Genomic DNA, 144,179 nt, shown 5'->3' with positions numbered 1-144,179 from the left:
CATTTGGTAATAGAGAACAACATATTGCATACTTCTCATCTGTCCAGATTTTCGCAGAATGTCCAGATTTTTGCCTCATATTTTTGGTCAGTTTCTCATTAAATTATGGTTTCCTACCAAATCACTAGCAAACCATTGAGGACTGAAGTCAGAAAAATATTAGTAGCAATTTTTGTTTCAGACTTAATATTCTTCATAATATTCATGCTAATGCAAAACCAGTGAGTCTATCAACTTTCTAATTTTGTAACAACAATATTAAAAAAGTCCCTGTTTTTGAGCCTTTGTCCCCCATTATTTGAGGCTTTGTCTAGATTTCTTCCTCTAACAGGTTGAGAGATATGAACATATATCATTGGAAAATCATGATAATATCTTAAATCAGTGTGTGTGAAAGATTTGGTCAAATATAATTAGGAATAAACAAGTAAGAATATATGGATGTATTGAATGATAGTTGGTTGACTACCTAATTCAACCAGCATATTCTGGGAAGTTGGCATGAAATCAGAATACCCAGAGAAAATAAGCAAACCACAAGGACAGTAACCAGAGAACAGAACTGAATCCCATATCTTGGAACTATGCATTGAAACCTTAACTACTAAGCCATCATGCCAGCTTCCAGGTTCTGTTTACCACATTCTGCCTCCTAATTATGTTACTCCAGCTAAGACTCAGTTCTTTATTCCCACTGTAGGCTTTCTAAATCATTTCTGCTAGGCACCCCTGACTTACTGTTTTGAATAAGCCTATTAAGACTGATTTTACTAATCTTACTGTGCATTTCTTATAATCCTATTGGCCTCCTTGAATTCATCAGTCATAAAGTCCTCTCAGTATGTCCTGAATTCCACAAAGCTCTAGACTGTAACACATTTCACTGAGCATGGTACCCTGAAATGGAATTTTCTTTACTGCAGTCATTTTTTATACATAATGCAAGTTTTGGTGAAGGGCCAGGGGTTCCTCATGGACTTTGATGGTCTAGGAGCCAAAGCATTGTTTTAAGCTTCAGAAAATGTCATTTTTATCTAATTAAGTTTACCAGAACAACACTCATTGTGAGCAATACCTGCAGAGTGCCCTGTAATCAGTCGCCTCACACAATTTAATCTTGCTGGGGCTCTGCGTTTGTTAATCCTGCCAAGCCCCCTAATATGTTGATACATACGGTTAAGGATACTAGCTGCTGATGTGTTTTATTCTGTAGCCCTGGGTTTCATTCCCTTGGTTTTCAGCTGTATACTATGCCACTCTCAACAATTTACTTAATGAGCAATACTCAGGCACTGCTCCTTTATAAGAACACTGAAATCTAAGGGTTTTATTTGTGTGTGTGTGTGTGTGTGTGTGTGTGTGTGTGTGTGTGTGTGTGTGTGTGTGTGTGTGTGTGTGTGTGTGTGGTAGGGGGCTGCTGACTCCTTTGATCCTTGTGTGGGTATACCAGCTCTGGTAGTTCTGCTGTGGTCTCTGGATCTAGTAACTGCCTTAACTCAGCTAAACTTGCTTGAGTCCCCAAAATCTGTGAAACTAGCCTTGCTGTCCAAACATGCACTTTGTCTGTGAATTTGTTAGTGTAAAAAAAATGACTAGCTGACCTTCTAACCTTCTTAGAAACATTTAATTTTATTGATGCAAAAGGCAAAAAATAAATGGTAATGGCAAACAGAGCCTCCAACCAGCAGTCAATTTGTAAAAGTAGAAAAAGGAGGCACCAGACCACAGCTGCAAATAACATAAAACACTTTTTAATCCAAAGACAAATAACAGGTGAGCACTTTCATGGACTAAGCCACTTCATCAGACGTCTAATGAAGTGGCTTAGTCCATGAAAGCGATCACCTATTTGTCTTTGGATTAAAAAGTGTTTTATGTTATTTGCAGCCGTGGTCTGGTGCCTCCTTTTTCTACTTTTACGAATTATTTTTATTGATGTTTGCCTGTAGTTTAGTCATATAGTATATGTTTGAATTTGTATCAATCAGGAATCAAGTTATTTTGCTGAAGCATCATTATTCATTTAAATGTAAAATACAGTAGGGTAAATGATGTATTTATTAATTTTCGTATGCTTTTTATAAGCATTAAAACATAGCTAGTTTATTTCACACTTTCTGCACTTAAGTACGAAATTGTATTTTGATTAACAATTATCCAATAGTTTTCTGGAAGGGCAAATAAACTTTATTCTACTTTATTGATTCTTTTTGGCAAACTTCTAATCCGCTCTAACTATAGTTACAGCAGAAGCAGTTATAGATAGACACTCCTGGTGTACTGAATTCCTTGAGATCAGAGTCAAACTTCACTAAATGGGTAAGCAATAACTTTAGTTAACAAATATTTTTCACTATGAGAAAAAGGTTTCTCAAACCATGACAGTAAGCTGTCAGTCACAATCATTCTGGATAGATGACATCCTAAAATATCAAGCTGCATAAAAGTAAAACTATGATTTTGTAGTAAGTTAAATTCCATGCACCCCCAAGTGGAGGCTTTATCCACACATTCTCCTTTTTACGATTCAATAAATCTGTAGATGCACAATAGTGATGAAAGGTGAATCACTTTAAATAGGTGAACAGCCCATATGCAATAACGGTCATTTTACAGTCCTAGATGGGCAACCCTCCTGATTCAGGATCATGGAATATGTATTAACTAGATACACTCTGACCAGTCACAGGGAAATGTTGCAGATATTGGCACAATGATGTGTATGGTTATTTGCTTGCCTAAACTGGGTATTCATGAGTATGGGAAATAGAATATGACAGGCTAACTTATTAAATATTTGCTTACATTGTGCATGCGTGACTTTAAGAATGGATGATGACTGTGATAAGCTGGTCAGATCAGACTGAAGGAATAACACATATTGGCAGGAATAATAACAGGACAAGGCCAACAGACTAATAGTGGCCATGTAAAGAATGATTCTGTCTGATTCTTTAAATAGCTAGCTACTTTGGGTGTAATACAGAAGTCTGCAACAATATTAATCCTGGCCTCTGAATGTTTTACAACTGGACTCAGAAGACAGACAGCTAAATTAGGGAGGCATGGTGGGATAAAGAGAAGAATAAGGCCACTGGGAGAAGACGATGAATGGAAGATACAGATGAGACAGGGAAAGACTAAGGAGTTTGGAGGATGAAGGTGAATATTTAGGGAAGGAGTACCAGTGTGGTGTGATGTGATAGCAACAGTCTCTGGTAGGGGGGCCCAAAGAGGAAACATTCTGGAAGCACCCAGAAAGTTAACAGCCCTGCCCCCTCATATATTTATACACAGGCAACAGGTCAGCTGAAGCACTCCAATCAATTCAATGTTTCTGTGTAAAGTCAAGTCCAAATTGCCAGGCCTGGGTCCTTCAGATGGGACTTTATTCTGACACTGCAGAGTGGCCACACCTGTGGCGTGTACATCAACACTTTTGGTTCATCACATCCGTTTACTCCAACTGTCCCTGCCACACCACAACTAGGAATGAGCTGTCTTAAATATACCACTTGGGAACATTTGATTGGTTGAGCATATCTGGTGCCCTCTAATACGTTATTCCTCCTAACTGTCAGACTAAGTTATGCATCAAAAGGCTTGCCCTCATAATGCTACCACCACTACTTTAAATATTTTATTTTCAAAAGTCACCATTTATCTGAACATGACTAGGCAAAGTTTAGTAATACATCCCCATGCCATCAGACCGTATACTATCATATCAGAACTGTTTCTTCTCACAATCATTTCACAGTGTTTGGGACGGGTAAAATAGAGATCAATCAAGGTCCTTACATCTGAGCTTTGACAAGCTAAAAGCAAAAAGGTTTCCCACACTAAATGCTGCTAGAATGCCTCTCTAGAAGAATGGTTAAGAAGGTAAAAACCCAACACTGTGGGAATTAGAGCATCAAATACCAAAATAAATATAAAAAGGCAAATTGTTGCCAAGTTTTCAAAGTCAAATGGGAGACCTTATCAAATGCACAGTAACAGCAACTTCACCAAACATGACTTAAATTGGCACAAACTGATTGCTCTGCAAATGTCTAATTGCAGACCATTTCAGTCTCATAGCTGGACATCAGTATTACCTCCAGTGAATAACCCAGCAGGTCTCAGCAACTTATTTTATAACACCACCTTCAGCCCTCCTCTCTACCATGATTACCTGCAACACAATCATAAAATTATGTTTTTATACAAAGTTGGCCCTGCGCAAATACCTAGCCTAGTATTTAACAATATTTAACTTAAACAGTGACTGAATCAAGACCAAACCCTAAAATTAGAAGAGATGCACTCCTAGACTGGGATTTATAAAACCTGTCCAGAGAGGATTCCTAAGTAACTACCAAATTAAACGCACTTTTTCTGCAAAAAAGGTTAAATTACTTTACTCCATGATTACCTTCAGATCATTGTGGAAAAAAACATTTTTTCTTGCTTACTGTGCTAGCTGCAATACAATGGACATGTGTCATAGATCAGTCTTTCTCTGGCACATAATTGTAATACCTTTTTAATGTTATACTTCTTTTGCAAAACAAATAATACCCCAGCAGAACTAAAACAGTAAAGAGTCAGCCTAAGCCATGTCTTGCATTCGATCTTTATAAAAAATGAAATGGTGAATGTAAAAAGCACACAAAAACAATCCAGATGCAAAACACTCAAAAGATGTTGGTTGTTGTTGTGTCTTTCGGCTTTTCCCAGTTAGGGGTTGCCACAGCGGAACTCCGGTCCGCTAATGATTGGCAGTAGATTTTTATGTGCCGAGTTGCCAACCCTGTCGCACAACCTTCAACAAAGGTATGCCCATTCACGCATGTCTCTACACAGAAGACGCTCTAGCTGAGAATTAAACAGGACAACGTCTTACTGTGAGGCGACAACGCTACCGCAGCACCACCACCGCAGTACTCAAAAGATGTTGGTAGAATACTTAAAATAATGGTGGAGTAGAAAAACGACACTGATTTTAATTAATTTATTTATTTAAGTTTGTTTATCAAGTAGTGCACCTATCTCAGACTTTGTGATTACAATCACAAAAATAAAATATTTACCAACATGAATAAAAACATCAATCAATTTAGAAGAAAGCAATTTTAACACATCTTACCCTAGGAGAGAGAACAACAGACTATACATAGAAAGCAGAACAATGAATTACACAAAAGTTACAAATAAAAAGTTAAAGGTAGTATGTCTCACATACAGACATAAAGGATTATGATCAGGTCACCGATCATTACATCCGAGTGGTGCCTCCAAGTGCATCTGCAGATAACTCCTACTGACACCTCTAGGTATCAATATTGCTTGTTCATATTTGCTTAAATAATTCCAAGACCATGCTGCTTACAAAGTTTTAAAAGATTTCATCTTAAAGCTTACACAATGACAAACTCAACTACATTAATATTTGACTTCTGTCTAGTGCAGGTAAAGAGATATTAACTGTTGTTTTTATGATATTAATTTATATAGATATAATTTCCACATTTTACTAAATATCTCAACAACCAAGTAACACAAACAGAACACCTTAGCCTCTTATTAAAGCTCTTAGCTAGATGAATAAAAATGCTGCTGACAATATGCATTTAACTTGAGTGGTTGCTGAGATACTGTAAATTGTTTACAAAATATTACAAACATAATAGTTACTGTGTTTTCAATGACATATAGAATTCAGTTTAAGAACTAGATCCTAAAAAATACTGCCACTATAAAAATAGTTTGCTCTGAAGGGATTGCCATTTATACTTCTTTCATAACCCCCATGGTTCCAGAGATATAAACATTTGGTTGAAATGTGAGGACAAAATCTGATTCTTTCAACAGGCTTAGGCTCCGCCCATTGGGCATTACAGTGCAAATTTCCTGAGCTCAGTTGGAGTGAATGAGTTAAACTGCTTATTATGTGTTTGAGACATGAATGCCAATAAATTCACCTCAAGAGGAAAGCTCAAGAGGTGAATTTTGCCATCCATGTTGAGAACACGTAATTTAGGGTTACGATCTGTGAGACGATCATAATTGTTTATCGTACATGGAGCTTTATCTGCTCCATGTACTACCAGTGGTGCAGTGGTAACGTTGATGCCTCAAAGCAAGAGGTTCTCCAGTTCGATTCTCGGCTGGGGTGCCTTCTGTGTGGAGTTTGCATGGCCTTCCTGTGTTCGTGTGGGTTTTCTCCAGGTGCTACGGTTTCCTCCCACATTACAAAGACATGCGTCTAGAGCCTTTCTCCCCGGGCCTCCACTGAAAATTGGCTTCATTCTAAGTCAGACTTTCCAAGTTAACAAATGTTAAATAAATAAAATAAAATGCATTCCCAGCTTTCAAAGCAATAAAACACTTAGCAAGCACTATCAGGTAGTGTAATGTAGTCCATTATGTTTACACTTACCTCTGTATCTCTCAACTGTCAGGATTTTCATAGGATGTCCAGATTATAGATTATTGCTTCATATTTTTGGTCTGCTCCTCATAAAATGTGTTTTTCATACCAACCACTGAGACTTGAAGTCACTGAATAATGACATACATTTGAGTTTCAGCATTCAAATTCTTCAGACAATATAGACAATCCCACTTCCAGTTATTTATTTATTTATTTTTTTTACAGGATGTTAGGGACATGTTAACTCTACAAAGAGTAGGCAGAATCAAATGTTTTGTTCTGTCGTTGTCATTTGCTAATCAGTACAGGCAGATTTTACTGCCTAGTGCAGGACCTGACCTTAACAACTTTTGCAGGGGATACTTAAAAAAAATGGTGGAGCCCTTTGTGGTTGCAACTGTGTCAACTCATTCTAGAGATATGCATATTTTGTCTTCTTCTGCACAGAAAATCTTGAAAACATCAGTTTCTGCAATTTCAATTGATTATACAATAACATAGTAGACAGAAGTTTCTAGAAATTAAACAGTCAACATCTAAGTGTTGCTGATTGAATGCCCTGAAGTCTGCAAAGTATCTGCGGCCTGCTACTTACACAGAGCTACAACAGCTGGGTATTTTAACTCTTCACACTCTAAAGTGCCTAAAACTGATAGAACAGGTTTCTGGAAAATGCTTAAGGTTGTCACCCGTCCCGTTGTCAGTGGGAAACTCACGGGTTGAGCTGCCTCATCCGTTGACCGCTGTTCAAAGTAGTGGGACTTGAAAAGTCCCACTTTTCAATCGCACTGAATTGCCATGGAAAAGCCGCAATTACTTCTAGCTTTTCCACAGTAATTCAGTGACATCACCAACCCAGACCTGTAGGCAAAGCTGCTGCCTGTTAGGTCCGGGTGCTTTCATTCATGCAGCAATTGGCTGCAATTTATGAAAGGGGTGGTGACTGGGGCAGGAAGATCCCTGCAAAGATCGCGGCTGTAGGAGCGCTTTGTTTTAAGCGCTTCTACAACTGCTAAAACAATGACCAAGATTTGTTTTTTTTTTTCTAATGAGCCAACAATCCATCCGTTCATCCAGCCAGTCAACCATCCATCCTTCCATCCAGCCAGCCAGCCAGCCATTCATCCAGCCAGCCATCCATTCATCCAGTCAGCCACCCATCCATTCATCCAACCAGCCAGCCAGCCATCCATTCATCCAACCAGCCAGCCAGCCATTCATCCAACCAGCCAGCCATCCATTCATCCAACCAGCCAGCCATTCATCCAACCAGCCAGCCAGCCATCCATTCATCCAGCCAGCCAGCCAGCCATCCATTCATCCAACCAGCCAGCCATCCATTCATTCATCCAAACAGCCAACCATCCATCCATTCATGCAGCCAGCCAGCCATTCATGCAGCCAGCCACCCATTCATTCAGCCAGCCACCCGTTCATTCAGCCAGCCACCCATTCATTCAGCCAGCCATCTATTGATGCAGCCAGCCATCCAGCCAGCTATTCATTCAGCCATCCATCCATTCATGCAGCCAGCCATCCATTCATGCAGCCAGCCATCCATCCAGCCAGGCATCCATTCATGCAGCCATCCATCCAGTCATTCATCCTTCCAGCTGCTAGTCCCACCAACCAGCTAGCCACTTCAGCAGCCAGCCAACCAGCCACTCCAGCAGCCAGCTAGCCAGCTAGCTAGCCCCTCCACCAGCCATCCATCGTAACTATAACAGCATCTCCTTCAGCACTCCTGTGGTGACATCATTGTAGAGGGTGTGGCCAGTGTCATATTGGCCACACCCCCATGCTCCACTTTGGCCCACTTAAAAGGTAGCAACCCTAAAAATGCTGGACAGGGAAAAAGAGAAAGAGATGTCAGAGAACAAGGAAAAGAGGTTGCAGAGCAGGTATTGATGTAAAGTTAAAAGCAACCCCTACAAGCCTGCACTACCAAATATACTGCTAGCTAATGTGAGATCACTGGATAGCAAGATGGACTACTTGAGACTGAAACTCTCCAACAAGAATAAGGTGAGAAATACTTGTTTATTTTTGATTACTGAGACGTGGCTGAATGACAAGATAAATGACAGTGCAGTAAACTTAGAGAATTTTATGCTATTTCATGCAGACAGAAAGCATGCACCGTGTGGAAAGGCCTGAGGAGGTGGAGTCTGCATCTATGTTAACAAACGATGGTGCAGCAACTGTGAAATCATACTATCACACTGCTGTGAGAACTTAGAGTTCCTGTCTATTAAATGTAGACCATTTTATTTGCCCAGTGAGCTGAATGGGGTCAGTGTAACAGTAGTGTATATCCCACCTAGTGATAATACCACTGAGGCTCTAACAGGAGCGGCCTTAGGTCAACTGGTGCCCTAGGCAAAAGGGCACCACAGCACCCCCCACCACACCACCTAGTACCCCCATCCTGGTCTACCTATACCAAATAAATACTGGAAAAGTGCCCCTACTAAAGCGGCGCCCTAGGCGGCCACCTAGTTGGCCTATGCCTAAGGCCGGCTATGGGCTCTAATTAAACTGTCTAACCATATGGATGAGCTGCAGAGCAAATATCCTGACTTTTTACACGTGACAGCTGGTGACTTTAATAAAGCAATTCTGAAAGAGATACTCCCACACTACCATCAGAATGTGGATGTTCCTACAAGGGGAAATAATATCCTGGACAAGGTGTACATAAACTTAAAGAAAGCCTATAAGGCAGTACAACTTCCACAAATGAGAAACACAGACCATTATAGCATCTTGCTATTGCCAGCTTACAAACCTGCACTGGTTAGAGAGAAACCCACAAAGAAACAAATCAGGGTATGGCCCGAGGGGACTATGGAGGCCCGCCAAGACTGCTTTGAAAGAACCAGCTGGGTTATGTTCAGGGAGGTAGCCACAGTGAATCAGCATTTGAACACTGATGAATACAGTGAGGTAGTGATGGCATGCATTTTATACTGTACTGATAGGGCAACAGATCCCAAGAGTATCACTATTAGACCTAACCAGAAGCCATGGGTCACCCCTAAGGTATATGAGCTTCTGAAAGATAGAAACACAGCTTACAGGGCTAAGGACAAAGCAGCCCTAAGTGTAGCAAGAGGTAATCTGAGGAGGGGTATAAAGGAGGCTAAGAGGGAGTATGGCAGAAAGATGCAGAGCTACTTTGAAGACATGAAGGATGCAAGGAGACTATGGCAAGGCATACAGGAGATCACTGATTACAAAATCAAGTCAGCACAGTGTGAGGACAGCATCAAATTATTGGAAAGTTTGAACATCTTCTTTGATAGATTTGAGGAAAGAAACAGGTTGGCACTAAAGCTACCCACTGATGAGAAGAATGCAGTACTTAGCCTCAGCACAGAGGAGGTAAGAAGAGAGCTAAGGAGAGTGAACCCCAATAAGGCTGCTGGCCCAGACAACATACTGGGCAAGGTGTTAAAAGGCTGTGCTGATCAACTATGCACAGTGCTCAAGGAAATGTTTAACACCTCTCTTACCACGGCAAAAGTACCTTCATGCTACAAGGAAACTAACATCATCCCACTAGCCAAGAAAACCACTTCCTCCAGTCTAATGACAATAGACCAGTCACTCTGGCAGTTTGCGTACAGAGCTAACTGATACATGGCTGATGCCATATCAGCAGCAGTACACATCTCCCTTGAACATTTAGAGGGCAAAGACAACTATGTGAGGATGCTGTTCACAGGCTTCAGGCCTGCATTTAATACTGTGGTACCAATGCAGCTGATAGAAAAACTGGCACATTTAGGAATCAGTAAATATCTCTGTCACTGGATCATGGATTTCCTGATTGAGAGACCACAGAGGGTGTGTTCAAGTAAGAACAAATCAAAGGACATCATGATTAACACCAGGGCTCCACAGGGATGTGTTCTTAGCCCACTGCTATTCACCACCCTGACCCATGACTGCTATGTTCAGCACAATCCAACCATATCATCAAGTTTGCTGATGACACCACAGTTCTGGGGCTCATCACAAAGGAGGATGAAAGGGAGTACAGAGAGGAAATGGCATCTCCGATCAGTTGGTGCAAGGGGAACAACCTTGGCCTGAATGTAAGCGAGACCAAACAGATTATCATTGAATTCAGTAAAAGGACAACAAACCACCCCGTGCTTAGGATCAATGGTGAGAGTGTGGAGAGGGTTATGAGTACAAAATTCCTGGGTGTACACATATCCAAAGATCTCTCGTGATCAGGAAACACCAGCCAACTGGTCAAGAAAATGCACCAATGCCCCCAATTTTTAAGAATGCCAAAAAAAGCTAAGCTTCTTCCTCATATTCTCTCCACCTTCTATAGAGGTGCAATAGAGAGCATCCTCACCTGCAACTTCACAGTGTGGTTTGGAAGCTGCACAGTTACAGAAAAGAATGTGCTACAAAGAGTGGTGAGGGTCGCAGAGAAGGTAACGGGTTCCAGTCTTCCATGGATACAAAATCGTTATTCTGCAAGAATCATCTGAAAGATCACCAAAATAATACAGTACAACACGCATCCTGTGCATGGACTGTTTAAGCATCTGGCATTGGGCAGGAGCTATCACAGCATCTGAAGTAGGACTACAAGATTCAGTAATAGTTTTTACCCTACAGTGATTAGACTTCTGAACTTGGGCACTAGTCCCAGGGGAAAGGACACATAATAAATACATTTTTATTTATTTGTGCAATATATACTTACATATATTCCAAGTAAGTGCAATATTTGTTTATTATATCCATAGTCAGTATCACTTAACTCACTCAATTGCAATATTAGACAAATACTTTAGGCATTTCAATCTGTAGTGTGTTTTGTATTACTTTAAATAGGGTAGTTAATTTAATTCGGGGGAGGGTATTCTTTTCATATATGAGTGTTGGTAAATGTCTGCTCTTTCTTGCATGTATTGGAAGTAGTATTGTATTTGTTAGTTATGTTTATTCCTCTACTTGTATGTGTTGTTTTACTTTTCTTTGTAATCTCAAGAATAGAGCTGATATATGAAATTTCATTTAGGCTACACATATGTAGTTCTAAATGACAATAAAGGTTACTTTGACTCTGACTTTGACTTTAACATTGTGTTAGGGATGGGTTACGCACCATTCAGGTGCTTAACAGAGTTTATCCCTTTTTCCAGATATCAGAGTGCAATCAGCAAGCTCCTTGAACTACAAAGGAATTATGCTGTATTTGAATAGCATCTGCAAGTAGCAATCCAATCCAAATGGTATGACAATCCTCAGCAGAGGAAGAGAGGGATGAGACTGTTAAAGCAAAGTATGGGAGGGGTAAGAGTGGCTATGTTATGTGGCTGGCCTGAAAGCATTTACATTGAACTTGTACGAGGAGATGCTGTGGTGAAAGGAGGTACTGCCAGCACAACTACCTGGAATTTTGTAAATAATTATATGTCATTTGTGACTATCAAACTAATTTATATAAGATGCTTGTGTTACAAATGTATTAGAACTGTATATGTCATGTGTATATCAAACTGCTCTGTACAGATGTTTGTATTGAAAAGGTATTTGTAAAGTGCTTTGTTTAAAATGTATCCACAGTGTGCCCTACTGGAAGAGAACAGAAATGTACATGCACTATTGTAACTGTTTAAATGCATATATTTTAACAATGTAAACTGGAATACAGGAGGTTAACCTCGGTCCAGAAAACTTTAGAAAAATATCTGAAATTAAATTACTTTATAGGCTACGCCATAAAGATGTTTCAGTGCAGCTACAGACACAAAGTCTGTACTAGGAAGCTCTCTGTATTGTCTTTATGGTGAACTAATTGCTACTTTGGAAGCATGAAGGAATGTAATTGTTTTACGGCTTCCAGTATCTGCCAAAGATCTGAGCAAAGCCCTTGTATGAGTATTTTTACAGGTAGATACTAAATACTGCCAGCTTCAGCAATGGGGGTTTGGCCTGGGAACTAGAAGTCAGAAGACCAGAAATAATGTAATTCTGCAAGCTGTCCCAGCAGTAATATTTTAGATATTATTTTGAGAAGTCTCTTAGTGAGACAGAGAATTCTGCATTCTGTCTTGAACCTGACAACAACAAGAACCATTCAACACATCTGCCTTGCTCTAATAGTAAGTTTCTAGGGTATAGTAATTCTCTTAGATACAGTCAGGAATATAGTGAAGCTTAATTTAGATATTCTTTTTCTTTATTTATTTGAGACTGTCCTTCAAATTTGTTTTAAATATTTCCTGTGGTTTTGAGCTCTGATTTCACTGTGAACATATATTTGGTATTGTCTTGTTCTTTTATTATTTATTATTAAATATATTTAAACCTTTCATTGTGGCTTATCTGTGTAGAGATATTTAAATTTTGAGAGTACTTGCATATTTATTTGGTGACATTGTGTGGACCACTCCTAATACCCTTGTTCTTGGTCAGACTACCACTTGTATTAGTATTAATATCACACAGTAAAAATAGACACCCTTTGTTAAGTGCCTTAAAATAGCTGATAAGGAGTGACTGGCGACAGTTAAAACTACCTTATAGTCTGGGCAGAAGGGGGCATAGATGGTAAACCTGTGCCAGCCTTTTCCCATATATATATATATATATATATATATATATATATATATATATATATATATTCAGTATTGCCTGTTTTGAAAATGTTCTCATGAATATTTAATAGGTGGTCTGGTTTGATTGGCTAAAGGTGTACCCATATGCTATTTAAGGGGTGATTTGCTGCTATTACTTGTTCTGGTAAAGTCTGTTGTGTTTTATTCCCTCTACCCAGCTGGTGTGGTTTGCAATTTGGGTTATGGTTCCTGGTTTTTAGCATGTGGTTTTGTGTGATTTTGCTTTGTTCCGCACACACACCATGTCGGCCAGAAGGGATATTTTGGAGGAATCTACCACCACAGAGGAAATGGAGGTATCAGTTAAATGTGGTGATTTGACTCTGCTTATCAAATTGCTTTCCCAGGTTGTAGAATGTCAAGTGCCAGCCCTGAATACTTCAGTCTCCTCCTTTTCTTTTCTGGGCAATCAGCTGGAGTTCCATGCCCGGAACCCTAGCCAATCAAGGAACGGTCTGGATGCTAACATACAATGAAGAAGCAGCAGCACTTTTCAGAGCTCGCAAAGGTTGAGAGCTTCTAATTCTGGAAACATTGGACTTGTGCAGTTATCCTGCTTTAAGGAATTTGATTTTAAGAAATGGATTGAAACAGGCATTCATTTTTCAGGGACACATGAATCTTTGGCTCCTTCCTACCAGGGGAAGGTAGGTTAGTTTAAAGAAAAGTTATGCAAATACTGTACTATGCAGACTGAAGTGTATTACTTGAGGAAGTGTATCAACAGAAAAAGAGTACTAAGGGGTTGCGACTTTTTAAATTCCCCAATAATGTGCAGCCTAACAGTAATTTTTATCTTGAGCTTGTTGAACATTTCAGCGGCTTTGAGATTGAATTGATGTGAGTTATGGTCAAAAACCATGAGTCTAATTTACATACTTTACTAGATGAGTTCATGGGTTTGAATGATCATATTATCAGCTATCTTATGCAAATAGTTAAGAATTCTGGTGATTTTAAGTTCTTTAAGGATGCAGATTGTTTGTGTGAGGATATTAAAAAGAGAAAAAATTCCAAAATGCAAAGAGATTGGGTGGAATATCACGATGGCATGGCCTGCCCTTTGCCTATAGGGAGATTTAAGGAATAGACTGCTTCCAGTTTCAACAATAATCAAGGAGGTGGCCTTGATATGAACAATGGTGAGATGGCCGTTGATGTCCCCCCACCCATTCCCCTTTAGAATTTCCCCCTTTGAGATGATTGAAACACATTGCCCGCAGGGAGGGTTCGAACTTCCAGCAGACAACATGGGACAGCTCAAATCCCAAGGGGAAGATAGCGGAGGGAGAGGACAGGGAGAGCCTTTGTGAACAACAGAGATTAATTAGAATGGATGAACAACCAACACTAAGGACTTGCTGGTCTCCCACGATGGCTTAATGACTTCATTTCACAATTTTAATATTTTCAGTTATAGTGATCTCAGTGTTGATGTTTCATTTTTCAATTTATTTATGAAAGGGTTCCGATTTGTGCAGTGTAAACTTTTCGATACTGCTGGGACTTGTGTGGATTTAAAACTGCTCATAAGAAAACTTACTCTAGGGTTTTTATTGCAGGGGATGGAGCCCAGAGATTCGAATGAAACATTAAAGAGGAACAGTGTTTTCAATCCTCCCCTTCATCCAGCTTTGCAAATTTTTGAAAAACTGGTGCAGGCGGAGTTTAGGAATTTAAGTAAACAGTATAAGAGAAATATGTATAACTTAAAACCTCGACAAAAAATCCCTGTTACAATTTTTTTCTAATAATTCTGATTACAGATTGGTTATAATGGAAAATATCGATTATGAGACATGCATGTTAAATATCCTTGGTGATGATGACAAATACACTACTGTGTCCAGAAACTAGATAAATCTAGTTTATTCCAAAATAGACTTTTTCATTAACAACCATTTTTTTCAGTGTGTGATTGATAAAAACCTCTTGTAATTTCTGAGTGTGGAGAACCTCATATTTCCATCATATTTGGTATACCCAAAGTGTGATGGTTGTGGGCTCTAGAACACACCCTTTAGCTACTTTTATAGATTACAAGTTCAAAACTTTTGTTTCTAACATTAGTCACATTTCCAAGGATTCCTGGAATTTTGTTAAGAATATTAAACCAGATCTTTTCATGGTGATGTCATCTTTATATCCATATATATTGTTGATTTATTTTCATGTATTCCCCACATTTTGGGGCTTGACTGGTTTCGAGAAGTGTTATTGGAATGTGCTTATTTATCCCATGATGAAGTTAATTTATTAGTTAATTTGATTGAAAATGGTATTGACCAACTATTTTATGTTTTTAATGGACAGTATTATAAATAAGTTAAAGGTATTGCTAAGGGGGCCTCTTGTCCCCTCATTTTTTCCAATTTAGAGCTTTACTACTGCATAGCAATAATAAAATTAAAGGAACCACAGCAGTACAGTGGCAGCAGTTTTAATATAAAAATACTAGCAACAACACTGATGCCCTTAGGCTTCATCGGGCATCTAAAAATTCTAAAAGATTCTTAGTATATACAACTAAAAACAGATCATATGATACAATTAATTAAAACCATAATTAATTACACATGTTTATGCAGCTCTCTAATAAGGTAACAGTACCGTTTAACCCAGGAGGAACATGTGCTCTTATTCTAAGTATCCATTTAAGTTCCTCAGTCTCTGTTAAGTGTATAATGTCCCCACCTTGTAGGGGTTCCTGTATTGTACTTAAAATCATAAACTTAAAACCATGAGTATCGCTCTCATCAGTGATGTCCTTATACAGCACATTTGTAATAATCCCTCTATTACCATCTGACACCTGGTTATCTTTTCTTTCCTTGAGTTTGTGGTTGGTCATGCCTACATACTATGCATTACACTGAATACATTTAGCCATATAGACTAAATGTCATGTATCAGAATTTCCATATGCTTTAAGTGTAAACTCCCTACCATTAACTAGATTTACAAATGTTTTTTCAGTGTAGATATACTTACAATGAACACATTTATTACATTTAAAAGTCCCTCTCTTAGCACTTTGAAAAAATAGTGTATTTTCTGTTGTTCTTTATAACATAGTCTGTGTTTTAACTTAGTGCTTCTCTTATAACCAAACATCGGTTGGTCCGGTATAACTTTACTAAGTCCTGGAATATCCTTTAAAATGTGCTGATACTTATTAATAATCTGCTTTACTGCCTGTGTATTTTTATTATAAGTTAACATGCATCACTGAGTGTTTCCTTGCTTTTTCCATTTAGTGTGTTCATTATTTGTAGTAGAGAATATGGGCTTAGCTATAGTATTACATGAGTTCTTAACATCACGTGGTATATAATTAACTTCTCTAACATTATATCCTCTTTCAATGAATTTATGCGCTGTTCTGAGAATTCATTTTTTGAATCTAAACTATTCAACTTAGCTACTTAAAGCATTTGATTCTTTTATTACATTTATAAAAATAAATGGTGGATGCCTGCTTGTTCTGTGTAAATAAGCATTTCTTTTTACTGTTTTCCTGTATAACATGGTGTTGATATGTGCATGCTCTCTCTTTGTAATAGTTATAGCCAAGACATTAATGCTCTGCAATGAAATCTCTGTTTTAAATTTCAAGAATTGCACAGTATTTGATACATGGTCAAAGAACAGTTGAACAGTTACAGGAGTACCTTGCCAAATAATAAATAGATCATCTACAAAATGTCTGTAGAAAATTACCTTGTCTCTGTATGGACTGTGTACTAATAATACATATTTCTCTTCTAATTTCTCCAAGTCTTTTGGGTTTCTAATACCATGACAGGAATGGACCCCATTCCTAAGTCAAAGTACGATTAATGTTCATGAAATTAGTATTGTTTCAATCTTTGATGTCAGCCAGACGTGCTCTTCACAGTACCCGCAATGTGCCCAGTAATGATTCCTTCTGCAACTTGTATGGGGTTACATGTATCAGTAGAATATTTAAATGCAATTGTAGATTCTTTTTTATAAGATGTGTTGCTCCTACTACTATTGGAACTGTCTGGGTATCTTTCACATTTCTCTTGTTTCTGCCTGCAAATCTTGATATTTATGACTTTGTGTCTCTCTGTATGCAAGACACTGTAGTCACTGGGTATAGCAATTTTAATGATCAATGCTACTTTTGTCTTCTTTCCATGGGCCACTATATCTGGTTTTCTTGCCTCTGTATTTTGAACTGTTGGTAGTGGGTGATCCCACGTGATGTAGACTTCATTTTCTATGATGCTTTGTGGCTCATTTTTCCAGTGTTTTCAGCTACTTCAATATTATAATGTTTGCACAATCCCCAGTGCAACAGTCTTGCCACATTATTATGGCTTTCATTATACAGTCCTTCTGCCATTAGTATTTCACAACCAGCAAAAGGTGTGCAACTGTCTCCAATTCTGTTTTACAAAACCTACATTTGTCTGTTTCTCCCACGTGTTCAGTGGACTTTGTAAACCAATGTGTACATAGTTCACTATCTTGGGCAGCCAATATTAACCTTTCATCTTTTGGTTTGAATTTGCCTCTCCTTAACCATTCCTACGTTTGATCCTGAGCCTGATCAACATGAGGTTGTTCCAGGAGTTTTCTATACTTGCAACTGTGGGGGAATATATAATCTTGGTATGCACTGATTTTTATAAATCATTTTATGAGCGTGAAGCATCCTTCTTGTTTTCCTGTCTAATCTATCCAACACCTTTTGGGGCCAGTCAATCACTCCAAAACTGTAAGTTAGGACAGGAAGAGCAAATTGTTTTATAGCTTGAACTTTGTTCCTAGATGACAATGCTGTTTTCAGGATTAATTTAAGTCTTCTGAAATATTCCTTACTGAGTTTTATTCACATTTGTTCATGTTTTATTGTTGATCCTTCATCAATTCCCAAATATGTATACACTCCCTCTTGCTCAAGTTCTTTTATATCACATTCTTTTCCCAAACTGATGTTTTCTTGGTGCTGCAGCTTTCCTGCTTTAAAGGTTGCTTTTGCACATTTATCAAGACCAAATGACATTCTTATGTCATCTGAAAAAGTTTTGACTACTTGCAGTTGTGCTTTCAATTCCTCATCTGATGAGCTATACAGTTTTAAATCATCGACAAAGAGAAGATGAGAAGTCTTTACACTTTGTTGCTTTCTGGGAGCCAAATTATAGTCATGACCTAATCTGTTAAGCAGACAGCTTATGGGTTAAGGGCAAGGCAAAAGAGCAGCGGTGACAGAGAGTCACCCTGGAATATCCCCCTTTGGATTTTTATCCCTGGAATAATATGTCCTTTATCATGGCTTAACTGAAAACTGGTTTGCCACTGTTTCATGGTCGATGTGATGTAGTTTATCAGTGTAGGTCTTATACATTTTTAAGCATTTTTTTACGCATGAATGTGGGATACTGTCAAATACTTTTTTATAGTCTGTCCATGCTATAATTAGATTCTTCCCCTTTTTACAGTTCTCCACTATGACTTTATTTAACAACAAATGATCCTTTATTCCATATGACTGTCTTTTATAACCTCTTTGTTCTGTTGCCATGATTGAGTTTCTTCTAAATGACTATAAACTCAGTTGGCATCAATTCCAGTGTATAGTTTATACGTCGTTGGAAGGCACGTTGTTGGTCTATAATTTTTAGGGTAGTTTGCAGGTTCACTCTTTAGTAGTAGCATTGGTTTTCCTGTTGTTAGCCAGGCTGGTGTCTGTTTGTGGTGTGCATATAAATAGTTCTTACTCATGGCCAAATCTTCATGCAAAGATGTTAATACTTTTAGCCAGAAGTTTGGTACTGCATCTGGCCTGGAGTTTTCCAATTAGCATCTTTTCTTAACTTTGTTTCAGTCTCTCTGGCTGGTACCTCATCCCGTTTCATGTCCTGTACATTTGAATTTCTTATTCTTTCTTTTACTTCTATCCATTTAGCATTTTTGTTAAGTTCCACTGTATCTTTATAAATACTTCTCCAAAATGTATTAATTTCTTCTTTTTTGGTGGTCTTTCATTTCCTTTTGCCTTGTTTCCCAATTCTCTATAAAACTTTTTGGGTCATCAATAAATTGCTTATTTTCTACTTTTCCTTTATATTTATCTGTGTATCTTCTACGTTTATCTGCCTGTGCTGATATTTTTAGTTTATTATTTGTGTAGTGCATGATAAATCCTGATTTGTTATAATACTGCTCATTGCTTTTATCACTTCTATCTTTCTGAGTATTTTTGATGATCTGTTCCCTCTTCTGTAGTCTTGACACTTCTTGTCTTAATTGCTTTATAGTTTTCTCTATTTGGTTCTTCCATAATGGCATTCGATTTCTCCCCATCCTTTCCCTTACTGCCCTGTGTTCTTGTGGTAGGAATTTATCTGTTATTAATTTGGTTGCACAGTAATGTATCCTATTTACTTCTGTTATATTGCATGAATCTCTATGAACAGTCCTAATTACTGTGTTCATTTGGTTTATCTAACTTTTTGGGATTTATTGACCTTCTGCAGTCTATTTCTTTCATTAATCTTATTATGTCTATCCATCATGTAACTCTTCTCTTGAACATTTTCTTCTAAACTGAGGTCACATTCTTTGTTAGCCATTTCCTGCAGGTATTCTATAGAAAGTTCCAGAACTTCTTCCTGTGCCACATTGTCTTCAGTTGCACTCTGTGTCATCTGCTGCTCCTTCATATGGGGACTCACTGGCCTGTCACTCCATGGCATTGGCTGTGTCAGAGTTGCCACAGTTTCCTGTTCTTTCCCCTTGCTGTATAGCTCCAACTGAACCTTTGTACTAGTTTCTTATGGGAGGCTCCAAAGTGTCTTCATATGTCAACTGATTTGATGCTTCCTGTGCCACTGCTTTCTCCTTAATATGGGTGTCCATTGCTATATCTTGTTGTGTTGTTATCTGAATTAAATTTTCTACACTAAATCCTTCACTTTGCAGTTAATCCATAACCTCGGTTTCTGTTTCTTTAACTTCTCCATTACTAATCCTCTTTTCTACTTTTCTGCTTTGTTTTCTTATTTTTTTGTATAGCAAAGTTTTCCATATCTGGATGTTTCTGTCTGTATTTCTCTTCAAATATCTTTGGTGCTGCTCTTTTTGCATTGATTAGTTTTGCTTTCTTCTTTGCATAAATATATTTTACCATATTAAATATCTTTTTCTTCTTTGGATGTCTCCTGCTCCTGTTGTTTCTCCTTACTCTGGGGACTAGTTGTTCCATCATTCTATTTTATGACCTGTGTTAGACTTTGTATACTGAATTTTTACTTTATTTATTCATTTATTTAACATTTGTTTACAGGGAAAGTCTGACTGGGTCAGGAACCCATTTTCAGCAGAGGCCCGGGGAGAAAAGCTCCAAACGATACATGAAAGTTAAGACAATTTACATGAACAAGATAAAAAGTAGGGAAGAGGTGGAGGAGACCCTGGAGAGGTGGAGATATGCTCTAGAGAGAAGAGGAATGAAGGTCAGCAGGACTAAGACAGAATATATGTTTGTGAATGAGAGGGAGGATAGAGGAATGGTGAGGATGCAGGGAGTAGAGGTGGCGAAGGTAGATGAGTTTAAGTACTTGGGATCAACAGTTCAGAGTAGTGGTGAGTGTGGAAGAGAGCTGAAGAAGAGAGTACAGGCAGGATGGAATGGGTGGAGAAGAGTGTCATGAGTGATTTGTGACAGACGAGTACCAGTGAAAGGGAAGGTCTACAAGAGGGTAGAGAGACCAGCTATGCTTTATGGGTTGGAGACAGTGGCATTGACAAAAAGGCAGGAGTCAGAGCTTGACGTGGCAGAGTTGAAGATGTTAAGATTTGCACTGGGTGTGACGAGGATGGACAGGATTAGGAATAAGTATATTAGAGAGTCAGCCCATGTTGGAAGGTTTGGAGACAAAGCCAGAGAGGCAAGATTACATTGGTTTGGACATGTGCTGAGGAGGGATGCAGAGTATATTGGGAAAAGATGCTAAGGATGAAGCTGCCAGGTAACAGGAAAAGAGGGAGGCCTAAGATGAGGTTTATGGATGTGGTGAGAGAGGACATGCAGGTGGATGGTGTGACAGAGCAAGATGCAGAGGACAGGAAGAAATGGAAACAGTTGATCTGCTGTGGCGACCCCTAATGTGAGCAGCCAAAAGAAGAAGAAGACATGAACAAGATAAAAAACAAGTATTAAAGCACATAATAATAATTGAATACAAAATAAGTACAGAGAGGTAGATGCAATAATAAATACAAAATAAGTACAAAGAGGTAGGTAAAATAATAAAACGTACTAAATAAAAGTGAAGTGGTAGATTGCATACTGTATATATATATATATATATATATATATATATATATATATATATATATATATGGTTCTACCTCAGTTAGTCGACACGCCGGAACATCGACATGGAAATCGCGAGTCCCAGAAGATCGACAGTTCAGAAGACCCGCGACGGGCCCCAGAAGATCGACAGTTCAGAAGACCCCACTCGACGGATGAAAGCACCGGCCTTGAGGATGCCGACATGGGAAAAGGCTGTGTATCGCGTAGTGACGGACGTTAGGGTGCGGTAAGGTAAGTGTGGATATTGACGGTCTGTGGGGATAGGGGTGGGTTAAGTGAGTTAGGGTTAGGGAGCGGGTCAGGTAAGTGTCGGTAGTGATTGTGTTTGGGTTAGGGGGTTAAGTGAGTTAGGGTTAGGAGGCGTGTCAGGTAAGTGTGTCGGTAGTGATTGTGTTTGGTTTTAGGCGGGTTAAGTGAGTTAGGGTTAAGGAGGGTCAGGTAAGTGTGCAGTAGTGATTGTGTTTGGGTTAGGGGCGGATAAGTGAGTTAGGGTTAGGGTGCCGGTCAGGTAAGTGTGCGGTAGTGTCGGACCTTAGGGTTAGGGTTTGGGTTAGGGTTGTAGGTAGTTGTGTATGTGAGGTTTAGTGTGGGTTTGTAGGGATTTTGGTGTGCTTGTGTTGTGTATGTGGTTTTTGGACAGGGTATGTGTTTTGTTTGTTGATTGTTGTGATTGTGGTGTGTGCAGTGTATGAGGTTTCGTGTTTGTATAGCATTGGTTATTTCGTTGTCGGGCATGTGGGGTTTCGTGTTTTTGTACTGTCGGTTATGTGGTTTCGGTGATTGCGTTCTCGGTGTTTTGGGGTTTCGCTTATGTCAGGTAGAACCATATATATATATATATATATATATATATATATATATATATATATATATATATATATATAAATAATTATACTTTTGACATTATTAACTTTGATTGAAATACTTTTTATCAGTCTGTTTTACCTCTGTAATCTTCATGCAATCTATGTGTGTATATTAATCTTAGTTTGTTTACCTCTGTAATCTTCATGCAATCATGTGTGTATATTAACCTTTGTGTAATCTGTATGAGGAGCTTTTCTCCCCAGGGCTCCATTGAAAACGGGTTCTTCAGGCCCAATGGACTATCCTGGTTAAACAACTGCAAATAAAATAATAATAAATAAATAAATTATATATATATATATATATATATATATATATATATATATATATATATATATACAGAGAGAGAGAGAGAGAGAAAGAGATACACACACACACACACACACACACACACACACACACACACACACACACACACACACACACACACACACACACACACCTATACATACACATACATCAGGTAGGAGTAATGAGGATCAGAACATTAGATGCAAGTAGATGCGTAGAAGGATGAAAAAGTTAAGGTTGTAGAAATATGAAAAGTCTGTTAGTCCAATATGCTAGTGGTTAGTAGATGAAATTCCTGTTAAGGTTGTAGAAATATGAAAAGTCTGTTAGTCCAATATGCTAGTGGTTAGTAGATGAAATTCCTGTTTCAGGGATAGAAAGGAAAGCCCCTAAAGAGTGAATGGAGTTCACCTGTTAGAGAAAGAGCAGGGCCAGGTCTGATGACATAGAAAATGTTTTTTGGGGTGTGTTTGAAGTTGTTAAAGCTCTCAGTGGTACTAATGTCTGTTGGAAGAGAGTTCCAGAGCTTGGCAGTGGCATGTGAGTATAGGCACTGTCCAGGTCTTGTTCAGAATGTAGACTGTTAGGAGTTGTTTGTTTTCAGAGCTGAGGGCTCTTGTAGGTATGTAGGGTTTTAGGACAGATTTGAGTGCTGGGAAGCTATCAGGTGTATATCTCATTTTATGTGCAGAAGACAGCTTTACTAGGCTTAGGTGTTGTGTGAGTTCAAGCCAATTTAGTTCTTTCAGAGCTAGGCAGTGGTGGGAACGTTAGAGGTAACCTGTGGCGAATTTGGCAATTTTATGGTAGCAGATAGAAGAAAATTGTAAACTGGTGTATAAGGGAGCTGCATATAAGAGTGAGGGAAGCAAAAAGGTTCTTCTGGTGGAGCTATCCAAGAAAGTTTTTTGTCTGTAGAGTGTTCCTAGTTTGATGTGTGTTATTTTAATGCTATTGCAGACTTAGCTGTGGAAACTGTTTCAATTTCTGTGTTATACTGTGAGAATATTTTAAAGTCAGATGAGATTGGTTTTATCGAGAAAAGCAGGAGTTTTGTTTTTTAGGATTTAAAAGTAGCTGGGCTTCTCTCAGCCATGCCTCTATTGAGGTGAAATTGGCTTGGTTTAGTTGCTGGAGTTGTTGTATGTTGCTGGAAGAAGAAATTATGGTAGTGTCATCTGTGTATTGGATAATGGAGCTAAGGCATGTTGAGGTATGAAGGTTGTTGGTGAAAACATTGAAGAGTAAGCATCCAAGTATGGACCCTTGTGGTACCCCAGTTATATTGGTTTAATATTGGGATAATTTATTTTGCCATTTGATGCACTGTTGGTGTTTGGATAGGTAGCTAGCAAACCACTGGAGGGATGGTGGGGTGCAGCCTATAATGGATAGCTGATGAAGAAGTTTGTTGTGGGACACTGTGTCAAAAGGCCTTTGATTGATCTAGTAGTAAGACAGAAGTGATATTATCAGAGTCAATGGATTTGAACACAGTGTTCAGTGTTCATGAAGGAGATTAGGGCAGTGGTGGTGCTGTGTGATGGGTTAAAAACATGTTGGGTAGGGGTAATTAGTTTGTTTTGGATGAGGTGGTACAACAGTTGCTTATATGTGCATTTTTCCAGGAGTTTGGAAAGAGGAGAGAGGATGGAGATTGGTCAATAATTGGGTAGTTCAATGGAATTGCCCCTTTATGTAAAGGGGTGATGATAGACTTTTCCCAGAGGTTAGAGACAATGGACTTTGCTATAGAGTAATTTATAAGGATACTGACAAGATATGCTATGGCTTTTGCAGGAAGTTTTAAGTATTCAGGGGGAGGTTGTCAGAGGAGAGGGAGCATGGTTTTAGTTTTTGAAGTAGTTTTTGAATAAGAGAGGTAGGGACAAGTTTAAGAGAAAAGGGGATAGAAGATGTAGTACTGATTTGTTGAGAATGGAAAGGGTTTTTGTTTGTGCAGGAGTCTTGAAATAAGGGTAAAGAGGGATCAGAGATGGGGCTTGAGGTAGTTGTGGAGGTGGTATTTGTAAACAGTTTGCTGATGCTGTTTATAAAGTGAGGTTTAAACAGGTTGGCTATCCCTGAGGGGGTTTTGTCAGGTTTCATTTTTCACTTCACAAATATTCCATAACTTCAGTTACTATCTTTTTAACTTCTACTTGACTAATCTTCTGTTCTACATTCTAGATTTGTAATCTTATTTTTTTTTTATTATGAAATTTGTCATATCTGAATCCCTTTGCCTATATTTCTCTTTAAATATCTTTGGGGCTGCCATTTTGTGTTACCTAACTTGGCTTTCTTCTTTGCATAAATATTGCACCATATCAGATCTCTCTTTCTTTCCCATGTCCATATTTCTTTTTATACCCTTCAAACATCTCTACATTTTGTTCTTTAAATTTTCACACTTCCTCAGTCGCTTCTTTTTCCAAACAGCACAAGGTTTCTTGGTCTATATAGTGTTTTTTACGGACCTGTTGTATTAATGAACACAAATTCTTATCTGAAGCTTGACAGTTTTTTTTCTGGAAGTATTTTTCTTTCCTCTAATTTCTCTCTTAATCTTTTTGTATATCTTTTGTCTAGAAATTCTGAGCTTCTTGCATAATAGTAACAATACATACTTTCTTTCTTATCCTCAATAGTCCACCCTATTGTCTGCATGGCTCTTTTTTGGCCTATCAGTTTTTGTAATTTTTGCGGGCTGCTATTTCCTTCAACAGGAGGGGGGCCATCCTTCCCCTGGGCCTAGCCTAGCCCATTGTAAGAATATTTCCATGTCTTGAGGATTCTACATTGTCAGTTTTTCCAGTCCTGATACCAGTGTGCCTATCAGGGTTGGGCACATTTTATCCTGGGACTTGTGCATCCAGCTATTTTCTTTATTTTTTAACCTACTTCTGTCTATGATGTATGCTGTATAAAATGCAGTCTATATATCAGTGTTGTCTTGGTGAGATGTTGTGAAAAACAGGGTCTACCTCATGAAGGCACTCACCTAGAATTGAGGATGAATTCAATTCCAGCAATACTTTGTTCCTTTTGCTGATTTTATCATCTCTACATTTGGACTCCTGTTCTCTCCTTTTGCTGATGTTATCATCACTCCATTTGGACCCCAATCATCTCTCCATTCAGATCCATATCCTTTCCCATATAAACATGACCATGTTTGTGTAGGTGTTAGCGACTGGAGTGCCCATCGCTATACCTCTAGCCTGCTTATACAACTGTGTTTGAAAGAAGAATGCATTAAGAAAGATGATTATTTGTAAGCAAGTCAAAATAATTTAAGTTCTCCCCTGAATGAAACAAGTAAATGCAAATATTTCACCCCATTACATAACTTCTTAGTCTATTATCATCAAATCATCCTTTTTTAATTAGCTGTCTTCCAGAAATTTCCACATGACTGTAGTGCTGCTGTCTGTGTTAATTCAGGTACTCTGGCATATGCCTGAGCTTGCCCTCTACTATTTATTGCATAACATTCAGTTTATTGCTGTACTTGCTACACATTATTTCTCTTGTACTTTGTTTTGTAAGAGTATTGATTTCCACTCAGTGACTGAAATAGGCCCACTCCAACTACCTCAATAGGTTAAAAAACATTTAATAAATAAATAAATGCAGTGTTTGCTTTAAGACAGCATCTAACATGGCCTTAGTAAGACAGACCCTTAAAAGCAAGAAAGACAGTCTATGACTCTTAGGAGTTGGACTTGAAGCAGTACTAAGCCATATCCCTCCTACTAATGACAAAATGTTTTCCATTTTAAAGTGGTGCTGCCCTCCACTCTCTGTGGTGATCAGGTTCCAACTCTCTATAAGCTTATCCATTCTCTTTTCCCAATGTGCAGGGATGACAAGTAAGAGTGGTATTACAGACAACATCCAAAGCGAGGTTAGGCAGGTTTCTGATGTTCCTAATCCCCTTCACTTTCAGGATTACACGTGATTTGCAGCACATATGATCCTAAACCCAAATTGAATGCATGCTTCCACACATTAAAACATTGGCAGACTCACACCCCTGCATCCTGTTTCCATGCATGATGCACACCTCTGTGGCCTTACCCACATGTGTCACTGCTGCAGTGCGAGTGGGACCATCCTCTCCCCCAGATGGGAAAAATCAGCAATGGCCAGTATTCCCATCCCTTCCAATCCAACTGCTCCTGCTCCAAAATCAGTCTTGGGTCATCATAGTAATAGTTCCATCCCTCTATGCCATGGAGCTGGCCAATATATTTTCATTTTGGTAAATAACACTTCTTAGCACAATACCGCCTAGTTTCCAGGAAGAAATGTATAACATGAAGAGAGCGAGAGAACAATTCTCTGTTAAGAGTCAACACATCGACATCTAACCTAAATTACTCTAATCATGCTTGTAGTGCTGTCTTCCTGCTGAATTTGAAGATCCTCCCTCATATAAAGCTGAAAGAGCTGTATGTCCAGCTCCTTAAGATGGGTGAACCAAAGTTACCTGGCCAAGAAAGAGCAAGTAGGATTAACTGGACCTTTTATTTTGCTGCTTTAGAAGAACTTTTGTGAACAGCTTGTAGAGGTTGAAATGTATAAAGTAGTTTGTTTCATAAAGTTTTTGTTGGGTATTGTAGGTCTTGGTCAAGAAATTATGTAAATAAATATTTTCCAGGGATTTGAAAAGATCCCTGTCTTTCCTTCTCCAAGCAGATGTCAGTTCTTGAAAGATACAAGGATAAAGCTGTCACTCATGCTCTAGATGAACTCCACAGCTGATAATGTCTGTCATCAGACTGTCTGTGTCTGCAAGATCAACTGATTGCAGGTCATGTATGAATAAACAAAAATACATTTTTACCTTTCTTACCTCCACTTCCTACCTCACTCCCTCTACTTCCTCTCCACAAAGCCTCCCTTTACTGCTGTCTCAGCCACCCCCTGCTTTCCCCACTTACAATATATCCTACCTCACCTTTCTCTTTTCAGAGTTATACTACCATATCTGTTTTTCTGTACTCAACTATTTTTATTTTATTTATTTTTTTTTTATTTTATTTTACATTTGTTAACCGGGGGTGACTGACTGAGCCAAAAAGGCCCTTTTTCAGCAGAGGCCCGGGGAGAAAAGCTCCACAAAGAAAAATTACAGACACATTTAGTTATTTAGACATAATCAGTATACACACAAATTACAAGAGACATGTTTTTACAGTGGTATGCGGCACAAACAGTTACAGTGGAGAGAACAATCAAAAAAGATATTAATTTTAAAAATAAAGGTAAGTAATAGATTTGTGGTGTACAGCTGAACTTTGGAATGTAGGTAGAATACATACATAGTACACAGGTACAGTACATACATTGTAGATTAGCCAGTGTCTGTGAGTAAGATTGAAAAACTATTATAAATTGCTCTAGATTTAGTATGCATATGTTATCCGCTTTCACTAGCCTGGGGAGTAATCATGGCACTGCCAACTTTGCTTGAGATGTTGCCTGATGAGGTCTTTAAAGGAGGCTTTGGATTATGTGTTTTGAATGCTAGTAGGGACAGAGTTCCATTTTTAGCCACTGAACTACTATATAGTGCAACTCCAAAGCTATTGTAGCTGTTGGTGACTTCTAGTAGTAGTTTGCTTGATGATCTAAGAGGCCTTTTGGCTGAGTGATGTTGTACTAGGTTTTTGAGGGCAGGACACTTATTGGGGAGGTAATAGATAGAATGACAGAGGCAGAGCTGATTGTAGGTTAGGAGGTTGGGCAGTTCAAGCCAGTGGAGCTGTCTCAAAGCAGTACAGTGATGAGTTCTATATGAGCAATTTGCAGCAAAACAGGCAATTCTGTTATAGCAAGCTTCCATTTTGCTTAGTTCAGTTTTGTTGAGATTAATCAGAATGGGAGATGCATAGAGTAGGGTGGATAGAAGTTGGGAGCGAGCAATGGCTGATCTTGTGTTGTTGGTAAGAAATGGTTTGATACGGTAGAGTGATCCCAGTTTGGCATGTACTTTTTTAATAGTTAAGTTCAGATGACTATCAAATTTTAGGTGGGAGTCTATGGTTATTCCCAATAGCTTAGCCTGTGCCACTGGAGCAATTCGAGTAGCATTTGTGGAGTAGATAGTGAATTGACTGTTAGTGTTTTTGTTAGAACTGGTTATAATCATAAGCTGAGTTTTCTTTGGATTGAGGATAAGTTGGGCTTTGGTAAGGTAGTTTCCAACGTCAGAGAATGCTAGTTGAGTTGTTTGCAGGAGGGTGGGAATGTTTTGTGCAGCACAGATTAAGGTAGTGTCATCTGCATACTGAATTATAGATGCATGCTGTGTGGAGGTGTGGAGGTCATTTGTGAAGACTGTGAATAGTAGTGGTCCTAAGATAGAACCCTGTGGGACTCCTATAGTTATGGGCAGCTGAGGAGAGAGAGAATTTTCCCATTTCACAGCTTGGTACCTGTCAGTTAAGTAGCTTTGGAACCAGGTAAGAGTGGAATTAGATAGATGATATTGGTTTAGTTTGTTTAGCAGGATTTGGTGTGAGACTGTGTCAAATGCTTTGGACATATCCAAAAAAAGAGTTGACACTTGCAGGCCTTCATTTTTGAGACGATTTACTGTGTCTGTGAAGCAGAGGAGAGATGTAGTGGTACTATGGGCAGGTCTGAAACCATGCTGAGTAGGTGACAGGATGTTGCAGTCTAGGAGATAGTTTAGCATCTGGGTATGGATGCATTTTTCTAAGATTTTGGCCAGGGGGGAGAGTAAAGCAATGGGTCTGTAGTTATTAAGTTCAGTGGAGGTCCCGCCTTTATGTATGGGTGTAACATAGGATATTTTCCAGAGTTTGGGCACATAGTTTTCAACAATTGATCTGTTTATGAGAGTGGAGACTGGGATAGCAATAGCATCTGCTGTAAGTTTCAAGAAATAGCTGGGGAGTTGGTTGGCTGCTGTTGATGAGGTTTTAGTTTGGAGAGCATGCTTTTGATTGAAGTGGTGGAAACTGTTTTGAGGGTAAAGCTTGTATTAGTGTTATTTGTGTTGGGGGGGTAGTGAGGAAGGAACTGTCCTGTGATACTAAGGATAGAATTGAGTTCACAAAGTGGGAGTTGAATTGTGTTTCGATGGGAACTTTAGTGTCAGGGGTGGTTGGTTTGGGGGTAGCCTTTTGGGTGGATTTTAGTAGCTGGTTTACATTTTGCCAAAATTTTTGCGGGTTGTGTTGATATTTAGTTTGTGATGTTGTGTAGTAGGATTTTTTGTCCAGCCTAATGCATTTTTTTGCACGGTTGCGCAGTTCTTGGTACTTAGTTAGGCTTTGTGTTTCTTTGTTTTTTTTGATAGTAACGCCAGGCAGTGTCTCTGGACTTGAGGATTTGTTTGGCTTCTTTACTGAGCCAGGGGTTTGTAGAGGTTCTAACCTTGATTTTGCGCAATGGAGCAACAGTGTCTAGGTGTTGTAGAAATGTTTTGTTGAAATATGCTACAGCCTGGTCAAGTGGGAGGGTTTTTAGGGGGGTCCAGTCACAGTTACATAGTAAAGTGTTGAGGACCTCAGGAGAGAATTTTTTTGTGTTTCTAGTGGATATATAGTTAGTGGTTTTGCATATGCTTGTTCTACTACGTATAAAGTATATTATGTTGTTGTCACTTAAGGTGTCTGGGAGACTGCCTGTGTGAGGGTACAATGTGGGGTTGCTAGTTAGGACCCAGTCAAGGATGGATTCCCTTTTAGATTTTTATCACACCTAGTTGGAATTTGGACTAGCTGCTGGTAGCCATGGAGATTTATTAGATTACTTGGTGGTTCTGATATACAGGTGAACCAATCTAGGTTGAAGTCCCCAGAATAAGGGTTTCTTGTGAGTATGTGGAAGAACACCAGGATAAGAAGTCTTCAAGGCTAGCAGGTGTATTACCAGGTGGAATATAGATCATAATTGTGGTGATGACCTTTTTAGGGTGAAGTTGAAGTTGTGAGATAAGTATGTCCCAATTATTGGGGGAGGGGTAGGAGTTTGGTAATTGACGGACAGTTAAGTTGGACTTGTAGAGTAAGGCAGTTCCACCCCATTTACGAAGTGGTCTGTCTTGTCTAATGATATTGTAGCCAGTAGGGAGAACTTCTGAGTTAGCTATGTTTTTATTTAGCCAGGTTTCTGTTAAAGCAACTATGTCTGGGGAGTAGTGTGCTATTGTGGCTTGGAGTTCAGGTATTTTATTTTTGATACTTCTAATATTAATATTTAGCATTAAAAGATGGTTGGTTTTGCTGCTGTTGTTGATTTGCCCAGGGATGAAGAAAGTGGGGGTGTTATGTTCTGACATTTGTGTTTGAGCAGTTTGTGTTGGACAGGATGGATTTGGGCCTGGGTTGGGGTGGATATCCCCACTTATGGTGAGCCTGGAGTTAAAATGGTTATACAGATGTTGGAGTTTGGTGAGGAGTGTGAGAAAGTATTGTGTTTTTTTGGAGTAGGAATGAGAGCATATGTGTTTAGTTCTGAATTGGTCCGTTATGTAGTTCTTGAATAAGTGTGGGCAGATATTATTATAATGTGTGGTGTCTGTGTATGAGAGTGCATAATGCAGTGTTGTGCTACTAAGTTTAGGGATATTGCATAAGTGATAACTTGTGGTGTTGTAAAGAATTATGAGAAGACAGACTAGATTTAGTTGTGTGATAGTCATGGTTATAAAGTTTATGTTGTTTCTAGGGGGGGTCTGAATAGGAATTATAGGGTTGCACTATATGTGGATGGGGAAGTAGTGTGGGTGATGCAAAATATGCCTAGTGGGAATGAGAGTGATTGGGAGTATTTTGTGTGGAGCAAGTTGGTGTGGTTTAATGTGATATGACTTGAGGAGCTGTGATTGGTGGAGGTGATGTGAGGGTGAGCTGTGGGTGTGGCTATGATTACTATAAATGTAGAGGTAGTGGGGGCGGGAGGGAATAGGGGGCAGGGCAGGGGAGCGGAGAGAGCCAGAGTGTTAGCGAGGGCGAACGGAGCAGGGCAGAGACAACCATGACAAAAGAAAAAGCAAGTATTACTTTACAAATATGAACACTTTTAAAACAAATTCCTGAGGTCTAATGGCTTACCGGCAAGCAGAATGCAATTGCTGAGGAGCATTTGTGTCCTGGTGGGAGACTAGGAATTTAAAGACTGCTCCATGCTCAGCAGGATTCTAATATAGACTTTGTATTGGGGGAGGGAGATAGCACAAGGGGTGTAAACCAGGAGGAATGAAAGAAACCAGAGAGGCAATCAGTGGAAATCAGTGAAGGCCTCACAGGGGGTAAGTAATAATTCAAACTACCTGTAAAGTGAAGGAGAGAAGAGACAGCAAAGTTTATTAAGGTTGGGAGTGTGTCTTTACACTGACTTGCTGATTAGTAACCAGTTTGTGCACAGAATAGAGTAGGGAGATACTTTATCCTTGTATCTTTCAAGAACTAACTCCCCATATCCTCCATGACATGCCTACAAAACAATAACACTTCCTTTTTCTTTCTTAGACTAACCCTATATAAGCTAAGTTGTTCCTGCAAAAATTATGGCACACTATACATAAGTGACTGTAGTCAAAACTATTACTCCTAGAAATTCCAGATGTCAAATTAAAAGTATCCAAACATATCTGCAAATAGCTCTCAATATCCACTTGCTCTGTAACTGTATATATTGTACTTGTATTACATAGTATGGTAATCTACTATTATTTATTTTCGTGTTTTCTTCCTTGGATTGTGGTTTGTAGAAATACTACTATTATATGTAAATTCTCTGTATAATAATGTATTTTCTACTTGTGTGGAACGTGTATCATGCTGTATTCTTTTCTTTTGTGGAGCTTTTCTACCCAGGCCTCTGCTGAAAACGGGCTACCCGCCCAGACAGACTATCCCAGTGACTTGTAGCATTTATCACAAAGTAGTCATAACTCAAAATATAAAATATGCTTCCTGGTGTACCCAAGAGGTCCCACCACACCAGAAATTATTTGCATTTACTAACTTTACAACAAAGTAACACTAACTGTCTAATAATGGCTTCATCGGTGGCTGTCCACAAATGAAAGACTTTCAAGTCTGGTGGCATAATTCAAGATAACTAATATGTTCTGCAGTTCCCTATGCTAACTTAGAGTGAAATTCTATCTGGTCCACAGCTATCCTTTTGAATTGGGTCTCTGACACTAGTACAGTTAGCAGTAGGCCAGAATGTTTCTGTAGAAAGGTAAAGTGATACTCCAGGTATGATGTACACCACTGTTCTACTGCTGTGTAGGCCAGTGTCTAAACATCCTATCAATACATGATCACCCAAAAATGGTTCTTATATGCTGGAGGTATCAAAAGTTGCTTGACCGTCACTTTCCTTCTTTTATTCAGTCATAAATTAAATTGTAGGGAACTTCAAGGTATGGGAATTGGGGAGTATTATATGGCCTCCAAAGTACGCCATTCATTATTAGTACCCTTTTTGAAGTTTTTAAAGTGTGGTCTCCTTCCACTGAGCCATTAGGCTGCTTTATCAAAATGGCACTGCAAGCCTCTTCTGCTCCATCTCATAGTCATGATTGGCCTCATCCCCTTTCTCCAGTTGACTTTCAGCCAATATTGCTGCCTGATTTCCATTACTCTTAAGAGGTTCCAGCCATTTGGAGAAGGGGAGCATGTCCTCATCAGTCCATTTCTTGCCTCCTGTTTGTTCATTTGATTCAAGGAGTTTCTAGTGTCACACATCCTTAAAAGACAGAATATATTTTTGTTTACAGTCCATACAAAAATATATATATATATATATATATATATATATATATATATATATATATATATATATATATGGATTTGTATCACTTCACTGAAAGACCATTTCACTGACACCCATTTCACTGAAACCAAATCACCTAAAGTTCATTTCACTGAAAGTTCATTTCACTTAAAACTCATTTCACTGACAAGTAGTACTGTAAGGCAAGTCAAAGGTATATGTCCTTTTGCCCAATGTAGTGCGATACTGGTGTTAGTATATATAGTTAGGGAGGTGTGAGGGGCACAGCCCCCCACATTGGGGAGTGTGGGGGATGTAGCTTCCCACCTAGCTGGGTTTTACCAAATAATGTAAAACAAAACCAGACAACAGAAAATCAAATTAAGTAGGGGGGCTCCACCCCCACCCCCCAACTATATATTTATTCATAAAACTTTAGTGAGGTCAGTTGTTGCCCTAGACAATTTCTTCATCTGCCTCCCACTTCAATGTAAAGTTGATGAAAAAAATAAGTAACAGCTTTGCTAAACTGTGTCAAATACCTTTGCTAAACTGTAACAGAGAGCTATTCTAGCCCCTTCCTAACAAATAAATGCTAAGTGTCATTTAAGTTATTGCCGATGCTGTTTGCAGCAACTGATCAACACCTCTTCTGCAGTGATGATAGCCACCCCTAAAATCTTGTGGTATAGCAGTCACTACCTTTGTCGCATTTTTGCTATGGTTTTATTTATTCCTTTTTACTCAGATTAATTGGCCTCATATATGTGTGCAGGTTTACAAACACTTCTACTTGACCATACTATATACCGCACTTAATTTGACTTTTTTACCCATTTCTCATTTGTTGGCTCAATTCTTAAAAGAATCTAAGAGCTAAGATGGAGACAATGCTTATCTCTGGTTCAGTTCTTCAAAACTCTCAGGGTTGTCTTATCTATCTACACAATGCATAAACTCAGTATTAAACGTAATCTTGGCATGGGGGTATTTCCTGTCTCCATGTGCACACTCTAAAGTCAGCTATAATTGACAGGTTTCATTCTTACAAGTTCACATAAGACAAGTCACCATATGACCACTAAGAGAGCTTCTGCAGCTACTCCATTTACAGACATTTTAAAGCTTTGCATTGACAGTGTCTTGTACAACACTGCATTCTGCAGTGCAACCAAACTTGTTTTCTGGTCTATTTCACAAAGCAAGAAAACAATTCTATCAGCTCTGTGTGTATTGCAGTCCATGGGCTCTTCTTACAGAGCATATATGCATATATCAATATAGACAGAAAAGAAAGAAAAAGAGAGAGAAAGACAGATATGTGTGTGTGTGTGTGTGTGTGTGTGTGTGTGTGTGTGTGTGTGTGTGTGTGTGTGTGTGTGTGTGTGTGTGTGTGTGTGTGTGTGTGTGTGTGTGTGTGTGTGTGTGTGTGTGGGTGTATATGCGGGTGTTTTCATTACATTAGAATACTAGAATGGAAGGTAGGCAACTTGTTTCTATCTCACTAATTACTTGCATTTATTAAGAATTATCTTTTTCTGCTGTTATTGTTCCTTGTAAAAAGAACAGACTTACCCATTCTTGGAGACAGATTCTTTGGGGCAAATGATTTTCTGAGAGGCTTCAGTGTAAAACACCTTTCCATCAGGGTTATCATGGTTTTAAGGTGGTAGGAGTGGTCTGACAGCCATTTTTCAGACCACAATGTATAACGTGTCAAAAGTTTGCTGCCCCTAGTAGCTCAACTGCTGAAGTGGCTGAGCTGCTGTCCAGCTGTAGCCACTTCTTGATCAGAAGTACACTGCTGTACAGTTAGAACCATATTAGCTTCCGTGTTGATAATGTCCACAACTAAAAATGCTTCTCTTTCACTGTGATGTTTACCCTAGGTCAGGATAGTATTACAGTCTTCAGTGTCTAACAGTCACTAGCAAGACCAGGTGACAGGCCAAGATAAATCTTTGGAGGCTGTCCAATAATGAATAGGGTCACCTTGGTGAGACCCACTCATCTGCTGATAAATTTTGGTAATATATTCAGAGATCTAAAACTTTGTCATTTGGAGCCATTTTCTGTAGATAGTCCATATTTTTGCCTCATATTTTTGGCCTGTTCCTTATAAAATCTGTGGTTTTCTTCTAAGTCACTGGGGATTGAAGTCACCAAATAATGACATACATTAGACTTTATATCCTTTAGAAAATGCATGTTAATACAAATCTAATTATTCCAGCAAATTTCTAAGCTTATGAGCAATATTTAAAATCTGTACCTATTTTTGGGTCTTTTCCCCCGATTATTTTAGACTTTTTCCAGATTTCTTGAGCTAAGTGGTTAAGAGGTATGGCTGCTTAGCCTGCATTATTCACTGATCAGTGGTAACAAACTTGTGAGTACCTGCTCCAGGCAGAACCACCAGAGAAATGCCAGCTGGGAAATACCCGTCAACATGATAATCTGCAAAGTCAAAGCATCTGCACATTCCTGATAGGTCTCTTCAATTCACAGCAAGATAAACTAATTTGATTGTAAGTTTCATGTAAAGGCTTTCAAGCCTACTTCCATTTCAGAAAAGCTGTTGCAGTTATGGCCACACAGTGTTTACAAAATTACCTTATTTTTCTACCAATATGATGAGGTCTAAAGCTTTTCTCAGGCTATTAATTTAAGTGTCTCACACACACATACACACACACACACACACACACACACACACACACACACACACACACACACACACACACACACACACACACACACACATATGGTTTTAGGGAAACATAGATTACACTAAAAACAAGTCTTTTCAACTTCTAATGTTGTTGTTTGTCTTTCGGCTTTTCCCGGTTAGGGGTCGCCACAGCGGAACTCCGGTCCGCTAATGATTGGCAGTTGGTTTTTATGGTGTTGAGTTGCCAACCCAATGCCCAACCTTCAACGAAGGCACGCCCATTCAACGCATGTTTTTCGCACGCCCACTCGACCGCGGGGAGGACATGCAGACTCCACACAGAAGGCACTCCCAACCCAAGCCGAGAATCGAACGGGAGAACCTCTTGCTGTGAGGCAACAGTGCTACTGCTGCACCACGGCAGAAGTCTTTATGAATTTATTATTCTACATCCATGATTCTTCATATTCAGAATTTAATACAGCAGATAATATAGCAAATGCTATCTTTCAAAAAAAAAATTTCATGAACAATGCTGGGCTCTGCTGAATTTCAGTTTGCCTCAGTTTCTTACTTTAACACACCCCACTAGTCTTCCACTGTTTCAGCTTTCTCAGACAGTTAAGCATGTGTAGCTCCCATTGTATTTAATTGTAGAAGTAATATACTGCAATTTTCCATTATACCACAAGGTGGAGCACCTTTTCTGGACTACAAAAGACAATTTCGATAAAAGACAATTTCAAAAGTGAAAGAGAGGAGACTGGAACACTAGCTGAAGGAGGGAAGACTGAAAGACTAGCTGAAGGGAAAAGGGCCTTGCAGCATGACTGGATTTTTTTTCTTCTAGTGTTTTGGGACAGAGAAGTGAGGTAGCAGTTTGTGTCTGTCTCTTGTTGAAATCCTGGAAGATGGTATTTTGTGGATTCAGAAGAGAAGTTCTGAAACCAGTTGTTCCACACCTGCATATGATTCAGCAAGAAAAGGAGTTCCCTTGGGCCTAGTGCAGAGATGCCATAGATGACTACCAGAGTTCTGGCAGGTGATTTTCCATTTTTCTCATTAGAGGAACTGCGGTGCCTGGTCACTGGGATATTTTCGATGGAGTGGTGAGAGGCTTTTGGCCGTCATTTTTTTATACTTTTATAAGATTGTGGATTCCCCCTAAACACTTTCTGGATTATAAATAGCTGGGGTTCCGTATGAGCTCTAACCTTAGGCCCCTTCATGCCGGCAGTAGGACTGTAAGTAGTCACTGGCCAGTGAACAGGGTACAATAGAGTGTCTCATAATTGGCATGTTTAGATTGATCTAGGGGATAGAGGGTGTTAGTACTGTTGCCTTAAAGACTCTTTATTGCTAAATGACATTGCATTTTCTCATATTTGTATTGTTGCATTATACATCTTTATTGTTCAGTGACATTGCATTTTCTCATATTTGTATTGTTACATTATAAATCTTTATTGTTCCGTGACATTGCATTTTTTTCGTGTTAGTACTGCTGCCTTCAAGAATCTTTACTGCTCAATGACATTGCATCTTTTTCATATCTGTACTGTTGTATTATAACCCTTTTTTTCCTTCAATGACATTGCATTTATTATTGTGTTTGTATTGCTGCATTATAAAAGCTTTACTGCTCATTAATATTGCCTTCGTGTGCATGTTTGAATGTCAAAATCTTTTCTGTAGAGTTCTGGGGAAGGAGGTAATTGTATGGTTTCATTACATGCATATCTCACTCTGCCTTACTGCTAACTGGTGCACTGTTGAAATAATTTGTTTGTTGTTGTGGTATTGCCCTTTAAAACTAAAGTGTCACCTAGAATAAAATCTGTTATCACTTGCCACCTTGGGTGCTGAGCCTAAAGAAGGGGTGTCACCAGTGTCAGGTAAGAAAGAACCCATATCTACTTCAACTACACCTGCAGGTGCGCTACATTTGGGGGCTCATCTGGGATTGCCTGTACTGCCTTGAACTCCACCATAGTCCCCTGTATGTGTGGAAAGCAACTCCAGCAGCAAGATGAACCCAGAAGTAGCTGCTAAGTGGTGCAAACGGCACAATGCTCAGTCAGAGCACTGATTAGTTCTAGCGTTGCCAGGGGTTCACATGGACTGATATGCAAATACATCAAGTCACAGGATCCTTACCAGTTGTAGGGCATGTGTTTTTATTAGACAGCAATATGGACACTACTGAACAGAGCACATTGGCCTTATTAGAATGGAAAAGTCCTTTAGTATATGGGCACATACCTTCAAGTGTATAAATTTCAGGCGAGAGTGCAATCCGTGTGGTAATCCCTAAGATGTGCACTAACCCAGCAACCGAGGAAATACCTGTGGAAGTTATCCAAGTAGGTCAGAACCTTACACCAGAAGCTGCAGCTTCACTGCCCATAAATACTATAGGGTCTGAAGTTTTGAATGCTTTGGGAAGTCTTGTAGAAAAATGCTTACAGCCTACACAGCCATTCACTGGGTTTGTCTATTGCAAATTGCATTTCTTTTCTGGCAAACAACCCACACCTCAGGGACAGGAAGATTTTGAATTTTGGATTTATCAGACTTCACAAGCCCTAGAGGAGTGGGATATCCCAGAATCTCAGAAGAAGCAGCGGATAGCTGAAAGTCTAAATGGATTTGCAGGGGATACCATACACAACCTAAGGATGGGTAAGCAAGATTGCATGGCCAAGGACTATTTAGGAGTACTGCAGGATGTTTTTGGAAGGACTGAGAGGGCTACGGACCTTCTGTATCAGTTTGAACATACATATCAAGAGGTTGGTGAGAAACTGTCTGATTACATTAAGCAATTAGATAAAATGGTCCACCAGATCATCCTAAAGAAGGGGGCGGATCCTAAAGTAGCTGACCAAGTATGGATCAGACAAATTTTACAAGGAGCTCAAGCTATGGACCCCATTATGTGGAAACTGAAGATGAGAAATAGGGAGGAGACTCTAACTTATTCTCAGTTGGTTAAAGAAGTAAGGGGAGAGAGACTACCTACTATGCACATTTCTAGCTCATCTGAGGTGAACAACTGAATTGAAAAGCCATCTCAGCAAAAATCTCAGCATCTGAGACCACAAAGCATTACTAAGAAAGAGTCTTATCCATGGAAATGGCAAAGTCGCCCGGTGGTACCTCAACCTCATGCTGACTGCCATGTAGCTGAACAACACTGGAAACAGAAACTACCCGATGAGCTATTGGAACTGACCCCTGTCGTGTCAGTAAAAATAGAAGGGGTGTATAGTAAAGCACTGCTGGATACTGGTGCAGAAATCACCATTCTGTACAGAGACTTCTACCAAAAATACTTAAAGCATCTGCCACTTGAAAAGTTAGAAGATTTGGAGATCTGGGGGTTAATTGACATGAAGTTCCCTTATGATGGGTATGTCTCACTCAAGTTAGAATTTTCCACTTCAGTTGCTGGGTCAACAGAAGTCTTTGAAACTCTTGCTGTTGTGTTACCCAGGCCAAAAGGAAAGGATTCTGCATCTATTTTAGTAGAAACAAATAATGACTTCATCAGAAGAATGCTGATGCCTCAGTTGGCCTAGGAACACCCAACAGTACATCCTCTCCTGAGACCAGCTTTTTGTGCCCTTCAAAGGGAGAAGGATAGTAAGAAAGATGAAATTGGTCACATGTGGACCCTGTCTGGGAAAGAGCATATAATTTATCCTGGTCAGGTCACCTGCTTGAGAGCCAAGGTGAGGATGTGTGGACACACAGTTTTCTCTCATCTTATGATGAAAATGGATCCAGAAAGTGACTTGCCACTGAGGCTGGATCTAGTTCCAGAGGTTTGACCTGCGGACAAGTTAAAGCATCCTTATGACACTTTGCCTGTGGGGTTGAAGAATAAAGGAAGTACTCCCATTGTCCTGTGTTCACAAGTGGATTTGGGAAATGTTTATGCTGCCACTCCCTTGCTTCTGTGTTGACAAGAAATGAGAGCAGGGCCAACGAGTTGAAGCTGGAAGATATTGATATAGGAGGTGGCCTCTTGCCTCCGAGTGGGTAACCAGATCTAAAGAGCTACTAATGAAGAAAAAAAATTGTTTTTCTACTAGTGAACTGTATGTGGTCTATGCAAAGAGTGCAGAAGACCAAATAAGAGTGAAAGAAGACCGGCCTTTTGGAGAACATTCCAGAAGAGTAGCTCCAGGTGACCTGGAGGACTTAAGAAAACATTTGGAAGAACTTAAAGCCACAGGGATAATTTGAGAGTCAAGAAGTCCATATGTCTCTCCCATTGTCGTTGTCAGGAAAAAGAATGGGTCAATTCGCATGTGTGTTGACTATCGTACTCTGAATCAGCGAACCATTCCAGACCAGTACACAACTCCCCGAATTGAAAATGCTTTAAATTGCCTGGTGGGCAGTAAGTGGTTCAGTGTGCTAGACTTAAGGAGTGGATACTATCAAATCCCTATGCACCCAGAAGATAAAGAGAAGACTGCCTTCATCACCCCCTTGGGATTTTTTGAGTTTGATCGCCTACCTCACGGTCTATCAAATGCACCGGCAACTTTCAAGAGAATCATGGAAAGAACAGTTGGAGACATGCATCTCCTGGAAGTCTTAGTCTACATGGATGACCTCATTGTTTTTGGGAGGACCCTAGAGGAGCACAAAGAAAGACTGATGAAAGTATTGGACGGGATTGAGAAGGAAGGCCTGAAATTCTCATTGGACAAATGCAAGTTTTTCCAACCTTCAGTGACCTATGTGGGACATGTAGTGTCTGCAAATGGGATATCCACAGATCACAGCAAAGTTGAAGCTGTGACATCTTGGCCCAGACCCAAAACTATCACAGAGCTGCAATCTTACCTGGGGTTCTGCAGTCACTATAGAAGGTTTGTGGAAGGATTTTTAAAGATAGCAAGACCCCTCAACCATTTGCTCCAAAATGATGAGAAAGCAGATGAGAAAGCAGATGAAACAGATGTAGATATCCTTGTGAAGAAGCTCAAGGGACCGAGAGGCTCTAAAGAACATGAGAATCTCTGGACTCCTGAGTTCAAAGAGTCATTTGAACAGCTTAAGTATTGCCTCACACATGTCCCTGTGCTGGCATATGCTGATCCAACAAAGCCATACTCTTTACATGTGGATGCTAGCAGGGATGGCTTGGGGGAGTCCTTTTCCAGGAGTATGATAAGAAGCTGAGACCTGTGGCTTTTATCAGTTGGAGTTTATCCTCCACAGAAAGAAACTATCCTGTGCACAAGTTGGAATTCCTTGCCTTAAAGTGGGTAGTAGTGGACAAGCTGCATGACTATCTCTATGGGGCTGAATTTGAAGTGCAATCCTCTGACATACATCCAGACCACTGCAAAGCTAGATGCTACTGGCCACAGATAGATGGAAGCTCCATGCAACTATAATTTCAGTTTGAAATATCGGCCAGGACACGAAAATGGAGATGCTGATGGTCTGTCCAGAAGACCTCGTGGAGAGTTATACTCTGATGATGAATGGGTGGAAATTCCAGCGCCAGGGGTGAGAGCTATGTGTCAGATTGCAACCTGCTATCAACACACTGAATGTTGGGCTCAGAAGTTGGGTCTGTCTGCAGCAAACATACCCCAAGCTTACTGTAATCTGATCACTTTACAGGCTTTATCACTACCAGCTTTGAGTGGCAGTGACCTCAGGAGAGATCAAAGAGAAGACCCTTTGGTTCAGCTGGTGGTATCTGCTTTAAATAAGAAACAAATTGATATGCTTCACACAGACATTCATCCTCTGGCCAGACTTTTGGCCAAAGAATGGGACAAACTCCAGATATAGAATTGACTAGTGTATAGGAGATCTCCTCGTGCACTCTGCAGTGAAAAGTGGCAATTGTTTTTTCCTCAGAAGTATAGAGAAATAGTACTCCAGTCATTGCATGATGAACATGGTCATCTTGGTTATGACAGAACTATGGGTCTGGTACGAGGCAGGTTCTACTGGCCATGTCGTACATGTCTTTGGTGCATTCAGAGAAACACTCTGCCTAACAGAGCTGCCTCATTGGGTCAAATGGAGAGAAGTTGACCCATGGAACTTGTCTGTATAGATTTTCTATGCATTGAACTGGATAAAGGCGGGATCAGTAATGTGCTGGTGGTAACATACCACTATACCAGAAATGCTCAAGCATTTCCCACTCACGATCAGAAAGCTATTACAGTGGTAAAACTACTAGTTGAGAAGTTCTTTGTACACTATGGCCTGCCAAAGAGGATACACTCTGACCAAGGATATGATTTTGAGAGCAAGCTTGTCCATGACCTACTCACTCTTTTGGGAGTTCAAAAAACTTGCACCACTCCTTATCATCCTCAAGGGGATCCGCAGCCAGAGCGTTTCAACAGAACTTTACTAGATATGTTGGGGACACTATCCGCTGAGAAGAAGAGTCAATGGAGTAGACATGTAGCCACAGTGGTGCATGCTTACAACAGTACTAAAAATGATGCTACAGGATTCTCACCTTACTTCCTAATGTTTGGAAGAGAAGCTCATCTTCCTGTTGACGCCACCTATGGAGTCACAGCTGATGATACACCAGTGTGATCTCATGGCAGTTATGTGGAAAGACTCAAGAAGAACCTCAGACAGGCCTATGAGCTAGCTGAAATATCAACAGGACAAAGACATCAGCAAAACAAGGCTCACTATGACAAGAAAGTGAAGATGCATGATTTGCAACCAGGAGACAGAGTCCTTTTGAGGAATTTGGGTCTACAAGGAAAGCATAAACTAGCTGACCACTGGGGGTCTGAAATTTACCTAATTTGTTCTCAGCTACCTAATATCTCTGTCTACCAAGTTTGCCCTGAGGGGAAAGAAGGACCTATCAAAACCTGGCACCACAACAACTTAATGCCTCTGGCAAAATCAGTGAGACTCATGAATCCGGAACCCAGAATTGCTCAGCTGACAACAACAGATTAAAATATCTTAATGCCTAACTCAAGATTATCCAAAAGACTAAGGCAAAGATGAAATATGGTCTCCAATGTTCATGAGCCCATGCTTCCTCCTGCTGAAAGTGAGGAGGACAGTGACAATGACTGGGGTTTCAGTGGGCATTTTTTATGAGGATGTTCGAGACCACATGGGCTGTAATCTCAATGTAAATGCACCAGAATTCGTTCCTTGTCATTTTGAACAGCCCAGACCTGACAATAGACTAAGCGGTGTTTCTGTACCTCTTGCAGAACCTGATACTGATGGAGGCCCTGCTATACAAATTTCAGAAAATAGTGCTGAGGACAGTCATACCGTTATGGAAAAAGAAAGTGAAGTTATACAAGAGGAGATCTTAGAAGTAGACAAAATGCATACTGAAGAACTGGACATTGAATGTGATGAGTGACAAACCTTCTGAGCAAAATTCCTTAGTTGTCTCTCCTGAACCAAAACTGCAGAGACTGATTCAGCCCCCTCAGAGACTTACATATGAAAGTTTGGGACATAGTACACAGGAACCTGTGACCACAGCTCATCAGAGAGCCTGTGCCCACGACCCCTATGCCTCCTGCTCCATTGGTGACACCTCAGTCCAAGTTAAGCATAATGTTGATCACCATTGGTGGGAGGTATGCAAAAATATTATTCAGCTGATGGTGCATTAGTGCTTGTAAATATTTTGCTTCTAATCTACCTTTGACTTGGGGGGACCCAAGATTTTCAAGTGGGGGGAGAGTGTAGCTCCCACTGTATTTCATTGTAGAAGTAATAGACTGCAGTTTTCCATTATACCAGAAGGTGGTGCTCCTTTTCAGGAATATAAAAGGCAATTTCATGAAAGAGAGGAGACTGAAACACTAGCTGAAGGAGGGAAGATTGAAAGACTAGCTGAAGGGAAAATTGCCTTGTAGCATGACTGGATTTTTTTTCTTCTAGTGTTTTGGGACAGAGAAGTGAGGTAGCAGTTTGTGTCTGTCTCTTGCTGAAATCCTGGATGATGGTATTTTGGTGGATTCGGGAGAGAAGTTCTGAAACCAGTAGTTCCACACCTGCATATAATTCAGCAAGAAAAGGAGTTCCCTTGGGCCTAGTGCAGAGATGCCATAGATGACTACCAGAGTTCTGGTGGGTGATTTTCCATTTTTCTCATCGGAGGAACTGCGGAGCCTGGTCACTGGGATATTTACAACGGAGTGGTGAGAGGCTTTTGGCCATCATTTTTTTAAACTTTTAAAAGATTGTGGATTCCACCTAAATGCTTTCTGGATTACAAATAGCTGGGATCCATATAAGCTTCAACCTTGGGCCCCTTCATGCTGGCAGTAGGACTGTAAGTAGTCACTGGCCAGTGAACAGGGTACAATAGAGTGTCTCATAGTTGGTCTGTTTAGATTGATCTGGGGGATAGAGGGTGTTACTACTATTGCCTTAAAGACTCTTTATTGCTAAATGACATTGCATTTTCTCATATTTGTATTGTTGCATTATAAATCTTTATTGTTCAGTGACATTACATTTTCTCATATTTGTATTGTTGCATTTTAAATCTTTATTGTTCAATGACATTGCATTTTTCTCGTGTTAGTACTGCTGCTTTCAAGAATCTTTACTGCTCGATGACATTGCATCTTTTTCATATCTGTACTGTTGTATTATAACCCTTTTTTCCCCTCACTGACATTGCATTTTTTTCTGTGTTTGTATTGCTGCATTATAAAAACGTTACTGCTCATTAATATTGCCTTCGTGTGCATGTTTGAATGTCAAGATCTTTTCTGTTGAGTTCTGGGGAAGGGGGTAAATGTATGGTTTCATTACATGCATATCTCTCTCTGCCTTACTGCTAACTGGTGCACTGTTGAAATAATTTGTTTGTTGCTGTACTATTGCCCTTTAAAACTAAAGTGTCACCTAGAATAAAATCTGTTATCACTTGCCACCTTGGGGTGTTGGGCCTAAAGAAGGGGTGTCACCAGAGTCAGGTAGGAAGGAACCAATATCTGCTTCAGCTACATCTGCGGGTGCACGACACATGGTTGCTTGCTAAGAGGAAACAATTTAGCACCACAACAAGGATATTCCATTGTACAGCTTTCTCAAAGAATTGCAGTACATTTTCCTTTAAAGGATTTAACAATATGTATTTGTTTCCACTTCACAAGATTATACAGTCTCACTTTCTGCAAATTTGAGTCACTTTGGATGGCTTCCTTTAGTGAACTAGCTTGTTTAGAATCCTCTTAATTTTGAGACCTCAGTAAGGCCAAGAAAGTAAAGTGCTTTTAGCTTCTAGGTTAATGTCTATGGAAGACAGTTTCTTACCATATCTCTCTCAGTGTCTTATGTCCAGAATCAAAGATAATGCCAAGAAATAATCATTTCCAAAGTCTCCAAGTCAAGCACACTTAAAATATTGAAAATACTAACCTAGAAAGATGACATGCTATGAACTAATCTGCATTTTCTGAAGTAAAGGGTCTATAACTGCAATCATTGTTATTCATTATTGACTATAATCCATTATCTTTTCTCAGAAAGCCACATATTTTAGACTTGGTTTTGAGCCAACATCAGCAACAGCAAGCTTTTGTCTAGGCCTCACATCCCCACCCCCTCTCCAGCAAACATATGCAAGTACTCTTACACACATATTCATTGATATTCCAAGAGCACTAAATCTTATGATAAGTCACACCTTGCCAGTACCAGCCCTAATGTCATATCTCCTTTTTTCCAGGAAGCCCAATATCTTTCAATCCCAGAGTAAATTTATAGTTACTCATCCAGTCATCCAGGTTATGTTTAAAGGAAGGCTGCACTGCTTAACATGTGGAGGAACTTTATTCCAGAGGTTTGTGAGATGTTAGGTTATAAACCTCTCCCTCTATCAAGTTTTATCTTTTGGTAAAGATTTAGGTCTTTGTTGAGGTATTAGTGGAGATATTTGAATTTGCAGAGGCACAGGAATTCCAGGACAACTTGAGTCATTAATGGCATGGTAAGAGATGGAGATCTTCTATTAAAAATGCACAACACACTGACTAAAGCGATATAACTTCCATCCTTTGGGTAGCTCAGAGAATTTAGGCCTGTGATCCTTTTTTTAGGAATGTTTGGGTCTTTCTAATAGTTTGATATGTTTAGTGAGATACAGCCTTAAGGGAGTGTTGTACTGAATAATTTTTCTGATCAATACTGAGTATAAGGGAATGATTCTCTGGAATAGGCTTTCCATCCAGGTTAAGCAGAACACTTCTCTAACCCTTTTCAGGTGCAACCTGGACCAGGGGAGGAAATCGGAACTTCATCCCTGGTCTGACACCTATGTCTGGTGAACAGAGGCAGCCATTAAATCATGCCCGAACTAACATGCATCCCTTTAAAATAACCTCCAAGGTGCACTAACTCGTGGAATACATGTAGGTTGCATGACTAGACTTATAAAGGCTGCAGTGGTCATTAGCCTAGTATACACCTATGAACCTCCTTAGACCTCCATATTAATCCTTTGGCAATTAGCTACACTAAATAAATGGATTTTCTGGCAATTATTGTCAAGGACTTGCTATATCCCTGACTACATTTTCATTTTGTGGTCTGTACGATATGATGAGGGGAGGAGATGTCTACCAAAAGTGATGATACTAGCCTTTTTATAGCTTGAGCCTAGTTTTGTACACCAAAACATTACTAGGAAGAATTCATTCTGAATGGTTTGAGTCTCAGAGGGTGACTTAATAACATCTCCCAGTTTTCAGTCATCTGCAAACTTTGTTAGCCAGGGACTTGACTTTCTGATGGAGATCTAAATAGTAAATACCAAAAATGAGATGTCCCAGTATTGAGCCCTGAGGGACACCTCTGGTCACTCTCATACTTTCTGATGAGGAACCGGAACTCACACTGTGTGGTTTTGTATTCAGTTTGCTATCTTTCTTACAACATATTGTAGTTTGTTATTAAAGCATTTAGCTTTTGAATGATTCCAGCACTGGGAATGGTGTTGAAGACATTGGGCAGGTCAAAGTATGCTGTGTGTATAGCACGGCCACTATCTACAGCCTCCTTAACCATTTTGGAAGATGTGTATCACATTCAGTAGGCAGGAGCGACCCATCACAAAGCCAAATTGTTTGGGGGGTCAAGTCTAACAAGGTTCCTGATATTGTAATTTATGTTAGTCATAATAAGTTCCATGGCATGCAGATGTGGCTTCTAAGGCTAATATATCTTGAATTGCCTGGGCTGGTTGTAATGCCACCCTTATGTAGGGACATCACCACTCATCAAAGACAAAACCAGTAGCTAAACTTAGGTTAAACATCTTAAGGAGTGTGTCTGCAGGGGCATGTTCAACACTATTAATTAAGCAATAGGTACATTTTCAGGTCTCATGGAGGAAATATTTATGGTCTTGGTTATCACTTTCAATAAATGATCTGTAGAGATGACTGGGGTAGTAAGGGATTCAAATATTTCAAGGCTTTGAATAGAAGTCTCTAGGGTAAAATTGGTATTAAATTTCAATTAGGTGATTGTGATTTCAAAGCAAGAGGGTGATTAGAAGAAACAGCTGAATGGGTGGGGCTAATTGGAATGAGGTTGGGATATAGTACAGCAGGTCAATGCCCATTTATTTGTGATCACACAGGAAATGTGGTCAGTCACTTTCATCCACAGACTGTCTCAGAGGTCACTCATTCTAGATACTTTATTTACTATAGCACCTCAGATGCCTGACTGTTCTCAGTAGGAACAACCTTAGATGAAACAAATCCTCACAGTTTCCCTTCCTTGTTTTTCCTCCATCCTGGTCCAAAACTATCCACAATTTTATTTTCAACAGTTTGACTTACTTTTTAGCTTTTTCTTTATTCATTTCAACAATGCTTAACTGACCAAGCCTGCACAGTAATAAGTGTGGAGGAAGTAAATGACTTAAGCTAAGGATCTAAAAAGGATGCTAGCCCCCAAGAAGTCACAGGGTTCTACAAGATCTGAGGTGCATCTTAGAGTATTTCTGACCTTTTGATCCAATGGTGGCCTGAACAAAAATCATGAGTAAATAAGAAATTTAGACTTACTTTTTTTCAAGCAAAAAATGAGTCCTGTCCAAATGTTAATGTTCAAAGCTGAAAAAATATTAGTTTCCAATAAACTGACTAGGCAAGTGCTTGCAAGGACATATAAACCCTATCTGAGGCTAGTGCCTGCCTCACTACCACCCCCCAAAAAAAAAGATAGCTACCTTCTATGTACCCCTTTTGTGTTAGGAAAGCAAAAGCATAGATGGCCACAAGCATATGTTATATAGCTGTGGATCAAAGGGGGGGGGACCAAAGCATCTGGATAAAACTCACACAGAAACAGGAATACATGCAGATGTCATACAGAAAGAATCTCATTCAACACCCAGTTATAGACCCAAGTGTTGTGAGATCTCAAACACATTCACTTATCTCTGTACCAGTAATCTAGTTGGTATCACACAAATCCTGCCAAGACCACCACAGTCACTTATTGTGTACAATGTTACTTGTATGACTGTAAACTTCAGATCTCTGCTTCTGATAAAATGAATGAATGAATAAAAAAATATGAAAGTAGCAAATCAGGAATGTATTTTCAGCTTGCTATTGCTGTCAGAACCATATAGTAAAACCCACTATAACCCCAACACACACACAGGCATTGACAACAATTACAGCCATTGGCATGACTGCGAAAACCTCAGATCTTTGTAATCACATGAATAAATAACATAACAATGACATAAGAAAATATTTTAGCTTGCTGCTCTCAGATATGCATATTGCAGCCCTCCTCACAAACACATAGACATGTAACCCCAATTACAGCCACTTGTACATATGTGCACACCTCAGATCTCTACTTGCAGTCAAAAGAATAAATGAATACAAAAATAATGGTCTAGGACTTTATTTCAGCTTACTCTGCCAGAACCATATGGTGCAACCCACTGGAACCCCATGCACATTTTCACACACACACACACACACACACACACACACACACACACACACACACACACACACACACACACACATACATGACCATAATCACAAGCTCCTGTGTACACCTCAGATCTCTGCTTTGTTATCAAATGAATGAATATGTACACACATTATGGCCTAATAATTTATTTCAACTTTCTGCTGCAAAACCATACAGTACAACCCATTGCAACCTCCTCTCTAAACTCACTCATGCGTGCTTGAACACACACATGTACACACACAGAAATACATACACACACACAAACAGAAAAAATACTTTGTATTTCTGAATTCTTTCAACACCAAAAAGACTTCTAGCATTCCCTTCAGATTCATGTTATGTTCAGCTACAAAACAGACAAAATTCCTTGAATTGACAGGCACTCCAGTTGCACACTCCAACTAGAGTACAACACATATCTAGTCAAACACCTTGTGGGCTGTGGCAAAAAAATAACTTATTCCAGTTTAGAAGCTATTCCACGAACCCCTTTAGCTCTTTTAGCAAGACAGGGAGTTAGAAGAAACCTTTGTTTGATTGGAGCTACCAAATGAGTCCAGAAATTCCATAGGTGGTTTTGGAATTTCCTTTATTAAAGTTATGCTGAAAAATCACAATGCTGACCAATGTGTGATCCACCAGTGGCATATAGGTTCTTGTTTGAATAGAAATCTGAAACTGTCTTCTCAAATAAGAAAACAATGTCCTGCAACTTAATGAAGAAGCCACTCAGACAAGTCATAGATTTAGAAACATAGAAACATAGATTAGTACTAGGCTAACTGCCCTTGCGAGCCATTTTAAGCCTAGCTAATTATCCCCTGTTAGATTTAAACCCTGTACCTTGTGTTTGTAAGGCAAACACCTTAACCATTAGGCCATCCTACCAACCCCAAAGTTTGATTTCTTAACAATGACTGTTAACTCCAAAGTGTCTAGAAATAGAATTGCTATGCTGGACTATTTCTTGATTGTTAAGTGGATTGTGCTTGGATCATGCAGCTGCTCTGACAGGGAAAAAATGTGCATGCCCGCAACCTAAGAGCTGATTTGACAGATGGCAAGCACATGGTAAAGAGTGTTCAAGCCTCTGCTGGACAAAAAGGCAGAACTGCAAACTGAAAATGCCATTCTCACACTGAGAAAACTTCTGAAAAGTTGAATGATAGAGACATGTCCCTAAGCATCTGTTAGACATAAAGGTGCTTCTTTAATCATAAAGGGAATAATCAACTTTAGTGTCACTATTTCAAATTTCTTAAATTTCAGGTGCTTGTTTACTCAGATTAGATCAAAAATGTTTAATAAATTCATTCTTTAGTGCCCTGATTGTGAAGCAGACAACATATTTGCTAACTCTGTCCTGAATAATACTTTTTATGCAGTGTTGGCTAGCAAGGAGTCCATTACTGCTGAGACTATTAGTAATTCACTGATTCAGACTTCAATGATCTTGCAAATCAGCATATATGGTTTGCAGACTTGTAAGTATCTTTCAATCTAGGCTAAAATTATAGGTAATCACACAAACTGAAGAGGTCCAATGGAGAAACCATGCCTTCTAGATGTCTTTTACTTTATATTATTAATTCCACATTATGAGGGCAGGTACAAGTTGGAGAAATTTATCTGCAGACTTGTACTGTGACAGTCATTAAGTGTCAGTGATACAGAAGCTCCTTGTTGGGTAATATTCTTTATCATGCAATGACTTGTCATTATCATTCAGAAATGTGCACATTGATTGGGCAACCCAACCAGTGTGCCAACTGTAAATTGAGCTTATACCAATAGAAAAAATGATAGCTCCTGAAGCACCATTGAGTGGCCAGACTTTTCTACTCACATATGCTACAGAGGACAGAGCAAAATACAAGAAAATCAGGTTTGTTCTGCAAAACAAAACAACAGAAATGTAGATGATTTTCCTTGTATTTCTACATTGTCTATCCTAAAATCTCAGTAGACTGAAATGCCCGGATCTTTGCAGAATGTCCAGATTTTTGCCTCATAGTTTTGGTCTTTTCCTCATAAAAATGTATTTTTTGACAAGCCACTGGGGATTGAAGTCATTAAATAATGACGGACATTTAAGGTTTATGCCTCATATCCTTCAGAAAAAAGTACACTAACACAAAATCTCTCCTTCAAGCAACTTTCTAAGTTTTAAGCAAAAAACATTTCCAACTAATAAAAACCAAACCAACAGCTCCAAGCATGATCCAAGTTTAATAAAATAAGATAAAATCCAAGGAAAGCAGTTTTGGCTGTGACGCCAGCTTCATCAGATAAAGTAACATCATAGTACATTCCCTTATATACAACTTCACCTTCTTAATTAATTAATCAATTACATTATTAACCCAATTAAAATTTACATAGTTAAAATCATTATCTATTATATGACTTCATTTTTAAAACACTAGCAATAGAAATTGTTTCATTTAACCCAGGGAGTTTCCTAGCATTTAAGTAAGTTTGCCACCAGTATTCTCTGGTTTCTAATGGGATTTTCCATGGGCCTCCCCTAGGACCTACTTTAACTTTACAAAACCAAAGCTATGACCTTGTCTTTTTTCTGTGTGTTTATAAAGTGCATTAGTGTTCTTTAATTTACCAATATCGTAAAGGTGTTCATATATACGTTGTTTAATTTTACGTTCAGTTTTTCCTATGTAGTAAGAAGAACAATCTAAGCACTTAGTTGCATACACAACTCCCTTGGTATTACAATTAAAACAACCTGGAATACAAATAGTCATTCCACCCAACATAATTTCACTACATTCAAGAATATTAGCACATTGACTACACATATAACACTTTCTCATTTTCCCTTTTGTCTTTAAGTTTATAAGAGTAATAACATTTGTCCATATTTCTGGATTTTTGTTCACCCCTTTATGTTAGGCTTTGTCCAGGTTTCTTGCATTAAGACTGGCAGGAAGAAAAAAAAACAGATTTTCTTTTCTCCTTTACTTTTCTTAAATAGCACTGATGTACTGTGGAAGTATGGGAATGTAAGTCCCATATGCATGCACAGTACATAAATAAGCACAGAAGGATGGAAAGGGACACTATATCTCCATTATACAAGGACATTATTTCAGAAAGGTAAACAATTTCTTAAATAATGTCATTGTATAATGGCCATAATAACCAAAGACTGGGTGTAGGTAATGCTGGATTTACGCAAGATTGGCTTTGTTTGATGACTCGGGCTTTGTCCTCGTGATCAAACCATACCATCAGTGGGTAAATCCAGCATTGTCCACACTCAGTAGTGAGTTATTGTCTAATAATTCAACTGTCAGATAACCAAATGCTAATTTAGATCTATAGTTTTGTGTGCTCTTAGAATGCATTGATAAAAGGTCCTTACTAAAATTTATTTTTTTTAATTTGACTTCAATACCACTTTCAATTTCTGATCAGAGGAAATTTATTTTACTTGCTTTGATAATGAGAAAATTGACCCCATATGAGAGAATCTTAGAAGATGGGACAAATACATGAGATGTTGGATCCTCTAACTCTGCTTTTTCAACTAGGGAAATTACTTTTTCTTTTATATTTCCCTCTAAATGGCCATAACTTCTATAATATTTAATCCCTGAATTTTCATTCTACAGGACTGATACATTGTCATAGCAAAGGCATCATAAAATATAAAATCATCAACAACAGATTACAGATTAAAATATCTTAATAACAATCTCTTTACTTCATTTGTTGAACTTGTGTCACTCCTATTCATGGTAGGGGAGTATGATTTGAGCAATTGCTTGCACTCTTCAGAGCGAGTTTTATAGCTATCAAAACTTTAAAACATGCCTATTAAGAACAGATTTGCTAGTGAAAACATAATATAAGATACCCTATGAAAAAGGGTACTACTAAAACTTCAGAAGGTTTCTAAAGCACAGACCCTATGAACTTATAAAATATCACCATTTCCTTATATGTTTTCACAAGTCTCCATTCAAAATGTTCAATGTTAATGTAACAGAACATCTAACTACCACAAGTTCTGGGAAAAATCAAAACTTCCACCTAAGTGGCTATCAGAAAATTCAAAATTAGACTGTTTGTAAGCAGTCGTCAAATTTCCTTGCAGCTAAGCAGGGTTACTAAAATCAAATTTCATTTAAAGTATTCCTTAAAAACATGTCTGACAACTAAGTTCCACTGAGGGAGAAGGAATATGAATGACAGAATCCTAGCAGTTCCATGATTATCTCAGTTGAACACTGTTTTAACTAGAGTGAACAACAACAAAGTGAACTCTAATATTACTTGATTAGTTACCCTGTAGTATAAAGCTTGTAAGTGATGCACTGTGGACTAAATTCACCTTTTTACACTTACGGAGCTTAATTTTTATTAAATGTGTTGTCTTCTGACATAATAAATAGTACAAACTTTGTAACTTAGTATATAAAAACTCTAATCAGAAAGAATTTTGATCTAAATATCATATGAATCTGTAGTCTAAATGTGATTCAAATATGATTATAATCCAGAAATCCATTCAGAAAATAGAAATAATTATAATCCATTATTTTTTTGATTTACTGCTTTATTATTTTATTTATTTTTATTTACATTATGTTGACTGTTAGTCCCTCTAGGTCAATTGTCTCTTTTCAGGGGAGACCTTAGGTGCTATCCATACTGACTAGGGGAAATTTAATCAGTTCACCAATGTACATCCCCTACTCTCAATGCTGTCAGGTCTTACACATCCGCATGAGCAACCAAAAACTCAGGAAAAAGTAGCCCCAGTTTGACATCTCATCCAAAGGAAAGCACACTCAGGAGTGCAGCACTCCTTATGCTGTACTTCAGTGTCACTATTGGAAAATGAGTCTAACTATCTGATATGGGAATGGAACCCATAGCATTCTGATCTTCTAAAAACAAAGACAAGTATACTACCTCTTGAGCCACTGAGACTGTATTATTTCTTCTCTATCTAAAACAAGCTGATCCCCAGGACAGAGTTTTAAATCTTCAAAAACAACTAATGTTCTTAAGTGAATCAAAATACTTTTACTCATTATGGAAAGCTACATTTTCTACAAATGGTGTGCACAAGCAGAAAATTGTAGTAAACCACACAATAAATGGTAATACACTAAACAAAGAAGACAATTGAATCTTTAAAGTCCTACTAAAATAATAGCCAACTAATGAGGAATAACTAATCAATAAATTCAAATGCCGAGCCACTTACGATTAGTGCTACTGTTATCTCCTGGTGAGAAAAACATGGGATCATTGATTTCTGACTCTCTCTGATCGGGCAATGCGTATGGGACTTCCCTGAGTAGTCTGATTTTGGACCATTGTGCAGCTTAACTCTCCTTCACTGAGCTGTTGTACATTTCATCTAAGGTATCTACCAGAAGAAGCGACAAAAAGAGTACAGATCCATTCAACATTTGAACAAAACTCCTGATCACCAAAGCGGCTGTCAGGTCTTTCACAGGAACAATACTGGGATTAGTGCTACTGTTTTGTTTCTCGGGAGAAAAGGAAAAAGAGGACATTGACTGCTACTTGAGGGTTGCTGCACTGAGACCACACTAGTAGTAGCCAATAGATGACTCCCTTTTATTTATCATTCTTGGAAAATCCTAATTCTGTCTTTTCAGTAAGTACAGCTAGATTAGCCACCATCTAATCTAGCTTTAGAGTATTACCCTAAATACTTCATCCATAAATCTTCAGTGTCTTCTACAGTCTGCTTTAACCCTATCTGTGGCCAGTGTGAATGCATTAAGTGTTTAACACAGTGTAGCAAATGCTTTATGCTTACCAGCTGTTCTTTAATTATACTATTTGATAGCACAGCTTGCAAAAGATGTACATATTTAACAGCCTTGCAGGAAAACTGTCAGTAAGCACCAGTCATCCACTACACCACATCAGTCACACCACTAGGCCCAAAACGTATGCTGTGGATGTAAAGAGCAATTTTCCAAAGCCCCCCATAACATACTCTAAAGGATCTCAGCCTTCAGTACACATGGCAACACCTACTCCTTCTCCATTCCCACATACTTCAACTTCAGACAGCTCAACCAAGAATCACCAGAAAATCTGGCCTAAGTCAATAAGTCCATAAGGCCTAAGTCCATAAGGACTATTAAATCTGTCTCCACACAAGTTAATGTCTTAGTCACATGTGACTCTATAGTTAATCATATAACGTCACACTCGCAGTCTGAACAAGAACAAGGTTACTATAAACTGCTATTCCAGTGCCAAGATCTGTAATGTCACAATCGCTCTAAGACCACTTAAGCCAGACAAGTATGACTACAACCTAGTGGTGGCCCATGGAAGAATGAATGACCTGAGGCACTCCATCTAGAGGAACAAGCAGAGAGACATGATGGAACTCACTATACAATTGTTAGAGGGAGGAAAACCACTAGTGTTCAGTAGTGTCTTGCCTTCACCAAGAATGATGCCAAGATATCAAGACAAAATAATTGGCTTTAACAATTGGCTAAATAGTTGATGGCACTCTAAGGGAATCCACTATGTCTTAGCCTGGGATGAGATAGCAGATCAGACTTCCTGTTTTGCCAGGGTTGACTTGCATCTCTCATACCAGATCCACATACTGGCTAAAGTCTTTGCTATCCCCATAGTTACTTTTCTAGGTAGAGACTCTCTACTGGACATTTCTATATAGCAAACTCAAACCCATATTTGGACAACAACAATGCTAGGAGTCTAAACAGAAAGTGCTAGAACTTTAGGCCCTTCTGCAGCTTGAACACTTTCATATCTGTGTAATTATCGAGACATGGTTTCAATGTAATGACATCACTTCTTCTATATAAGGTTGTATTGCTTGTCATGTCTTCAGACCCTTGGATAGCTGTGGGGAAGTAACTATATTTGTCAGAAACATTATCCCTTCACTTCCATTTACCACAACCCTATCATGGTGCTCCTGGAGATCCAAATCACCCTTAACGATTCCAACTACTATTTCAGTGGTAGTTAAGAGATCCCTATTAATGCCCCCATTGATTATGGACATTACCGCGGTAGTGGTTCTGCGGTAGCGTTGTCGCCTCACAGCAAGCCTTTGTCCCATTCGATTCTCAGCTAGAGCGTCTTTTGTGTGGAGGCATGCGTGAATGAGCTTGCCTTTGTTGAAGGTTGTGCATCAGGGCTGGTAACTCGGCACGTAAAAATCCACTACCAAACATTAGCGGACCGGAGTTCCACTGTGGTGACCCCTAACCGGGATAAGCCAAAAGACACAACAACAACAACAACCTTAATACCACTGAGGGATTAAATATCAAAGCAAACAGCATCTTGCAGACTTCAGTTACTCAAGTATTGACTGGCACACTTACACCTCTAAAAATGGATGTGCTCAGCATTTGCTACATTTGTTAATAGGAATACACTGGAACAAATTATAAAATTACTCACTAGAGACTTTAATATCATTTAGTCAGTCTTTAACAACCTAGTCCCTGCCTTTATCCCATCATGCTTCTCTTCATCTCTGGTTAAATCTGGCCATAAATCAGTTGCCTTTTTTGTCAGGCTAGATAGTATCACCCCACCACCAAATGAGACCATCTTTATGGACTTCTCCAGGGCAAACTTACTTCAGCTTGCAGAAGATCTAAGCAAAATTTGCAACAATTCCTGTGATTAAGGCTAGTCTTGATGATTGGATAGGCAGACACAAATGTGCACCAGGGTTATCATGTACAGCCCTCCTTGATTTGGGAGGTAGGCACTGTTAGGTACTTGTAATGTGTGACAAGAGCTTTTAAGTGTGCCTGCTGTATATGGCTAGGCTTCTTTTGGTCCTTCTGATTGTTTGCCTAGTATTATTCCAATGTTCCTATGTTCATGTATAAATGAAGAGTTTAGGGTTATAAGAATAAAAACTAATACTCAGCCATCATGTGGATAATGACTTTAGTTCCTAACTTTGAGTAAAATAACTTAAAATCTGACATCATTGTAGGGTCAGGACTACAGGTTGTTGCTTTAAATAGCTATGTAATAAAGCTGCCATTCTATGTTCTTTGGGGTGATATGCTCCTACAGACATTATTCAGGCAGCCAATCACAGCTTCTGGGCTGCATTACATTACTGTATGCAGAAAAAATATGTAGCCTACTGACTGCCAGTGGGTGGACTACAGAAACCAAGTGTGCACTGTAAAAGACAAAAATCACCATTAGTCTACTCCAGAGTCACATCACATTTGTACATATGCCCACATTCACCATTTGGATCTCTTCACTATACACATCGACAATAACATATCTTCCATATTCTATAAACAGAGTAAGGTTCATTGTATTTACAAGTACTACTCTGCACAAGTTTATTTAAATAAAATTGGTGGCAATATGCCCAAATCCATAAAACATTTTTGATATTTGACCTTACTGTCCAAACCATAATTTCTGTTGCTATGAAATGCCAATATTATTGTTTTTCCCTTGTTAATTCTGGAGTCCCTCTAGTCTTTCTGACTTTAGAATTGCTCTGGTACAGCACAACAAATCTGTCTCTCCAGTAAAACAACTAGTTTGTCAGCATGTAAAATAATGCTTTGACTTGCTCATTAGAAAAAGAGACAGCAAATGTATTGGTAAGCATTCAGTCATGAGCAACTCTAATATAATTTGGTGCATTCACCTCAAGCTTGGGAAAACTTCCACAGAAAGTAGATCACATCCGACATCTGGGATGACATGCTCCTGCCAGATGCATAGGCCCCATATATGAAACTGCTGTGGTTACTCCTAGCCATGCCATTAGTTCACTATTCAGCTTGCTATGGTCATTAGGCTTGCTGTGTCTCCAAGTCAAATACGGTATGTTGAGGTTCTCCCTCAGGAACAGTGTAAATTAACTCTCCTACCTGGATGATGGAAATTCCTCTTTCTCTCCTTCTGTCTGCATGGTGCATTCAGAAGACAGAAGATGTGTCTCTAAAGTATCTCTGACTGCCAATTTTTGGGGGTAGTGGCTGGCTCAGACAACATTCCTCTGAGGTTACCCACATTTATATTGTACATCTCAGTTGCTGTTCTGCTGGAGACCCAAGGAACATCTCTGTATGACCTTCCACAGTTGTTTAACTTTTTGCATTAAGCCTTCAGCACTTTCTCTATGGACCTTGATCAAAGAAATTATACTTTCAGCCTGATTAAAGCTCACCAACTGTATGGGACTGAATTTGCATATATGGAACTGAATGCAAGCAACATGGCTTAAGTGCTGAAGCATAACTCATCCCTCAAAACATCTCAACTCTTGCTCATAATATGGAAAAGATACCCAAAAGTAATAAATTGAGAGGGTACACTGAAAGATCTAAATCACGTTAAATATATGTGTTGTTTTTGTCACTATAAATGTCAGTTTTTGAGAGTACATGATTTCCCTGGACCATAGTAGGGATACAGAGAAAGAATACAGGTCAGCAGTTATAAGGAGGAAGCAATATGTAATATGTTCATGTCTTCAACAGAAAAAAAAGGCAAATAAAAGTTCTGAATCTGAAGCAGGAAGAGGGGGAATGAACATAACATGTATATGTTGCTGCTTTTGTGCCTTATTCTAGTCATAGCAGAATACATGAATTCCAGTGAGCCATAAAAGGGTTTGGGATTTGGAACCGAGTCTATGATTTATCAGGGAAGTGTTATGATATAGTCTTAAGAATTATGCTTTGCCTGGGACTTTCAAAGGCTCACTTTGGGGCAACAGAGAAACAATAAAGCTTTTCAAAGTAATTTGTTCTAAATTCTGTACAAAAATTACTTTCTGTGAACAAGGCAGTTTTAAACCAAATAATTCTTGGCCACTCTTTTATATGGGAACTGTGGGTCACACCGATTCTTTATTTTAAACAAGAGCAGGCTGCAGCATTCCTTACTGTAGTGAGTTTTGCAGTGTTTGGAGAAATAGATTCAGTACTTAAATCCTGCCATGAAAAGGCCTGATGACTATTGCTGCAGTCTTTTGCAAGTGATATTTGTCTGCCTTTTACTAAATGTTGCATTGTGTGCAGCTATTGGGTCAGTATAACACACTCTAATGCATTCATATTCTGTACTATTGAAGCAGAACACACACACACACACACACACACACACACACACACACACACACACACACACACACACATTTAAAAATGGACATCATGCCTGAAGGCACAACTTCCACCTGAAAATACACAGAATTATATCAAACCAACAACACAAGGCTTGCAACAAACAGTTGAAATGTATACCTTATGGGGAACAATCTGCTTACCATCCCTATGGTCCCAACTATTGCTGTTGGTTGTCTTACCTATGCACTATACAGGTAATGACACAGAGGCACAGTTCAACAAAACTTTTCATATGAGGCCACAACCTCAAAAGAGCCCACACTGTGTGTCAACTATCTGCATTTATGTAAGAATATTTTCTAACATTCCTCTCCCCAAATACGATCTTTTGACGGGGAAGGATAGGGATACACAAAGCATTCATAAGAAAAAGTATTACGAGGACTGCGGTAGTATGATGCACCCCCATATTTGTCTCCTGGTACTTATGGTGGGTACTTACATACTCAGCTGAATATACACAACTTCACATATTGAGAATAAATGTGTTTGCTGAAACCACTGAAACTGGCAGAGTGTAAGCCAGATGGTGGTTAGCTATATGTCTGGGTCATGAAATGGGAAATGAAATGCACTTCTACATGTATTAGACACCTGAGACACTACAGAGCAGAAGAAAAAAAATCTTTGGATCTTATTTTGAAAGATTATTTAAAAAGTATAGAAGTGGGTCATAAAGGTGGAATCTCCTTTTCATGGAATCTCACAAAGGGCACAAAGGTAGCGAGCTACTAAAAGTATGACATGCTGGGTGAGTGTCAGCCTTGTCCCTAAGGTGCCTTCAAGGGCTGTTTAATAAAAGAGTATAGACTAGAATGAATCATTGCATAGGCTTTTTTAAGTAAGTGCCTCTGTTTCTTTCTCTGTCACTGGAATGTGACTACCTCTCAGTGTTATCTACAGTCCAGCAACAGGAATCCTGTTTGCTAAGTGCCTTCTGATTACTGTGGTCTCGCTTCAGCCATATAGGGGCTGCAGCCTCACTCCTAGCCTATTAAGGCACAGCTGTTGATAAGGAAATCTATTAAACCCACCCCACACTGTGAACCTGTGTGATTTCAACAGCCACAGGACAATGGTGAGTACATGTTTTACATTTCAGAATGTATGTATGTATTTATTTAATTTAATTTAATTCCAGGTTTCTTCTATAAAATATATAATAGTTCTCAACTGCACATTTATAACAAAAAAGATAATTCTAAACATGAACAATCTTTAATGTAAAAAGTACACTCAGCTGCAGTTAATTTGCTGAAGGCCATTTATAAGTTGTACTGGTAAGTAATATGGTGCACCAAACAATAAAATAGTGCAAGGAAAATGGAACAAAAATGATGTGAAAGGTACAACAATGGACTCCTGCCTGAATGCAAAATCACTGAGTGGTAAAAGGAGACTGCTATGGGAAAAGAGAGGTACTGTGAAATGTGAAAGTGGTACAAAGAAAATGTCTCTATGAAGTAAAATAAAACAAAATATACTTCTGTAAATGAAACAGTTGAAGTGTAGAAGATGGGATCAAGAGGCAAAATATGATATTTGTCTAGTGTGAAACACAGAAGAGGTATTGATATGCATCTTAAAGTAAAAGAAAGATCTTTTTCTTAATTTTGGTCAGTTAAAAGGTATGGATTTAAGGGCTCTAAAAGGTAAATGGAAGATATTTTTTATAACATAGAAAGCTGATTAAAGCAGTCCTGAAATATCCCGCATTCAGCCTCGCATATACTAATATGGTATAGTTACAGCATACAGAAGAGGTTTAGGAATATGAAGGACATCCCTTGTGACACTTCACAACTAAATTATGCAGTATAAAAATGAAATCTTTATCAACAGGTGTGGGACGCTGGAAGGTGTAAGGAGTTAGTGTTTTTTGAAGAAGAAGAAGACACATGCCTGAAACTGATAAGGCATTGCACTTCTGGACAAGGTCTAATTAAGTGCTAGTTCTTTAAAACAAGATGTTAATTTCATTAAGAACACGAATGCTTTATTTGAAGGAGTACCATTAATGGTGTAATTATCTTGTTTAATACATAAGTGTCAAACCCAAAACTGCTAAGGAGTGCTGGAGATAGTTATAACATAATAACTGACATGCCAGAAATAACAGTTATAATGGATGTGAGACATAAATAACTCAATAATACTGACAGTCCAGATGTTTCTCTATATTATAGGCAGGTGGCATTACTAATTGGAATTACTGAGAAGGTAAAAAAAAACAAATGCATACATATATTTGCTATGACCAACTTTTTTTTTTAAATATTTGCAGGCCAGCAGAAAGGCAGCAACACGCACTAAATCTGCAGCCAAAAGGGCTCAACGTGGTTCATCTAATGTTTTCTCTATGTTTGAGCAGTCCCAGATCCAGGAGTTCAAAGAGGTAAGCATGTGGGATTAGGCCACTGTGTTATTACAGGGAGCCATATATGAAAGCACAACCATAAAACACAGGCAGCAGATATCCAAAAGTAATATCAGGTTCACAGCTCTTATGTGCCCCCACTCAGCTGTAACATACAAACATCACAGTTACTGTTACTGCTCAGAAGCAATATATGTTGTTTATATCAAAAGGCTACGGCACACCACTGCTGTCTGCTATGTAAAAGACAGAGGCATCTCTCAAACACCAATACTCAGAGGCAAGGAGCACCCTAAGAATTTACCACTCCACATAACTCCTATCTGCTTAAAAAAGCAAAACATCATCCCAGTTCTGAATATTTTGGTATCCTATGCACTGACCCATTCAAAGTAAAGGGCCATTCTGTCTTTTTTCTTTCAGTATTTCTGACTAGTAGCACAAGGCCTTGCATAAAACACATTTTACATTTGGTTCTGTTATTATAGTTTAGCAAATATGGCAGCTGATGCAGTAAGTAGCGAAATAAACTAGGCTATCTAAATATGTCTGCTAGTAGAAACCAGGGAGAATACACATGGGGGGGCAAAATAACTGTGTCATACTGTGAATTTCCTTGTCTTCTAGCAAGAAATATTTTTGCATGTTTTTTATTTACAGTAATATATATTATCAGTCCTCTCTCAGTACTGCAAATCCCTGAATGTTGTGCTGTAATATAACTGGTAATAGAACCCTAGATTCCTTCTTTACAGTAATTAACCAAAAGACATCTCATTAAATGCTACCTTATTGATTGTCATGGTTATCTCTTTCATTGTTGCTGAACTGTGGTTTGTAAAGTATACATTTTTATTGTTTCTTCATTTTACATGTTCCTATTTCTATTATCAAAAGCAAATAAAATTTACTTTAAAAAATGCCACTTTGAATAAAAATAAAGGTTTAAAAGTGAGTTCACCCATTGCTGAAAATGTGTTTCTGCCTCCCAACACTCCCCAATCATGATAACCTACCTCAAGGTCACTACACCTTTGGGGGAGGAGTATTCTCCCACTGCAGTGACCTCCTCTGCAGAACTCGAGCAATCATTCAAGCCTGGGAATTGTACACTTAGACATATGTTAGCCGCCCAACTTCCTCTGCTGAATTTTTATAGGAAATGCAGTCCCAGCGCAGTGCTGTAAGCTTCATAATGACACAGCCTTAATTCTGTTACAACTGTGGGTTCCTAGAATTTCTTCAGCAATACTACAAGTAATGCAGCCCTGTCTCACCGGTGCAGATTCCTATGCTCTGTAGTGTAACAGGTAACATTGCAGGTTCCTGGATAATACTGCTAAATATAAGAGGGGTTCTTGTGATCCTTTCTTAATGAGTGTCCTGATGTAACTTATTTATTTATTTATACTTTTAATAAGCATGTAACTGGACTGGCACAAAGGACCTTCATGTCACAACCCAAGCCAATAGTAAGTAGTCAGGACAATAAGTAAAATGCTATTATTATGGGTATGCATGCATGCATGCACATGTGTGTGTGTGTGTGTGTGTGTGTGTGTGTGTGTGTGTGTGTGTGTGTGTGTGTGTGTGTGTGTGTGTGTGTGTGTGTGTGTGTGTAAACAAAATAAGCAATGCATTCCTGTCTTAGTGCTAGTAAAATGGTGAGAATGCTCAGTGCTGATATTTCTTGGTTCCCTTGGGAAAATATAAAAGTGCTTGTATAGCCCTCTATATGTTTTAGGTCTTTTAATTCTCTAGTACACTTTAATGGAGCGAACTTAATGCGGACTTGTCTCAGTGCTATAGATACCTGAATATTCTTCTGTAATATGAAATGTAATGCACTGCTGTAAGTTCCTGGATGTAGTGCTATAAACGTAACAAATAATGCAGTGGTGACAAATCCGAGCTCACCTTGACATATACTAAGTATGGCACAGTTATAACACACATGAAAGATTTAAGAGTAAAATGAAAGGCATCTCTTTTGACACTGGATAACTAAATGATACAGAAAGAGAGGTAAAACAACAGCTTTCTCAACAGGTGTAATGTGTGTTCATAAAACCTCTGCTGTGATGTAGTAGGTAGTAATTCTCATATTAGTAGACAATGCATTCCTTGTGATTACTGTAAGTTCCTCATAATCTTGATGTAATATAGCAGAGTTAATACAATCTACTGTCCGATCCAAATACCATGCTGTAATTACTGTCACATATGTCATTCAAATGATGTCATAGATGACTGGCAGAACATAATGACAAGTAAGCAAGCATCAAAAATCTCTGTTATGTAAACTTTGTTACGAATTCCCATCCTCCATGCATACTGTGTGCACTGAATGAGTATCTTAAGAATACCAATCTCCAACATCTCCTAGAAGCAGGCATTTGTGTCTAATACTGGTGACAAATTCTAAATTTAAACTCCCTCCTATCTGTACAGATCATTATTTGTCATACCTCGCAAATGTACAGGGTTTTGCAGAATGTTCAGTTTTTACCTCATATTTTTGGTCCATTTTTCATAAAATTGTGGTTTTCTGGCAAATTAGTTACAAATCATTAAAGATTTAAGTTAGAAAATAATAACAGGCATTTGCGTTTCAGACATCATACCCTTCAGAAAATTCATACTAAGAGCAATATTTAAAAATTGTCACTGTTTTGGGCCTTTGTCCCACTTTTATTTATGACTTTGTCCAGATTTCTTGCTCAGAGAAGTTGAGAGGTATGCTATTAGTGCTTCATTCCATTGGTTTCCCCTTCTGTATCTAAGCAATAATCAGTTGTGAGTATTTGCCTCTGGGTACTAGAGTTTGCTGCAAGGAAGGAGCCAACGTGACCTAATGGAAGTACAGATGAGTAAATACTACATACCTCGTGCCTGTACCAATGATTATTCCTATTCTATTTTGGCCAGGCTTTTTAGGAATATTGTCGCTGCATATGTATTTGTGGAGGAATACTTGTTAAAATAGTCCATCTTTTTTAACTTTTATTCATCATACTTGGTTTGGAATCTGATAAAAATGTTTCTTTCTTTTTTTAAATATTATATCATTTCGGTGCAAAGTCATGACTGAGTCAATTGGCCTTAAACTGCTTTGTGTGTTTAACTTTTTTCTGTTTCCTTTAATGTCTGTAGAATTATGCTTCTATTTCAACAGTAAATATTTAGAAGAATCGTCTTTTAAGCGATGTAAAGCGAAGTAGCCTTTTCTAGACTGTTCTCTTGGCCTTTGCTTTGGCCCTTGCTGCACTCTTTTATTTGTTGAGATACATTTTAGTGTGACGATATGCACAGTCTTTTCAAGAATGTGCAGCGACTTCTGCAGTAGTAATATCAGGGCTGCCCCCTCCCCACTTTATTGAATATATTAGACTATCTTAAACAGCTGGTAACATTTTATGGCCATTTTCATAGGTTCATAGGTATATACTAGGCTAATGGCTGCTAGTGCCTTTATAAGCCTAGCTGTGCAACCCAAATGTGCAACACAAGTTTTATGCTTTAGACATTTATATACAGGGTGATTTTTGATTATGACATAATTTAATGGCTGGCTCTATCCAGCAGAGATATAAGGGCCAGGTCAAGGGTGAATTATCTATTTCCCATCCAGTGGTCCTAAATTATGCTTAAATGGGGTTATAGGGTTAGGGAGGGACTTTGTTTTACATGGAGAGGGAGCCTAATAATGTTAAGCATACCTGTAAGGGAAGCATTTTAAAAATTAGAAGCTGTGATTTAGAAAGCTGACAAAAATTAATTAACACACATGTTCTAAAGTAAAAGAAGTTTATAGCTACAATGAAAGCCATTATTTGTTGATTATAATCCTTTACTCTTTTTTTTCTCAAAGTACTACTGATTTTAGGAGGGACAGAGCTGTTCTGTTTATACCTTTCACCTGCCCCCATTTTCAGGGACATCCTTAGTTTTTTTGCCTATAAGTTGAGAAAAGCTTTTCCAAACTGTTCTCCCTTTCTTGCTTCTACTCTTTTCCAGTCTGTGTCTCTGATGTCATTATGTGGTGATCAAAATGAAGCAGTGATTTTTTTCAGGCTTTCCTGTGCATTACAAACACTGAGACCGTAATAGTTACCCACCTTTTGCAGCAGTACAGTATTAGCTCTTAGGAGCTGTTGCAAGCCAGCATTATGATTTTGTCAGCGGCCTTGAACCTATCAGCATAGATGGAATTGTCTCAGGCTAAATGGTGACCTGCTAACATTTGTTACTAAATACCAGATGTTCTATGAATGACACTTGAACATTATGCCATTTTCCTGATCAGTCGAACAAACAATTTATTTTTACAACTTCCTCTTTGATGTCTTTTAGGAGACATGTAGGGCTTAAAGCCTTTTTGATTTCAGAACACTCCTAAAAACTAATATCAGTCAAACTGTGGAACATTTTATAGTTGTTTATTTATACACGGAAAACTGTTATTTAAAGAGTATGCTTTTTCACTTTGTAAAGTGAATAGACACTGGTTTAGACTTTTTTTGTACTGCTAAATTCATTCACCACTTTTTCCTTTACTTGTGCATCTGGGCCTTTTTCTGTTGGTTATTCAACATTCACCAAAAGTAAAAAGCATCGGAAGCACAACAATATAATGCAGGTAGATGAAATCAACAGTTAAAAAATGTAAAACCAATTCCAGTTATTAACTGAATAGCTGATTTTAGTCCTCATGGTATAGCATTTATCAGTCTATGTACCTTCCCTGACCCACAAGCATTTTTAGTAGCATGCTGTAACAGAAGAGCTTGCCATTTCAGATCAACAGTTAGGGAGAAAAAAAACTATTTTAAAAGAGACAGCTTAGATTTTGATAATATATGGTATAGCTCTGATTCATTTCTTTGTGCCACAACCACTCATCATCTAGAAATTGCACATTTTGAAATATGCATGCACATATACACAGCCACAGGCACAGACAGACAGATGCACACACACACACACACACACACACACACACACACACACACACACACACACACACACACACACACACACACACACACACATACATACACATCCATGCACAACCCTTTTTTCCCATTTTTGTAGATGGGGTAAGGATGTCACTTCAACAGTGACAAACATCTAGAAACAACGTTTACACCACTGGGTGGCTAGCCATAATGCACACACACATATCCATATCTATAGATAGATAAACAGATATAGATAGAGACAGAGATGTAGATAGCTATATCTGCATTTCTAGCTACACACACTCACATATATATCTATTGATCGATATAGATATAGATATAGATATAGATATAGATATAGATGTAGCTAGATATATCTATATCTCTATCTACATACACACACACATATAAATATCTATAGCTAGCTAGGTAGATATAGATGTAGATAAATATATTTACATCTCTATCTATACACACAGATATCTATATCTGTAGCTAGATAGAAAAATATAGATATAGATATAGATGTAGCTAGATATATCTATATCTCTATCTACATACACACACATATATATAAATATCTATAGCTAGCTAGGTAGATATAGATGTAGATACATATATTTACATCTCTATATATACACACACAGATATCTATATCGGTAGCTAGATAGAGAGATAGAAAAAATATAGATATAGATAGATATATCTACATCTCTATCCAGCCACACACACACACACACACACACACACACACACACACACACACACATTTAAATATCTATAGCTAGAGAGATATATATAGATGCAGACAGATATATCTACATCTCTATCTATACACACACATATACACACATACACATATCTATATCTACATAGATAGAAAAATATGCATATAGATATAGATACATGTCTATCCATCCACACACACGCACATATATATATATATATATATATATGTATATATATATATGGTTCCCTATCAGAAGCCTGAAACACTATAAGCTTGAAAATCAAAATCCTGAAACCAAAAGCCTGAAAACTCAAAATCCCGAAAACCCAAAATCCTGAAACTCAAAATCCTGAAAACACAAATAATGCTAATATGTCAACATAAAGACAGTAATATCTACCAACTGACCCTGACCCTAACCCTAACCCTAAGGTCCGTCACTATCGCACACTCACCTGACCCGCGCCCTAACCCTAACTCACTTAAACCGCCCCTAACCCTCAGTTTTTGTCACTATTGCATACATGCCTAACCTGCGCCCCAACCCTAACTCACTTAAACCACCCCTAACCCTAACATAAAACCAACCGCACACTTACCTGAACCCAACGCATGACCTAACACCACAGGGCTAACAATAGCAAAGCCACAATGACGTCAGCATGTCCATTTTGTGTTTTCAGGATTTTGAGTTTCAGGATTTTGGGTTTTCGGGATTTTGAGTTTTCAGGCTTTTGGTTTCAGGATTTTGATTTTCAAGCTTATAGTGTTTCAGGCTTCTGATAGGGAACCATATATATATATATATATATATACAGATAGAAAAATATAGATATAGACAGATATATCTATATGTCTGTCCACCCCCACACACACACACACACACACATATATATATATATATATATATATATATATATATATATATATAGAAAAATATAGATATAGATAGATATATCTACATCTCTATCCACCCAAACACACACACACACACATACATAGAATATATATATATATATATATATATATATATATATATATATATATATATATATATATATATATAGGTTTATTATCAAAATGTTGTGTGGCAGTTACGCAAAACTTGGAAGGTCAAAATCATGCTTCCAAGTTTCCGCAACATCTATCCATACATGTTTGAATCCACAACAGAGAATGCTAGTGTGCATTCACTCATATGTGGTATATGTTCTGAGTGGTGACCACACTACAGTGGCCATTGGTAATTTACCATTTTCCTCACTGTAATACGATCTTGGAGTTTGTATATATATATATATATATATATATATATATATATATATATATATATATATATATATATAAAGCAGTGAGTAAGGGGCTGCAGGGGTCTTGCTCCCCTGCAAAACATTGCTATTAAATCAGCGGAAGTTAAGGTATGTTGGGTAATGTTGATAATATCAAATTTTGTCACTTTCATTGTTTGATTAAAAAATTATTAATTTTTGACTTTTTTTTCGAGTAAGTTATTACATGAACAAATGTGTTTCTAAATTTTGGCATTAAACCATATATATATATATACATACATACCTTAGATATTGACAGCTATAAACAGAACAAAACAAAAACTATTTCCCTGTAGATGGAATCAAGATGCAATAGGTCAATGTTGAATATAAGAAAGTACTTCGTCTTTATTAAATTTTGTTGAGCGCTTTCATCTAAACTAGATGGCAAATAAAACTGAATGCATCTACCCCACCAGGACTTAATGACCATATTTCTGTGAAGCCAATTTTGGCTAATAATGTTTAGATTGTTGAATGGCTATACAAATGCACAGGACTTGTAAGGGCTTTGGTTTGAGGTACTTGGTTAGGGATGATACTTCTAACAAGGTTTATGAACTTATTTACAAAAATCCCACTTAGAGTAATGGGTACATATTTATAGAATTATTCTTATTATTACACAATAAAATACATATTTTAATTATTCATTTTATACATACAGAGAGATGCATTTACATTTCTCAGACATACAGCATAATATTTGCAAATGTTTTTAATGTTTTTTATGGTTTGTATATCATGTGTTTTTAATAGCAGAGTTTTTTAAAAAAAGTATTAAAGTATAGTATGTTTATTTTGCACTAGCACTTTAAAAACAGTCATGAAATGAATTAATTATTCAATTAATTAAGTATGACTTTTATATAAATTGTTAGCCAAAGGGCAGTTGGTTGTTCTGATGAAATCTAGATATGTTTAGATGAAAGCGCTCAACAAAACTTAATAAAGACGAAGTACTTTCTTATATTCAACATTGACCTATTGCATCTTGATTCCATCTACAGGGAAATAGTTTTTATTTTGTTCTGTTTATAGTTGTGGACTGTTTCTCTTCTGGTTTTTTACTAGATATTGACAGCTGTGGTACTTCCATTTCCCATGGCATCATGGCATAACCTTCTTAATCAGTGGGTCTACAGACCTTCTGTAATGTCCATGATAGTTGACTCTACGCAAGTTAGAAAGAAACATTGCTGCAGAGGATCCAAACAGGAAAGATTAATAAAGCATTTGGACAAGTTTGCAGGTGTTATTGTAGAACACTGCACCTCACCAATGTTACTGTAGTAGCATAGTTTGATAGCCATTGTTGTCATAGCATTCTGACAGATTCTGGTGAGTTTTTAGTTAATTCCATTTTTAAGGGGGCTGCCACCACGTTAAGCCCCCCACTACCATAATAAAAATCAGTTTGAGGGGGTTCAAGTTAAAAAAAAAAGAATTCACTTATTTTTCTGCAGAGAGTGAGGACTCAGTGTATCTCCAACAGCAGTACAATACAGGAACCCACAATTACAGGGAGCAGTACTGTGTAATAGTGTCACCTGGCATTCTTGACCCCCAGTAATCTAGGGTCTATATATTCACCACTTTTTGGGGTAACAGACTTGCTTGGCAGAAGGATAAGGAGGGTCATGACAAATGCAGTACATTCCGAGAAAGGAGAATTACAAGTGGAGTGCCGTAAGACTCAGATCCTGTCTATTGAATTGGGCAAACTTCCTCAAAGGGGTCACAGAGTCTGGAGACAGTGGTCGAATGGGGGTCTATGTTAAATATTCGAATATCCAAAATGTCAAACATTACATGGTCAAGACCAAATGTTCGACATTTGGATGTTCGAATATCAAAAAAAAAAAAAAAACACACCTTAACAGTGTCGTATCGATTGGCTTTTTATTGTCTTTTACCAATAAACTTGGATTTTGCATTAGTGGATTATGACATTCTCATTTGGAGTGGTTTGGAAACTTTCCTCATCCTCTGCTGCATTTTGTTATGCTTAGAATTAACCAAACCAATTGTGGACTACATTGTCCCTTTCTGTATGTGTCTCACTAAACATAACAAAGAATTAGATTATCTCATTTAACATATAAAACAAGTAGAAAGGCCAAAAAGGTTCCTAACCAAAATGTCAGGCCTTAAGTCCCTGAACTATCAAGAGAGGCTGGAAACTGTATGCTTTTATTCAGTGTCTTACAAGCTTTTGAGGAGTGATTTCTGACTTGATTACCACTCCATAAGATACCTGGTTGTCTTGAACCTCCTGTATCTCTGTAAGTCCAATGGCTTCACAAATACTAGAACCAAGGGCCACAAACATTACTGATAGATAAATGAAATGTGGTGGAAGGCCATGTTTATAACCCAGTGTCTCATAAAACTCTGGTATTAACTTCCCCTGCATGTTAAGTAGTGCATTTCACTGTCTTCCTTTGAACATAACCTAGATCACTAGATGGGTATTCACAAATTTATTCCAGGCTTGACTGGTATGGCCCTCCTGGAGAAAGGATGCGTGGCTTTGTGGATGTTACAGGCAAGGCATAAATAATCATAAGACTAAATAGTCTTTGAATATCTAGGAAATCAGAGACAGATCCATTTTGACCTTGTTTTTATGTGACATTATAGAGAAAAGGTATGACTCTGTGAATGCATTAAAAATTTTCTACAACAGGGGTGGTGTGTAGGGTGGTAAAAAATAAAATTAAAAAAAAAAACAAAGATGAGAAAGAGTTGACTTTGTAGTGCAGATAACTAAAGCCCCGAATGTGCGCCAGAGGCTCAATATCTAGTGACTTAGGTGCTGAAGGAGACAACAACAAGGGGTAGGAGTGAGAGGCCCGTGTAAGCTCACACTTTCTAGTATCTACAAAGGAGAGAGAGAGACAGGTACATAGTACACAGACTATGGGCCAAGGACATGTGCTTGGCTCTGTCAAGTTATGTCCACATAGGTAGCTTTCATGGAGCATGTGCAAAGACACACATGCTCAGAGGGGAAGGCACTGTAGCCCTTTGCATCTGCAAGTGTAATTGTCAGCCACCAGGAGGTGCTGTTAGGGCATAAAACTGAATTAACCTGTCTTTGTAGCATGGATAACAGCTGTTCAATGACTAGATCTCACTCTGTTGATGGAGAAAGAATGGGCAATTACAGGGAGACAAGATAATCAGTAGGCTTGGAGGACAGAAAAAATAATTATTCAAAAATGATGGTAAGGGACTTGACAATGATGAGAGGTAAGAAACAAGTAGTATAAATTCCATAAAAGGAGACATAAAGCAATGCAACTAGGGAATAAAAACAAGAGAGAAAGCAGTAATAATAACAAACTAGAAAGCAACCTGTGGTATAAATATCAAAATAAATAAAGGATGACAATGCTTATGAAATGGCAGGAGGGCAGAGGTACAGATATTAGTTATGAATAAAGGAAAGGTATCAAAGTAGAAAACAAAGTAGTTATCACAGTCTGTAGTCAGTTCTGAGACCCTATACAAAGTGCTGTGTGTAACAGTGGTAACTGCCATTTCTGCAAGGACACAGGATGAATGTAGTCCAGGACAGTGTAATTAAATGGGTTCATGGCCTGCACCCAAAATCATATGACAATACAACATTTGACTTTATATTAATGTCTTGGAAGAAAAGGACAGGGATTATGATGTAATGCAAGTATCGAAAACAAAATGACAACGTCAAAGAAATGTGGTATCCTAGACAGAAGCCTCTCAGTTGTACAAGAAGGACATCAAGATACAGAAGCATAACTTCTGGCAACTTGTTAAAGTATTTTTTCCTAGACAGATTGTATATAAACAGACATGTCTCTGCTGAAAGTAGACGGTTAAAAGACTATAAGGAAACCTAGTGATGGATAGAGACAGGAATAAAGTCTACCAACCAATGATATCAGCATGCTGGTGTTACACAAGTTCGATTCAACAGGCTGTTAGACAAAGAAGGGGGAAAGCAAGCTGTGGACTAAATGACTCGGAGTTTCCATGGAATCTCCATTACTTTGAAGAGGTTTTACATTTCTTCTGCTTCCACCTCATTGTAAAGTTGTTCCTATATTTATAGCTCTCTGTCATATATAGCCTGTTTTGTCTCTGTTGTATCTTTCAGGCTTTCAGCTGTATTGATCAGAATCGAAATGGAATTATTGACAAATCTGACCTACGAGAGACTTATGCACAACTTGGTGAGTACACTATCAGGCCTGTGTTGAGCAATAATTTTTCTGGCCCTTTGCCTAGAAGTGAAATGTAGACATGAAGATAGAATGATATACAAAGATATCACTTATTTATTTATTTTACAGCACAGTTGCTTTTGTTTCTGTCATTACATAATTAAATTTAGTATACGGTGTTAGAAAAATTATTTTTCACCACATCTGCAACAGATTTTAAAACAATCTGCAGACAGTAGCCACATAACAGAAATACCCACTCCAAACACTACAGCAAGTATTCAGATTGGAGACTAATTCGGTTTGCTGTGCTTCTTTCACTTCCAGCGTGTCCCTAATCATTCTACAGTTGAAGAAAAGCAGTTGCTTCAAAACTGAACAGGCAAAGCATACTGTAACAAGGCCCCTGGAACATTACCTGTTACTAAGGCCACACTACAAATTGTGGTGTTGCTGAAGCTTGCTAAAAAAGCACCCCTGTAAGTCCTACAACACCTTTCTTCCAGAACTGTGCAACAAGGGTGGTAACAGTTTTAAACTCCAAGACCTGTAAGTGCAAATCCTGAAAAAGCGAGACTAAATGTGCAAAAAGTGGGACTAACTCCAGCAGTGCTGTGTCTCAGAAGATTCAGATTTCTTCACAGTTTGGTAGTCTTGGAGTTAGTGTATGTATAATGTAAATAGTAGGGGTGGGGGAGGGGCAGGGAGCTTGACCTCTTATGAAAAATAACTTTAAAGGAAAACAATGATTGCCAACTTTCACTGTCCTCTTTTAGTTTTGCTATTTTTTTTTTAATAATTTTGGGACCTGCAATTACCTGTCCTGCAATTATAATAGTGAGACCTGCAGGGCTCCCTAACTTTAGTATATGGGCCCTTTCACATCTGTTTCTTGTGTACTCCATGGCTTTCCATTCTTGGACAGAGTAGGAGGTGGAACAGCATCTAGCCACAATCCTCCAGAAAAATACATTCTTTCTCTGAGAAGGTAATATGGCGTATTATGGCACTTTGAGCTCTGCACTATGGCCTCTAATTTTATAGATGGGTAGCAGCACCACCCCCTGTGCAAATGACAGAGACCTGTCTCCTTTTCACAATGAAAATTAAGCTTATGAGGTACCACAAAGGCTGAGTAATGGGAGGCAAGATCCATACAGTGCTGCTAGGAGAGTCAGAAATGCATGATGTCTGAAGAAAGACAGAACTAGTGTAGCACAATGGGGGTGTGAAGCTGGTCTGGGATGTAAGTAATAACATGTAAGGGGTGGAAAAGACACACAGTATTTGCAGAAGGTAAAAGGAGATCAGTATAAAGGGTAATAGATGTATTGTGTGAAAGAAGGAAAAAGCTAAACAGCACACAATGTAGAGAGGTGTTAATAAATGGAAGTTTAGAAGAAGCAGTACAACTGGGGGGAAAACAGGAAAACAGAGAAATATAGGGAATGTAATATGTGATGAGAGAAGGTTAAAGGTCATGTAGCACTGAGAATGAAAGGGTAACTGTTATACAGTATTGTAAGGACAGAAATGGTAACAGTACACACACAGTGCAGGGGGGGGGCAAAAAGTACACAGAACTCTGGAGTGCAAAATGGTAAATTAATATCATACATCCTCTGGAGAAATGAAGATTTGGGAAAGGATAATCCATGCTTTAGTGGCTGTGGGGACTTGGAAATAAGTATGATATTGTCTGAGGAGCTCATCATTTTAACAGCATGACAAAAATAGAATTTTGCAAAACAGATACTGGCATTAAGGATCATTTTTGTAATTTGGATGTCTGCAGGAAAAGTGAATGTGAAGGATGAAGATTTAGATGCAATGCTGAGTGAGGGAAAAGGAGCAATCAACTTCACAGTCTTTCTGACTCTCTTTGGAGAAAAGTTAAATGGTAAGTGTCATGTGCTTTGGGGGTATGTGTAATGTTAACTACAAATGTATTACACCTTAGATTTATTCTGCTTAGTGATGCATCTTGAGCTAAATGGGTCTCAGTCACACACTGCATGATTACTGTGATACACAAGAGCAAAAAATAGGTAATCGGAATATTACTAAGAGAGGGCACAATCTGCAGGCTTGGATCAGATGGAGAGCATCTGGACAGAGTACACAAGTCTGGCATTCCTCTTCTTGTGACATAATCTTTTGTCTTTTGTATACATGTTATACAGTGCTGTACATAATACACGTGTAATCACGTTTGTAGTGTACATGTTGGTTAATGATTATACACAATGCAGAGAGCTATGGAAGTACTTTACTCACCTGACTTTTGAAAATTTTCTTCAGCACTTCCAAAAATAAAATATTTTTTCCCATTTAAAATGTATATGTACTAGTAATTGCTGGAACCTGTGTTCTGAGAGACTGCCTTCCAGACTATCTGAAAATATACAGAGATGAGTATATTTTTTTGCTTATAGAGTTTGTTAATTGTTGCTTAGATCTCTGTTGAAACTGTTGTATCCCTGTTCTGAGAGACTGATCTGCAAATATACAGAGCTGAGTATATTTTTTGGTTTTAGAGTTTGTACTGTTAGTTGTTGCTTAGATCGCTGTTGAACTGTAGTTGTTGCTTAGATCTCTGTTGAAACTGTTTTGTCCCACCCACCCTCCTTATTTTTGGTTTGTAGTTTAAATTTGGTGGCTTTTGCAGTTGCCTGCCCTACTGTAGATTTGATCTGGTACACTCCCCCCAGTCCCATCTCTTTACCACATTCTACCTAATAAACTCTTTCTGCACTTGCTTTTAGTCCTTTTTAATTTAATTGCATTTTTTAAACAGTGTTTGGTCTAATATTGCTACATACTCAAGTGTGCTAGCTTGCACTGCATGTGAATTGTTTGTACTACTGTTTTTGCTACTTTTCTGTAAAAAAAAAAAAAGAACTGTAAGCCTGTTTCCTACCTTTCCTGTAACTAGTGTTCCAGATACAGATTTGCTGTATCCAGGACTGTATGTAAGCTTCTGAGCCCCCCAAGCCTTTCTGTGTTGGAAGAAAACCTTCTAGCTTATCAGTGGGAGTGGTAAGCACTAGGTAACCCGTCTACCACATAAGGAGTGGTTCTGGCCCAGAAATTGTAGTTATTGGCTGTTTGGGCAATCTCTTCCATCTCTCTCAACTTTCTGATTTGAAAGCCTGCATTTGCACTTGTTTCTGTCCTGTAACTCGTCTAGTGCATATACGGATTCTTAGTTTTAGCACTAATATTTGCTTATTCATGCTCAGCACTAGAACTTGTAAGCACTAAATAAGCTACTAATTACTATAGTACTCAGTCGTCCTCATTACTTAGAGGAAAACAGTTTTTGTACTTACTTTTCTCACTTGCTTAGAGAAAAACAGCTCTTGTACTCACTTTCCTCACTTATCTAGAGGAAAATAGTTTTTTATTCAGGCATGTCCAAGGGTCAGTTCCCAGTGTTCTCTTCTGTCTATCTGATTAATCTGGGCATCTTGAGGCAATGTAGAAATTGCCGCATGTACACAGACAAACCTCTCCTCCTACCACCCAACACTACAACCTGTGAGAGATGCATTTATCTAGGCAAACTGGAGGTAAAGCTCTCTCCAACCAAGACTGAACTTGACAATCATGAGGAGAAGGTAAACATTTGCACCACACCACACTCATCACATAGTCTCACTAAATCTACACCACCAAAATCCACACATAGTAACACAAAAACATTCACAGAGGCTCTCAATAATAATCTGTCTAAGCAACAGAGACCTCCAAAGCAGAAATGCAAGCAACCTCCATCCCCCAACACAACCCAAATGACACATAGCCCACAGACTCAGTGTACCACTCAACCACAGCCAATAAGGCAAAACAACGTACCCAACACAATAGTCATAGGTGACTCTATAGTCAAGCACACTGATGTCCCACTCACCAGGCTAAACAAGGAGAAGGTTACTGTCAGCTGCCTGTTGGGTGCCAGGATCCACCACATAACCCATGCACTCAGGTCACTACACAACAAGTACAAATATAACTTTGTCATTGTCCATGTTGGTGTGAATGACCTGAGATGTACCTCCCTGGACTACATGAAAAGAGACATGGAAGAGCTCTCCGATCTTGTAGCCCAGGCAGGTATGACCCTAGCCCTGAGTAGCTTCTGCCATTGCCCCGAATGATACCGCAGTACAAGGACAAAATGATTGACTTCAACAATTGGCTAAGTTTTTGGTGTCATTCTAAGGGGATCCAGTATCTGTCTGCTTGGGATGACATGGTCGACAGACCACGATGCTTTGCCACAGATGGCCTGCACCTGTTGCCCCTGGGATTTCAGTTACTAGCTAAGGCTCTTGCTGCCCCTATAGTGCCTTTTTTAGGCAAGGTTCAAATAACAAATTCGCCACTATAACAGGAACAGGCAAGCAAAAACTGAGGGTAATGCTACTCAATGCTAGAAGTCTAAATCTCAAAATGCACTCACTCGAGGCACTCCTTAAAATGGAGAACATCGATATCTGTGCAGTGACTGAGACCTGGTTCAAGGCTCCAGAGAGCACCCCTGCACTACCAAGCTATAACTCATACCACACATTTCGACCATATAACCTGAACCGAAACACCAAAGGTGGAGGTGTGTCCATATTCATTAAGGATATCCACACCTCCAGGCTAGTTGCTCAGCATAATGCATCCAAGGTTATCCAAGTGCAACTAACTCTGGGCAAAACTGCAATCCAAATTGTAGCTTGCTACAGATCCTCCACCATGCCCCAGGATTCCCAATCCTTTTTTCTTGATGTACTGGAAAATATTAGGGTTCAACCAAACACCCTAATAATGGGCAACTTCAACTACCCCACCATTAACTGGAAAAACTACTGGTGTACCAACTCCTTAGCTCAACGCTTTCTGGAATTCATAAACTCCAATGCCCTGGATTAACTTATCCACATCCCCACCAGGGGCAACAATATCCTAGACCTAGTCATTACTGACATGAGTGACCGGTGTAACACACCTGAAGTCAACTCCTCGTTGGTCCGATCCGAGCATAAGCTATTCACCCTTGATATCCACATCCCACCCCCACCACCCATTAAGGAAACGACTGTAAAAAGTTTCTCCAAAGCCAACTTCATGCTTCTTAAGACAGAAGTGGTGAACTTCATGACACCCATGCAGATGAGCAATACAGTTACAACTGCTAAATCCTACACAAATGCACTCTATAAGCAATTACACGAGTGCATGGATCATGCTATCCCAAACAGAACCAAGATGCTATCCTCCAAAAAAAGGAAGCCAATCTGGTGGTCCCCTGCCATAAACAAACTGTATAACAGAAGGAAGAAACTGTTGCAAAAGAGAGTAAAATCCCATGAGTGGAGGAGCTCCCTGGTCAGCCTCAGTAAGAAGATGAGATCCCTTATAGGATCCTCCAAAGCTAACTATGAAAACAAAATCACCACTAATTCTAAGGACAACCAGAAAGCATTCTATAGCTATGTCAAGAATCTCAATGGCAATACCCAGATCTGTTCTGAGTTACAGCACAAAGACACAAAAATTACAGAACCAACTGATACTGCCAACATCCTGGCAGATAGGTTCACTGCTAACTTTACCCCCCCTCACCCCTAAAGAGCCCATATCTATACAGGAAGAATACAGAGTCCCTGTAATCACAACTACGCAGGTAAAAGCTGCACTCTCTAAAGCCAAAAACACAGCATCCATGGGACTGGACAACATCCCAGGCTGTGTTTTACACAAACTTCAGAACGAACTGGCTCCCCACTTAAGCACCATGTTCAATAATAGCCTCACATCAGGCTTTGTGCCCACTGAATGGCGCACAGCAACAGTTATCCCACTCCACAAAGGGGGAGCCACTACTGATCCCAGGAACTATCGACCTATTAGCCTGCCGAGCCTGGTCTGCAAGGCCATGGAACGTATCATCATGGAACTCATAAACAAAGACATTGGTAACCTCCAAACTCTGGATCCCACCCAGTTCGGGTTTGTAAAAGGCAGATCATGCCTCCTGAACCTGATTGACTTCTTTGAGGCAGTCACCAAAGCCGTAGATGAGGGTAAGGTGGTTCACACAGCCTATCTTGATTTCGCCAAGGCTTTCAACACCATCCCCCATTATGGAATTATAGCTAAACTCACTAAACTAGGTATAAATCCCTACGTCACAAGATGGGTTGCCAACTGGCTCACTGACAGAACCCACACTGTAAAAGTTGCAGACTCCAAATCTGACCTCAAAGCAATGACAAGTGGAGTACCACAGGGTTCCATCCTGGGACCTCTCCTGTTTGGTATCTACTTCTCTGAAGCACAGGCTAACACAGAAGGCCTCTGGCTAATGAAGTTCACAGATGACTGCAAACTAGGAGCCATAGTCAAGTCCTCAAATGATGTGGACATCCTACAGAAGGGCCTCGCTGAGACAGATGCCTAGTGTCAGAGCCACGGCCTCAAGCTCAATGCCAAAAAGTGCAGTGTCATCCCCTTTGGTAAAAACTCTGTACCGATGAACTACCACATAGGCAGCAATCTACTTAACACTGAATGTGTGATAAGAGACCTTAGGACCCAGGTGGACAGTAGTCTTTCCTTTGATAGTCACGTCACTACAGTAGTCAGGAAGTCATTCTACATGGCACACCTCATCATAAAAGGGTTCTCATCCAGGAAAAAAGAGGTCATTGTTCCCCTCTGCTCGACACTCATTAGATCCATTATAGAGTTCAACGACCCTTTTGGAATGTACCTCACAAGACATCTGCAGCAGCTGGAAAAGCAACAGAAGTACCTCACAAAGAGGATTACTGGCCTCAAACAAATGCCCTACACTGACCGCCTCAAAAAACTCCAGCTTTACTCCATAGCATATCACCTACTCTGAGGTGATCTCTGCCTAACATATAAAGCTATGTCAAACCCAGAGCTGTTGGATATGCTACACCTAAAGAAATACCAATCCCTCCGAGCTACATGCTCTAGGGACCTAAACCTTGTCACCACAATAAACAGGACATGCTGGAGGGATAGATTCCTGTCCCAGAGACTTCCCATACTCTGGAGCAGGCTACCTATCTATGTCAAGCAAAGTTCTTCATTAGCACTCTTCAAGAAAAATCTTGATGAGTGGATGGGAAATAGGAAATACACCCCGGGGATCACTTCTGTGTCTCTGCTCGACAGTGGCACAGGAAAATAACTTTCTTGGATGACGTAAGTCAGGCCCTTAGGCCGATAGCCTAGTACCTACCTATGAACTTGTAAATAAATAAATTATACTATATATATATATATATATATATATATATATATATATATATATATATATATATATATATATATATATATGTGTGTGTGTGTGGGTTTACTTCATATGATCGAAAGCTCATGTGATCGACAAACTTTTCAGAGAGACCAAAACACCTAAAGCTCAAAACATGGAAAACTCATTTGATCGAAACTCAGAACATTGACACATGAAATTCAAAGCAGTATGTCCTTTCCCCACTGTAGCGCAACCCTGGAGTTAGAATAAATAGATATGAGGGTGTGGGGGGCACAGCCCCCCCACATACATAATAAATTTTAAACATACATGTGGATAGTTATAACAAAAATGACAATATTTATCTAAGTAATGTGTAGGGCTCCGCCCCCCACCCTCCCCTACTATTTATTCTAACTCTAGGGTAGCGCTACAGTGGGGAAAGGGCATAATGCTTTGAATTTCATGTGTCGATGTTATGAGTTTTGACCAAATGAGATTTCCATGTTTTGAGCTTTAGGTGTTTTGGTATCGGTGAAATGAGTGTTGATTATATGAGCTTTCGATCATATGAAGTAGACCCAGATATATATATATATATATATATATATATATATATATATATATATATATATATATATATATATATATAGGTTTACTATCATAAAATCGGAAGTTAAAATAAAAAGTGTCTTAATGTTTGAATTTAAACATCGGAAATGAACATTTCCGTATGTCCCTAATGTCGAAAACAGCTGTGTATTGTTGAAAATGTCGCTCGCGACATTTTCAACAATCAACATCACTCCCTACCATCCCGTAACTCCCTACCTAACCAGCCTAAACTCACAGTTATGCAGGGGGGCAAGCTCCCCTGGACCCCTGACCCCCACCCCCCAACTTAATATTCCAACTCCGAGATCGCACTACAGTGAGGAAAGGGATGTATTTTCCTTACCGCACTGTACCGTGATCCCCTCACATGAGCAAACATTATAATTGCGAATGCACAGTCCATTCGCAATGATAACGTTCGCTCACATAACCTGCCGAACTATGAAGTATTCGAACATCTGTTGTTCGAATACTTCATAGACGTGCAATTGCACGTCGGCATTATGATAGTAAAACATATATATATATATATATATATATATATATATATATAGGTTCACTACATAATCCTGAAATTTTGAAATATCGAATTTCAAAATCTCGAGACTATATAGCCGAAACCACTAAATGCCGAAAGACCAAAGCACAAAATTCAAAATCCCGAACGTACAACACACATACATCACACACATACATATACACACAACTTCCATCCACAATCAAACATATCATCCTACACTACAGATAAGCAGGGGGGCAAACCCCCCTGCACCCCCCATACTACCCCTACTTAAATATAATAACTCTGAGATCACACAAACAGACATACAAGGGAAACCCACACCCACACATTTTATAGTCCCTCACACACACACACACACACACACACACACACACACACACACATCACAGTCACAACACACACTGACACACACTAAAGCCACTAACCAACACACTTACACATAGATACTTACCTGAACTTCCACTTATCCATCAACAAACCGCAACACCAGAAGCGCTACTTCAATATCTCCGAACATCGCTTCTGATCTTTCGGTATTTAGGGGTTTCGGCTATATAGTCTCGAGATTTTGGAATTCGATATTCCAACATTTTGAGATTATGTGGTGATTATTTATATATATATATATATATATATATATATATATATATATATATGTATATATTATTTACTAGCATATATATTATGTATATGTGCTAGAAAATACTAAATAAATGTGCATAAAAAATTTAATTCAAAACAAGCATTTTCAGGTTAACTGGCTCCAACAAGAAATTATTTTTTATATTACTCAGTATATTTTAAAATTGGCTTCTAAAGTACTCAGTGTATCTCCCAATGATATATATTCACAGCTGGTACATAAGAAGTTGTTACAGAGAACAAGATCATAATATTGTTAAAAATATATGCATCAGCGTACTCTGTCCAGGTGTTTTTGTACTTATTCACTTTAATTTTACTTGCCTCATTTTCAGAGTAATATCAGATGTTGTGTATGTTATATACTATGACCTTTAACAAATTTTGCTGCACTTGCGAATGTATGTCTCGTCTTCATTTGTTTACTATTACAACAGGCACAGATCCAGAGGACACAATTCTGAATGCCTTCAAATTATTTGACCCCCATGGAACTGGGAGTATTAACAAAGATGAGTAAGTAATTATATGCAATTTCAGTCACTCTTACTTAATGTTGGTTTGTATCTCAAATTCATACTCTGCAGCATACCTCTCAGCTGTCCCTGATTTTACCTCAAATTTTTGCTCTGTCATTCTTAATGTTTTGGATTTTCTGGCAAATCACTGAGGGTTATTCAGTTAATACTGGTGGGTATTAGCGGGTCATACTTATTGTATACAAAATGCGTATTGATGCAAATTTCCTGTTCTATTAACCTTTTAAGTGAATTAGAGTGAATGTGTCTTTCGGCTTTTCCCGGTTAGGGGTCGCCACAGCGGAACTCCGGTCCGCTAATGATCAGTTGATTTTTACGTGCTGAGTTGCCAGCCCTGACACACAACCTTCAACGAAGGTACACCCATTCACGCATGTCTCCACGCAGAAGACGCTCTAGCTGAGAATCAAACCGGACAGCGTCTTACTGTGAGGCAACAACGCTACCACAGCAACACCACCACGGATTTTTAAGTGAATTAGAGTAATATTTTTAAATTGTCCCTCATTTTGGGCCTTTGCCCCCCCCCTTTATTTTTTTTTTACAGAATTCTTGAGTGGTTTAGAGGTATGCACTGAGACCATGTATTTTTTAACTCAAAAGAAAAAAAGGTGGGGCAAAAGGTATTTACCTATAGTTAAAACATAAAACAATATTAGTGGTTAGTTATGGTAAAGAATACCTAGGCAGAGGTTAGTGACAGAATGCAAGAAACACTAAGCCAATATATTTAGTGACAGATAGTTTCAGGAACAATGAACAGCAGTGACAGGGTGCATCAAACAGTGAGACAAATTAGCCATGAAATATTTAGGATTGCTGGACTCCAGATTAATAATGGCGTATTTGAAACCACTGCGTAATAGATTAATGATGCAGTATCAGAAACAATGACCGACAAATTACTGTTTTTTTTTTTGTTCCTTGCCTGGGCTCAGTACCTAAACATCAATGACAAAAGCAAAACATGATTGCGTTAAGCAAATGAAAGCGTTAACAAAGCACTTAGGTGTAAAGAACAGACTGTGGCAGAAACTGTAAAACATATTTTGTAGGTAAATCTTACTAAGACTTATTTTCTTTACTCATCCTATATCTTTAAGTATAATAATCACTGCAAATATAACAAGCACTTGCATTTAGGTCATTAAAACATTGCATTGATTATAATTGTAAGTGTAGTCCATAACAGCATAATGAAACCAAGAAAGGAATAAGACATGGGATAAAACTGTAACAATGACTTTGTGAAAGTATGTTTGATGTTTGATAAGTGCAATAAAGCTTGAATTGTTGTAAACATTGCAAAGGAAGGAAAGAACATGAAGAGATAGCTTTAAAAAGAAACCATGCATGGTCACAGAAGCTGGCAGGAAAAGTCCCTTCTGCACTGCTTCTTTGCTAAAGTGTAATATTTGAACTAGTTAGATGAAAGGCAGCTGAAAGACAGAGACAACTGCATAACTTAGACGTTAGGGAAGCTTGACCACAGAGAAATGTATATATTTTTTGCTTAGTTCAGCAAATGTCATTTTGTTTGCCCGTATTTGGCAAAATCACATTTTGTCAAGACATTTTCATTTAACTCTCATGGAACCTTTAAATAAGACTGTATGGGAGAGGTACAATTTTAATGATACCAAAAGAGAATCCAAACAGTCTACAAACCTGACATATGAAGACAAGTGATGCAGAAGGCTAACAGTAGCTGGGACTGTGTATGAATCAGAACCTGTCAGATCAACAAAACCACACCTTCCCGATGACCAAATCACCGAGACCACATCGCCGACGGAGGAGATCGCCAACAATGGTGAGTAGTGTGGAATGGGATGTAGTCCCATTTCTGCTATGTGGTGTGATCTCGGAGTTGGTATATTTAAGTAGGGGGTGGGGGGTGCAGGGGGGCTTGCACCCTATGCTATACAAGTTACTTTTTGTTTTTTAGTTGTATTGCGGAAATGGGAATACAGTCCATTCCATAATACTTATACTTACCATTGTCAGGAGTATGTGGTGTCGGGGATGTAGTCTCAGTGATTTGGTCAGTGGGGAAGTGTGGGTTCATGGATCTGGTATGGATCCGTATGAATAACCGTTCCATGTATGGATCCATATGAATAACCGTTCCATGTCTCTATGGAAGTCTAAAACGTTTTTCCCCTTTGTGGCTCCATACTTCCACATGCTAACACTGACAGCTACTACCAGATGGTGGCTTGGTGAGCTTAATGCCTGAATACAAACTGCACAATTTGCATCACCACCCTCCTCTGTGACATCATGGCAGTGCATTGCTTGCTCAGCCCCACCTTCCACCTAGGATGGCTAACCCTTTCCTTTTAACAACTCCATCAAGTACCCCAGCTGCTAGTCAAACTTGAGTCATCCTAAGCCATAGACAGAACTAGGAGCTGACAGAGTGTTTAGGCTATGTGGGCAACTTATTCAGTTCTTGTAGTTAAAGATTTAAAAGGAAGTACTGGTTGTTGTATGGCTAACACGATGGCCACAGTAGGACTAGTTACCAACCACAGCCCCATGGCAACTATTGGCACAAATATATCTTGTTTTACTTTCAATTAAAATCTCACTTACAAGAAAATTAATTTCTTACTGGAATATATATGACTTGTTCAATTTCAGTTAAACTTTCAGTTTCATGAAAAAACTTTCAGTTATATTTTTCAGTTACAGGAAAACTTTTCAAATAGATGAAAACAGATTTTTCACTGGCATAAATTAGCCTAGCTCTATTTATTCAAAACCTCTCACTTAAACTTTCATCTTTAAACATCAGAGTAAATATATCTCTCACTGTCATAATCATGCCTTTTATGTGCATTTTAATTTTCAATTAAGGTTTCTGTTTTTTTCGAAAAAGCTTATAAAGGATTGCAGAACATATTTTTAAAAAGTTTGTTTAGTTTGTTAGCTAAAGGTTTATCTTTTTTGCCAGCTAATAGAGCGCCTCTAGTTAATACTGTCATTGACTTTAAATTATTTGTAAGGAAGCTCAACTTAAAATATATTTTAAGTGGAGTGAAGTCAAATTGAAGGATATTGTTTTCAAAAAAACTAGAACATATAACCCTATTTTAGTTAGTACACTTAATACTTTTGCTTCCATATGTGAGGAAGACTATTGTAAGCTTTTTTCCAGCCCTGCATGTAAAACATTTGACAAGAAATATTGTAATTTAAGTAAACAAGAGATTGAAACACTTGAGAAATTGGAGTGTTATACAGACATTAGATACATGAAAGCAGATAAGGGTCAAAGTATTGTCATTATGGAAACTGATAAGTATAATGTAGCCATTGGAAATTTATTATCTAATGAAACTAGTTACAAAAAAGTCTCCAAGAGATGTGTTAGAAATTGTTACAAGGATATTGATCTGTGTCTGTTTGACTTGTTGCACCAAGGATATATTACAATAGATTTGTTTGAGTTCCTTATTGTTGAAGAGCCACACTTGCATTATTTATTTGGAATTCCCAAAATACATAAGAATGTAAAGCAGCCTCCTTTTAGGTCTATCGTGTCTGCACCCTTTAACAAACTATTTAAGATTTGTCCATATTTAGATCAAGTATTAAATCTTATAGTACAAAACAGTAAGTATTATTTAAAAGATTCATGGATGTTTTTGAACAAACTTAAGAACTACGTTTTTACTGGTAATAAAACTATGCTGCGCACCATAGATATTAGCTCCTTATATACTTCTATAGATCAAGAGGAGGGTATAGAGTTTGTTAGGCTATACTTGAGTGAATATTGCAAGGATTGTGGACGATATATCTATTATTTGTCGATACTTGAGAAAATTTTGCAAGGATTGTGGACAAGAGATATCTATTATTGGTCAATTGTTGGACATAGTGTTGAAAAAAATATATAGTTCAATGGTAGTATATTTCAACAAAAAGTGGGATACCCATGGAGGCTCAAGTAGATCCAGTGTTTGTCAATTTAGTCTTATGTTGGTGGGAACAGGAGATTTTGGTTAAGATTCCACTTTTCAAACATGTACATTTTTGTAGAAGATACATAGATGATTTGTTTTTCATCTGAGCAAGTGATAAAGTAATAGTACATGAATTCTTGCAGCAATTTAATGACAGTGTGAGATGGCTTAATTTTACACTGAGTGACGTGGGGAAGTCAGTGCATTTTTTATGTAATAATTAGTTTAAATGTTCATTAAAAAAGTTTTCTAGCAATATTTTCAGGGAAAGTACATGCACAAATAATTGACAGTTTTCATCCTTTTTTATATGAAATTAAATGTTTCTCGCAGGTAAACTATTAGATTAAGTCATCTGATTAGTGACGACAGGTTTTTTTAAAAGGAAATGAGGAAGGTAGTCAAGTTATTTGAAGAAAGAGGATGCCATTCTGCAAGACTGGATGTTATTGCCAACAATGTAAGAGAACAAAGGCATGATACATTTTCTTCAATCCTGAAAGCAAGTTTTCGTGCTAAAAAGACCATAGACAATAAAGATTTAATTTGTTCTTTTTCTGTTCCTTTAAGTATTGAAGGAGCTAAAAAAGACAAATTATTAATGATAATTGGAAATTTTTATTAGGAAATCAAGATCTTGCTAGGGTTATAGGGGATAAATCTAAGTTCATTTATAAAAGAACTAGACTTTTGAAACAATTTTAGAAAGCTCATCAAATGTAAGAGTGCAGACAGACATAGATAAGGAAGTAGGAACTTTCCCATGCAATGGGTGTTCTCAATGTAGATACATTGTAACTATAAGTAGTTTATACTTTGAACACAATACGTACCTTTGCATTGCAAAAGATAGGTTTACATGCCAGACTGAAGGACTGGTTTATGTTGAAGGTTGCTCTACATGTAAGTTTTTCTATATTGGCAAAACCACACATAGGTTAGCAGACAGAATCAGGAAGCACATTTTGGCAATAAAGAAGAAAGACAATGGTAATGTGTGAGCTAGACATTCCCAGGTATGTGTGGATTTAAAAAAAAAATCAGTTTACGGTATTGGAAAAGGTTAATGGGAAAAGATTTACTGATACTTCTAATGCATATCTTGAATATTTAGAACTTAAATGGCAACATTTTTTTAGAGCAGATATTCCACCTGGTATCAACAAAAAAAAATATCTATTAAATGTTTTTTTTTTTAAGTTTAAAAACATTTGATCAAACAACCTGGTACACATACATTTTTTTATATTTTTTTATATAAAAGCCTTGTTATATGTTTTAAAAAAACTGTGGAAACAGATTTTATAGAGAAGTAGAGATTAATTAATATTCATGTGCTTCACTCTGGTATTCAGTTGGTGTTCGACTGTTATTGGTTGGTTTACAAATTAATTAAGTCATTTGGTATAAAAGGAAGTTGTATGATTGTGGTGGTTGTTTCTGATGAAGTTCTGTAAAATAAATGAACAAAAGCACTTACATTGTTTGATGTGCCCAGGCGCTGTTTTGTTCTTTTATATTTTAAAAAGTCTTCATGCTTTAAAGCATTTGCTTGCCCTTAATAACATACTGTGTCATTAATAAAAAAAGTAGTATATGGAGTTGGAGTTCTTCAGAGTATATTTACCTTACTTGCTCATTGAAAATAAAGGCACACTCCACAAGGGATGTGCGTGTATAGTACATACAAATTTTAGGCATACACACTGTACTTCCTTTCCACTCACATTTAGTCAGGGCATATATGCAACTCAGTTTAGCAACAGGCATTAAGTATAATTTCAGTGATAATTGTATATATAAATGTACATATAACACATTTGATGAGTCATACTTCCTTTCCACTCACGTGTGTGTGTGTGTGTGTGTGTGTGTGTGTGTGTGTGTGTGTGTGTTTGTCTGTGACTATGTGCTCATATGTGTACGTGTGTTTGGGTGTGTCTCATTTGGGAGGAGTGTCTCTGTGCCTGTGTGTCTGTGTGTGGTCTTTTACTAACTTCTGCTGCTTCCTTAAACAGGATGGCAGGATGATCCATAGTCATGCGTAATATTTACTATAAAAAGACATGCGTGCAACTCAGTTTGGCTTCAGGTATTAGGTTTAATTTCAGTGAAAACATATACATATCTGATGAGTCATTTTTGTAAATCTGCAATACACATACACATGCGCATCTAAACACACACACTCATATGCACACACACATTCCCTGAACATCATCCTTGGCAACAACAAAACAACCAATTCAACGTATTTTACCACATAATCAGCCAAAACTAAATGAAAACAGCAACTTTGTGCAAGGTGACAAACCCCACTGCACTTCACGCCCCATGCTACATATGTACAACAACTCATAAATTACACAATAGTGGGGAAAAGGGAAAACTCCCTAAACCCTACTGTCCAATGATCTTGCTCTATGGTCATCCCTACACATTCTATGAAATGTGAATTGATCAAAATAATCAGTGATTCTATCAGTGTACAGGCAAAGAGAAATGGATGGGAGAATCTTAAGTGAAATACCTGCTCTGGTAGACTTTTTAATTGAATCTAGAGCATAAGCTGTTGTTAAAAAGGGATAATTAGTAGGGTATATAAAATATTGCATGATAACTAAAGGAATCAATCAGAGGAGGTTTGAAAAGATTGGGAAGAGAGACTGGAAAAGCCTTTTGCAAGAGATCAACGGGAATAAGCGTATATATGGCTCCCAGTTCCAAAATGTTTAGGATCTTTGCTTGAAAGTGCTTACATAGGTATTTTTATACCACAAGCAGACTTCAAAGAATGTTTCCTCAGGTAGACAGCCAATATTGGAGCTATGATGGAGAAGAAATTTTTGTTGGGAGTGCAATGAGCTGTCAGATTTAAAAAATTCCCTACAGAGTACTCTGTCAGAAACATTGCATAAGCAAATGGCTCTAAATAAGGAAATGATTCTTTTCAGCAGTGACACAGGATTTCAATTGCACAGACAAATAAATGGAATTTGTGCCAATCAATCCATTCAGAATAATGTTCAGAATGAGCAGGAGGAGGATTGAGGTTTACTGGAAGGCAGAAATTCAGCAATTTATGTAATGATGAGCTGATGATAGTTACAAAGAAAGAAAAGCCATGTGATATATAATGTATGTATATGGGAAACATGTTAATATGGTTTGTTTTCTTTCCCATTAACATATACTTGCCAATGTCCTAAGTGATAATTTAATAAAGGTGATTAAAAATATTCAGTGATTCACACCTGAACTAAAGAAATGTTTGATGAAAGATAACTGAAGAATTGTTCAATGGAAGATACTATATAAACATCACGCGCACACACACACACACACACACACACACACACACACACACACACACACACACACACCTACCTTGGATTATGTCTAGCACAAGACAGCCCAAATAAGCGTCACACTAAACAGTTATAGTGCAGAGTTATGAATTCACCTATCTTAAGTCAGCCAAGTTTCTTTCATGCAGCTACCAGACAGCCCAATTCACTGGCATACCAAGGTCATAATTATTAGGAAGCCACAGTGGTGCAGCGGTAGCATTGTCTCCTCACAGCAAGAGGTTTTCCCATTTGATTCTTGGCTGGAGTGCCTTCTGTGTGGAGTCTGCATGTCCTCCCCATGGTTGAGTGGCGTTTGAAAGACATACGTTAATAGGGGTGCCGTCGTTGAAGGTTGGGCATCGGGCTGGCACTTTGGCACCATAAAATCTACTGCCAATCATTAGCAGATTGGAGTTCGGCTGTGGTGACCCCTAACCAGGAAAAGCCGAAAGAAGAACAACAGACAACCAAGGTCATAATTACTACATACTCTAAAAAAATAAGGCAACATACTATTGTTATCTCTCTCTCTCTCTCTCTCTCTCTCTCTCTCTCTCTTTTTTTCTCTCTTACACACAAACTGTCTCCTAAGTGCAGATACCAAAATTTATAATTCGCCTGTTTGTGTGATTAGCTTGATACGCATCAATAAGCAGCCAGTTACACTAGTTTGAGATAGAATAATTTAATTAGTTGCTTTACAGAAATGAAACTATGCAGTGTGAGAAAGACTTGCACATAAACATATAAAGTACAAATTCTGAGCAGACAGGGTGCATAAGGAAAAACACAGGTAGCAAGCTTGTTCTACCACTACCACTAACTGTAGATAACTGTGATCCACTGTCTCTTATGCCATTTTATCAGTTGAGAAATATAAGCAGGCAAGATTTATAGGCATGAGCATACTGACTCTGGGGAGCAGGCTGTTTTTCCTTCTCATGTGCAGACCATATAAAGATTTTCTTCACTCTTCCCAAGTTTGTTAAAAGTCCACCCAGCACTCCAACAGGAAAACACATGTCCACTGGAACTACTGCTGAGCTGACCTCCTAACAAAGAGTTGCATTACTGAAGAAACTCCAGGGGGGTATCCAGGAATGAGTCACTATGGTCATTTTGGACAAATATACCATTTCTATGTTAAGTAAAAAAATCTTTAGCCTTTTCTTCCTGCTGTATCAACATTTTAAATTGTGGTAACTTCCTCAAAGCAAAGATGCTTAGATAACCAGAAAGCTATAAAACAAATAAGTTAACATAGCATTTGACAAAAGTAGCAGTCTATGGAGCTACAGTTTGTTCTAGTGTGTGTGTGTGTGTGTGTGTGTGTGTGGGTGTGTGCGTGTATACAATAATTTCACTTTATAAGGCCCTGCTGCATTTCTGTATCAAAAATGCTTATCCTCCATAGCTTGTTACATTTCACACTTTTCGTGCATTTTTGATAAAAGTAACTACAGGTTTTATGGAGCTTTTCATGTCATCCATTTCAAGACCTCAGGAGAACTTTTCTGTGATACCCCGAGAAGAATAGTTCAAGTTGAAGGTGTATATTACCAGTTAGATTACTCATTTTGTGTGGGGAGGAGGGTGGCAGTGTAAAGTGTATTGCAACTTTTAGATCTCTTATAGGACAAAAGATACACTTTCATTCTGGACACTATAAGTAGGGCAGTTCTATGTGTCTCACAACTTGAAAGCTGTAAAGCACTTTTAAGTCCTACAGCTTCTGTTTTCCTTTTCTTCTCTGTAGCTTGTTGTTGACTGGATCAAAACATTTTCACTCCTACACACTTTTTCCCCCTTTCTTTCTTTCTTTCTTTCTTTCTTTCTTTCTTTCTTTCTTTCTTTCTTTCTCTCTCTCTCTGTGTTACTGGTAGTACATGAAACAGACAAAGCTCCACACACTACAAAGACATATGACAAGGTTTCTCTGATCATAACCAAGTAATAGTTTAATTACATGGAAATATTTTACCTTTTATAAAGTCATCTGTAGTTTTACTGTGACACCTGGTTAATGTGCTGGTCTGTACTGCACAAGCTTGGACTGATTGCCTCCTTTTACCACCGATAGTGAGGCATGTCTCACTCCCCTCCCACCAAAATTCCTCAGCCATCCCCCACAGTATCAGATTTATTGCTACCTCTTCACACTCCTCCATGATTAATTCACTGCCTTTTAAGGAAACAAACTACAAAACTCTAGCTCTCTCAGAGATTATAAACAATTTGAACTGTTTTGTCTGCCATAGGTGTTCTAACTACCAGGCTCAGAATAAAGTAGAACTAGAATATTTTATATTCCTTCTCAATTGCTTATATGTCATCTCTTTATTCCAAACACTTTACTTTGCTCCATTTGCTTCAGCCACATCTCTGTTCATAATCCTAATAAATCCCTGTCTGAATCCTACTTTGTCTTCATTTCCACTGCAGCTCTTATCATCCTGGACCCAGGCTGCCATTGCCCATATCCCTATCATATTTCTCCTCTCCCTTACTGCCTCCCAGACAAATGAAGTACCTCGTCCCTACTGGACTCTACACCCTAGCATCCTTACATCAACACACTTACCTCTACAACCCTCCCCATTACTTTGCCATAAATTACTCTGTTCCTTTAATCATCATGCACATCAGTCAACTTTCTTCCACTAACCCTCAAACATCGTGATTCCTAGCTGTACTAAACCCTCAAACCACTCAGGAATGCTTCCAAAATACCTGTACAAATTTACTCTGATAATTTTTTTTGTCCTTCCACAGCTGACTAACAGCTGCACCCAGGGGCCTCTATTAATCTGCAGGAATGCCAAAATTAACAGCAGATCACCCCAACTCCTCAATAGCTAACACTACTACAACAATGCTACCATACTGTATACCCTACTAAAAACACACAGTATTAAAATCAAACTTGGTAAAAAAATGGCTTCCTCTCTAGTCACTCCCAAGACATTGTTACCATCACTGATTTGTGGAATAAAATCAACTCACCAAATTGCCACTACCTACTCCCCCTTATAACTATACCCTAGACCACGGATCAGTCCAAGAGGAGAAACTCTTCTCCTTCATACCCCCCAAATACCCCCAAATCATAACCAAAAGCCAATGCCCTCGACCTAACAGAACCTAACATCTAGTAGTTTAAATTGCCTCTCAAAAGAGAAGATCACTCATTCTATGTGTTGCTGTCCCTTTCCCATTCCACATAACACATCTCACATTAACAATCATCTCAGCCATCTCTCTCCAAGAAAAAATATGTTCATATTATAGGTGATTTTAGCCTAAACCAACAGGCCTACATTCCAATGATGTGGTCAAGTTCCTAACCAATCGTGGCCTCATTCAACTAATTATAGAACAAACACAACCCAGTGTACACCCCCACAGATATTCCTTTCCTGGTCTCTAATTGCCAACGGTCCCTCAATAATCTCCACAAAAAAAAAAAAACATTCTCCCACTCACACTTACTGTAACCAATCCCTTCAAATCCCCCCAAAGCTAATAGCTTTCAGTCAAAATACTGACAAAATAGTACAACAACTCTCTAACATTGATTAGTTGCCCAGTCTCTCCTGAAAATACCCTAACAATACAGCCAAAACCCTCAGCCAAACTCTTGTCATTCTTCAAGATAAATATTTTCCTTACCCAAAGGCTTCTTAAACAGTTCAAAGTAAATTAGGGACTAAATAACTAAAATCACTTTTAAAATTAGCAGATGAATCATGGTAAAAATAAAAAAAAAACAATTCCCATGTCAGACAGCCATAAACATTTTGTTACCCTATGAAACTTTTCTTTCAAAGCAGTCCATTATGAGATATAAGTACAACCATTTTATATATTAACATATCTTCCTTCTTAGTAAATTTAAACATTTCTAGAATTAAATTAATATGTTAACACAAGGCAATCCTCTCCAAAACCACTTCTTTCATAATATTTATCAGCAGGCTAGAAGTTCATTATTGTCTGTGACTGAAATGTTTGTGTGTATGTAATATCATATAACACACACAATCCATTATCACCAACTGATTTTCTGAATGAATTTAGAAATCATCCCCCACTAGGACTCAGCCACTCCACTCATTTAAAACACACATCCCCCCGTTTTATCCCCCTTTTTCCTGTAAAAGAAAAAAAAAACTAAAGACAATGAAACTCTTTTTATCCAGATTCCCCAGGTGCCCCTACTAAGGCAGATAACCTAACCCCCTAGTTTATTCTGTCCCGCAACCTATAACTTGCAACTTGACATTAAAACTCCTCTTCTTATATCTGCAGTCTATGCATAATCAAAAATATAATGCCTCTCATCTGGAAAATTACCCTAATCAAACAAATCTCAAATGAACATAATCCTGATCATATTTGACACTTCCTGCCCATCTTCATTCGACCAACCTTTGGAAAAATCCTAACTAAATAATTTTCTCCAACTTTCTGAATACATCCACAAATACCACTTCCACTCACTCAGACAACAATAATTTTGGACAGGTCACAGTGCCATGTTTGCTGTTTGGCCTCTCACAGATGATGCATTACTGAACATTGATAAGGGTAATCTTACAGGGGCTCTCTTTGTAGATTTTACTAAGGCCTTTGAATTTGCTAATCACAGCCTCCTTCTAGCAGAATATGGGTATAGGAACCAACACTGGTTCATGCCAAAGGTTCAGAGACTTTCTAATCAACAGACTCTTCAGAACTGAAATATGATCTTCCATCTCAAACTCTGGGCATGTCCTTACAGGAGTACCACAAGTCTCCATTCTTGTTAAGATACTTTTTTCTAAGTTTACAAACAAAGTCTCATATGACCGCCCCCATATACCTGTGATCCCTTATGTTGATGATATGGTACAATACGGATCTGACCCCTTTCATGCACTCAACCAAACCAAACATCAACATGGCCTTCATTTACTGAACAGCTAGTTAACATAACACAAACTTCTGTTCAACACCAGTAAAACAGAAAGTATGTGCTTTGATACCCATCAGAAACTCATTAAATCCTGATTGACCCTTGATATTAAAGACAGCAAAAACAACCCAAACTAAACATCTTCAGCTGTCATATATATTGATAGCTGGCTAGACCATACCATCAATTTCAAACCAAAATACAAAAAAAAAAAATCAAAGTAAAATTACTTCTGTACTACTTTGGACCCAGACATTTTAGCCCAACATCTCAAAAACTGGCTAAAAAAGCTACAGGCAAAGGAGTGCTTCTAGATCATCTTGAATATGTCTTTCAATCCTAGCTGTTGCCATTTGTAAAAAATGTCCACACTACAAACAATTTAGAATACAGTATGTCCATTCATCATAGACTGTTCCCTCCCATTCCAAAAACACCACTATCTCACTCTTAAGTATACCCTAATGGTTACCGGTAAGATTTGTGACAGCTCCAATGCATACAACAAAGATAAATGATTATTTTTCATTTAATTTCTTGGTCTTTTTTAAGTTCATTTTAGCATCCTGGATCCACTTTAGCTAAGTTCTTTAAGACTGTATTAGTTATTTCAGTAAACAATTGCACTGCATGTGTTTGTCATTTAAGTGTTCTAATTGTTGGCATAGAATCCTAGTTTCTTTCAATGTAGTGACTGACAATAAGGCTAGTTCAGGACTTGTGTTTGCTTTAAGGCAGTTCTAGGCCAGTCAGTTATAATGATTAGTGTATAATGATTTTCCAACATTCTAACCTGTTATTGACGTCTTCCTTTCATCTGCTGCTGATTTCTGATAGTCCCAATGCATTGAACAACACAGATAAGTAAAAGGTTTTCATTTCTTGATCTATTTCTAAATTCATTTTAACAGTCTGTATTTGCTTTAGCTAAGGTCTTTAAGCTTATATTAGTAATTCCAGTAAATAATTGCATTCATTTTACAATTTAAGTGGAGTGATCTATCTGCTGGTTTTAATCTCTAGTTTCTTTTTTTTTTTTTTGTAAATATTTTTAATCATTTCCAAAAACAAGAAAACATGAATGCAGGTTATTTATGACAGTGAAGTATTTACAAATTATTTAAAAAGGAAGGCTAAAACCTCTAAACAGATATCAAACATTAAAACCAAAATAAAGTATTTACAAGGTGTTTCTTTCTTATGTGGTACATGACACTCAGGCAAGTTCAGGACTGGTATTTGTTTTAAGGCAACTCCAGACTAGTCAGTTAGAGAGCTTAATGTCCAAGACCCAACATGTTGTAGTTGTGTTCCTAAATACTTCCCTCACTCTCTTTGTTTATTGGCTTTTATGAGCAAGCACACACGTATCATTTTGTGAAGACTCTCCCTTTAAGCCATTTAAATACATTTGCTTTCCCACCATATTCCAAACAGTAAGAATACATTGTGTTCACCAATTCAATCTCTGTTGCTCTTTTAAAGTTGGGGGCTCTTGAGTTGCCTGCTCTTACTACAAGTTTTTCAATGTTAGCTCTTCCTAGTGTCATCTTAATGTTCATAAAAGTGAGCACTAGTAGGTCAAATTGGGAAGTTCCTCTATGTTGACTGCATTTAATTTACCATTCTAAACACCTAAGCACTGGATAAGATGGAAAGTCAGCCTGCTAGTTTCACCTTTGTTGCCATCTTTTTAGCAATAGGTCTCCTAAGATAGTGTACAAACTGCCTCATATTCACAGAAAATAAACAATGCTCAACACTAATAATTTCATCTGTGAGAGATGTAAATACCTAATTAATTGGGATGCTTTCCTCTCACCTTTAACTTTCCCTGTGAGATTTATATAACCCCACCATGATGCTTTTCTAATTGCACTGAGATGTCTGATCTTGAAAATGTAAGGCATTCACTTCAGGATCACTCCTTAATATAAGAAAGTTAAGTCACAGCAGAAATCATCCACTTCATGCATACTTCTTGTAAAGAGTAACCCTAAGAAAAATACCCAAACTTTATCACTTTGAGCTATAGCAACAATAGCATTGTTTTAGTAATAGCAGAATCTACTGTCAGGTACATCGACTCTTCACTGAGAAAGCTAGACAAGGTGAGAGTTACAGTGAGCTGTCTCTCAGTTACCAGGATCTCTGACATTACAAGGTTAAGTATGACTATGATATGGTACCGGTGTATGTGGGAAGGAATGACTTTAGATGTCGAACCCTGAAGGAAATGCAGAGAGACATGTTAAAACTTTCCAGGTATGTTAAAAATGTAGGTAAGATGGTAATCCTGAGAAGAATTATTCCTTCACCTCAAATGATACCCAGATACAAAGAAAAGATAACTGGATTCAATAACTGGTTAAGTAATCTGTGTCATTCCAAGGGAATCCAGTAGGTATGGAATGAGATGCTCAGCAGCGCAGTTTGCTTCACTGAAGATGGCCTGCACCTCAAGTTTCAAGGCTTTTGCATATTGGCTAAAGTCTTTGCAGCCCCAAGTGCCTTTTTGATGGCAGAGTCCATTTGATGGACATTCCACTGTAACTAGCATATCAGTCCCAAAATTAGACTGTATTAAGGTGCCTCTTTAATGCCAGAAATAAATTGCCTGATCTTAAGGCTCTCGTGCAATTGGAAAACATCTGTGTCTGTGCTGAAACTTGGTTTAAATGTAAGGAATGCACTTCATGTATACCACAGATTTGTACTTTTTGTGCTTTCAGGCCCAATGCCAGATGTGGTGGAGTCTCCATATTTGCCAGTGGATATATTGCCTTCAGACATATCCCTAGGGACTTACAAATTGATCTCATTTTACTACAGATAACTTTAGGTAGGATTAAATATCATTTAATAGTTTGTTACAGAATGCCTTCTTTCCTCCCTGATGACCATGTAAGATGCCTTAGTGTTTAAATGATATTCCTATTAACAAAATATCCCCTATCTTGGGTGACTTTAACTACCCTTCAATAAAATAGGATACCTGTACCTCCACTGTAGATATGCCCCAAAATTCGCAGACTTAATAAACAAAAGCTCCCTTGATCATCTGACAAATAAACCTACTAGAAGGCACAGCATTCATGCCCATTTCTTACAAATATGGCCACCTATAGCGCTACTCCCCTGGTATTTCCTTTCCATGTGAAGTCTGACTGTAAACTTGAGACTTTCTTCTTTAAACTCCCAAAAGCTCCAACAGTAAATCTCACTGAATTTAAGGACTGCAAACATGCCAGCCTCGACATACTGTATTATAAAGTATCAAAATTCACTTATCACTGCACCTCACTAGACCCATTTAGGAAAATACATAGCGCTAGTAATCCCTTGCCCCTACCAGAACCAAGTACTATGGGAAATTCACAAAACAAACCACCCTGGTCATTCACCACCCTAAACAAACTGTACAGCAAAACAAATAAACTCATTAAATTAGTCAGAAAATCCAAAACCCATCTTGTCAAGGGTATTATCAAAAGCATTACATAAAACCTGAAGAACACTAAAATAGTCCATGACCTTAGGATGGCCTCTGAAGCCAAAGATAATTATAAATCCTTCTTTAGCTTGCTAGAAAACTAAAAAAAAAAAACCCCTAAATTAGTCAGAACGTGTTCATAATAGGACCTCCTATTTTGACCCTGCTGATATTACCAGTATCAGTGTAAAAAACTTAGTGCCAACTTCACCCCAAAACTTTCATTCAAAGCCCTGAAATATCTGAATATTTTACTCTTTCCAAATTAAATGCTAACCATGACCAAAAATACTTCTACCACTGGACTTCATAACATACCTGGCTATTTAATTAATAGCGACACACTCCTCAAATTGTTTAACTTAACTCATTACACCCGAGTGACGGTGCGTCTGCAGTTACCTCCTACTGACACCTCTAGGCTTCAAATATTGCTTCTTCATATTTTTATCAATAATTCCCAAACCATGCTATGTACAAGGTTTTTAAAAGATTTCATCTTAAAGCTTACACAATGTCAAACTCAACTGCCTTAACATTTGGCCTCTGTCTAGTGCAAGTACAGAGATTAACTGCTGTTTTTATGATATTAATTTATACAGATATAATTTTCATATTTTTCTAAATATCTCAAAAAATGAATAAAATGCTAGATCCAGTCTATTTAATCTGTTAAATTTCTTTGACAGGCTGACAGAGTCTGTAGATGGCAGCCGTGCAGTATATGCAGAGTATTTCTGACCTGGCTGAGACCATCAATGCTATTACCCATGCTAGTATCATACAAAAGATAAATGCTTTAAAAATCAACCCATATGTGGTAAGATGGATCTCAAACTGGCCGAAAGAGAGAGCCCACACAGCATGAGATCCAGGTACTTCATCAGAAAATCTGAAAGTGACTAAAGGTGTCCCTCAGGGCATGGTGCTAGGGCTTCTCCTTTTTGGTAGTTACTTCTCATATCTCCAATCAGACAGCCAAGACCTCTGGATAAAAAAGTTCACAGATGACTGTAAACTGGGGATTGCTGTTAAGTTACTCTCTGACACCCAAACCATTCAGAATGAACTCTCCCTTGTAAAGTCTTGGTGTATTAAAATGGGCTCAAACTAAACACTAAAAAATGTATTATCATCACTTTCGGTATACAGCCCATCCTCTCCTCATATTGAACAGACAACACACCACTACAAAATGAAAATATAGTTGGGGACCCAGCTGCATGGGTTGATAGCTCCCTCTCATTTGGCCACGATGTTCATAGGTTCATAGGTTCATAGGTTGGTACTTGGCTATCTGCCCTAAGGCCTATGCAAGCCTAGCCACAACAATTCCCTGAAAATTTTTTCCCACAATATTTACTTCACTGGGCCCCTGTCTAGCAGGGCGACTGACATGATCCCCGGGGTGAATTTCCTATCTCCCATCCAATCATCAAGGTTCCTTTTGAAGAAGGCCAATGAGGCGCTCTGCTTGACATGTATGGGCAATCTGTTCCAGAGTATGGGGAGTCTCTGGGTCAGGAACCTATCCCTCCAGCATGTTTTGTTCATTGTGATGATAAGGTTTAGATCCCTGGAGCGTGTGGCTCTGAGGGATTGGGATTTCTTTAAGTGGAGCATGTCCAACAGCTCAGGGTTTGACTTGGCCTTGTATGTTAAGCAGAGATCGCCTCTGAGTAGACGATATGCCACAGAGTATAGCTGGAGTTTTTTTAGACGATCAGCATATGGCATCTGCTTTAGGCCTGTGATTATTTTAGTGAGATATTTCTGTGGCCTTTCTAGCTGTTGCAGATGTCTTGTGAGGTACATACCAAATGGGGCATTATACTTAATAATGGGTCTAATGAGGGATGAGTACAGTGGGGCAATGACCTCCTTTTTTCTGGATGAAAAGCCCTTAGTGATGAGGTGTGCCATGTAGAAGGATTTCTTGACTGTTGTGGCAATGTGGTTATCGAAAGTGAGACCACTGTCCACATGTGTCCCTAAGTCTCTCATCACACTTTCGAGGTTTAGTGTCCTGCCACCTATGTGGTAGTTCATGGGTACAAAGGGGATAACTATACATTTCTTGGCACTAAGCTTGAGCCCATGGCTCTGGCACCAAGCATCTGTTTCCATAAGGCTCTTTTGTAGAATATCCACATCATTTGGGGATTCAATAATGACTCCCAGTTTGCAGTCATCTGCAAACTTTGTTAGCCAGAGTCCTTAGTGTTGGCCTGTACTTCAGAGAAGTAGATGCCAAACAAGAGTGTTCCCAGGACTGAACCCTGAGGTACTCCACTTGTCACTTTTCTGGAGCTGGATTTGGAGTTGGCTACTTTTACAGTCTAGGTTCTGTCAGTAAGTCAGTTGGCAACCCATCGAGTGACGTAGGGATTTATGCCCAGCTTAGTAAGTTTATCTATGATTCCAGAGTGGGGAATGGTGTCAAAGGCCTTGGCGAGGTCCAGATAGGCTGTGTGGACTGCCTTACCCTCGTCCACAGCTCTGGAGACCGATTTGAAGAAGTCAATCAGATTCAGGAGACAAGATCGGCCCTTCACAAACCCAAACTGGGTGGGTTCCAGTGTCTGGAGGTTGCCAATGTCTTTGTTTATAAGTTCCATGATAATGCGTTCCATGCCCTTGCAGATCAGGCTTGTCAGACTGATGGGACGGTAGTTCCCAGGATCCAAGGCGGATCCTCCCTTGTGGAGCGGAATAACTGTAGCTGTGCGCCACTCAGTGGGCACGAAGCCTGAGATGAGGCTATGATTAAACATGACACTTAGGTGAGGTGCCAGCTCATTTTGTAGTTCATGTAGTACACAGCCTGGGATGTCATCTGGTCCCATGAATGCTGTATTCTTAGCTTTGGAGAGTGCTGTTTCTACCTATGTGGCTGTGATTATCGGAATTTGGCAATCTTTTGGTATTGAGATGGGCCCTTTAGGGGGTGAGAGGGGAGTGAAGTTGGCACTAAATCGATCTGCCAGGATATTGGCAATATCCTTGGGATCAGTATATTTAATGCCATTCTGTTGTAGCTCAGAGCAGATCTGAGCATTGCCATTTAGATTCTTGACATAACTATAGAATGCCTTGTGGTTTTCTTTGGAATCTTTGGCAATTTTATTAATGGTTTTCAGGAAATCCCTTTATTTAATCCCAGCTAATTGCCAAAGGAATATCACCAAAGTCTAAAGAGATAATTACTTTCTTGTACTCATCGTTGGTCAGGCCAGGCATCAAGTACAATACCCTCTTTGGGATGTATCTCACTAAACATTTCAAACAATTAGACCCCAAATGTTCCCAGCCAAAAAGATCACAGGCCTAATGTCCCTCAGCTACCACAAGAGCCTTTAGAGACCTGATTGTCCTGGACCTCCTGTTTCTCTGCAAGTCGAATATCTCCACCAGTACCAGAATAAGAGACCTAAATCTTCACCAACAGTTAAATGAAACACGAGGAAGGGATAGAGGTTTATAACCCAGAGCCTCCCAAACCTCTGGAATAAACTTCCCCTTCATGATAAACAGTGCAACTCACTATCTTCCATTAAAAATAAACTTGGTGACTGGATATGTGTTCACAAATTTACTCCAGGATTGACTGGTGGCCTTGGAGAAAGGAAGTGCTGCCTGAAGGAGGGTACTGACAAGGAGAGAGTGGTCATTAGACTACTGTCCTGATAGTCCTCTATCATGATATATTATCTCAATCATGAGATCTCTGCTAGAAGATTTTTTCCATTTATTATCAAACTGTGATATATAGCCATGTTGGCACATTATCAAAATCATTAGCAGGCATTTCAATAAATGCAGTACCTGTGTCAATAGTTAACAAAACCATCAGCAGATAAAATACACTTTATTGTACTTCACATTGCTTGCAGATCATATAGCAATAAAATGAATAACAGAGGGAAATACTCCAAGAAACAAAACCTTGCCAATCCATATATGCCACATGATTGATTAAGCAGTCCCCAAAACAAACGATTGTTATACCTGAGAAACAAAACTTATATGTGGTCAACAAAACAAAAATGTTCAGTTAGAATAAGTGAGCAGCTGGAGAACAAATATATGATCAACAGCATCATATGCTCCTAGTAATATCTACAAATAGAGCTAGGATGAATCATATATTTTGATACCATTATATATGTATTGAAACGCTCAAACAAAGCTGCATCTGTGGCATGTTCCGTGTTTCTAATGTGCAGCAAAACAATCCACTTAGGATGTACTGATGAGGCCAAAAAAAGATGAAGCATGCATGTTTATACCTAGTGGAGTTTGAATTTATTGACCTGAATGCACCCACAATGACTTAAAAAGTAAAAATTAATGGGCATTCAGAAACCATGTGGCTGAAATACTAGGGTCATTTGCATATATCCAATGTGCCCCCACTACGGGAGGTTTAAGGTATTACACACAGAAGACTCCAGCCTGGCTGGGTGTCTCTTGCAGTTCTTATTGAATGGTTAGTTAGTCTGTGTGACCTTTTTACTCTTATATATATATATTATTATTTATATATTCTATTGTCAAATGCCTGTTTATCAGTTTGGCATCACTGCAGACAATTTGTTCAATAAACAGGATGACTAGTGTAGAAGCACTGAATTAGGCAAGAATGTGAAATACCTATGGAAAGGATTTCCCTTTTCCCAAGTAATATGCAGTCTTAGTATATCTATCTGTCTATATATATATATATATATATATATATATATATATATATATATATATATATATATATATATATATATATATATATATATATATATATATATATATATATATAGTTTATCATCATAATGTTGGCAGGCACATTGTCGAAACAACTTCCGCGAACTCCAAACTGCGACTCTTCAAAACAGTGAAAGCTGATATTCCAAATCACTAAATCTCACTCCCTTTTTGACCCATGGTAGCACTTGTTTCAGGTATGGGGCGGTCGGAAATGTCGACGTTCGCTGTTTTCTTCAATGATCTGACATGTCGCTGGTACAGAATTCGCAGAAACAGTATGACCATGCGCACATTCAGGGATGTGACTGCCGACATTATGATGGTAAACCTTAGATATGTATATGTATATCCCACACACACAAAAACACTGGTTTGATGTTTTTTCTGTAAAATTGATGATGCTGTTCTCAGTGTATTTTCCTTGATGAAGTAGCTGTTAATTTTAGAGATGTTGAGTTGTTGTGTACATCTATATAAATAAAAATGTAAATGTTTGTTTGTTCAAAATCTTAAATCTCCGAAAGTTCTTCACCGATTGCTATGAAATTTTCACACAATGTTGCATTTGAATACATGCACGTTTTTATATACCTACTATTATATAGATGTCACACGTTGCATTCGAATACGCGCGTGTTTTTATATACCTACTATGGATTCTATATATATGTATACAAATATGCAATTTTATATGTTTTTGTTATAACTTTCTTACTTCTTTTTCAGTGCAATCGATCTGCTTTAGTTCATCCAAATAATGCCTCGCAGAAGATCAAACTTAGGTCGTCGTACTCGCGGAGTGGAAGCAGTGCAACGAGTAATTGCAAATCAAACTGAGGAAGAACGGGCATCAGCGAACAAGCGAAACAGACAAAGAATGGCTCAAATACATACCGAGGAAGCAGCAGAGCGACGTACAGCCAGACTTGAGGATGCACGGTTGCGAGCACGGCGATCGCGTACTGCAGCTTCAGATCTGCTTCATTCTCCTTGAGCGGACGAAATAAATGCTTGCCTGAAATACTCTACTTTGTGGCGATACGTAAAGACGTTAAAATTAACTACAAATATGTGTGTCCAGCTGCAAAACAATCGATCAGCTGAGATATTCTCACATCAATTGCTGGAAATTGGGAATGGAAAGGTGCCGGTTGATGTGATCTCAGGACGAATTTCATTGCCTCATAACTTCTGCAATTTAGTGACGTCAAAAGAAGAATTGGTTGAAAAAGTATTTCCCAATATTCAAACCAATTATAAGAATCACAATTGGCTGACTAAACGAGCTATTCTTGCGGCCAAGAACAAAGATGTCTACGAACTTAACAATATTATTCAGTCTAACATTCAAAGCGAGGCAGTCACATACAAGTCCATCAACACTGTTGTGGAAGCAGATGAAGCGGTTAATTATCCAACAGAATTTTTGAATTCACTCAATCTGCCAGGGATGCCACCGCATGTACTGCAATCGAAAATCGGCGTGCCAATTATCATGTTGCAAAATATCAACCAGCCAAAGCTTTGTAACGGCACGCGGCTTGCAGTAAAAAAATTAATGAGCAACGTCATAGAAGCAACAATCTTGACAGGACCTTTCAAAGGTGAAGATGTCCTCATTCCTCGCATTTCTATGATTCCAACGGATATGCCATTTCAATTAAAGAGATTGCAATTCCCAATTTGATTGGCGTTTGCAATCACCATCAACAAAGCTCAGGGCCAATCTTTAGAATTGTGTGGTTTAGATCTACACACAGATTGCTTCTCACATGGACAATTATATGTTGCGTGTTCTAGAGTCAGCAAACCAGACAATCTCTATATCTGCACAGACAATGGAACAACAAAAAATATTGTATACCCACAAGCATTGTGAAATTAAACATATTAGAAACGTGCGCTTTCTCTTTTCTTTCTTTTTCATTTAATGGTACAGCTAGTATATATATATATATATATATATATATATATATATATATATATATATATATATATATATATATATATATATATATATATATATATATATATATATACACACACATATATATATATATATATATATATATATATATATATATATATATGTGTGTGTGTGTTTGTGAATATGTATATATATATTTATACACACACACACACACACACACACACACGTATATGTATATTACACATACACACCTTTGCACTTTAATATATTTCTGGTTGTCTTCCTTTTGTCCAGAAAATCGGTTTAACATGTTTATACCACAATTCCATAATAAATAACTTAAAGGTTTTACTGACTTTTTTCCACTTCTACTTATAAGAGAATTGGATGTATGGCCTTTTTCTCCTTGGCTGTATTAATTTGCCACAAGTTTCTTGCATACAAAAATTCTTTATAGTATCTGTCTGTTGAAATGTATAAAATGCTTTAAATATGTTATCAGATCTCTCTTGCCATTTATAAATGACTCTTCTAGAAGTTTCTGTCACACAGAGTAAGGTGCATTTGTCATTAGTTTAGAGTAAAGTCTTTGACATATCTTTGCAGAGAATAAACAGATAAATGAAATGTAGATGAAAGCAACCTGGAGAGTGTAAGGGAAATATGTTTACCTCCCAACAGTTAATGTGCATTTACATTGATCTTGTAAACTTTATTTTAATTTGTAAAGAAAGCAAGAATGACAGCTACATATTTTGCACTTGTTCTTTTTTTCTATAAACACAGTATTTTAACAATAGTATAAAATAACTCCACAGAAAAAAATGTGTTTACAAACAAGAATATGCACAGCTCATTGTTTAGATATCACGGTTATATTAAAGTCTTCTGGGATGCTTACTTAAATATCTGAGTCCTGGCTTTGGCATTCATGAGACACCTTTATAACTTCCTCCACTCACTGATTCACCCACTCCCACAGTACACGATTATCTGTGATATCCTACCCCTGGACTCTGCATATCCTGTATATGTCTATGGGTATATAAATAATTATGTATACGCACATGCACTGTTTCGCTGACTTTAATTAGTTACTCTTACCTTTGCAGATTTAAGAGGCTGCTGATGACACAAGCAGATAAGTTTTCTGAGGAGGAGGTAAGATGTTCTGTATTATTCTCTGTTACTGTCTTCTGACTGACTGTGTTGCACTTATGGTTGACACCAGTTTTGAAATTCTGTACACCCTGTTCCTCATTATAAATAATATTTTTCCCAGCGGTATCCACAGCTATACTGCCTGTGGCACTTGTTATATCTCCTGGGTGCTTATCTAATGAAATTAGAAAGGTATAAAAAAAACAGAACATAATGACAAGCAGGAATCAGGTTTTCATGGTACACAAAGCCTTCCTTCTGTAAAGCAAGGTCTGTCTTTATCATACCTTAAAAATGATCAGGCTTCTTTTGCTTTACACTGTACAGTTTGTTACACTAACACCTGTGTTCCCTCTAGTTCTTCCAAGATACTGAAGCAAGCTTCTGCCATTATTTTAATAAAGACATATAATTTGTTTCACATGTCTACTATAAGCTTTATTTATATGAACAGGCTTTTTGCTTTTTTTTTAAATTTCTCCAAATGTCTAGAATTTCTAATCTGGTTGCCTGTGGAAATGGTGTATGATTTAACTCTTCTCTTAACTTTCTAGTTACAAATATACTTACACTGAGTAATGAGTATCCCACACAATGCTCTGTCTTTTATCTATCTGCATCTCTTTCCTTCACATGTTAAGTACTCTTCTTTGACTCTGTATCCACGCATAAGAAATTACGTCACTAATTATCATCTCATCATTAGCACATCTCTAACCCTATTCAAATGTATCTTGAACTAATGGATGGAAAATGACAAATATACCCCTGGTTTGGCAGCCGTCCCTAAAGGACAAGGGTAGTCTGTGTATATCATAGTCATAAAAAGTCCTTGGGGTATTGACACATCAGTAATATTTCGTTAAATGTGGGATAAACTTGGCTATGCTTAAAATGGCTTTTAGCCAGTAGCCTAGTAACCACATATGAATTCTCTTCTAGATGATTCCAGGAACTTTTCTTACATTGGTGCTACAGCCTTCACTTAGCTGCCCACATAATATACCTGGAACAGAGTGTTCCACAGTATTGCCAGTACAGACCTCTGAGCCCTCCTGCAAAAGAATCTAAAAATGACATCCTTAAGAAACGTTTATTTTTTTCTTTTTTTTTTACTTATTGATATTGGCTAAAACTGCTTATACCTACTATATCTGGTAAATACTGAAGTTAGGTACATAACCATAACATTAGATCAGTGGTTTAGAAACTTTGCAAGCTTGAGGACCCCCTTTTATAAAGGAAATATTTTGTGACACCCTATATTTTGGATTGTGTTTTTAGATTATATTAATACTTAATGTTAAACAAAGAATGTATTATGTATTGCCTTTTTTGTAAACAAAAAGGTGGCTGTAAGCATACTTTGCATTTGGATCAACCCCCACCCCACACCACAACTTCCACTCCCCCCCCCACCACACACACACACACAGCTATTCCAGTGTCCCATTACTTGGCTATTTCTCCCCAGCTGCCATAAACAATGTTCAAAACTCTCAGTATGTATATTGTTTTCTACTTTACTTCTACAATGATTACAGATACCTGCATTTAATTTAAAATTTATTTCAAATTTTATAGCACAAACACTGATAAGCATTTTCTAAACAAAGCAATACAGTCTCACAATGAAAACAGACTTAGTATTAAAACTTCAGTGTCTTTGAAACTCACATTCACTGAAACAGCACCGAAACCCACATTCAAAGAAAATGCATCTGGCCAGTGGTGAATTAAGTTAACCTTTGGGCTGTTTTCAAATCATAGGCCCCTTGCACACATTTTAGGACCATGCAAAAGTTCTTTGATTCCCCTTCCTTATTGTATAATTAAATTATAATATATAATAATCAAATTATATCCCTTTTATAATACAGCACCACACGTTTTAAATGTATAGTTTTGAACATTTTTCCAGTAAGCAGTAAAATAAAACATATGAACCAATAATGACAAAACTGTCCAGTTCAGAACATTTCAACCATAAAAGGCCATTCAAACTTCTGTCATTACAATCCACCAGTATCTGTCAATATGCACAATCTCTGCAGAAGTAAAAGTCATCTAATAATTACACATTACAGAGATCCATAACTAATGAAAAGGTTGATGCTAGCAAACAACGTTATATTTCAGTGTTTCATCTACAAATTTAGTGCCTGCTGCCCTTGAAGAATAAATTGCCTGGTATGTTACATAAAAAAATGGTAAGCTGGTAATATCGCATATGGAATAGATAGCAAACTGAAAACAGATGCATAGTTACTAGGCATCCCATCCAAAGGAGAACATGCTCAGGACTGCAGCACCCCACCCCTTTAAAATACAACACACTATCAGCAATCCATCTACATGCTGTGGGAGTAGAACCCACAACCTTATTCATCAAGACACAAGTATACTACCTGTTGTGCTACTAATACTGCTTTAAAATTCTATATCACAATAGTGATGCTGTGACACCCCACCACTGGCAATGGTAAACAAGGAGCCTCAATCATCACCACTGGCAACAGTGGGGGATATACTCACTGGGAGGCTGACAAGTACACACACAGTAAAGTGCAATTTGCCTTAAGAGCACACCAGAGACCACAGACAGTCTGGGGCTGTTTTTTCCCTCTTTCTCCAGATCCCCAGTAAGACTCCCCACTGGCACAGCTATAGAGTTGAGTCCTTAGCCAGGGTTCCAAGCCAAGTCCTTCAACACTCTCTCTATCAAACCGGTACTTTGTGTCCCTGCCCAAGTAGCTGACATACACACATACACACACACACACACACACACACACACACACACACACACACACACACACACATATTCTTGGAGAGTTGTCTTACACACACACACACACACACACACACACACACACACACACACACACACACACACACACACACACACACACACCTGGGAAATGATGGCATTGGTTTACTAGCTATGACCCCTTCTGCCCAAACTATAAGGTAGTTCACTGCCACCAGAACCTCTTATCAGCTGCTTTAAGGCCCTTAACAAAGAGTGTTCAGTCATACTTTGTAATGTTACTATTAATCCAAATGATAGTTTAACCAACAGCAAAGCTATTAGGAGTGGCCTGCACAGTGCCACCAAATAGATAATGCAAGTACTCTAAAAGCTTAAATATCTCTTAACAGACCAGTCACAATTGAAAGGTTTAAATATATTTAATAATAAATAGTAAAAGCACAAGACGATATTAAATGTGTATTCACAGTGACATCAGAGTTCAAAATCACAGGAAATATTTAAAACATTACAGGACAGTCTCAAATGAATACAGAAAACATCTAAACCAAACTTTACTATGTTCCTTACTGAATCTAAAAGAAATATTGTACTCTAGTTAACTTACTTACAGCAAGGCAAGACAGATGTGGTGAGTGGATGTTTCCAGCTGATGCTGCCAGGTCAAAGACAAAACACAAAATGCACTGTCTCTTTCTCTCTCTCTCTCTCTCTCTCTCTCTCACACACAGATAGTTCTTAAATTAATATCAAATATTACTGCTGGGGTAGTTGGCAGCATGACATCACTTCTTGTTACCTGACTTCATTTCCCAAGCTAAACCCCCATTGTCAGAAGCTACCAGCATTTAGAATCTCCTTGTGAAAAACACATAAACAAAGGCTTTTCCTCAGATGTTTGCATATCCTGAAAGTCCTAAAACAGTAAAACACTTCTACATCTCAAGCCTAGTAAATATCTCTCTTTCAATGCAACACAGAGAGTCCCCTAGTGTAGACATCTTGTCTCCTGTTGACTGAAACTGAAAGATAACATCCTTTTGTTTATGGTCCAGCTATAAAGTAACTTAATTTCAGCTATTCTTCTGAAAGTTTGTAAGTTAATATTCTATGTTCCAGTAGGGTACTCTGTGGATACATCTTTTAAGCTCAGTACTGCACAAACCCTGTTCAACACATACTTCTCTACCAGCAGTTTGATAAACACATAACATACAGTTCAAATACATTTGTAACACAAACATATGAATCATGTTGATATTCACAAATGACACATAATTATTTACAAACTTCCAGATAGCTGGGCTGGTAGTATCTTCTTCTGTCACACTTCTATATAAATCATATTAATATTCACAAATGACATAGAATTATTTACAAAATTCCAGCTGGCTTTCATGACAGATGCCATTTGCTAAAAAAACAGTTGCACATTGTAAACAGACTTAGCATGAGTAGCAGTGAACTTCTCTTCCCTTGAAGCTCACAGTTCCTTGAAGACGCACTTGAAACTAAATGCTTTGAAAAATGCACCTGAAACTCACTTCCTTGAAAAATACAATTTGGTAGTTGGGGTAAAGAGTATCCAGGCTCTTATTTCCTGTAGCTAAGGTACAGGGTTTGAGCCCAAGCATATTACTAACCAGCTGTTAACCTTAACTAGGGCATTTCAGTCTTACACACATACACCTCAACCTCTTGCAAGAAATCTGGCAAAGCCTAAAACAAATAGGAACAGATTATAAATATTTTTCTTGTGAACTCAGAAATGAAAGAACATGATTATTTTTCTAATCAAATAATATGACATGTAAAACTCAAATGTCTGTCATTATTTAGCAACTTCAGTCCTTTTTATGAAGAACAGACAAAAATATAGGGCAACAATCTGGACATTCTGTAAAAACCTGGAACCTGGACAGTTGAGGTGTGTGCTACCTACCTCTTACAAACACACCCTCACCCACTCACCTCTCTACTTCTTACACATACACACACACACACACACACACACACACATCCCTTTACACACACACACACACACACACACACACACACACACACACACACACACACACACACACACACACACACACACACACACACACACACACACACACACACACACACACATCCCTCTTACACACACACACAAAACACACATCCCTCTTACAAACACACACACACACACACACACACACACACACACACACACATATCATACCTCTCAACCTCTTAGCGCAAGAAATCTGGGCAAAGCCTGTTGTAATGGGGGGAACAAAGGCCCAAAACTAGGGAGATATTTTAAATATTCCTCTTATAAACTTAGAAAGTTGTTAGGATAACAGGATTTGTGTTAGAATGCATTTTCTGAAGGAAGTGAAGTCTGAAACTTAAATGCATGTCATTATTTAGTAACTTTAATCCTTACATCATCCCAGTGATTTGTCAAAAAAAGACAAATTTTATGAGGGAGAGACCAAAAATATAAGGCAAAAATCTGGACATTCTGTGAAAATATGTACAGTTGAGAGGTATGACACACACACATACACCCCCTACCTCCATGTTATACACCCTCCATACCTCTCAACCTCTTAGACTTAGAACAAGAAATCTGGACAAAGCCACAAATAATGGAGAGGGGGACAAAGACCCAAAAATAGGGACAGTTTTTAAATATTGCTCTTAAAAACTTAGAAAGTTGATAGAACATGTTTTGCTTTAGTATGAATTTTCTGAAGGATATGAAGTCTAAAGCTCAAATGTCTGTGTGAAGACTGGGTGAAGATGGGTGAAGGCTGCCAGCCTAACCAGATAGAATTTTGGAGATAATTCTGTCATCTGTAAATATTAATGTAAACCACAGGCTGTTGTCTTAAATGGTAAAAATAGTGTTACACGTGAAACTGGAAAATAATGTAACAACAGTGCACTCTACTGACCAAATAAGCATGTTGTGACCCTTTGATGTTAAAACTCAGAGCCAGTAAATCTGGAGTGAGGCATCCTGCCTATTGTTTTAAGGCCAGAGTTAATGGCCAGAATTTGCATGCATAAATGTTCTTTATTGCTCTGGTTTCTGCCCAGAGGTTAAGAATGTAAATGTAGTTTCTGTTACCCTGGGAACCCAGGGAAGTGTGAAGAATGATGTAATGTGAACCAGGAATGTGATTTAAAAACAGAGAGAATCAGAGAGCATTAAGTATTTTTGTCTTGACCATCCAACTCACCAGCACTGTCTTGCTCTATATGTAAGTTTGTCTTAGACTTGTGTTTTCACTTAGAAATAGCTAGAAACTAGAATGATGAGACTGTCTTTTTTCTGTGATGTCAGAACTGTACAACTGAATTATTACAAATATTTCTCTGTGATCTCTGAACTCTTGACTAGCACTGTGTAGTAAAAAGTATTGTCTTGTGTTGTGACTATTTGTTATTAAATATTTTAAAACCCTTTCAACTGTGGCTGCTTTTGTAGAGATAATTTAAGCTCTTTTGAGTACTTGCATGCCTTTGGTAAAATTGTACAAAGCCAATCCAATAGCTTTAGCCCTGGGCTATACTACCAATTGGATAATAATATTGCACAGTAATAATTGGACACCCTTTTAAGGGCCTTTGAGTAGCTGATAAATATTAGTGGGGGTGGCAGCTGGTACTACCATATAGTCTGGGAAAAAGGGGCACAGCTGGAGAACCTGTGCTAGTCTTTCCCAGGAGCATCTGTGTGGTTGTATAAACTTTTCTCAAAGTGTGTGCATGTGTGTGTGTGTGTGTGTGTGTGTGTGTGTGTGTGTGTGTGTGTGTGTGTGTGTGTCAGCTGCCTGGGCAGGGACATGAAGCATTGGTTGGACAGAGAGGTGCTGGAGGTTTTAGCTTGCCCACTAGGCTGAGATCTGGACCCTATAGCTGTGCCAGTGGGGAGTCTTATTGGGGACCTGGAGAGCAAGGCAGCAACCAGCCCTGGACTGACTGTGATCTCTGTGTGCTCTTAAGGAAAATTGCACTTTACTGTGTGTATTTGTTATCCTTTCTTCCTATATGAGATGCCCCTCACTAGTGTTAGTGGTGAGAATTGAGGTTCCTTGATTGCTGGGCCAGGCCACTGGCATCACATATTAATTGGTGGCAGTAGTGGGATATCCACATCACATATTAATTGGTGGCAAATACTAATTAGCTTGTAGTGGTGTGGATAGAGTGAATTCCTGTAGCTTGGGTACAGTGAGCTTTGAAGGTGTTTTGTACTCTAAATCAGCCACGCAGTGAATACTCAGAGTTCAGATCACAATTGTTTTATTTCTTTTGTTAGCTTAGTTAGTCAGGGTGAGCAGGCAGCATATCAGCAGAGGAGTATGGAAAGCTGACAAGGAGCCAGCTGGCTGAGATGTGCCAGGCAAGGGGACTGGTGCATGGAAACCTGACCAAGGCAGACCTGATTGCAGCCTTGGTTACAGCTGCATCAGGAAACAGCAACCAGGAGGACAATCAGACTGGCAGTGGAGTTATAATACCCTCAGAGAGTGGACAGCTCAACCTTTCTGCAGAGGACTTAAAAATCCATCTGGAGCTAAAGAGACTTGAGTTGGAGGTCAGGCGTTTGGAGACAGAAGCAGCTGAGAGACTGAGGAATCTACAGACTTAGGAGAATGAGAAACTGCTATGCCTGGATGCTGAGGAAAAGGAGCGGCAGAGGAAGCATGAGAAGGAAATGCTGACTCTTTGCCAGAATCATGAAGGTAATGTGGAAGGGAGTAACTGGACCCCAAAAGCACAAAACGTCAGTAAATTTCTTCCGCAGTTTAAAGAGGGGGATAATTTTGATAGTTTCATTCATATGTTTGAGAGGGTATGCAAACAGTATAGTGTTGACCAAAGGCTCTGGATATGGTTCCTGACCCTCTTACTCCATGGTAAAGCTGTAACTGTTTTGTCAAAAATGTCTGACGCATGTTTTGATTATACTGCTGTTAAAAATCACTTGTTAGACTTGTTTAAGCTAACACCTGAAACGTATAGGAAAAAGTTTCATGAGCATAGATGCAAGGCAGATGAAAGTGTGTGTGAATATGTAGCTGAACTGAGCACTTATTTCCATAGGTGGGTGAGTGGATGTCAGGTCACCACTTTTGAAGGGCTGGCAGATGTTTTGGTGAGGGAACAAGCCCTTAGCACTTTGCCTGAGGACATGAGGATCTGGTTAGCTGATAGACAATGTGCTACTTCAGATGAGTTGGGGACGAAGGGAGACCTATACTTGGCAAGCAGGGCAGCCCAGTACAGGAAAGGGACCCTCCAGTACTTCTCATGGGTCTAAAGGAACACATGGTGGGCAGCCCAGACTGCCCCAACAGAATCTGGCAGTAGCAGGGGAAGCCACTAGTCCAGGTACATGTCTAGAAGCTAGGGTTAAATGTTTTGAATGCAACCAGTGGGGCTATGTGACATACAGGTGTCCATGGATGCAAGGTGGGGAACAAAAGGTGAGGGAGCCAGTAATGGGAAAGACAAAATGCCAATAGTAGGCTGTCTTGGGAGAACAAGGGTACCAAACTACCACCAGAGGTTATATCCTATTGTAGGGAATGGCAAAGAGGTCATTGCCAAGAGAGACACAGCCTCTGATATAACCATTGTAAAGTCTGCAATGGTTACAGAGGAGCACTACTTGCCTGGACAGTCTACTTCACTCAGGGATTTAGGAGGGATCCAATTCCAAATACCTATGGCTAGCATTCACCTGGACTGGGAGGGTGGAAAAGGAAGCCAAAAAGTTGGTGTGTTTGAGGATATACCTGCAGATGTCCTGATGGGGAATGATTTTGATAGTGCAGTACCCTGTACTTGTGCAGTTACATGCAGTAAGGCTTGGAGACAAGCAGGTAAGTCTGATAGCCTTGGGAAGACCCAGACAGACTGCATACTTGCAGCCAGGACTGGTGAGGTGGTTACTTCAGGGAGGGAGCTACCCTGTAGCAGTGAGACTGAAGATGAGCCACAGCTGCTTGGGGGTACCGATGGTCCCTTGGACAGAGTGACTGCAAAGGTAGAGGTGAGTAGTAGTACCCAGGCTGACAGTGAGGCACCACTGTCAGAGGATGCCAGACTTCCTGTGAAAGTGGAGCTGGGAAGGGTTACAAGGAGAGTGTTGAGGCAGGCTAAGCTCTCAGACCCTAAATTGCAAGGCCTGAGGCAGGTAGCTAGGGAGGCACCTGATTCTCAAAGAAAGGAGGATTCTGTATACTGGGACAAAGGGTTACTGTACAGAGAATGGACCCCTGATGGAGGGCTAGAAGGTGAGAGAGTACAGCACTTGGTAGTGCCTAGAGCCTAACATCTGGCACTTCAGGTCATAGCCCATGATATTCCCTTTGCAGGTCATATGGACATAAAACATACAAAGAGGCATATTATGCAGAACTTCTATTGGCCTGGAATTTCCAGAGATGTAACAGGGTACTGCAGGACCTGTGAGCAGTGCCAAAAGGTAGGCAAGGCAGGAGACAAGGTGAGAGCTCCTTTGATGCCTTTGCCTGTGATTGAGGAGCCATTTCAGAGGGTAGCTATGGATATTGTAGGTCCTCTGAGTACCCCAAGTTCCACAGGGAAAAAGTATATCCTAATGGTAGTGGATTATGCTACACGATACCCTGAGGCAGTGGTTTTGTCCTCCATTGAGGCAGAAAAGGTGGCAAATGCTTTGTTAGAGATTTTCAGCAGGGTAGGTTTCCCAAAAGAAATACTGACTGACAGGAGTGCCAATTTTATGTCAGACCTGCTGGCTTGTCTGTGGAAGTCCTTTGGGGTGAAGCACATGAAGACTACCCCCTACCAACACCAGACTAATGGTCTTGTTGAGAGGTTAAACTCTACAATCAAGTCCATGCTACGGGCATTTACAGACCAGTTTAAGTGGGAGTGGGACAAATATTTGCTCCATCTGTTGTTTGCTTACAGAGAGGTTCCCCAGGAATCCACAGGTATTTCACCCTTTGAGTTGCTGTATGGACATAGGGTGAGGGGACCTCTAGATTTAATTTGAGATGGGTGGGAAGGTGAGTGCGAGTCCCACAAGGGGTTTGTTGTGGCATACGTCTTAAACCTCAGGACAAGGCTCAGGGAACTCATGGGCTTGGCTTGGCAGAAGCCCAACAACAGAAAAAGGTGTGGTATGACAGGAATGCTCGAGCTAGAGAGTATGCTGTGGGGCAGCAGGTAATGGTTCTCATTCCTGTCAGACACAACAAACTGCAAGGAGCTTGGGAGGGACCCTACAAGGTGGTAAGAAAGGTCAGTGATCTTAACTACATGGTGGAACTGATAGGCAGATGACAGGGGCACAAATTGTACCATGTTAACATGATGAAACCCTATCATGATAGGGAGGCCCTTGTGCTGAGCATTTGCAGTGGATTGCAGGAGGAGTCTGGGGAGATCTGGGGACTGATCTCCTCAGTGAGGCTCAGACTGACACCTCAGTGGATGGGGTAGCAATGTCCCAGCAGCTATCTCCTACCAAGGTTTGAGAAATCCGAGCAGTGTTGCAGGAATTTGAGGACATGTTCACTGAGAAACCAGAGTGCACCCACCTGGGGCAGCACCAGGAGGATACAGGACCACAAAGGCCTATTAGGCAGGCCCGTTATAGAGTGCCTGAGAGAGTCAAACAGACTCTGAGGGAGGAGGTACAGGAGATGTTGGAACTAGGGGTGATTCAAGAGTCCAACAGTCCCTGGGCCTCCCCAGTGGTGCTAGTGCTAAAGAAGGATGGCAGCACCAGGTTCTGTGTGGACTACAGGAAATTAAATAGTCACACAGAGTTGTAAGCTTACCCCATTCCTAGGACAGATAAGGCCGTAGAGCAGCTGGGTGGGGCTAAGTATCTTACAACCATTGATCTTACCAAGGGTTACTGGCAGGTACCCTTGACTCCCAGTGCTAGAGAGAAGTCAACCTTTGTGACTCTTTTTGGATTGTATGAGTTCAAAAATATGCCCTTTGGGATGAAGAATGCCCCAGCGACTTTCCAGAGGTTGGTAGATCATATCCTAGCAGGAGCAGGAGGGTTTGCCCTTGCTTACCTAGATGATATTGCCATCTACAGCCATTCCTGGCCAGAGCACCTTCAGCATGTCAGGGAGGTACTGGGCAGATTACAGAGGGCAGGATTGACCATTAAGCCGAGCAAATGTCAGGTGGGTGTGGCAGAGGTCTCCTACCTAGGACATAGAGTGGGGAGTGGTAAGATAAGGCCAGAACCTGCCAAAGTGGAAGCCATTCTGGCATGGCCTGCACCTGTTACCAAAAAGCAGGTGAGGGCATTCTTAGGGACAGCAGGGTACTACAGAAAGTTCATCCCCAGTTATAGTACCATAGCTGCTCCCCTCACAGACCTGACAAGTAAAAACAGGCTAGATAAGGTAGTATGGACCTCAGCATGTGAGCAGGCATTCCAGATGCTTAAAGAAGCTTTGGGAGGACCCCCCATGTTAGCCAGTCCAGATTGCAGCAAAGAATTTGTTGTTCAGGTGGATGCTTTGAACCATGGGGTGGGGGTTGTACTTAGCCAAATTTCTTCAGAGGGGAAAGAGCACCCAGTGGTTAATCTCAGTCATACACTCCATCCCAGGGAGGAATGCTAGGCAGCTGTAGGAAAGGAATGTCTAGCCATAGTGTGGGCACTGCAGAAACTTCAAGTCTTATCTGTATGGAAGGAAATTCACTGTTATGACAGATTACAACCCCCTAACATAGTTAAACAGAGCCAGCCAGCAAAATGCCAAGTTGCTAAGATGGAGCTTGGGGTTGCAGGCATGTGATATGTCTGTGCAGCACTGCAGTGGGATTAGCAATGCCAATGCGGATGGGCACTCAAGACAGTGAACTGGGTAAGGTATACTCAGATAGATCTAACTCCCTCAAGCAGCATTTCTCAAGGGTCACTTGAAAAACTAGCATGAGTTCTAAAGGAGGGGAGATATGTGAATATTGGGTGAAGATGTGTGAAGGCTGACAGCCTAGCCAGATAGAATTTTGGAGATAATTCTGTCATCTGCAAATATTAATGTAAACCACAGGCTGTTGTCTTAAGTGGTAAAAATAGTGTTACATGTGGAACTGGAAAATAATGTAACAGTGCACTCTACTGACCAAGTAAAGCATGCTGTGACCCTTTGTTGTTAAAACTTGGAGGCAGTAAGTCTAGACTGAGGCATCCTGTCTATTGTTTTAAGGCCAGAGTTAATGGCCAGAATTTGCATGCATAAATGTCCTTTATTGCTCTGGTTTCTGCCCAGAGGTGAAGAATGTAAATGTAGTTTCTGTTAGCCTGGGAACCCAGGGAAGTGTGAGATGATGTAGTGTGAACCAGGCATGTGATTTTAAAAACAGAGAGAATCAGAGAGCATTAAACATTTTTGTCTTGACCATCCAACTCACCAGCACTGTCTTGCTCTATATGTAAGTTTATCATAGATTTGTGTTTTCTCTTAGAAATAGCTAGAAACTAGAAAGATTAGACTAAGTGTTTTTTTCTGTGATGTAAGAACTATAGTACTGAATTATTTTAAGTTTTACTCTGTAATCCCTAAACCTTTGACTAGCACTGTGTAGTAAAATGTATTGTCTTGTGTTGTGACTATTTGTTAAATATTTTGACCCCTTTCAACTGTGGCTGTTTTTAAGGGCCTTTGAGTAGCTGATAAATATTAGTGGGTGGTGGCTGGTACTACTGTACAGTCTGGGAAAAAGGGGCACAGCTGGAGAACCTGTGCCATCCTTTCCCAGGAGGGTCTGTGTGGCTGTATATACTATTCTCAAAGTGTGTGTGTGTGTCTATATGAGATGCACCTCACTGTTGTTAGTGTTGAAGATTGAGGCTCCTTGATTGCTGGACCAGGGCACAGGAGTCACAGTCTGACATTATTTTCTGACTTCAGTCCTCAGGAATTTGCCAGAAAAAAACACAATTTTATGAGAAACAGACGAAAAATATGAGGCAAAAATCTGGACATTCTGCGTAAATCTGTACCACATTTTATTCAAGCCTTGTCTTTGAACAGTAAGTTGTGTTTTTGCTCCCGAATTGCTGGAATAAGATCATCAGCATTAGCTTTGCAGTACTGGTTTATTTCTGCTAGTAAATGATTAATGATGACTGTTAATATTTGGTAAAAGGGAGAGAAGTGCACCCCTGCGACCAACATAAAGCCACCACTGTAAATGTCTTACATGCAGGGAACAGAACAGTTCATTTAAATTTCCTTCCAAGTTCCAACTGCCAGGCAGAAAACATAGGGTAAGCAAGCAGCTGCTCAGCCTCAGCCGCAGATGCAAAAGTTATTATTTCTTCTTCTAAAACCTCAGGGCAAGCAGCCCCCAGGGGTCTGAGGACCACAGATTCAGAATCTCTGCATTAGAAAGTGATAAATAACTCCAGCCTCATCAACACTAAAGACTTTACTTAGCTCAGCTCAGTATCTGAACCTTTCCTAGTCTATCAGCCCCTCTCCTTTTATACATAATGCTCTGTCAACAAGTGTCTTCTCCAGAACTCTGTTATGCTGTGCTTTGAAATCAGAGACAAATGCATCATCACCAAATTTCCTGAAGACCATGTCTGCAGTGAGGCAGGGGGAAGGAGAGTGAGTACTTTGATTAGGATGGCTCTTCGCATCCAGATGTAACATTATGTTAAGTACATAACTTTCATATCTGAGAGGAGGAGATCCATCATTATCAACTAATGGGATAGATTCCTAAGCTTATTCTTCCAGATGATCGTCCTCATGTAAACATATCCATAAATAACTGTAGCCCTGAGGGAAGACCTAGATCTAGAGATCGCATCCAGCTCATAGTATACCATGACAGTATTCAGTGAAGCCTGAATAGCTGACTCCAAAACTCATCCAAAAATACATTCCTGAAAAAAAAAAACTTCACAGGTAGTCACTGTCCTGTTTGAGTCAGCACTAGAGACAGACAGAAGGTAATGGTTTGTTATATTTTTTGTAACACAGTTTAATAGAGTCAGCCACCCAGATGAACAAGGTTATTTTAGTTTCGTAGCCCAGTTTCTTATCTGAAAATCAATTGAATAATTGTAAATCCTTTTTGATAGCTGTAGTTCTGTCCATGTAGAATCTGAGTTGCCTATATATAGACGTACAATAAAACACACCAAAGTAGTGACCCTTGTAAATAACCAACAAAAACAAAAAAGTGTTCGCTGGAACTGGCAAACATGCAATGTTTTGGGCAATAAAGACTCCCTTGTAAAACAAATGTAGACACAATATTCTCCAAAAACTTTTAATTGTGTCTATGTTCATTTTACAAGGGAGTCTTTATTGTCCATAACATTGCGTGCTTGCCAGTTCCAGTGAACACTTTATTTGTTTTTTATAGATGTACAATATCATATGTATTTGTATCTTACAGTAATTAGAACAGAATACAGTTGGAATTTGTTTCAGTAACTACCTCAGGCATCAATGATGAACTACTTCACAAAACCTCTATATCCTTATAGAGTACCAAGTAAGGAGGATTGATATTTAAAACTTGTAATTCAGAAACTATTCTGGTGGAACTAGTTATCTAGGTAAAAAAACACCTCCATCCATTTCAGCCTCTGTTTCATGAGATTGAAGACTTATTTTCCACAGGATGGTGTCAGGCATGGACACAATGGCCACTAGGAAAAAAAGTCTACTATAGTAGCTGGTTCAAAAGAAAGAACAGTCAGTTTGTATAAAATAGTGTAAGTCCCAAGGAGGTGGATAAGAAAAGTGTCTCTGAGAAAAGCCTTGCAGACATTCAAGAAAACTAGTAATAATGATTCAAAGCTTGAAGAAAGTTTGAAATTATTGCCTATCACTATAACAGAGAAACAGCTTAATTCAGTGTTGAAGACCTGCAACAGGTAAAATGGCTGAAACTGGAGCATTCAAAGGATTCAGACCATTGGAAGAAACCCATATATAGAAACACGTCCATTTACTGCTGTACATTTTTTTCCTAGAACTTGACCTCCATAGAGAAAAGGAAAATTGGAATACTTTGTCAGAGTATGATGAGTCCCTGTCCATTGTTGGAAATGGACTAACTATGTGGTTAGATGTGAAGAGTGAAAGTGTAGGTGAGGCTTGATAAAAGGCTTAGTCTGGAAGTTTCTGAAGGCCTCAGATATGGTGGTTTTTCCAGAACATGAGTCTAAATTAGAGGGAACCAAACTTGCCAAGACCAATATGAGGCTATGAGAATATGACCTATAACTTACCCATTTTGTTTTTTCTAAATGAATATTGAATTAAAAGAAAAATGGGGTAAGTAGAAAGAAGGTCTCAGACCCATTTCTGGATGAAAACAATTTTTGGAACATTCCCTTGGAGGAAGGATGAGAGAAAAAAGAAAAGTTTCTGCAGTGATGAAAGATCTTCTGTACCACTGATGGGCTGAGGCACTTCTCTTGTAACATCAATAAACAGTGACTAAGCCTGTCTGCTAGGGAACTGACCTGAAAAGGGATGTAGTTGGGTATCAGATAATGGTTAATGGATACAGATGATTTGATTACCCTCAGTGCCCTCAATGAAGGGATGAGGAACGTGATTGTTCCCTCTTGTTATGTACCACCAAAACACTGCTGTATTGTCAATGTGGATATCTATTGCAATATGAGGTACTCAGTCCTGACAAACCTGCAATGTAAGAAAAAAAAAACATATCTCTGAAATGTTGATGTGTACACTGACCTCTGTCTATGACCATGCTCCTTGGACTGTCTGGCCATGGCAATGCTCCACCCCATTCTAGGGCAGAAGTGATAGCCATGACAGGGATAAAGATTAGGAGTGGATTACCCAGAGTCAGATTTGGTGTGTGAGTCCATCATTCAGTGAGACTTGCAAATCTTGGACATCTGTATGTGCTGCATCATGAGATCTTTCAACTATGATCACTAAATTTTAAAGACCACTGAAAAACTCTTATTTAAATTGTGGCATTCAAAACCATGTAAATAGTTGATGCTATGAGGTCTAAGGGTTTTAAGCATAGTGAAGCAGGGAATGAGTGAGCCTGGTGGATCTGAAGCACTGTAATCTGGAAAGGAAGAAATCAACTTCAGGAAAGATTTGCCCTACAGGATGGTGTCAGACATGCACACAATGAATGCGAAATTGAGAGGGTATCCTTTGGGGAATTTTTGCTGTCTACTGAAATTCTCAAAGGTTGAAGAGAGATTCAAAAGGGACATCCTTCCAAACATTTTTTACACATTTGTTAACTGGGTAAACTCATTGGACACAAGTATTCCTTTTCAGGGGTAACACAGGAATACTATTTGACTAGCTTAGAGTTACATTGTTGGTAGATGGAGGTATGACAAATAAAACCCTATACCTTGGGCTGCATGATGCAGCTTGTCAACAGCTCAGAGCCTTGATCCTCTGTGCAAACTGCCAGACAGTTAGACTGTTCCTTTTTAGAGCAGCTAAGATCTAGTTAGCTGGGTAAGGAAACTCTTTCATTTCTTTCACACTCTGTTTCATTGCAACTAACGTGCATCCTGGGAACTGAGATAAGAGAAAATAGAAGAATCCAGAATTGATGCAGGCTTGCTCCTATCAAAAACACTGAAAAAATTATGAACTTTTCAATCTTTATGTGATGGTAGATATCCTGAGATCAAAATAAGACATATAGTCTCTTGAGAGGAAGAGAAGGCTGGACTCCACTATGACCATATGAAAGAACTTTTTGAATATAAATTAATGTATGCTTTTCGGAACAAACCTGAGACCATTTGTCTTTTGAAGAACTAAAAAAAAAATGAATAAAAACTTGATCCTTTCTGAGCTAGTAGAACCTCTTGGATAGCTCTTTTTTGTATGAGAGTAAAGACCTATTTTCTTACCGCTCTGTTTTTATAGGATGGAACACAGGGTGATGGGAGAAAGTGGGGGAGGGGGAAAAAAAGGAATCATATAGTGTCTAGATATTATTTTCTTTAACCACTTGTTTTGCATGATGGGGCTGCGGTGATGCAGCGGTTAGCATTGTCACCTCACAGCAAGAGGTTCTCCCGTTCGATTCTCAGTTGGAGCTCCTTCTGTGTGGAGTCTGCATGTCCTCCCCATGGTAGAATGATCTCATGCAGGTAGGTGCATGGGTGAATGGGTGTGCCTTCTTTGAAGGCTGGGTGTCGGGCTGGCAACTCAGCACCGTAAAAATCCACTGCCAATCATTAGCGGACCGGAGTTCCACTGTGGCGACCCCTAACCAGGAAAAGCCAAAAGAAGACTTGTTTTGCATGTTGGCCAGCCATGCAATCAAATGGATAGACAGTTGATGTAACCATATGATATTCTGAAACTCATAACTGTGAACCCTGGAAGAGAGAGACTGAATGAGTGAAAATGTGAGCCTGAAAGAGATTCTTCTTTTTCTGAATATTTCCTTTTCTGCAAAGTATGGTAGCCTTGGATTTGGTATAAATAAGTTGGGGATAGAGGGTTGCTCCGACATTGGGGGTACTGGGGGATTCCCCTTGCAAAAAAAAACAACTTTAAAGGGAGAACAGTGATGCTTCACAGTTGCCGTTCTCCCTCACTTTTGTGCTCCCCCCCCCACATTATTCTGGGACTTGCAGTTTGATGCTCAGAATTGCAGCAGAGATGTGACACATGACCCCTGAATGCCACCAAAATTGGAGAATTAGTCAAGGTATCAGTAATTTAGACTTCTGCACCCCCCAAAGATGGACGTTAGTACCCTGATGCTGCAGACTGTTACCACATCTCTGGTGAGGACAAATTTGGAAGTTACCTCAAGCAAATCAGTTTGTTCCAGATCTCTATAGTTATTATAAGGGTTTTGCCTCTTTCTCCATGTTTTTCTAGCATGTTTTTACTGATGAACAAAAAGTTTAGAGAACCACTGAAAGGGGTGTTCAGAAAATTCACCTAGGTATTCTTGTTGGTCTGTATGGTGCAACCAGGTATGATGGCAAAGTGGTGTACCAGCATCTACTGAGCTCTATTGCACCCAGTGCAGAACTGTGAGGCAGGTGTATTGTATGGTTCAAACACATGCAATGCTTGCCATCTGGGTCTGCAATTTGTAATTCAATCCTCTAGCTGGCAAGCATTCCAGTGACTGGTTCATTTCATCACTTAGCTTTTGATGGAATAGCAATATATGAGACAAATACTTTATCACCCTTAAAATGAACATAGAGGATGTTTGAACAAGTTTCCCAAACCTTTTCATTGCCTTAGATTCTTTATCTAGGGGATGGACATCAGGACTCTGCAAAGTAGGATCCTTTTTTGGGATCTGATGGAATAATGACAAAATCTGGTTTGACATCTCTGTCCAGCATGCTCAGTCTTTGGGAGAACGGAGACTCTTGTCTGGCTTTCTTGGGACAAGTGCCAGTATATCAGGGTTTTCCCATGCTATCTTAATCATGAGTTAGACCATTTCCATAACTGATAGATCACCAAAGAAGAAAGCTGGAGATACAGAAAGACTCCTGCAGGATCTGGTGTATAAAGACCATGGGGTGTGGAAATCATCCTCCTTCTTGCTTCAATATTTGTAGAATCTCCCCAAACCTAGGTTGATGTTACCAAATGATGAGGAATCAACACTCTCATCATCCTCAGAAACTGGGGTAGGGAGCTGCTAAGGACAACCAAGGGTCTCTTCATGCACTTGTGCTTCATAATGAGATTTGGAGATGATGAGTCTGAGGATGATGAAGAATCCTAAAAGGAGCTAGATATGTGGGAGTGATCCTGGAAGAGCCCCATGACCCCTCTGTCCTGTTTGGAAAAATGGTGGCTCTCCAAAGTGCCACACAAAGAAATGTCCCTTACTAAGATCAAACTAATTGTCAGTACAGATGCCAAAGGTAGCCACTACAGTACAGGCTACATTGTCAGCATCAATATTGACACTAATGCCATACTTGGGGCTAACAGGCTCATCTTAGCTGCTGCAGTAAAAAACAACCAAAAACAATGTCCAGACCAAGGTCATTGGTCAATCCCCTAAAAATTAAAATGAAATGCCAGGCAAACTCAGGCCCACTGTCAACAGTGTTGACCTCAAAGGCTGGAAAGCCAACCTGAATACCATTAGAAATGTCCCCAAAATAATGTGTGTTGAGACAAGCACTGATGTCCAACCACAATCCCTAAAGTTGAAGGAACTCCTGATGCAGATAACATTGGTGTTAAAGCTGTTGACACCAGCGGCAAGGTCAAGGTTAAAGGCGCAGAGCCAAATAAATTGTGGTCTTGAGATCAAAACTGCAGCTGGCATTGATATCTATGTCATCAACAGTGACACCTACAGGCTGATTGTCAGCCTTACTGAGACCAGTGCCCAAATGAGGAGGGATGAGAAATGGGACATCCTGAAAGAAAAGCCTAACAATGAGTTGGCAAACAGGAGATACTGGTATCAACTCTGGACCCAGAAGAGAAGAGGCGAGGGATATAGTTTGAAGAAATTTGATAAATGCCTTTATCATCTTTTCATAGTCTAACATAATGGGATGCATGGAACAAATCCTGAATGACCTGAAAAATGTTGCAGATGAAAGTCTGGAAGAAGCAAAGACATTTCTAACTTCATAATCAGAAAATTTAAAACAGTTCTATCTAATTTGATAAGCAGTTTCACTGGCACAGACTTAATTAATAATTTAGACACCCATGAAGGAAAAAGCAGAATATTTTTGTCAAACAAGCTTCTTATTCACAGGACCTAGATAGGAATGTTTTGCATTGTCACATTTATCCCTATCACCTTTAGCCTATACTTTTTTCCTCTTCCTCTCCCCCCTCCCCCCAAGGTTTGTCAGCTGTGAACAGTTCTAGCATCCAGCGAGGCCAACTTCAGAATGGTGCTCATGGTCATGGTCCCATCAGGACCAAAAGGAAAGTCTTCTTTAAACGTGGGCAATAGCAGCTTATTCATCCTTCTATCCCTAACTATACCAGGGGTACAAGCTTCGCAATGTCACAAAGTCATATGAAATGTTCCTCTTATAAAGAAAATACACATATGTCTTGAGGCAGGCTCTTGTGCCCACACATGCATTTTAAAGCCTCTACTTTCCATATGTAACATCTGAGAAAAACAGTCTGTTGTAGCTAAACTTAAAGACCATCAGTAAAAAAGACAAAACTACAACTTTAGTAAACTGTTGAATGGATGGAGGTCACAACTAAGTAAAAACTGTATGGCAAGGTAAAAAAAGACACCAAAACCTAGGAAGGGATCCAGATAAGTAAAATCCTCAACCATAAAGGTAATAGAAGGAATGCTTTGATATAATAGTTAAGAGTTTCCAAAAGGAAAATGCTGAGGAACAGTAAGCAAGAGTTTAAAACACAAAACTTTTATTTTTTTATATAGATTCACTTATACAAAAAAAGATTGTTGTCTGGGACCATTTGCCGAATGCAAATAGTTACATGTAGCACAGAGATCTGGAGAGGAAGTCAGTTAGCAGAGCATTATGGGCAAACTGAGAGCGAGTAGTATCTTGGGAAAGTTTGAAATGCTGAACTGACCGAAGGACTTTGGCTTTAGTCCTATTAGTTGATAAGGGTAGACAACCTCATCTCTGAGCTGTAGTTTATCAGATTCTGTTATTTTTTAAGCTCCATGATCACTGCAGTTGAGTGGATTTATTGCATATCTGTAAGTGTTTACATGTGTTTGTTTTGTTGTGCTAAAGCTTGCACAGCATGCACTAAAATAAAAATAAATACACACACAGACAACAGCTCTGTGGAACATGCCTTGCTTTATTGTTTGCTTGGTTATAAAGGACCACTCAAATGAAAATACATGCACAATATACATGTGCTTTAGCTGCACACATAATTCCTCCCTACTTACATTTAATCTCAGGGAAGATTCATATTTGTAAAATCCATCCCAGACTATGACAAGCTAATCTCATCTAATTAGCCATCTAGCTAGAATAGATCCCAAAACAAAGGAGTACAAGAACACAGACTAGATGAGTGATCACAGGAGCCAGAAGACACCTATACATATAAATCATTAAGTAGACACTCAAGTTCTTTGCCACCTTTTACTAGCAGTCAGTAATACTCACCTTCCAATTTGAGCAGGGCTGCACAGGATAACCCTGGTGTAAATTAGTGTCCATTCATCAAGACTAGCCTTAGAAGCAGGCATAGTACTACTTTGCTTGATTTGCAGTAGTAACTTATTCCACAAGCTGGGAATACTCAAGAGTTAGGAATCTAATTAGGTCTCTAGTATCAGTGTTTGTAGAGCCACTGGTTTTGAAAAGAAACAGGTCAGACAGGGTTGGTTGTTTCATGGCTTGAAAAAAAGGCAACCTTAGAGGTAGGCCAATGAGTAAAAGGAAAGTTATGCTAAACTTTTGGGATAGTTGAAGGATTTAAGGCCTTTAATTTTCTTGACTAAAAATTGCTGGGGCCTTTCCAGTTGAGTGTAAAGCTTGGGTTTGTATAGACCATGCTTAATAAATATGCTTCGACAACATTAGTCATCCCTTGGTTAGATAAATCAATCATAAACCTAATGTAAAATAGAGACACACTATGAAGATTTTACAGGTTAACAAATGACACATAGAAGCTACTAAAATACAAAGAACTTAGAAACAAATGTCAGCAACAAATTTGGCAAGATAAACAAAACTACTAACCCAATTACAACACAGAAATGAAAAAAACATGCATCCTTTTTAGAATACCTTTAAGGCGTGATTAGTATGGCTCCCCTCCCAACACAGAGGATAACCCATTAAAACTACTAAATGACCAGTCAACAGCCTAAACATTTGCCAGTCATTTCAACTCATTTCAATTCAATAATAAACAAATTCCTAAATGGAGATGCTTGCAATGCTACTACCATAAAGTAGCAAATCAACAACCATCATCACCCTTCACTTTCAAAATAATCACAGTAAATGAAATTAAGAATCTCCTAAAAAAATAAAACCACAGTCAATGGATAAATTTCCCATATACATTTTAAAACAATGTGTACTATTATTGCTTAGCCCCTAATTATTATAAACAACATAATTCCAACAGTAGGACATGGCCCAAACATTTGGAAAGAATCCAGGCTTCTGCCTTTTTTAAAACCCGGTAAAAAACATAAACCTGAACATTACAGACCAATATCATTTCTTACCCCTGTCTTCATTATAGTAAAATGAGTCATACATACCAATTAATGCATTACCTCACCACACACAACAAACTATGTGTAACACTGCATGGTTTTCATAGTGGCCATAGCAATGAAAATTGCACTGGTTTAACCAACTACATCGCAAATGAGTGATATAAGAGTATGTATTTTGCTGCCCTTCTCACAGACTTCTCCAAAGCTTTTGACATAGTTGACTAGAAAATACTTCAACATCGTCTACAGTATGTACATCTACAGTTTTACATTGGTCCGGAAATTAGTTAAGCAACAGAAATCAAGCTGTGTGTTGTGGAACTCTGGTCAAAATCCAAACCGATATACAAGTACTACTAGGCAGAACACTTGGACCCCCATGGTTTACTTCTTTACCAATAACATGTACCTTCCTACAACTGGTAGGAAATTGCTACAATACACAGATGACTATATTATCCTTTGTAATGCCCCAAAGCTGCACTCATCTCTTCTATTCAACTATCTACTGATAATACTAATCACATTATGTCCATTAGAGACATTCACCTATGTCTCTAATGTACACAGGTAACTTGTAATATGGTTCCTCTCCCAGGCCCCTGCTTACAGTTATCAAGAGTATCAGAACTTGTCAAGGCTTAAAAAGGCCCTTGTGGTCATTAGCCTAGTAAACACCTATGGACGTATGAACCTATGAGCATGGCAAAGAAAAGTGAAACTGGTAGTAAATGAAAAAACAAATGTGTGCTCTTTGGTCTAACAGATAAATAAACAAAACAACCATGATCCCATAAGTGTTAATAGTGCTAATATGCAAACTATTCAATATTACAAATATCAATGTATCAGAACAGATAGTAAATGTTTTCTGAACATATAAACACCACAGTATAACATATTTACAAGATTCTGAACCCTATCCTGTAAAAAAACTGTCTGCCTCCATACTCAAAGAAGACCCCAGCCAACGCATTACTCTTAGCTAAACTACTACATGGAATGGCTAATCTTAACAAAACCATTTTTCAAAAAAATGGAATCCACTTATTGTAAGATGATAATAATTAGATGCTAAATTGACATTACAACCAGTGTATAGCCAACATGCATGTCACACACCTAATATTCTAGGATGCATGTCTTTTACTAAAGAACTACCTACATCCATCTCACACTCACCCACAAAATTATATGTAGTGGGAAATGTTTGACATGCCTTTCACTGCTGCCTAATCATAAAACTAATAGATTACTATGTTCGTCTAACAAAAATCTTGTAATGTTAAGGAAAACATCCGCAAAAACTGGTGATCCTGTTCCTAGTCATTTTTACCCACAGCACGGAACTCATTACCACAAGACTTACATGACACTAATAATTTTCCCAACTATTGTCAACTGAAAAAACTACTGATCCCTAATTAAACTTGGTGAGTTTTATAGACATCTCGGGCAGGCTGAACTGCAGAGAGAAAAATGTGCTGGTCACAAACATATTTCTCTCTCTCCCTCTTATCTTTGTTTCTTCTTCTTTCTTTGTTCATTCATCTAATTGGTTTATATCTGCAAAATATAGAAAGGACAGATGCAACTGAGCAGATTTCATCTTTAGATACTAAGGAATTTGTTTTCCTGGTCTAGGTTAGCTTCATCCTTTATAGAATTTTCTAATTTTTCTTTTACAGCCTTTAGTTTCCTGGCCTAGAAACAGTCATAGATCTTGTAATCACAGAGCGGAACAATTAATTCCCAGATTATGTCTGCCAACATGTCAACATCCTATGTGTAACTGCTGTATTTCCCACCAGATGAATTTAGTTAGAAATCTTCAGCTACAGACATCATATATTTTTCTACATACTACACAAAAATGCCAAGAGTTCACACATATTTATTTGCTGCTGGAAAAAAAAAACGCAAATTGCAGACATATATGTATATAGTGTTACTTTGCCAGCTGCAGGTTTTTAAAGTTTAAGTAGATTTCACATATCTGTTACAGTCTGATTCAGAAGCAAGAAAAGAGTTCTTGATTTATTCTTAAACATTGAAGTCATATCTAAGACAAATTACAGTCAAACTGTCAAAAGCATCTGGTATGTTTTGGGAGAAATGCATTTAGCTATAACTGATTGGTATAGGTAGGGACAATAGAATTACGTAGGAAGTAGAGATAGTTAGCTGACAAGACGCCAAGACTGCCTCTGCATAAATATTCTCCCCGTACCCTCCATTGCTTCTGATTGGTTATATTTTTCTCTCTGCAGGTTGAGCAAACATTTGCTGTAACTCCAATCGATGTTGCTGGGAACCTTGACTATAAATCACTCTGCTACATCATCACCCATGGAGATGAGAAAGAAGATTAAAAAGTGATGTTATAAGCAATCAAACTCAAAAGACTGAAATAATATAAGTTTAAACATGACTTGCTTTTTGTGTTTTGTGCCTTCTTTTTATGTAATTTGTTAAAATGATAAGGCTATTTAAACTAATAGTAAACAACATATTTTCTGATTACTTTTATGCTTTAAAATTAACCAGAGATTGCCTCTTACAATGGTAGGCACACATTTTGCGGAGTTTTTAGTTTTGTAATAAGATGAAACCAGTCAATGCCCGTTGTCAGTGAGGTTCTAAGCTGCTATTAGAAACATAACATCGTAAAAGTATACCGTGGTTTAACTTTGCAGACAATCATCTGGCTCAGCATACTTTCTAACAAAATTGGAACTTTTCAACAACTGTAAACAACCTTGTAAAAATATTGTATAGAACAAGCCTCTTCACCAGCAAATATAAAATGACAAGGTTTACTTCATGTGAAATGTTTAAGTATATTTTTGCAGCAACCCAATATATTATGTATACTGATTCATAGGTTCATAGGTTAGTACTAGGCTAACTGCCTTTGTGGGACATTTTAAGCCTAGCCATTTACCCCATCTGAGAATCAAACCCTGGACCTTGCATTTGTAAGGTAAACACCGTAACCATTATGCCAACCTCCCACCCAGTTAATTAGCCCTTGTAAAACTTGAACCTAGGACCCTGCATACCATAGACTTGTGTGCAACTAAGTTTGGACTCTCAAATGCCATCGCTGGCATTATGACTAAGGAACTGATAACTACTTCAGCCACAACTCTCCTGGGAATGCTAGCTAAATCCAGCATTAAAGGTTATGAGTTACTTCTCTGCTTGATAACAACCTTCTCATATGCTAAAGCCTGGCCACGATGTTAGAATTCTAGTACCACTTAGGAAATTATAGATTTAACTGAATAAAGAACATATTTAAGTGAATAAGCTATTTCTTCATAACAAGCTGCAAGTCTACTCACAATAAAATGCTTGCTTAATTCTTGCATTTGATGCAGTGAGCCCATGATATTTCTGGATACACCATAACTGGAACCCTGGTGTTATTACCACATTGCTGTAATAATCCCACTGAATATGCACCCAATATAATATCTATGCAAACAGTCCCCTTACCTGTACTATGATGTATTAATTCCTTACCTGATGTATCCTCCCATCTGTCCGTACACAAATGTACCCTAGCGTGGAGAGTCTTTATACACTGACATAACTTAGGTCTGCTGTGCCTGTATAAATGTACCCTGACATGAGCTTTTTCTTCCCTAACATAACTTAATCTAGAGGTCACCTCCCTGTACCTTACTAATCTCATACAGGTTTTCTATACAGTGATGCAATCAAGGCCTTATTTACCTTGACCTTACCAAGCATTCTCTTGACACAAGGTCTCAGTACTGTAATTTAATGAAGAAGTAGTATACATGCTATACATTGATGGAATTTAGGTAAATCATACATTAAAAGTAAAGTAACATTTCTTATTAATAGTCTGCAGTCATGTGTTTAGTGTGCAGAAGGAGCCTTAACTGCCATCTTCACACACCAAGTGAATTATAACTAGGCTTTAGATAAGCATATCATGTTTTCACCATTAACTTGTACCTATATCAATTAACTGACTTTATTAGCATTGTGTAGCTTTGTTTTTATATTTCATTGCAGTCATCCTGATCAGAACAGAAGAATAGCACCTTAGCCCCTTTTAGAACAAGTAATGATTTATCTTGGCAACTACTAAGCAGCTAATTTGTAATGCTGGCTATTTAGATATTTGCTATTTCCCCTCCCCTGAAAAATTTATGGTTGAATATTTCATTGTTATAATTAAGTGCTAATAAAAATACATAATTAGAAATGAAATTACTCCCAATCAAACCCAGTAGTAAGATGGCATGCTAATAACTGTAATGCCATCTCAACTTTTCTGTATGACCCAAAGTAAAAGGTCATGGCTAACTAATCCAAGGTCAGGTAATATGTGATGCAGTAATGACATCAGTTGCTTAGAAACAACTGATATCATTACTTATGTTTGACCATATCTCAGAAGTTTAGTGATCATCAGAGAATTCAAATACCTCTAATGGGTAGGACATTTTATGCAAGACCATGGGTGGAAAACGTCCAAATGAAAAGTGAAACTGATGTGACATGATATCATCATTATCAACCCTCCCCCCTTGTCCCCCATTTTCTACATGAGGTGTCAACTGTCATGATCTCTATCAATTCAGTGCCACTCTCATGGCTGTCACAGGTCTTCTCTCACACAATCTGTCTATCTCTTTGCTTATGTATTCTGATGTTTAATGATGATTGGTGTTTGATGTATTATGATGTTTTCTTTTTTCTTCTTCTTATCTGTCCCAAATTTTCTTCACTACATTGTCTTTTGTTTTCCTGCACATGTGCCCAAACCACTGTAATCTGTTCCCTTTTACCTTCTTTGCAATTGGAGCTACTTGGGCTTCTGCACTGATATCCTCATTTCATCTGTCCCACAATGTGCATCCTAACACCCATCTCTGGCACTTCATCTGCATCACCTGTAGCTTCCTCACCTGCTCTGCCTTCACTTTCCAGGTTTCTGGATCAGACAGTAGTCCTGGCTGCACCACTGTTTTTTTACAGCTTACTTTTCAGCTTCTTGGCATTCTTCTGTCATATACTATCCCTGACACTCTATGCCAATTGGCTACAGTGTCTCTAATTCTATTTTTGACCTCCTCATACAGACTTCCCTTCTTCTCAACAACCCCTCCCAGATACCTGAAGCTGTTAACTTATTAAACTATTTCCTTTCTATCTCAATTCTCAGCGTCTTCTGATTTCCTGCATTTGCTGACATTTTAACTGTTGTATCTGTACTCAGTTTCATCCTGTGTATTTTCAGTTTTGCATTGCACTCCCTTATCTTCTGCTGAAGTTCTTGTTCAAAGCCACATCATCTGCATACAGTAACTTTCTTAGTCTTTCCATTCCAACTTGTTTGCTAATGTAGGCTAGCGCCATTATGAAGAGCAATGGGCTCAAAGCTGAACCTCGATGTACATCCATGTCCACCAAGAGCCCATCTGTGAGTCTGAATACTGTTCATACTTGTGCCATTGGGTCCTTGTAAATAGCCTGCACTAATTATATTAATTTTTCTGTAGCTTCATAGCTTCATAAATTAGTACTAGGCTAATTGCCTTTGTGGGCCATTTTAAACCTAGACAATTATCTCAAAGGAGAATCAAACTCTGCACCTTGTATCTGTAATGTATCACCTTAACCATTGTGTCAACATCCCAAACCATTGCAGGGCTGCCAAATCAGCTTTCTCTGGACCTTGTTATATGCTTTCTTCAAGTCTAGGAATGCCCAATTGGACTCTTTCCTCATCTCTAGCTTCTTCTCAAGTATCTGTCTCACTACAAACACTGGATTGGTTGTGCTGCAGCCTGATCTGAATCCAAACAGCTCATCTCCCATTTTAATTTTCTATTTCTCTGCATACTCATTTATTGATCACCCTCTCCAGAACTTTCTTACAGTGTGCCAAGAGTTTGATACCTCTATACTGCCCACAGTTGTGAATGTCCCCTTTCTTTTTGTACACTGGCACTAGAACACTTTTTCTTCAGTCGTCTTGAATAAGTCTCTCTCTCTCCATACTGCTATGAGTGCCTTCAGGAGCCATTTCATCTCTGACTCACCCAACATCTTGATCATATGCTGCAACCTCATCTGAGCCTGCTGCTTTCCTTGACTTAATTTTCCTGTGCTGTTCTTACTTCTTCTAGGGTGAGTTCCTCATCTTCTTTTGTGTTAAATTATGTCTTGGGCAGTACAGCTTATGTGAGGTTTTCTTCATTCAGAAGCTGCTGGAAATACTCCTTCCATCTGCCTTTGATGGCCTGTGGATTGGTAAGCAGGTTGTTGCTGACATCCCTTATGAACGGTGTCTGATTACTATCTTTTTTATCTTTCTGTCTTTGCCTTGCATCCTGATACACTTTCTTTGTGCCACCTACTGAGTCATTTTCCAGTAGCTGGTAGAATACCTGTGATAACGTTAACTTGATCTTTGCTATTGCAGCTGCTGTTTTTAGCAATCAGTATACATTCTTAGCCTGGTCTATCCTTTCTATCCCCAATTTTTCCTGTGCTCTTTCATTTGATGACTTCCTGATGTGGCATGATAACCTTAACAAAAGAGGAAATAAACTATTTGTTAAGGCTAAGGGATATGGCCATATCACATCTGACAATATAAATCTGCTAACTTTTCCTCATCAGTTTTCTACATTTTCCTGGTTACTGACTATTGCTACACATTTGTTAGTAATAGTCCACTGGTAAATCTTGAATTCAAATTTAATTTTTAATATGTTAACTTATCATCTACAGGATGATAACATGTTGAACATTTTTTACATTATATTTCTCTCCTGGAAGTAACTCTATTTACCAGACTCATAAACACAAATCCATATTTGTTGAAAAAAAAGCAATTAACAAAGTGAAAGCATGTAGGAGCCCAAGATGACTTTCAAAAGTAAAAAGAACCATCTATGTGCCATCTCATCTCTCATCTCCTTTTATTCTCCTAAGCACCCTCTCTGAGGCTCTGACCAGTTCCTCTTGGAAATCCATAAGCCCAAAAGAACAATAGGTTATCATCTATATAGCTACTCTGTTGTCTTAGCTTGGAACAAACTCCCTCTGTGCATCAAAACTATTTCCAATACTCATAACTTCAAAAAAGCTTTAAAAGAAACTCTGCTAAACTCATGGACCTGCTCCTGCCTAAGCCCAACCTAACTCTCCAACTCCTGGTCTTTTTAATTCTCTCGGCCATCCATCCTATACTACCCCAGTAATTTTTAGCTTACTATACTGATCTCCTTTTTATGCTGCCTATGTACTATAGTCATCTACTCTACTTGGCTGTGTTTTTTTTGTATATCATACTCAGCTAGAACGCCTTCTGTGTGGAGTCTGCATGTCCTCCCCATGGTTGAATGGCTTTCAAAAGACATGCGTAAATGCGTGTGCTTTCATTGAAGGCTGGACATCGGGCTGGCACCTCGTCACCATAAAAATCTACTGCCAATCATTAGTGGATCGGAGTTCCGCTGTGGCGACCCCTAACCGGGCAAAGCCGAAAGTAAAACAACTTTTTACTACAGAGCTTTCTGACCTATTCTACATTGTGCTACATCTTGAAGTCTAAATATGACTGTAACAACCATCACTGATTTCTTGTATCCTGTACTTCACTGCCTCCTGAATTATTTAATTAATGAATTGTATTTGAAATTTTATTTGGTATCTACAGTTACCTCTGTACTTGAGTATTCACTTGTAATTGAAACTTTTCTATATTCATTGTCTTACAATACATTGCTTAGTGTTCTGTATGGAGCTTTTCTCCCCAGGCCTCTGCTGAAAATGGGCTCATGCTCAGTCAGACATACCCAGTTAACAAATGTCAAATAAATAAATTTAAAAAATAACCGTATATGTCCTAATCGAACAGTGGGAATGAAGAATATAATTAAACATATATTTTCTTACACACTTCATATTATAAGTGCAGTAATGCAAGCAAATATTGAAACTTTGCTTTCTTGGCTGGCATTAGTTAACTCTGGCAATCTGATTTTTATAGTTAATGCTTAGTATTGGATGATTTTCAACTTTTTACACTTCCTCATAGCTCCCCTGGGCTACCATGTAATATGAAATGGAGTCCTCTTGCTTTTAACCATACCCCCCCCCCGAAAGACAATATTCCCCCTTAGACTACATTAATTCCCTTAAGAGGCCTGAAATTTATTTTGATCACATCACCCTTTGCCTCCTTTCTTCAAGACTGTACATGTTAATGTTTTCATGACTCTTTATAGAGCTTTGGGTAGAGGCTACTGCTATATGAAGATTACTTTTATCCTACTGGACTTCTATGATTTTATTACAGAATTTTAATGTGTAATACTTTTATACTCAGTTCCAGAAATGTCAGCTGGTGTAAGTCAGAATACACAGTAACACCCTCTCTATAACATTATCTTTAAAGGGTAACTAATCAGTCAATAGGCTCAATTGAAAGACACCATTCACTGTGGATGGGACCATCACTGTTTACACTGAACCACACAGGATGTGAATTTTACACTCAAGGATGAAGATAATTACTTTCATTCACACTTCATAATTATTTTAATAGCTCAGGTAAGGGTAACAGGTACCTGAAGTGGAGAAATCCAAAATCGACTTTTACAGAAATGACTGAAATTATGAAAGACTCTATTCTTAGACACAACAAATTCAAGACGTATTTACAAAGTCTTATGCAAAGCAGTTTGGCTCCACAAAGGGGGGGGGGATAAATTGTTCTAGTGACATCCAAGTATCCTCAGCTACTGAAATCAATTTAGATTATACTGAAAAAGAACTATGTAAACTGGATCCAAACAAAGCACAGGGAGAAAATGGAATCAGTAATAATGGCCTGAGAAAACTTTGCCATGAACTTACAGTACCATTATATCTGTTATTTACTAAGTCATATAGATATGGAAAGATTCCTCATGATTGGAGACATGCACTTGTTAAATTTTTCTTTAAGGGAAAGAGAAGCAGGACAAACCCAGAGTCATATATTCCCATAAGTTTAATTTCATATTGTTGAAAAATAATGGAGACGGTTATATTTGATAACTGGTTGTCCGAACTGGAAAGGTTGGGACTTGAAACCATTTTATCAGCATGCATATGTTGAAACTAGATCTATTACCACCTATAATGTGATGTTCTATAACAATATAGTAATGGTGTAATTTACATAGATTTAACTTCAGCATTTGATAGGGTCATGCATAAAACACTGATCAGTAAAGTAGAATAATTCGGTACTGATGAACTTTTGATAAGATGGCTAGCTGCATGGCTTATAAAGAGGACATGACAGGTATTCTACAGCAATTAGACAGGTGAAACTTGAGCTTATAGTCAGGGTGTCACAAAAGGCCCCATCCTATGGTTGTACATCTTTAGATTATATCTTTTGGACCTACCTTTATCATCTGAGGTGTACAGTCTGCATGCAGATAACTTGAATATGTGTAAAATGATTACATGTGCACATACAGGGTATGTCTGCAAAAGAACTTAACTAAATTGACCATTTGGGCACAGGAGAATAATATGATGATAAATATATCAAAAAAAAATATATGAGATTTGGGAGACAAAATGAAAGGTGAATACTTAATAAAGAACTCAGTGATTTAAACTGTAGATTCATTTAAGGACCTGGGTATATGGGTAGATCCAGCTTTGAGTTTTTCTAATCATATCAAGCAATCGGTTAATGACAGTTAGAGAACTATAGATTGTATAAAAATATTTTTAAAGTCTATGAAATCAGAAAGGATGATGTCATTGTTTGTTAGTTACATTAGACCCAAACTTGAGTTTGGAACAACAATATGGAAACATTATAAGAAACAAGCATGAGTAAACTGGAAAGAGCACAGTGGAAATATACCAAGGACATCTATAGATATGAAAATTTAAGTTATTATGAAAGACTAAAATATCTGAACTTGTACAATGTCTCATATAGATATTTAAGAAGAGACCTTATTCAGGTATATGGAGCATTTAGAGACAACTACCTCTAGGAATGCTTGGGGTTATCACAAAGTAGAAGAGAATCGTCAGACAACCTAGGCAGGAAAGTCTGTTGGAATTAAAAGTGTACTAATTGATTTCTCTGAGATAGTAGCAAATGCATGGAATAGACTACCAAATTACATTAAAGTAAGCACTAGTTTAGATACTTTCAAGAGCAAACCGGATACTTATGGGAACAACTGTTCTAGTATACTGGCAGACTAGAAGGCCATTATTGCCCGTGCCTGTAATATTTGTATATATGTATGTATGCATGATTATAAAGCCTTTGCTTCACTGCAGTTCAAGCATATTGCCAAACCTTTGTCAAATTTAATTCACACAGATCAGACTGGTTTTATTCAAGGAGGAAATACTTGTGATACCCTAATTTGGATTAAATTATTAATTGAAGATGCCAGTGACAAAACAAACTAACTAAATAAATAAGACTAGCTGGGACACAAAAAAAGCTTTTGATAGAGTAAACTGACTATGTGTTTACTATTTTGAAAAAAAATTGGCTTTACAGATAACACATTTACGAAGAAACTTCAATGTGGGTGTCAACATTCAAATTAAATGAAGCAGTTTCTCCCCTTCAGCATATGCAGAGGGATGAAACAAGGATGCCCCCCCTTACTTTTCACCCTTTACCTAGAACCATGAGCTGTAAAATTGAGATAGCTGCCAGTAAGGATTATTATCTGGGTCCTCATATTAGGAAGCTGGAACTGTAAACAGATGACCTACTCCTGATACTTCTAATCATGCAGTGATACTAGAACATCTTTTTGACAAACTAGGCAATTTTGGAAAATTATCTGGATACCAGATAAACAAGGAAAAAAAAACAAACGGTATATGTATCACCTATGAACCCAGGCAGGACTTAATAGATAAATTCTCCTTCCTGAAACAAAGTTTCAGATACTTAAGTGTACAGATAGTCCCAACTTTGTGAAGGCTACTGGGAACTACTTTTGACAATATTATTCACAGAACCAAAGATTTTTTAAAGGCTGGAAAGATATTTGCCAGACATAGCTCAATAGGCGTAAGCAGTAAACTGATTTGTCCTTCCATTGATGGTGTATTATGCACAAGTGATTACCACTCCTCTCCCAATGAGAAACTTAAGCAAATGGTTCAGCAGATTCAGCCATTTGTATGGACAGGCTCTACAGTGCGTATCCCATGAAATACCATTACTTTGTCAGACATTATTGGAGGATTATTTCTCCCAAATATGGACCTGTACCTGGTAGCAGGTAGGCTTAAATTAATTCAGTTGCTAACAGCTCACTGTTTTAAAGGTAGTTGGAAGGAACTTATGATGTGGAAACTGAAGGGGCCTGCAGAACTTTACAAGGCTGCCATTGAGTCATTGATAGCCCCATCTCCCAAATAAAGATATCACTGGTTATTTGATTGGGCAACTTTAAATGGGTACTTACGCAATCTGATGCCTTGAGCTGGGTAATAGAACTAAACCCAATTGCTTATGGACATTCAAAGATTGAGAGAATTGTCACAGACACTCTAACATACTGGGAACAACTGACAGAACAGTGAGATTATTAAGGTATGAGGAACTTGATGTTTCACTGGGAGTTTGTCCAGTGGATGCATAGCTTTATCATTAATAGCCAGAGAACTGGAGAGGTTTAAATTAGTGACAGTCCAGCTTTAAGATCACCCTAAGCTGGTTCAATGGGTGATAGACAATAGAGGGGATACAGCCCCATTCTGATGAAGTCTTGCAACATTACAGATGAAAGTGCTCAACAATAAAGATATTTCTGTGCAGAGAATGATCAGTACATTTTATTGTTGGGGATGTAGGACAGAACCAGTTCATGATTGGACACATTTTGGGGACTGCCCTTGGCTAGATCAGTTTAAGAGAGTACTACAATATGTATGTGATACTTTATTTTATGGGTCCTTGAGCTTAATCAAATCTCTTTTTTGACAGGGCTAATACAAAGAGGGGCCAGCAATCACAGGTGATAGTAAGATCCTTTATTTATTAATGGCAACAGCAAAATAACCTTGCACTAGACAATGGAAGACTGCCCAGTCCCCCAACATAGTGGAGATCACCATGTTAATGAAATAAATCAAGGACATGGATATAGTAGTGAGTGAATCCAATAACAGACCTACAAATAAATGGAGAACATGTCCACTATTGTTTGGTCAACCCATTTGCCCTATGATGTGAATAAAAGTTCATAGGTTCATAGGTAGGTACTAAGCTATCGGCCCAAGGGCCTAGTAAGCATAGCCAACAAGGTTCCCTGGCTTGCACCACCAAGAAAGTTATTTTCCTGTGCCACTGTTGAGCAGAGACACAGAAGTGATCCCCGGGGTGTATTTCCTATTTCCCATCCACTCATCAAGATCCACTCATCAAAAAAATTTTTCTTGAAGAGTGCTAATGAAGAACTTTGCTTGACATAGATAGGTAGCCTGTTCCAGAGTATGGGAAGTCTCTGGTACAGGAATCTAGCCCTCCAACATGTCCTGTTTATTGTGGTGACAAGGTTTAGGTCCCTAGAGCGTGCAGCTCAGGGGGATTGGGATTTCTTTAGGTGTAGCATGTCCAACAGCTCTGGGTTTGACATAGCTTTATATGTTAGGCAGAGATCACCTCGGAGTAGGTGATATGCTACGGAGTAAAGCTGGAGTTTTTTGAGGCGGTCAGTGTAGGACATTTGTTCGAGGCCAGTAATCCTCTTTGTGAGGTACTTTTGTGGCCTTTCCAGCTGCTGCAGATGTCTTGTGAGGTACATTGTACTCTATAATGGGTCTAATGAGTGTTGAGTAAAGGTGAACAATGACCTCTTTTTTCCTGGATGAGAACCCTTTTATGATGAGGTATGCTACGTAGAAGGACTTCCTGACTACTGTGGTGATGTGACTATGAAAGGAGAGACTACTGTCCACCTGGCTCCCAAGGTCTCTTATCACACATTTGGTGTTAAGTAGATTGCTGCCTATGTGGTAGTTCATGGGTACAGACTTTTTACCAAAAGGGAATACAATGCACTTTTTGGCATTGAGCTTGAGGCCATAGCTCTGACACCAGGCATCTGTCTCAGCGAGGCCCTTTTGTAGGATGTCCACATCATTTGGAGACTTGACTATGGCGCCTAGTTTGCAGTCATCTGTGAACTTCATTAGCCAGAGGCCTTCTGTGTTAGCCTGTACTACAGAGAAGTAGATACCAAACAGGAGAGGTCCCAGGACGGAACCCTGTGGTACTCCACTTGTCACTGCTTTGAGGTCAGATTTGGAGTCTGCAACTTTTACAGTGTGGGTTCTGTTAGTGATCCAGTTGGCAACCCATCTTGTGATGTAGGGATTTATACCTACTTTTGTGAGTTTAGCTATAATTCCAGAATGGGGGATGGTGTCGAAAGCCTTAGCGAGGTCAAGATAGGCTGTGTGAACCACCTTACCCTCATCTACAGCTTTGGTGACTGCCTCAAAGAAGTCGATCAGGTTCAGGAGGCATGAACCGCCTTTCACAGACCCGAACTGGGTGGGATCCAGAGTTTGGAGGTTACCAATGTCTTTATGAGTTCCATAATGATACATTCCATGGCCTTGCAGACCAGGCTCATCAGGTTAATAGGTTGATAGTTCCCAGGATCAGTGGTGGCTCCCCCTTTGTGGAGTGGGATAACTGTTGCTGTGCGCCATTAAGTGGGCACAAAGCCAGATGCGAGGCTATAATTGAACATGGTGCTTAAGTGGGGAGCCAGTTCGTTCTGAAGTTCATGTAAAACGCAGCCTGGGATGTTGTCCGGTCCCATGGATGCTGTGTTTTTGGCTTTAGAGACTGCAGCTTTTACCTGCGTAGTTGTGATTACAGGGACTCTGCATTCTTCCTGTATAGATATGGGCCCTTTAGGGGGGGGGGGGAGTTAGCACTGAACCTATCTGCCAGGATGTTGGCAATATTAGTTGGTTCTGTAATTTTCGTACCTTTGTGCTGTAACTCAGAGCAGGTCTGAGTGCTGCCATCAAGATTCTTGACATAACTATAGAATGCTTTGTGGTTGTCCTTAGAATTAGTGGTGATTTTGTTTTCATAGCTAGCTTTGGAAGATCTTATAAGAGATCTCAGTTTCTTACTGAGGCTGACCAGGGAGCTCCTCCACTCATGGGATTGTAATGTAATGTAATGTAATTGTAATGTAATGTAAATTGCCTGAACCTTAGCCGAAAGACACAGTTATCTAATAATCTCTAAAAACAGCAGATAGCTTTGTTAGTTTTCTTTTTTTACTATATAAATAAGAGAAGAGATGCACTGATGAAATTATCAAGTGTTTGGATAACAACTTTTTTAAGGTTTTTAATCTTTAAGTAATAAAAGACTTTATATATTTTATATATTTTAGTCAAGTTGTTGATTATTGCTGCTGATGTTTACCTTTTCTGTCATTGTGAAAACAGTTTAATTTTTCATATAATCTATTCTGAATGTTGAATTTGGTTTAATAAAGTTTTAATATTTTGAAGAAAAAAAGTTTGGGAGTCTGAGCCACAGCTTCTGTGGAGGAACTTCAGAAGTCCGAGTTGCAAGTTTCTGTGAGAGAAGAGTCTGAACTTATGTAGTACTTCAAGATGACTTCATCTCTTTCAGATCAGTGGGAAAGTCTTAGCTGTTTTCTCCATCTAAATAATTAGATTATAGAGGGCTGAGGACATCTTTTCTGCTGGGAAGTCCACAGTATCCATTAAGGTACCTTTAGAAAACTGACATAGATTTGAGGGAAACACTAATCAAACTTTATCTACTTTCATAGCCTCAGAAGTCTATTATAAATTGTAAAGAACACTATCCCAGCCACTCAGATGAGGAGGAAAAAGGTAGATCTACTTCTTCAATATTTATATCTACAATATATTGCTTTTGAATCATGAGGAAACATCCTCAAAGTCTTCTCCTACTGAAGGATACTAACGTTATGAAACCTTTAATATAAATTGGTGAAAATTGTGACTGGCTTGCTTCAGAAATTTCTTCCCCTAAGAAAAGGTTATCAAAAGTCCTAAAAGTTCTAGGTTTGTGATTGAGGTTCTCCTCTGTTGTTGTTGTTTTTCTTTCGGCTTTTCCCGGTTAGGGGTCGCCACAGCGGAACTCCGGTCCGCTAATGATATATATATATATATATATATATATATATATATATATATATATATACATATATATATATATATATATATATATATACACATACACACACACACACATATATATATATATATATATATATATATGTACATATATACATATATATATATATATATATATATATACACACACATATATATATATATATATATATATATATATATATATATACACATATATGTGTGTGTGTGTGTGTGTGTGTGTGTGTGTGTGTGTGTGTATATATATATATATATATATATATATATATATATATATATATATATAGAGAGAGAGAGAGAGATCTATATATATAGATATATATATTTATATATATATATATATATATATATATATATATATATATATATAGTTTGAACAAATAATTATTTTATCAAATGCCCTGATCTTTTGTTATAATAATGTCTGGAGTGTTGCTGTTACCTTGGAGCTTCACCTTCCTGCATCACTCCTGTATCACCTTACTAATGTCTGCTGACACTGAAAATCTGCACTTGTCCCTAACCCTAACCCTATACTTTACCTTAGAAAATCCCTTTCCATAACACTTCCACTACATACAGATCAGGCATACACTTCAATCAAAAACACATAAATTCAGCACTAAATATCTCCCCTTAACTAACCCAAATCTGCAATTACACTCCAACCAACGTTTGACATATCCAAAAGTATTGGCATTAATAAAACAGACTTATACCTACATTTCATAATCCATCTTGTACTATTTGACATTTACATCATTCAACCAACAGTATACTCAGTAAGGAGTGCAATCAGTAAATATTACGTGCCCAGACGTCCATCAGTAAAAAGAACAGCCAATTAACCTGTATGGCTTTGCATGTCTCCAAAATCAATG

The 144,179-nt window shown here is 38.6% G+C and overlaps 1 protein-coding gene across 1 annotated transcript; it reads left to right on the top strand.

Annotated features, from left to right (window-relative positions):
* The first annotated feature begins 60,231 nt into the window (after positions 1–60,231).
* MYL7 (myosin light chain 7) lies at positions 60,232–130,483 on the top strand. The gene is made up of 7 exons (XM_044084221.1): positions 60,232–60,296; positions 61,503–61,613; positions 72,762–72,837; positions 74,624–74,728; positions 82,331–82,409; positions 106,007–106,055; positions 130,323–130,483. The coding sequence occupies exons 1-7, from the start codon at positions 60,294–60,296 to the stop codon at positions 130,422–130,424; spliced, it is 525 nt and encodes a 174-aa protein (XP_043940156.1). The 5' UTR covers positions 60,232–60,293; the 3' UTR covers positions 130,425–130,483.
* Positions 130,484–144,179: the final 13,696 nt, after the last annotated feature.

The sequence above is a fragment of the Protopterus annectens genome, chromosome 9.part0, assembly GCF_019279795.1.
Source record: "Protopterus annectens isolate FY-2018-M chromosome 9.part0, PAN1.0, whole genome shotgun sequence".
Lineage (NCBI taxonomy): Eukaryota > Metazoa > Chordata > Ceratodontiformes > Protopteridae > Protopterus > Protopterus annectens.
This window is presented reverse-complemented; position numbering and strand designations above follow the sequence as displayed.

Coding starts and splice junctions, on each gene's coding strand:
- MYL7 (XM_044084221.1), top strand. Junction 72,838..74,623: donor AGAGACTTATGCACAACTTG/GTGAGTACACTA, acceptor GGATGTCTGCAG/GAAAAGTGAATGTGAAGGAT. Junction 106,056..130,322: donor ATAAGTTTTCTGAGGAGGAG/GTAAGATGTTCT, acceptor TTCTCTCTGCAG/GTTGAGCAAACATTTGCTGT.